Genomic DNA, 141,738 nt, shown 5'->3' on the forward strand with positions numbered 1-141,738 from the left:
CTTCCAGGGCAGGGCCTCCAATCACCGTGGTTCAAACTCCGATCCTCCTCCACACCCCAGCATCCCAGCCATCTGCAGGAAGGTGGGCTTGCATCAGCTCACTCTCTGTGCCCCATCTGCAGGAAGGTGGAGGCCCACCCCACTCTGGGGAGGTATGTCCCAGGCTTGGGTGTTGGTTTTGTGTGCTGAGCTGGGTGTTTTGGTTTCTCTCTGAATTCAGTGGACTCTGGGGTCTGGCTCTCGAGCCTGGAGGGCCAGAGATTTAGGGCCTGAAACAACGATCTTGGTTCTCACAGCATTTATGCCCCAGTTTCAGAAGTTTGGGCTGCAGCATGCCTGGCTCTTCGCGAAAGCTTCTGCTTACCATCCTAGAGGCACCACGCTCACGCTCAGCCAGCCGGCTCCTGCTTCCACCCATCAGACTGAGTGCCAGGAAGAGAGGCAGGAGAGGAGCTAGGGCCAGGGTTGGGGGAAGGGCTTTTAGGAACTTTCTGGAAGTCCTGTCTGTCATTTCTGCTTATATCTTATGCATTTTGGGGTTCATGTATAGAGCCAGGAACCTGACAGAGGCCACCCTTAGAGCTTGGAACTGACTCCTGAAACCTAAGGCTGGGGATCAGAGCAGAGAGTGGCCAGTAGGGGCAGCATCTGGCCTCAGTCAGTCAACAGTCCATCTTCTGTCCTCCCCTCAGCCCCAAGATAGGGTTTTCCTGTGTAGTGCTGGCTATCCTGACTGTGTAGACCAGGCCTCGAACTCACAGAGATCCACTTGTCTCTGCCTCCTGAGTGCTGGAATTTAAAGGCATGTGCCACTATGTCCAACCTGTCTTCCCTGTCTGATCTCTTAGCTTTGCATCAGAGACTTGAGCAAAGGCCTGGGGACAGCCTAGGCTAGAAAGAGTATCTGGCAGATGGCATACAAGGAGGTGACTCGGGTGGGAACAGGAGGGACAATTAGGAACCAGGACAAGGAGCCATGGGACACTTGGAGACAGAAGAGAGGGAACCGGGCCTCCTGCAACACAAGCAGAGGCAGATACTGAGCTGCACACAGTGGGTCAGCTTTAGTGACCTGTTGGGTCCTCATATATCAAGGTGCCTAGGCAGGCAGATATAATGCCCACCTCAGGGCGCACTGGCCAGGCAGACATCAGCTGGGAGCTCGATGCAACCTCACACGGGATCTGAAGCTCCTGAGCCAACACATTTGTCCCAGACAGCCACAGAGGCAGGTTACAAATCAGCATGGGGTGCAGTAGAATTCCAAGAATTCTCCCTCAGTTATTTTCCTGGGGCTTCCACAGCAGAGACTCTGGATTTGGGGGAGTTGTAGGAAAGGGGTGGGGCACCCCTGTTTGGAGATCCACCTACCAGATGGTGGCCAGCAGCCTGGCTGACGGTAAAATTGGGGGAGCATACAAGGAAAGAACAGACTGGGAAGAGTGGCCCCAATACCGAGTCTTTAAACCTTTTTTGTGGTCTCCTTTCTTTATCCAAACCTTTGGAGTGTCTGTCAACACAGGAAGCAAGCAGGCAGAGGCAGCTGTGAAGTCGCTTTACTGTGGGCTTGTACACCATCAGCCACCCTCAGTGACCACCTCCCACCCGAGTCTGTCCTCACAAGGGACAGTGGATACAAACAAAATAGTTCTCTAGAAAACAAGGTTTCCACCCCTCCCCGCCCTTTGTCCTACCCCTCCCGCAGACAGTGAGTTCTTCTCTCTCCAGGCCTCCTTGGGGACCTGGGGTCTGGTGAGTGCAAAAAAAAAAAAAAAAAAAAAAAAAAAAAAAAAAAAAAAAAAATACAAAAGAGAATCAAGTCAGCGACTAGAGTTGTAGGCAACTGTTTGTTGTTCCGGGTCCGCTGGCTGGTGCTGGCAGCCAGGAACAGGCGCTGGGGTGTGCGCAAGAGTTCTGTGTGTGTATGTGTGTGGCAGGACCTGCGGGTGTTGGGATGAACAGCGTTTCTCCCCAGTCCCTGTCTCGCCGCCAGCAAAAGAAAAGAGGAGGGGAAGGAGGAGGACAGAGAAGAGGAGGAGGCGGAGAAGGAGGAGGAGGAAGAGGAAGAGGAGAAGAACAAGAAGAAGAAGAAGAACAAGAACAAGGACAACAAAAAGAAGAACATGAAGAAGAGAGCAAAGAAAGAAACATGGGAAAATGGAAAAATGATAGAGACATTAAGTCATAAAAAACTGAAATTCGAAGTCCGCCGGGTCAGGGCTCCACAGCGCCCCCTGTGGCCGGCGAGGGCAGTGCCGGGCGGGGCTGGTGAGCGCGGGCAGAGCAGGGAGGGCGGGAGGACTCTGCGAGTAGCACCTGGGAGCAGCTCGGCCGCACCCGTGTCGCCGCCGGGCCAGGGACCCCTGGACCCTTAGAACGGGCTCAGCAGGCCAGACGGGCGGCCAGCCCGAGCAGCAGCAGGCATCCGAGCAGGGTGTCGGGGCGCGGGACGATGCCTGGCGCGCGGTCACAGTCCGGGCCAGCGTCGTCGGCGAGGTCACAGCGGGGCTGCTCACAGCGAATGCCGGTGTAGCCGGGCGGGCAGGCGCAGCGTTGGTTCTGCTGGCAGGTGCCGCCATTCTGGCAGAGCAGCTGGTCATCGTCGCACACATTGGCTGCGGGCCGGAGGGGACAGTTGAGGCAGCTGTGGGGATGGACTGAGCTTCTGCAATAGGGAGCTGGGACAGCCCCCCCCCCCAGGGGGCCGGTACTTAGAACGAACACAGTGAGAAACATCCCTGCAAGGGATGGGACCTGGCTCCTGGCTGTCCCCCGCCATTGACCCCCATTCTCTCCCGTTCCTCCCCGGCAGTGGCGCGGTTCTCTGGAATCAACTGCTATCTGCTGCGTGTACCTGGAGCGGTCTGACAGCCTATGCTCCTCGGGTCTCGCCAAGCCTTCATTTCTTGAGTGCAAACTCCTGCGCTCTCAGCCAACTTTAGTCAGCTCCCCTTCAATCCCTACATCCCCCCCCCCTTTCCTGGCTCCCACTTTCCACGGACTCAGTCCACTGAAGACCGGGCAATGCCCACTCGACCCCCGCCCCCGCCACTTTGAACCCCTACCCTGGTTGCATCAGACCTTTCTCACTGCAGCCACGTGTTCAAAGCCCACCCCCAGCTAACAGCAGGCCCACGTAGGCCCCTCCCACCATGCTGGACCACGCACCCAGCCTAAAGGGTCTGTCTTCAGGGGCCGGTCTACTCACGATAGCATCCTTGGCGCCAGTAGTGTGTAGGAAGGCAGTCGTCGCACTTGGGCCCCACTGCGCCCTCCCTGCACTCGCAGAAGCCTGTCTCATTGCATCGATCGTGCACAGAGCCGATCTGGTTACAGTTACATTCTAGGGGAAACAAGAGCATAGGCCACGTGCAGCCAGAGTGGCCTGTGAACCTACAAATGGGTCCTACCTCAGGCCCAACCTCTATAACCCGCCTTTGTATCCTTCTCAGCTGGGTCTCTTGCTCTCCCTGGCGATGCTCCCCACAAGGCTGGGGGGGGTCCTGGGGAATACTGGCGCATTTACATGGCAAGAGAAGGCTCAGCATAGTTTTTCCTCTCCTGGCATCCAACACTCTAGCTCCACTGTGAGGGCTGAGCCAGCCTCATTGCTCTTTCTGGACAGCTGAAGTGGGGGCTACCAATACCAAGCTATGAGTAAGACAGGTGACAGGTGTCTGATCAGGAGATTCTGGTGCGTGTGTGTGTGTGTGTGTGTGTGTGTGTGTGTGTGTCCATCTGTCCTTGGACCCCAGTCCTTGAAGCCCAGTGCTTGGCCTGAGACCGAGGAACAGACAGAAAAGAAGGGGCCACCTCTAATCAGATCCATTGACCCTGCCCTCTCCCTGCAGCTGGCCCTGTTGACACTGGCAACACAATTCTGCTAGATCACTTTAGAGTTGATGGAATATCCGAAGGCCTCAGCCATGATCCAGAGTAGCAGCTCTAGCTTTGCAACTGATCAGGTGGGGGTGGGGTGGCGGGGGATGGGCAGTGGCTCTGCTGATCGATGGCTAAGATCTAGCAGCCCACAGACCTGAGACCTGGCACCTGCTGCAAACAGGTGGGAAGATGGGCAGTTCTGACTGCCCGTCTATGCTACTGGGTATCAGTTGGGGGCTATAGGTTTGGTTTTTAGGGTCTGTCCTCTGCCCAGGTCCAAGGAATGTCATGGGTCTTCTCTACAGAAAAGTCAGTGCTGGACCATAACACTGAAGAAAGAGGGTGCCTACAACTGCTGGCTCTGAAGTTTTGAAGGACAGTTTCAACAACAGAGGAGAGATAGAAACTGCTTACCTAGTCTACTGCCCAGTTTTCTATGCACTCAGAGAGGACAAGGGATGGGCCAGCTTCGCACAGCAAGCCTTTGGCTGTAACTAGCACCTCTGCTTCCAGTGCCTACAGTTGGGGGTCACTAGTAGTGGATCAGAGGGCTTCTGTCCCCTTAGAGATGCCCAGATGAAGAGGGCCTCCCCGTGGGGTGTCTGCACCTCCGCAGCTGATTCTGCAGGGTTGGAAGCCCACTCCTGCACCTGGTGCTTACCAATGCAGACGTTCTCATCATCCAGCTCTGCGGAGCCATTGCGATAGTAGCCCAGGCGGCAGTGCTGACAGTGTTGGCCTCGAGTGTTGTGTTTACAGCTGACGCAGGTCACCACGTTCAGGAAGTCAATGTAGCTGCAACGGTTGGAGTGGCCGTAGCACTCGCAGTCTGGACCAGCCAAGTGGGAGAAATGCCAGTGGTCAGTGAGCATTTGGGGGAAAACAGGGATACAGAGAAAGGCATACCCAGGAATATACAGGGAAGGTGGCAGGAAGCATCTTTGGGAGGGGGATCTGGACGGGGTCTCAGGTCCAGGACACTTCTGTAGCATGTGGCTAAGGCTTGCCCTGTCAGCTTTGAGTCCCCAGGAGGCCTGTGGGCAGACAGTCAGTGAGGCAAGGGCATGCTAACATCTGACTAGGTCTCAGGGCAAGGAGCTGTCTGAAGGATGCCTGCATGCTGAGGCTGACTAGGAGGGCAGGGTCATGCTGCAGGCTGCATTTACAGAGGGAATGCAAAGGTTCCAGGCTGGCTAGAGTTCCCTTGAGGGCCTATGGATGAATGGAGTCATACAGGGATCTGGATATGATGGCATGGGACAGAACCTTCTTCCCATGCTGCTTTGGAAGAGGGAAACTGGCTACTGTCTCTGCAAATTCCTACAGGACCCAATCTTCTTACTAGCTTGGACCTCCCACAAGTTTGATTGGCACTGAATTGCTAGTTTCAGCAAGACACTGGGCACCTATCTCCTGGTTTCCTCTGGTCTCAGCCCAGCTTTTGAATCTCACTGTTCAGTTTAAACCAAGGAAAGCCACCTCTGAGCCATTGTGGGACTTTTTACTCTCCCTCCCACAAATGTTTTTGGTTTTGTTTTAAGACAGGGTCTCGGGATTGGTGGAGGAGTAACGGGGAAGTGGGATATCATTTGAGATGTAAATGAATGGAATGATTAATAGTAGTAATAAAAAGACCAGGTCTTGGGTAGTTCAGGCTGATCTTGGACTCAATAATTAGCTAAGAATGACCTTGAACTTCTGGTCTTCTGACCTGGAATTACAGTCATGCAGGTCCACACCCAGTTGATGCTGTGCTGAGACTCCAGAGCAGTTTCTTCCTGTGCGAGCGCACTTTACCAACCAAGCTACATATTCAACACAGGTTCTCAGGCTGACCTTCCAAATGACTCTATCAACTCCCATGACTGCCTAGGTCAAGGACCTGGAATAGCAGAGGTCAATCTGAAGGGCCACTTTTCCTTCAGCGGGATAGACCATCATTGTGTCCCTTCTAAGGGACTCAATACCCCCATGCCATTACACATGAATGCTGGCCACCTTCTGAGCAGCTATCCCTAGAGGACCTCAGCTCCCTCTCTTGTGATGATCAGGGTGGTGCTGACCTGGTCTCCGTATGGTCAAAGGCACACGAGAGTCTGGAGAAACACCCATGGGTCTACCTGACCCGACTTTACCTTGGTCCTCCTGAGACACCGGGAAACATCCTCCAAACGCCCCCAAAGAGTGACCCAGGTGTCCCAGATTCCATTCCAACCAAGACAAGCCCCTGGGCCACACCTCCCAGGGGAGCCAGGACAGGCTATTTGTGGCAGCTGCTTCTCCTGCCATGTGCCTGCCCACTGTGCCTGAGTTGGCTTCTGACTCATCCCAGCTTTTAGCTCCCTTGGGGCTGGAGAGACTCAGCTTAACCTTGACCCAGCTATTCTGGGAGGGTTTTCTGAGTTGATACCAACAAGCTAGTTCTGTCCTGCACCGTCTTTCTCCGGCAAACTGGAGAGGAGGTGGGAAGCCTGACTCAGGCCACCTTCTTACCTTGAAATTCTTCAATGGGTATCACCTGAGGAGATCTGGGCTTGAGCTCGAAAAGCGTAGAGTCCTTGGCTTGGGAAGGGACAGCGACAGAGATAGCTACAGCTTAGAGAGATGAGAAACGAGTTCTTACACCTGCTACGGTCCAGCCACGGAGGAAGCCATCCATACCAAGGGAGAAGCTAGACCAAAGCTCCCGAGTGCCTTGGGCTGGCCCCAGGCAACCATGTTACCTGTTCACTTTCGAGGTAGGGAGAGACTACATGGCCCTCAGGTTTAAGATGTGGTTCTTCTAAGAGTCCCAGGCTAAAGCACCCTGTAGCCATGACAGTGGGTACCTACTGCCGCTGGTCCCTCGAGAACACCTACATATCCTCTGGAGCAGTACCCAAGTACCTTCTTCATCTCCTAACACCCTCTACCTGCTGCTAAGACATTTGCTGACACGGAGAGATATTTGGCCCTTCTGCTCTTTCCCCCGTCCCCTAATCTCTCCTGGTCATCAAGTCCCCAGGCTAAACCTGGCATTAAAGACTGCATCTTGGGGTTGGAGAGATGGATTGTTCAGTGGTTAAGAATGCTTGTTGTTCTTAGAGAGGACATGGGTTCAGTTCCCAGTATCTGTGTGTTAGTTCATAACTATCTGTAACTCTAGTTCTAGCATTCTTCTGACCTCCATGGGCACCAGGCACACACGTGATACACATACATACGTGCAAGCAAAACATACACATAAAATAAATACATTAAATATTTTTTGTTTTTGTTTTTGTTTTTGTTTTTTGTTTTTGTTTTTGTTTTTGTTTTGTTTTGTTTTGTTTTTGAGACAGGGTTTCTCTGTGTAGCCCTGGCTGTCCTGGAACTCACTCTGTAGATCAGGCTGGCCTCGAACTCAGAAATCCGCCTGCCTCTGCCTCCCAAGTGCTGGGATTAAAGGCGCTGACCACCATGCCCAGCCATGTTAAATATTTTTAAGACTGCATCTTCTTTCCTTTGGAGCACATTCTTCTACTCTGGCTAGGATGGGTCCTTTGCTGTCCTCTAAAGTGTCATCAAGCCAAGAACGCAGCAGCACTACCCTTCCCTGCCTGGAATCCCACCAGAGCCCTGCTCCATTCTTGGAGGTAAGCATGCTGTTATTATAGAAAAAAAGGCTCTGTGCTTCCCTCTAGGACTCTGTGGCTCTTCAGTGGGGCCAGGGCAGGAGATGACGCATGTATTCATCTCTAAAGAGGATGTGTTGATTAAGGAACCTCTAGGATGCTCTAAGAACTTCTGACTCTTCAGTTGTGCAACCATTTGCCAGTAGAGGGCGCTCAAAGCCTGCCTCACTGCTCATTCATTCCGGAGGGGGGAGAGTTGGGGGGTTGGAGGGGGGAGAGTTGGGGGGTTGGAGGGGGGAGCTTGTGGTGTTGGATGGGGTGGGGCAAGGGCAATAGAACCTAGGACAAGTCAGCTGGGGGACAGCTTAGGACAACCTTCCTCTCTGAGGAGTCAAGCTAGCCCAACTTAACCCACATCCATCTATGGCTACCGATGAGTCCCTGTCCTGGGTGTTTCCCCACAGTAGGAGAATAATTAATTCTCTTGACCTGGTCCTGGGGGGCTTCTACATGGTTCATGCCTTCACTTAACTGGTTAGGCTGCTGGGTCTTTGCCTCAGACTTTCTCTGTCACCATCATAACTCATAGCTACGCCTATTCTGGTCCATCTGACCCTCTCTGGGTGCCATCAGCTGCCTAGGTATCCTACATGTGCCCCACATTGTGAGGAGGGAGAAGTGATGTTCCTGTTACGAAGGACGTCCTTCTCTACACTCTGAAGCCCTAGGAGAAGCGTTACAGATGTTACCTACTGGCTTCCAATAGGGGTAGAGTTGGGAGTAAGGGTAAAGGGGTAGCTACAGGCCTTTTACCTCATTGCTTTGACCCTAAGTTCTGCCACCCCACGACTTTCAGTTCTTGGGGCCCCCCACCATATAAGCCTGCTACCCCTACTACAAGGGAGGGTCTAAAATGGAGCTCCTGGGGTCTCAGGTCTGGCATAGGCCCTGCCCCCATACCTTCTGCACTGGAGGACACCTGGGGCCAGAAGGAGCTGTCCCCAAGGGGGGCCATAGTAGGTGGCTTGGTCTGACCTTGGGAGGAAGAAGAGAAGAAATGAAGTCATTTGAGGGATGATGCCCCTACCTTTCAGAGGCTCCTATAAGAAGCAGTGCTACAGGCTGTGTCTACACTGGCTGTAAACCAGGGTCCAAATTCACTCTATATACTCTATACTATAGCAGCTGCAGAGGCTATGCACACGCTGGAAGCCTGATGAGAGGAGGCCCCCATACCTGAGGCTCTATGGGTTTTGGATAGTTCTTCCTTCACTGGGCACTGCTTTTAAAAACCCTTCCCTGTTTGTGTGGTTTCTGTTCCAGTTTAAGAGCCAGCTAAAACAGGTCCTGTGTGTGACCTCAGGCTAATGCTGTACTGTGGGACAATGTCCTGGCCAGGATGATAGAGCCATTGAGAAAAGTTCTAGAAGGTTCCCCAGAGTGTCCTCTTTTCTGACCACTGCCCTTCCACCTCATCATGAGTCACCAAATGTCCCATCCCTAACATTCAGTTCCCAGAGCTGGACACAAAACACGGAACACAGGCAGCAACCTCTTTGCCAAGTTCAAACGGCAGAACCGCGAGAAGATTGTGGGGGTGGGGGTCAGGGGAAACTGATGTCTTCCCTTCTGGAAAGGGATTATTCATGGTGGTTGATGGAGAAAGAAAAAAGAGAATCTACCAGGTAAAAAATGGTGGGAGATTCCCAGCTGGGAGCCTGAAGCCTTTGGACATCAAATTGACATTAATATGGTATTCAGTGAAGAGATAAGGCCGCAGGACTGGAATTGGCAAGGGCTTAATTAGAGCCCTGGTAAAACCACCCCGAAGGCATCTTGCTTCTGAGTTTGGCTCCCCCCACTCCCTTGAGGAGGCTGGGAAGGATTAGACTCTCTAGCCCGGCTTCGGCTTCCGGGATGGCACTGCCTCCCTGATAGCATCTGGGGCTGGGGTTTCGAGGCCCAGCTGGGCTGTAGCTAAAGAGGTCTGAGAACCCGGTGGAAAGCCCTGGGTCCAGGAAGAGAAAGCTTCTGAGTGCATTTTGCTAGGACATGCTCAGGTGTCCTGTGTTATGTGCCAAGACTACACAGAGGACCTTTTGGAGTCAAGAACCCATACTAGCTAGGTCTTAAAGGTGGGACACCTCTAAGCACCTGAGACTTCAGGGCAGGATCCCAGGATGGCAGAGGGGGCAGGAGTGGATGGAGTGAGCCAGCCCTGTGTTCCTGCTTGGACTGTGGGAGCTGTTTTTCCCTCTCCCCCCTTCTGTCTCTCTCTTTCTTAAAAACTGGCTTTATCGAGGTATAAATTTGCATACCATAGATGCAGTAGCATCTTTCTAAGCCTCCAATCCCTCCCCCAGTGAGACTAGGAAGACAGCACTGTCCAGCCAGCCAGACACCGGCATGCAACTGGGATCCAGACCAAAGGTCTGCCGAGTGTCCTGGGGACCTGGGCACAGGCCACACAGGTGCTAAGGATGCCCTAGGTGCAAAGATGCAGGCTGCTGGCTGTTACCTTGAAGCCACCTTCTCCCCTTAATGCTCAGCCATCCAGTGCAGGGCTCAGAATCGCAGATCTGACAGTCATGGCACGTTTGCTATTGCTGCCTCCTGCTCACTAGCAAAGTCCTGGAGTCAGACCCGACTTCTGGAGACAGCTCACTGGGCCTCCCTGCCTTCTCCTATTTAACCTCCAACCTCACAGTCTGTCCCACACCACTTACACAAAAGCAGCACCCACGCGGGTTCAAAGTTCCTCAGTGCCTGACAGCCAGTGCCTGTCTCCCGCCCAGTGGACCACTGGTCAGTGGCAGGCGGAACACCCCACCCCTTCCTGCTTATTTCTGCTCCCTTCTGCCCATCACAGGTTCAGTAAAGTCCAAAGGTCTCTGAAGGGGGCTGGGGGTCCAGGCTGCTAAGCCTCAAAGCCTAGATTCCTCCACCTCAAAGGGGCCCCAGACAGAAGAGGTTTTCCTAAAAGTCATCATCTCCTGGTTTAGCTCCCTATGCAATTCCCCTGGGGCGTGGTCCTGGGAAGGTGACCTTCTCAAGGCTGTCTGTTGACCTGGAGGGGCTACCCTGTGAAGCAGATGGACAGAGTGCAGGGTTGAACTCTTCCCCCACTGCTGGAAGGGTCTCTATCCTCAGATGTCACCCACCATGGGGCAGGGACAATGGATGACAGAGAAGAAAGGTCAGGGCTACCCAAGGAATGAGGAGCCTCAGCCATATCTCCCTTGAAAAGGTTGGGGAGGGGTGGGCTTCCAGGAGGAAGTTACTCGGCCACCATCTTGCTGATACCCTTTGACAGGAAGAATCTTTTTAGATTCCCAGCATCTGTAATGGGCCAGGCCTGGGAAGACTTTCCCAGGTGAGTCCAGAGGGCCATGTCAGGATCCCACACCACTTGTATGCATAAATCCTCCTTCAGGAGGGCAAACAGCCAGCCAAGTCTGTATAGGTCTATGTGTATCTGCACGTGTAGTCCCTTCTGTAAGGCAGGAATTTGGCCCGGGCCTGTCTCTTCTCACGATCTCTTCTATTAATCCAGCCCTGTTTCCCCACTGGCCAGCACTGGACAGAGCCAGTTCCATGGATGGACAACAAACCGTGTCTGAGGGGCGAGGCACCATCTCTGGCTGAATCTCTGGGTGGACTTGCTGCCATGGGCACCCTCCTACAAAGTCCCCTGTACCCTTGGCCTCTGGGCCCTCCTTTACAATGCTTGGAGGGACAAGCAGAAGACAGTTCTGGGGCTGTAGGGGTTGCCTCAGTTAGGACTCCTGGTGGAATGACTACCTGGCATGGTCTGGGGACCCTCTCAATCAGAGCTTTTATGGGACTGGCTAGGTGCTAGCAGTTTCTACTCTAAGAGGCAAGCAAGTGACTGCTCTCCCTGGGTGAGGGAGGCAAGAAGGGAAGGGGCAGGCATCCCTGGGGTACTCTCATACCTACCTGTTGGCTGTGGGGTGCTTGGGGCTGTAGGGACTTGGATGGTAGACGTGGAGGGGATAGAAGTGATAGGGCCCCTCCATGTGGCCTCAGTGGCCATAGGGGCTTTGGGGGCAGGATTTTTTCTGGACCTGCTGGTACCTGGCAAGACATGGAGAAGGCAAGAAAGGGTGGGGTGGGGCATCCCAGAGAATCCTTCACTTACTCTGATGTTGGGGCCAGTGATGCTTACAGAGTCCAGTTTCCTTCTGCCCACTAGCATCCCAGACAGGGGTCAGCCTGGCTGAAATAAGACAGTCGGGCAGGGTATCCCCACAGAAACATGATGATGTCCTTGGAAGCATCCTTAAGGCTCGGGGTCTGCCATAGTTTGACACTGACAAGCCCTTTGCTGCTGACTCTTGGAGGAGTAGAAGATCCTTTGGGGCGTGGGGTGAGTGTGCCATGTTTAAATGAGATGCTACTGTGTCCTACATTGCATAGCCACCTGGCCCCACTACATGCTTGGGAGGACCAAGTCGATCGGAGTCAACAGGCACCCACGTCAGACCCCCTCACCATCCTTGGGATTTCTAAGACACCTTCACTCTTGAAGATGCCCTTCCCCAACCTGACACACCCGACACTCAGAGGGTTTGGCATCAGAGCTTGCCCCCTCCAGCCTTACGGTAGAGCATGCCAGCTTCAGAGGCTGCCTGGAGGAGGTACCAGGTCAAACTCAGGGGGACAGACATTGATCTAGCAGAGAAGGCCCCTGTATCTGGCTGTGCACAAAGCACAGAACGGTGAGGAGACAAGGGGGTTCCGTCCACTCAGGGGTCAGGGGACCCCAATCACACAAAAGCCCCGTCCTTCTTTCAAAGCAGCATAAGAAAGCTCCTAGGAGACCTGAGGGAGGGTGGGAGGCGGACAGATGCGATTAGGTGCAGTAGGGTACACGGAGGAGAGGGAGCAGAGATAGAGAGAGAGCAGCCCCTCATGCCCCATCTCCAGGCCTGGCTGCAGAGTATGTACAGAGCAAGGTACTTACTGCCAAAGGCGGAGCCCGCGGCCGCACCTGTAGGGGCACAGAGGGTTACAGTGTTAGACACAAGGCCTGGCCACCTCCACTTGGCACAGGAAGTCTACAAGGAATGGGGAGCCACAGAAGTGTCTTCCAGCCCCACTAAAGGGAAGGAGACTTAGAGGGCCTGAGACTGTCTGGTCACAGGGGCATCCTCAGTGGGATCATACCTATGTGGACTCTCGCTACTGACTGCCTGAAGGCTGCTTTTAGTCCATTTTGCAGATGGGACACTGTAAACTGTTTCTTCCCCAGGACACTGTGACAAGTCCTCCCTCCTGTTTAACCTCACCCTAGGCTCCCTAGGGCAGCACAATGCCATCATGCACAGAGTTAGCAGCATGGAATCAGGGGCGTGGCCTTGGCCTGCTGGGGGACTTGTGGGAGCTGTGATTTCATGAAGCATGTTCTGGGGTGGGGGTGGGGGGCATGGAAAAGCTGAATTCAAGTCTCTCTGTGCCTCTGTGGGAGAGGATGTCACCATCCCAGAGGAGAACTGTCACAGTCATGGAAGGAAGGAGTCAGTCATGGCTTCACTTTAGGTGGTTCTGAGAAAGGCTTTACCCTAGGAGGGGACAGTGGACTGGGTGGGCGACATGCCTTTCCTGGCATCTACTCTGGTCTTACACACTTCGGCAGGTCCCATATGTGTGTGCTATGGACAAGCCCCTGGGAGTGTAGGAGCTGAGAGCGAGGACTCATAGATGCTGGGAGTGGGGTGTAGAGTCAAGACTCCCTCAGAGTCTGCCCCTGAGGGAGAGGACGGTCCAGTCCCAAGAGACAGGGCATAGAGGATTTTGGCTTGGGGGATAGGGAGACATGGAGGAATGGGGTAGGGTGATCTCACAGGGGCCTTGTACTTGGTGGTGGTGGTGGGGATTGACAACTTAGGGTTTCGTTCCAAGGCTTTGAGGTAGTGGGCACCCAGGAGGGGGTGCCCCAGTGATTATGAAGAGAAGGTCCCTGAGAGGAGGTAAGTAGATGGAAGTGGGGGTGGGGGGCAGGCTCTCAGGGCAGGGAGGAGCCAAGACACACAAAAGCCACGGGGGTCTGTTTGTCCACTGCTTAAGCAGAGCATGGGGACAGTGGCCCTAGGTGCTGTGCAGGTCCGAGTCTTGGTCCTTGGTGGTGGAGGTGATAGTTAGGAGGCTGAGGAAGGAGCCAGAGCAAAAGTGCAGGGGGGTTGGGTCTGGCCTTAGGACAGATGGAAGGGCGACAAGCCACTAGTGAGAGACAGCAACAAGGACTAAAGGAAGGCTCAGGATACAAAGAGATGTGGAGAGCTGCCCGGGATGAGGGAGCCTGACGGGGGGCAGGCCAACAGCCGCCAAGCCCATTCTGTGTCTTTGAAGACCCTTGAGTGCCTCGGGGTGGCTGGCAAGTCACCTCTTCAAAGGCTTGTCACACTGCCTGCTGTAACCCACGCACACCACGCCTGTCACCGGCTGCCTCGCTGCAGCTTTTAGCTTTGATCAGTCTAAAGCCCCATGAATCTTTCAGGGGTGAGGAAGGGGGCAGGATGGGACAGGTGGTTTAGGATATGTAGGCCCTGGCTTTGTCACTGGGTCCTGTGCTGTCTGGGACTGGCCATGGAACCAGGAGGGGACTGGGCTGTCTGGGCCTCTGGGTGCTCATCTGGAGGGTGGGTTATTTACAGCACTCCTGTGGTATTGTAAGGACTCAGGGAAGCGACATGTGACATCTGGTGCAGCCTCAGACTGGGACAGGTCATTTGGTTTCATGTGCCAACCTAGGCTCTCTGCTGCTCACAGCCTAGAGACTTGTGGGAGCTGTGATTTCATGAAGCATATTCTGGGGAGGGGGGTCCCTCGAAGGGTGCTCATGATGCAGACGTGTGGACAAATCTCTCACTTGGCTTCCCCTGATGGTGAACAAGGGGGGGAAAGATTGGGCTGAGAGGCTGGGTGTGGTGGCACACGGCTTTAATCCCAGCACTTGGGAGGTAGAGGCAGGCAGATTTCTGAGTTCGAGGCCAGCCAGGGCTACACAGAGAAACCCTGTCTTGAAAACTAAAAAAACAAAAAAAACAAAAAAACCAACCAAACAAAAAAAGATTGGTCTGAGAGCAGGGGCTCAGACCAAGCATCTCAAAGGACATAGCTACTAAGTGTGAAAGTTCCACTGAGTGCTGGCAGCTGTGGTATACACCTCATAAGACCCGGTGTTAGGGTGCATTCACCGTACCCCTGTTCTGCATCTCCATGGGGTTCCTGCCCTGCTCAGAATGAAGAAGGATGGAAGACAAGATGCTGAGAAGGGTTGGCCTGCCTGCAACTAGGGCTGAGAGAATACAGCCTAGAAAACACAGGAGGGAAGCTGGGTTGGGTGATAACATGTGTGTATCCATGTCAGCTGCCCCCTCCCCTCCTCTGTGTGGGTGTGTGGGTGTGTGCACGCACGTGCACGTGTGAGCCACCGTGCTGGGGCACAGAATAAGGACTGCAGCTGGGCAGGCTACATACGTACAGGCATTGGGAGAGCCGTGGGGCAGCGGCAGGTAGGAGCCAGCTCGCCAGGCGCGTGTGCGGAAGTTCTTCTTGCACCTGCCACAGTCGGGGCCCGTGGTGTTGTGTTCACACTCACACTGCAGGCTGCCCTCTCGCACTGTGCACAGGTTGGCATGCAGGTTGCACTTACACCTGAGGAGACCAGAGAATGGGAGGAGTCAGCAAGCTCCAGGGCAGGCCCTCTGATGCAGGTCTGTGCTGGGATGCCCAAGGAGGGACTCTGGAGGAGAGATCCACTGCACACTCAGACTCTCCTTCAGCACAGAGTCCAGACTCCCTCTCCCATGGTTTGGAGACCTTTCCTAGCCAGGAGAGCTCTGGACCCCTTAGGTTGATTCTGGCTGCCATCTAATTCACTAATGTCTAATTCATTCTAATTCTGGCTGTCGTATGATGTGGGGTTACTAGACCTCTGCTCTTGGGTGGGGAGAGACTTCCTTATCCCAGATGTTTCAGTAACCTGACCACCTTAATTCCTTCTTATTTTTATTTTTTTACTTTAAGAGAGATCATCTCACAAAGTCCAGGCTGGCCTTGAATTAGCCACATATATGGCCGAGGAAGACCCTGGACTTCTGATCTCCCCACATCTACTTCCCAAGTGCTGGGACGTTATTTTAAAAGTTAAGTGTGTGTGTGTGTCCAGGTACACGTATACCACAATGTGCGACAGCTTTTGGGAGGTGGTTCTTTCTTTCAACATGTGGAGCCTGGGGACGAAACTTGGGCCATCAAGTTTTGGGGCAGGTATGTTTACTGGCTAAGTCATCTCTCTGGTTCTATAATCATTTGTGTGTATATGTGCATGTGCTTGTGTGTGTGTGTGTGTGTGTGTTGGAAATTGAATCCAAGGCTCTGTGCACACTGGGTAAACACTCCGCCCATTAAGTCACACCCCCACACTCACCTTATCTCTTAACTAAGTTGGGCAGACAGGTGACAGGTCGTGAACCGTGCCTGTACACGTAGAGTCCTGGCTGAAAGCTGCAGACTCAGACACATGAGGGTGACAGAGAAAACTACAGCTTCTCAGCCCTGTCAGTTCACCCACACATGTATTATTCACCATTTATTCAAATATTCATAGGCACCTCATCATTGTGCAAACGGGTAAATAAAGGGGAAGGAACAGACATGGAGTCCACCTGTCTTCCACAAGCTCTACCTCGGGGTAACCTAAACTTGATGAGGGCACATTCCTTTTTATTCAAGCATTTCATGATTGGGGATCCCTAGAAATGGAGGGCTCTGGGCACTGAGTCATGACGACCTAGAAGATCACAGATGACACAACCAGAATGGGAACTTTCTAGAAGACCACTCCCAGTGGCGTGGAACTTGAATTAGACCACATCTGGGCCAGCAACAAGAGGACAGAGCAAACAATGAATACCGCCACGGGGGATGCAGCCCATACGGTGCTGGTGCTCAACAGGTGGATGCCGGAGGGTATCGATTGCTACGACGGGAGGGGACCCCAACGACCTCAAAGGCGTATCTATCCAGGGCCAAGTGTGCACCTGGCTGGGCTTGGTGGAAACACACTCAGGAATGCCAGCTGTACCAAGCCTTGTATTGAGCCATGGCAATCAACACTAAGGGTATTTATGACATTAGTGCAATCAGCTGTCACGATACTGTTGCAAGCTGGCTCTTAGAGTCTTTGCCTTTTAGAGAAATCCAGAAATATTTATAAGTGCAGTTATGGAGAGTGGCTTTTTGGTGAGATAGTGCCACACACCAAAGACACTAAGAAAAAGAGGACACCAGTTGGAGGCTGGAGCAGGAGGCACTCTTTGTATGGATGTGGGGATGTGAAGTTCTTAGTAGCCCAAAGTTAGAGAGAGACCTGACACAATGGTCCACACCTGCAAGCCCTCGTGTTAAGGAGGCTGAGGCAAGAGGATCTCAAGTTTCAGGTGAGCCAGGGTTATAGAAAGTCCCTGTCCAGAAACCAAACCCACAAAATTAGTGGGAAGTGGGGAGGCGAGCCACTGTGTGTGAAAATGAGTGTGCCTTATTCGGAGATGGGCAGACTCCCAAGTTAGATTGTCAATATTTGCAATAAGCAAATTGCGACTGGTATGCTGAATAGAATCTTATTTTTATTAAAATATGCAAGGGAAATATTTATAGGACACCAGTAATATAGCAGGCTTTGAGCTGGGGGGCTTAATGAATTAGGTAAGTTAAATGGTTAGCAACGAGGATGGGGGAGGGGCCCTGCTCTGATGGAGCTCCAGGGAGAACTTCTCTGAACCCAAATCTGCAGACAGTCTAGCAGGGAACCTTCTAGAAAGAGCAAGAGCGTGAGGAGGTTCCTGGGATGGAGAGGAGGTTCAGATGGTGGCAGATGGTGGCGCCCTACTGGGACACAATGGGCTGGTTAACATCTTAAAGCAGTGTGGCTCCTCTGGGCACATGGATCTGTATGGGGACAAAGCCCAGGCAGGATACCAGCAGACATCTTGGGTCCCTGACATACCTGATGAACATCATTTCCAAAAGACTATTGCTGGGATCTGGGGAGTAGCCTGCCAGGCCACGGGCTCTGTCCCCAGCATGGGGTTGGGGAAGATGTCTACTGAACCTTTTTCCCTCCCCAGGCTCCCTCACCAACACGGGCTGGGTGATGTCCTGTGTTCCCACGGTCCACTCCTATCCTCCCAGAAGGCCCATCACCACTTGCCTCCTCACACCCACATCAAGCAGAGCTAACACCTCTTGTCATCCTTGTCTTCTTGTCTCTGCCTCTCGCTTCCTGTGCCTGTGTCCCCTCACTAGAAATAGTCTCAGCAGAGGACCCCGTTAGGGACAGGGATAGGAGGCAAACCCCACCAAATATCTACCATCTGCTGGACTGGCCAGGCTGTCTGCCTTCCATGGCTGCCTGTGTTCATGCTATCCTGATGTGCAGGGAAATTAAGCTACAAGAGGCCCCCACTTAATTTTTCCTCCCTCAATCCTTTGACTTGATGATGGAGTAGAAGGTAGCCATGCTGTTTATATTCTCATACAGAACAAAATAAATGACACCAGCTATTTGATGGTTTGTTATAAGCCAAGTAGTGTGGCAATTCCACCTAGCCACAGGATAACCAGTGGGAATGCTGGGAATGCTGGGAATGCGCCTAATGCAGGCTGTGAAGTTTGGTAGATGAGGCTCTGTTATAAACTAAAGTGCAGTCCATCCAAGTGATGGAATATTACACGGCCATGAACACACATGCAAGGAATACTTCCAGCTGCAAGGAACGTTTTGAATGTGTGGACAAAAGGCCACAGTTCCTGAATGCTCTCACTCCACTCTCCCCTGTCAGCTTCCTCAGAGATGAGGACATGGGCCCAGAATCCAGCTTCAGAGGTCACAAGGCTCACACAAAGTAGAGCATGGAGCATGACAAAGGAAGATACCGGAGTGGGCACAGTGAAGTCCTCAGTTCTATAGCCTAGTGTCGAGCTCATGCCTGTAATCAGCACTGAGTCAGGATTGCCACAGGTTTGAGGCCAACCTGGGCTATGAAGTGAGTTTCAGGTTAGCCTGAGCTACATTGTGAGACCCTGTCCCACCTTTCCCCAAATTACACACACACACACACACCCCAATACCCTCACCCCCAAAAGTGGTGGAGAGATGGGCAGGATTACAAATGATCCCTACTTTTTTCTATGTCAGGTTTTCCCCCTGACATAGTCTTATATATCTCAGGCCTCCAACTCTTGAAATATGACCCTGGATTTTTTATCCTCCTGCCTCTACTTCCCCTACCTCCAGAGTGCTGGGATCACAGAACAGAAGCAGCACCCAATTTGTGCAGTATAGGGAATAGAACTGTCCCTTCATGAGTAAGAGGTGAGCACTATACTCGCTGAATCACATCCTAGCTTTTAGGCTCCCTCGGTTCACACTGACACACTCCTTGGCAGAGCAGAGGATTTGGGGGTGGTATGGTAATGCTTTTCTTTTCTTTCTTTTTTTTTCCTTTCTATCTTTCTTTCTTTCTTTTTTTTTTTCGAGACAGGGTTTCTCTGTATCCCTGGCTGTCCTGGAACTCACTTTGTAGACCAGGCTGGCCTCGAACTCAGAAATCCACCTGCCTCTGCCTGCCGAGTGCTGGGATTAAAGGCATGTGCCACCATGTCCAGCGGTAATGCTTTTCTAAATGATCTTACAGCAAACATGAATTACATGTGACTCATTGGTCCAACCCATTCCAAGGTCCAGGCTTGTTTTGAATGTTAATGGGTGGATGTTGAGAAGGCTCCACCCTTCCATGGCCAGGTGGTCGTAAGCTGTGTTAGGGAGCCGGCTAAGCATGAGCCTGTGTGAGCCAGCAGGCAGCATCCTCCATGGTTTCTGCTGTACTCCTGTGGCTGTGCGTGAGTCCTGGCTGGAGGTGGTACTAGGTGAAATAACAAAGCCTTCGCTTCGAGCTTGGACTCTCTTACTGATGAACTATGGAACCTGGAAGTGCAAGCGGAATAAATCTTTTCCTCTCCAGGTGACTTTAGGTCTCCGGTGCTTTATCACAGCCTCAGAAAGGAAACCAGGACGAGATACTGTGACAGTAATGTTATCTGTCAGCCTGACAGGTTCTAGAATCACCTGGGGGCTCTGGGGATGCCTGTGGGGTTGATCTGGATTGCATTAATTGAAATGGAGGGAGCAGCCCACTCTGGGTGGCGTCATTCCCTGGCTGCGATCCTGGAGAAAGGGAGCTGAGCTGTAGCATGCTTTTGTCTTATTTCTCTCTGCTTCCTGACTGAATGTCACGTGACCAGCTGCCTCGACTTCCCTGCCATCGTGCACTGTCCTCTTGACCCGTGGATCAGAATCAAACGTCTCTTCCATAAGTTGTTCTTGTCAGTGTGCTGTCCCAGCAGCAGAAAAGACACAAGATAGATGTCATCATACACACTGTCCTGCAGCTGGCCCTCATTGCAGCTCTGAGCTACGGGAGGGGGGGTGTCACAAAGAAGCCAGCTCACCCCTCCAAAGGCACAGAAGTGGATGACAGGCACTAGCTGGCATTGTAGGTTCTTCTTGGGGACACTGGACCCTAGGAAATCCATATAAAGGAGGGTCTCATGTCTGAGCCTCTTTGGCCAAACATGTTCTAACACCCCAAACAACCCAACTCACAGTGCACACCAGCATACCAAAGTCTTGTACAAGTCCTCCAGGAAAGAAATCTGTTTGACTTTGACAGAAATTTGTTTGCAAAGTGTATCTGACCTCCAAAGCTTTCTTTTTTTTTTTTCTTTTTATTCTTGTGAATTTTTATTTAACACCCTGCTGAGCTAGCTGGAGAGGAACACCCAGTTGTAGAGAGCCAGGCGTATATTCCACACCTCTGGCCTGAGGAGGGGCTATTTTTAGACATCAGCTACGTAGAGAAAAGATTGCCATCAACTTTGGGTGATAATGTTGACCTTGGCTTATTAAAAATGCATAAAAGATCAGCTGGATCTGAGAAGCAGATTGTGTCCATGCTAACAGGAAGGCTGGCTGTTAGAACCCAGTGGCCTGGGTGGCACAGGAGGGCAAGTCCCTCCCTGACCTTGGCTCTGCTCAGGTCCCACCCTGGCAGCCCCAACCCTTCCCTATTTCTGCCAGAACACAGAAGGCATCTTGATCTTATCAGTGCCATGAAGACCTGGAGCGCCTTGGCTGATGTAAGGCGGCTATCCATCTACTAGTGGTCCATATCATCCAAGCTAATGGCAGAGGCTCCATATTCTCTTGATTTTGCAAGTACTTCTGGATGACATTGCATCTCTGTGTTGGGGTACAGTGGAGGAACTTCACTGGCTCATCTCCTCCTTCACTCTCTGTGGTGGTTTATGTATGTTTGGCCCAGGGAGTGGCACTATTAGGAGGTGTGGCCTTGTTGGAGAAAGTGTGTCATGGTGGGTGTGGGCTTTAAGACCCTTGTCCTAACTACATGGGAGCCAGTCTTCTAGTCTTCAGATGAAGATGTAGAACACTCAGCTCCTCCTGCACCATGCCTGTCCGGATGCTGCCATGCTTCTGCCTTGATGATAATGGACTAAACCTCTGAACCTGTAAGCCAGCCCCAATTAAATGTTGTCCTTATGAGAGTTGCCTTGATCATGGTGTCTGTTCACAGCAGTAAAACCCTAGCTAAGACATCTCTCTCTACCTGTGTCTAGCCTAAGTTCTGACCTTGCTATCCTCTGGGCCTTTGCCCTACTGTTTCCTCTGTCTGGCCCCTGCTTCAAGGCTCTTGACCCTTTCCCAAAGCTAACACTTTGAGGCAGAGGTGGCAAGTTGAACAACAATGTTACTTTTTCACTGAGGCACCTGGCAGCTATGACTCTCAACCACATTCCCCAAAACACTACATTCAGAGTTGTTTCCTATGGTTGGGTACATGAGGCAGTTCAGGGAGATAATGCATGAGTTTGAAGGTTAAACATAGCCCTCCTAGCTCTAGGATACACATGTAAGAGAAATTGAGCCTACTCTTGCATTATTGTACCCCAAAGCTGGGGACCACCCATACCTATTTACAGGTACTTAATGTAAATAGGCAGCATATACAGAGAATAGAGTATTATTCTGTCATAAAAGGAAGGGAATGCTGGCTCATATGCTCATGGATGAACCTTGAAAACAAGATGCTAAGCAAAGTAAGTCAGATACAATGTATAAGTTACTTGCCACTAACTGTCCTTAGAGGCCAGCCTGCTCAGACAGAAAGCAAACTAGCGGCAGTTGACTGGGCTGATGGGGAGAGAGGGGACTATGGGGCAGCAGTATTTCCTCCTAGGTGGTGAAGATGTCTGTCTTAGTAAGGGTTTCTATTCCTGCACAAACCAAGAAGCAAGTTGGGGAGGAAAGGGTTTATTCAGCTTACATTTCCAGATTGCTGCTCATCACCAAGAAAGTCAGGAATGGAACTCAAGCAGGTCAGAAAGCAGGAGCTGATGCAGAGGCCATGGAGGGATGTTACTTACTGGCTTGCTTCCCCTGGCTTGCTCAGCCTGCTGTCTTATAGAACCCAAGACTACCAGCCCAGAGATGGCACCACCCACAAGGGGCCTTTCCCCCTTGATCACTAGTTGAGAAAATGCCTTACAGTTGGATCTCATGGAGGTACTTCCCCAACTGAAGCTCCTTACTCTGTGATAACTCCAGCCTGTGTCAAGTTGACACACAAAACCAGCCAGTACAATGTCCTAAAATTTTCAGGTGTGCTGGCACACACTGTGTTCTAGGTCAGCCTGGGCTACATAGTTACATAGTGAGTTTCAGTCCAGCCGGTCTATGTAGAGAGACCTTATGGGGGGAGTTGTTTCTTTTTTCTTTTTTGTTTTTTTCCAGAGTTTCTCTGTCCTGTAATTGTTCCAACTCAGAGATCAGCCTGCCTCTGCCTCCTGAGTCCTGGGATCAAAGGCGTGTGCCACCACTGCCTGACTGAGTGTTCTTTTTGATGGTCTCATATAACCCAGGCTAGCCTCAAACTCCCTATGTAGCTGAGGTTGAAAACTTTAACATTACATTTATTTATTTTGTGTGTGCAAATGCTACGGCATATATGTGGAGGTCACGGAGCATGTGTGGAGGCCAGAGAACAGCTTTCAAAAGTCAGTTTTCTCCTTTAGCCATGTGCAACCCAGGGATGGAAGTCTCATTGTTAGGCATGGCAGGTGCCACCTCACCAGCCGGCTATGGATTTTCTACTTTTTTTCCCCTAGATTTATTTATTTTATATGAATACACTGTAACTGTCTTCAGACACACCAGAAGAGGGCATTGGATCCCATTACAGATGGTTGTGAGCCACCATGTGGTTGCTGGGAATTGAATTCAGGACCTCTGGAAGAGCAGTCAGTGCTCTTAACCACTGAGCCATCTCTCCAGCCCCCAAACCTGTTTTTCTCTAGACCTCTATGAGTTGTTAGGGGCACTGAAGCCCACTTTAAATGGGTGCATGCATTTCCGGTAGGTGAACTCCATCCAGCAGAGCTTAGGCCAGTGAATGGACAGAGTGCATGTGGGTGGGTCAGGGGAGTGACGGCGACCCCAGAATAGGCTCGCTGGCAACGTCTGCTCCATCAGAGCCTCCTTCTCTCCAGCCTTCAAAGACAGCTGGCCCTGAAGCTCCCACTTTGTGTGAGAACCACCCTATAAGCTCTTGCAACCTATTTCCACCCAAATATGCAGATGGGGAAACTGAGGCCTGGAAAGAAGTTCTGAGAGCCCTCCCACAGTGGTACATGGTACCAGGCTGGAGTCCAAACATCAGCTAGACCCGCAGCTGCTCTCCATGGCTGATCTCCCAATGCCTTAGAGTCAAGGTAGACATGGGGGGGACGCACAGCAGTGGGCAGGGCTTCTGCTCAGCCCAGGTGCATACGTTATCAGTCCGTCTGGGTTTCCGTTTGAGCATCTGTATGATGGGAACACAGATTCCCTTTATGTCTGGGTTATCAGGGAGACCAGACATCTGGGCTGTGGCCCGAGGTCTAATTGGCTCTCAGACAGACACAAGCTCCCAGAAGTGCATCTGCCCCACCCCATCCCAGTCACAGACACAGACACAGACACAGACACAGACACAGACACAGACACAGGCACAGACACAGACACAGACACAGACACAGACACAGACACAGACACAGGCACAGGCACAGGCACAGGCACAGACACAGACACAGTCACAGACACAGACACAGACACAGTCACAGTCAGACACAGACACAGACACAGACACAGACACAGACACAGACACAGACACAGACACAGACACAGACACAGACACAGACACAGACACATTCTTCCCCCAGCTCAGGCCTTTGTCCTGTGATTTTCCTTTTCTAATCTAGGAGACCCTTGGGAGATGACGTAAGGAAAATAAATAAGCAAGCACGTGAGTAACTCGAAGCCTTGCTACCCACCAGCACCTGCATTATTAACCAAATCCGGAGAATACCCACAAGGCCCCACTCCTGTGTGAGAAGGCAGGGACTCCATAGGTCAAGGCCAGCACTCAGGTCTCTGGGGGGCAGCAGAGGGCTGTGGAAGAGTTGTGAGGCCTGGCCTCTCTGAGCATGACCTCCAGGCAGGGCTCTTGTCCAGACCCTGCGGGTGGCCCAGGTCCCCAGCTACACTCTTGGCTCACATGGTTCTCCTTTATGGAGGAATCTTTTCTCCCAAGGGTCTCTTCACCGATTCTGACCTTGAAAACCAGTTCACCAGAAAACTTTGGTCCAGGCTGCCTTCCCTTCTACTAACTTCTTCTAGGCTCAGCCATCAGAATAAATTATTTAATCATGAGGAAAGGGACAGTGGGGGTGGGCCAGCCATACCTGTCCTCACCACTAGGATGACAGGGGTTAGGGGGAGGAGGGCCGCTCTCTCGATGCTGATGCAGCAACTATCTTCTGGTCCAGACCTTGGGGTTGATTTGCTGTGTGACCTTGAAGAGTTATTTCTCTGGGTCTCAGTTATGAAAGGAGTGGTTGGATCAGACCTTGGATTTTCAGTCTTGTCATTAAATTTTCCTAAGTGCCTAACATACTGCCTGGCTACTCAGGAGAGGGAGGAGGGTAGGAGCGGAGAGGGAGGAGAGGTCCCAATGCTGTGCGAACATGGTGGCCAGTGTCTGGGTAGCCAGTGGTCTGTGGACCTAGCAGCAGGATCTTACTATGGGAGAAAATAGGCAGGTCTATGGAGATAGCTGGGCTCAGGAAAGTAACATTTGCTATGGTTGACAGCCAACAAGCACAAAGGCCAGTGGGGTGAGAAAGCTGTACTTTCCAGCCTTTCCCGGTGGCCCCAAGGGACAGCCCCATATCTCAGTGGCCAGCCAGACATCAAAGCAGATGTGACTGGCTTGAGGCCTCTAGGGTCCCCTATAGGGTGGAGGACATAGCTTCTAATCTCTTGAAATCACTTCTATATGGAGCCCCGAGCCTCTGGGAAGAACACACAGGGAATGAAGACGCTGGTTGCTGGCTGCGAGCTATGAGGCATGCCTGGTCTCCTTGCTATCTAAGAGGATGGCTTCAGTCAAAGGTTTGAAGCCAGCCTCGGCAACACAGGAGGATTCTGTGTTAAAAACAACAAAAATGCAGAATTCCAGGTTGTATTTGAATTTTACATAAATAATGAATGCTTTCTGTCCACATATTTGCGCGCCAGAGACTAAGCACTATTTCTGTTCCTCTAAAGCTCGGACCTGAGATGTTCTGTTTTTCACCTGCCACCCTTGCTTACCATGTGGCCAAGACATGCCCTCTGCTCTGACCTGTGCCCCCCGCCCCCTCAGCTTCCTGTAGGGTGCACCCACTCACCTGCTAGACCTAGCCCTGATGACTCCCATAGACTGCAGGGTGTCTGTGCTCTTGCCTTCCTCGTCTTTTCTCTGGAGCTGACAGGTCCCGAGTCAGCCCCTGGAGAACATAACATTTCCAAGACAGGGCCAGGTTCACCTCCCAGGGAAGGCACACACCAGACAAGCCTAGCTCTCAGGACACGTGGCAGGCCCAGCTGGGTGTCTGACAGCCACATGGAGGACCACGGGGGCTCTGGCCTGTGCCAGGCCTGAGCGTGCCCTGCCCAGCAGGGAGGGGCAGGCGATGCCCAGGAGTTACCAGTAGGGGCACCATCTGGGCCCCAGCCTGGCACCAGTATGTCACAAAAATCGTGAGCCGGCCCTTCTCTCCTCTGGGCAAGAGAAGCGGGTGTTGGAGCGACTCCCAGACGGGAGGGCTGCAAAATGTAGGTCAGCTCCCAAGCCAGTGAGTGATGTCACCTGCTCCTTGGGGCAAAGAGGAGGCTGCAGGGAGTTTGGGTGAGCACGGAACAAGGGGTGCTGGAGATAGGCAGAATGGAGACCCAGGTCTGGCTCCCCACAAAGACTGAGCCCCAAGGGGATCATACATCTCCCAAATGGGGTGCCTGTGTGGGAAGCAGGGTGGGGTGTCTGTGTGGGAAGCAGGGGAGTGCTCATCCTGTCTTCTGAAGCAACTCACTGCAGAAAGGGTTCTGCATAAGTGGTCCCCAAAACTAGTTCTCTCCCCAAATGGCCACATGTTGTCACACAGGAGGTCAGGCAAGGCCACAGTTACGGGTTCTAACCCTGAGGATAACAAAGTTGGAAGCAAAGCTAGTGCTTTAAGGCAGCAGGCAGCGCCTTCCTCCCTCACCGAGAGGAACATTCCTCTTCTATTTGGGGAAAATCTTTTTTTTTCTTTTTTCTTTTTGTTTTGTTTTGTTTTTTTTTTTCAAGACAGGGTTTCTCTGAATAGCGAACTCAGAAATCCGCCTGCCTCTGCCTCCCAAGTGCTGGGATTTAAGGCTTGTGCCACCACTGCCCGGATGGAGAAATTTTTGATGGGCCTTTGGTTATCACAGGGCAGATTCCAACTCTACGCTGGCTGGCTAGGTGACCGCTCTGAGGGATGAAGGAAGAGTGGCCATCAGGACACTTCTTTTATGAGGTCTATAGGGGGGAGGGGTGTGGCTGGGTGGAGGGCTGGGTAGGCTTCAAGGTTGTGTTAATTCCCACCACTGTCCCAGTTTGGACCCAGGCTAATGAGACCCATGATCTGTGGCCTTGGGCCACTGGTGGGTGGGAAGTCTGCATCTTTGGTGGGATCTGTGATATTGGGGACAGGCCATCTGGACTTAAAGCAAGAGAAAAGTCAGGATTGAAGCTGAAGGACCCAAGCGGCCAGTAGGGCATTAATACATCTGTGGCCATGACCACAGCGAGCTGAAGCAAACCAGCGAGACACAAGTCTCAGGGCTGGGGGGACCTGAGACTGGGTCCAAAGAACACTGTCAATCAAGACTTGAGCGCCTGTGGAGGAGGGGGACGTTACACTGCAGGCTGAGGGGCCTGCAGTGAGCAGAAAGGCTGAGTGATGCCAAGGTAATGGGGACAGATGTGGGCTGCAGCTCCTCCTGGAGCGGATGGCCAGCAATTGAGTTAATTGGCTAAATCAAATTTGGGCTTCTGTGCAAGCCCTTTTCTATTAAGTGCCTGATATACATCACCTCTGCAGTCCCACTGATAAATCTTGTTACCCATTAGGAAGCCAGACAAAGCCTCCCGTGCTCAGATGACAGTCCCTGCAGCTGCAGCGACTGCTTCCCTTGAACCCAGCACAGTCTGCACCAACATGAGCTAACCTGCAGGTTCTCAGAGAGTGAAGTCACCTTGGGCCACTTCTCTCTGGGACCCGCAACTACCTCCTTTGTGTTTTGCCTTCCCCAGGAAGATCCTTCCCTAGATCGAAGGTTTCCTTCCCACACATGTGCACACACATGCACAGACGCACAGATATGTGCACACATATGTTTCTAAAATTCCCTTCAGGAACTTCTTCCTTCAGCTGTCCCTGTTTGACTAGTTAAAATCCTTATCCACACGGCCCCTCAAGTCAGAAACCCAGGAGTGAGAAGCCCTCCGCAGCTCACTCCCACTAACTCTTTCCATCCCACAGAAGCCGTCCTGAGGTGGTCCACTCCATGACTACCTTCCATCATCAGACTCAGTCATGGCTGCCATGGGGCTTGGTCTCACATGCTCTCTGAGTCTTTCTTTGCCTTTGTCACTAAGATTGGAGGCCAGGCCAGGCCAGGCCTTCTCACAGCCCCACCTCACCTTTCCTCAGACTAAAACCACTGCTCCCTTTAGCTACAGGGACCTCTGCCACCCAGCTCTGCCTGCTACACTCCCCTCTTGTGCCCCCTCACCACATCTCAACCACTGTCACCGAGTCCTTGAGCCCTTAGAGCCTCCTGCACCTGGACAATTCTCAAGGCTAGCAATAGCTTTGAGGATGCCCGGGAGGGATTATCGCTAATGGGAGAAGATCCGTCTAGATTGCAGGCAGGACCACTTTGGGCAGGGATTTTGGACTACTTAAGCAGCACACACTCATCTTTCTCTGATTCCTGACTATGGTGTCATGTGACCAAGTTTCTGTTGACTTCCCACTATGATGGACTGCAGCCTTGACCTGTGAGCTAAAATAAATCCCTTCTCTTTCACGATATTTTTTTTTATCAGGGTCTTTTATCACACCACATGCACACCAAATGCATGCACTAAATAAATAAAGGATGTCAAACAGAAACCAGATTGTCTGGCCAGAGACTGGCCAGGAGTTTGGGGGCCAGGGGCCTTTTAATATGAGTTTCATGTGGGCCCTTTCCTGAGCAGACCTCACATGCAAACTCTAAGAACACACTTTTTTGGAGTCTTCAGATGCTCTGCCCTCCTAAGAGCCCACGGATACAGGTAGAAAACCTTTTGGCTCCCTGCAACCCAGGACTCCTTCTAGTTGCCCATGATGGCTGGTTCTGACTCCTGCTCCCAAGAGGCCTGAGCACTTCTACACTCCCTTTAGGGACAGACTCATTTAAACCTCATAGCTCCTGTCTCCATTCTTCAGAGGTGGAAAGGAGGACAAACAGGTTAGTTCTCTTGTTCTAACGGCTCATACCAGACTTTTACCTGGGCAGTACAATATGGAGGCCAGCTATCCAGCCACTTACCCACCCACCTATCTGTCTACATACACAGCTATCTACCCACCCACCTACCTCTCTATCTATCCACTCACCTACCTCTCTACCTATCTACCCACCTACCTCTCTATCTATCCACCCACCTACATCTCTATCTATCCACTCACCTATTTATCTGTCTACTTATCATCCCATCCACCCATATGTTCATTTGCCCATCTATCATACATTCGGCATCCATCTGTCCTCCCATCCATCCATCCATCTGTCCTCCCATCCATCCATCCATCCACCCATCCATATACCCATCTGTCCACCATCCATCCATCTTTCCATTTTCATTTTTGTGTGGTTCTGAGGATAGAATCCAGGTGGTAGGCAAGTGCGCCATCACTTAGCTGTGATTTCAACACACACACACACACACACACACACACACACACACACACACACATTTAGAGAGAGGGTCCCACTACAGAGCCCAGGTTGACCTTAAACTCAGAATCCTTCCTTTATCTCCTAATGCAGGGACTGTACAGGTTCTCCACCACATACTGCTCTTTCCTTTTATAAGACTGAATAATATTCCACCACATGTCTATACTACCTTGCATTTATCTATTTTCCAAAACACCCTTGGGCTGTTTGCATCACTGGCTATGGTGAGCCTGCTGATGTAACATGGTATATAGGTACCTGTTAGGTCCTTGCTTTAAGTTCTTTTTGGTGGATCAGAAGGAGAACCACTGGGTCACATGTTATTCTGTTAATTCAACATTTTCAGGCATCATCATACTGTTCTCAGCAGAGCTGGGCATTCCCTTTCTCATCAGCCATGCAGGTTGTTCTAAGTCTTCACCAACACTTATGAGTTTCTATTTCCTCTATCTTAGCCCTGTGATGGGTATATGCAGTCTCTCTCTCTCTGTCTCTCTCTGTCTCTCTCTCTCACTGTCTCTCTCTCACTGTCTCTCTCTCTGTCTCTGTCTGTCTGTCTGTCTGTCTGTCTGTCTCTCAAGACAAAGTCTCTCTACATAGCCCTGACTGCTCTGGAACTCTCTATGTATCCCACAATAGCCTGGAATTCAGAGATCAACCTGCTTTGCCTCCTGAGTACTGGGACTAAAGGCATGTACTGTCAGACCCAGCCCCATCCATTTCTTAACCTCTAGGCCTCAGTTTCCCATTTATGTAATGGGACAAGGATCTTCCTGGGGCAGGGCTAAATGAGGAAACCCCAGAAAGTGTCGGGGGGGGGGCACTAGCCTTGGAGACTTGCTTTGTAGGTGATAGTCACTATTGCTGAGGGTCAGCTCCATCCTCCACAGCCTCCCAGGATTCTCTTCCCAGTTTGCAGTGGGGAGTCAAGGGGGACAGAGGCACTGGGTGAGTAGAAAGATGCCTTCCCTCCCCATCCCCCACACTGCCTGCCCCAGCAGAGCTTTGCTTCTCTCTGACATTGCTATTCTTGTCCTGTGACTGCATCTCCAGTTACTGGCGATCAATAGGGACAGGAGGTTTATGAAAAAAGCAGGGAGGCAAGAGAGGGGGCGGGGTCAAGGGAGGAGAAGACCGTGGTGGGCGTGGCCCAGAGACCACAGAGAGAGCTGCCCACAGGCTCAGTGAGAGCCCTGGGATCAAGTAGGTCTTCTCCTTCTCAAGGGTTTTGGCTTCCTCTAGGGCAAAAGAGGACAGAACCCAGCCAATACCCAACACTAGGATTGCTGAGTAGGGAGCCCACTCCTTTTCTGCCCCTGGTATATGAGGGCCCAGTGTGGCAATTTCTTTGGAGCCTCTAAGAGTTTTCTGGATAGAAAAATCTGTTTCCAGGGTAAGCCCTGGTAGTGGGAACTGGGTGGCCTGTCACTTCCCTTTGACTCCCAGACTTGGTGGCTAGCAACCCTCAATGTGTCAGCCCTGCCAAGGGCCTGTGTGGCTGCTGTCACAACAGCAAGGGGGCCCTGGGGCTGTCAGCGCTGGACTGCAGGGAATTCAAAGGCTTTGGGAAGCAATGCTGGTGTCTTTTTTTTTTTTTTTTTTTTTTTTTTTTGGTTTTTCGAGACAGGGTTTCTCTGTAGTCTTGGCTGTCCTGGAACTCACTTTGTAGACCAGGCTGGCCTCGAACTCAGAAATCCGCCTGTCTCTGCCTCCCAAGTGCTAGGATTAAAGGCGTGCGCCACCACCGCCCGGCAACGCTGGTGTCTTAAAGAGCCAGTGATTCACAGGGGTGCCTGCCATGTGCCTTTCTCTCTTTTGCTGCTGGGTTGCAAGGGCCTGGCTGCATTCTCCACAGGCTTCTCTCTTCCCCATTACATCTGAAGACAAAGACACCATCCCTCTCTCCCAGCACTTCTGAGCCCTGGGGGCCCTTTGGGCTTGCAAACCCTGCTTGCCCAAAGGCACCTTTTTGCCTTTTCTAGGTGCTAAGACCCTGGGTGTGTCCAAGACATCTTCCCCAGCAGCCCTTTCTTTGCCCCTGCCTCCTTTCTCCCCTGCCACCTCAGGGAAGGAAGGGGACATACTATAACACCATCCCTTCAGCAGCAGCTCACACACTGGGGAGATTATGCCTATGGCTCCATATTGCAGATGAGGAACCTGAGGTTCAGGCAAGTTTCCATTTGGCAGCTCCTTCCTGGGGACTCCCCTCTCCCCAGCTCACTGGAGGGGCTTTGCAAGGACCCCTCTGATACCTGCCAGGTGAAAGCCAACTTGTGGTGGGTCTTATCCTATAAAGCTCCCCTGGAAATGTAGGGTGAGGCTTGGGCTGCTGGGACAGGCTGTATGTCCCTGCTCCCATGCGTCTGTATGATCTCCCTCCTCCAGTGCAGTTTTTGGCCCACATTCCCTGCAGTTTCAAGCCAGCCTCTCCTGCCCAGACTCTGTACCTGAGCTCCCCCACACGCAGGAGAAAATAGCTTCCACCTCCTTCAGCCTTCCAGGAATGGCCCCTGGAGACAGGGCGGCAGGGAGGCAGAACCCCAGGGTGCTGGCGGATGGATTTCACTGTTAGCTGCCTGAGCAATCCTGTTGCAGCCCAGCACACCTCTTTGTGTCCATCTGAATTAGCTCCTTATTCCTGGAGACCACGCCAGGTGCCTCTGCCTGCTGGCCCCACCCTCCAGCCATCTGGGCCCTCCTTGGAGATGGAATTGCTGATTCGTGCAGAGCATAAGACCACCAGCAAAACAAAGCCCTCTAGACTTGGGAGAGGAGGTGGGGACATTGTCTCGTGGTCCATATTGCTTCAGCACTGAGGGATGCAGTCAGAGCTAGGATGGGAACCCAGGAGACCATGAGGCCAGGGCCTCACTAGAGAAAGCTGTGTGAGGCTTGCTTGACCTTGGACTGGTCTGGACTGGGATCCTGGCTGGCTGACATTTAGCTCAGCTGAGAAAACAGGAGGCCGGCAAAGAGCGCAGGGTGAGCGCCATAGACCAGGGTCAAGTGCTGCTTGCTGGATGCTCTCACCTGGGCTTGGAGGCTCTCCCACCCTCAATACCAACTTGCAGGTTATTTGTTGTTATTTTGTTGGCAGGTTGGGGAACGATGGCAGGTGCCATGGGGTAAGAAAGCCCTAAAGCCTGAGACCATTGGACACTTCAAGGGCTCCCTCTGTTGGCTCACACACTTGCTTTAATGCCACCTAACTAGACCTAATTAATCAATAACCAAACTGCAGCCACCTGAAGAGTACCTATTGTTCTGTGAATTGATTGACACACTTTTGCCACCATGACAGAGAATCCCTGTGCCCACAAAGGCTGCATGCCAAAAGAGTGCTGGAACTGCCCTGCCACCTCTCCTCCCTGACACCCTTCCACAGAGATGGTGGTTCCCAGTGGCCCCAGTCTTGTCACAGAGGAGAGGACTAGAGAGGAGTGTGGAAAGGTTGGGCTTGAACCTCAGCTTACAAGAGTCATGGCTGCTACCCTGCTGGGGCTCTAGGTATTCTGGTCCTGACTGGCACCATCACGGGAGGGAGCCCACAGACCTCTAAGGCAGAGTCTTGTATATACTGGAGAGGAGGGTCCCTTGTAGCAATGGACAAAGAAAGCAGGCTAGGGTCCTGAGGCTTGGGGACATGGCTGCTACATCAATGCTAAAATGTGTGGACCCGTGCTTCCTACTACGATGTCTTTGATGTGTTAGGTCAACAGCTTGACAATGTCTAGAATCACCTGTGTGAATTATCTTTTTGTTTTTTTTTTTTGTTTTTTTGTTTTTTTAAAAACAAGGTCTCTCTTTGTATAGAACTCCCTACATAGACGAGGCTGGACTCAAACTCACAGAGACCCACCTGCCTCTGCCTTCTGAGTTCTGGGATTAAAGGTGTGTACTACCGTGAGCACCTGTGGGGATTATATTGTTCGTGTCACCCGAGATGTCACTATGAGTGACAGCCACTCCTTGCCTGGGATCCTGGACAGAGAGGCAGCCTGCATGCATTGCTCTCGGTAATGAGCCCCTAACTGGGACATGATATACAGACAGCATTGGTTCTCAACCTGTGGGGTGTGATCCCCTTGGTGGTCGAATAACCCTTTCACAGGAGTCACCTAAGACTATTGGAAGTCACAGGTATTTATATAAAAAGTCACAATAGTAGAAAAATACAGCTATGAGGTAGCAAAGAAAATAACTTTATGGTTGGGGGTCACCTCCAACATGAGGAACTGTATTGAAGGGTCACAGCATTAGGAGGGTTGAGGAGCACTGCTCTGCCTTTAATCTTTCCACCATGATGAGCTACTTTGAACCAAAGCAAACCCTTTCTTCCTTAAGCTGCTCTTGTCAGGGTTTTTTTGTTTGTTTGTTTTGTTTTGTTTTTGTTTTTGTTTTTTTGAGACAGGGTTTCTCTGCGGAGCCCTGGCTGTCCTGGAACTCACTCTGTAGACCAGGCTGGCCTCGAACTCAGAAATCCGCCTACCTCTGCCTCCCAAGTACTGAGATTAAAGGCGTGCGCCACCACTGCCTGGCTCTTGTCAGGGTTTTTAAAAATCTTTTTTTAGGTTTATTTATTTTTATGCATATAAATGCTTTGCCTGTCTGTCTGTCTGTCTGTGTTCGTGCAGGTAGGAAGAGGGCATCAGATCTCCTAGAACTGGAGTTATGGGTGATGTGAGTCACTGTGTGTATACTGAGAACCAAATCTGAGTCTTATCACAGTAATGGGGGGTGGGGGGAGTGGTGGGAGGGAGCCATCTTTCAGTGGCTTCCAGAACATTCCAGATTTGAAATGCCCTGTCCCAAGTAGGTAAGAGCCATAAATCAGAGACTGATACAGAACAGGCTGCAAATGTGCACCTGCCTCTGTCTTTCTGCCAGTATTGGACCTGCCTCTATTTCCTGACTGGCTCACCTCTGTCTCCATCCCTGGAATCCATATACAGTATCAACAAGAAGGAAATGCAGGCACAGCCGCAATAGAGTGCCCCCCATCTCACCCCACCCCCTCACCTCACCCCACCCCACCTTACCCCAGCACACCCCAACATTCTCCACTCCACCGCTCTGGGCCATCACACTCCAGGCAGAGGGCGGGAACTGACTCCAGGCTTTCTTTGCTCCCCTCCTACACACCCTTCTTCCCAATCCTGGTCAAAATATGAAAATACATGTTTTGCATGTTGTGTGTCTTCTAAAAGTGGGATGTGGGGGTAAGTAAACAGGATGGAGATGTTGCAAATACAGTCTGTGTGTATAAATTTCTCAAAAACAATAGCAAAACGAAAAATCACCCTAATCAGACACATGGGGCAGCTAATGGCTTTTCTCTGTGTCAGGAGCTACACCCTAGGCAGCACAGAGCCCGTGATGGAGAGACATACAAAGCCGCCCCCCCAACACCCCCAGGCCTCACACTGCCCTCTGCCAGCCTGCTCCAGGCCTCTGCTGTCATTCCTTTGGCTAGCATTCATTTTATTCAATATTTTTTAAAGCATTTATTGCATGCTGGGCACTTCTGTGAGCTCTTTGCCAAATCTGACTCATCTAAGCACCCTGAGGCTGAGGGAAGCAGATTCGGCTTCCCCATCCCACAGGTGGCTGGGGAGTAAGGACCTCTTGTTCATGGTATCTATTAATGAACAAGCTCCTGGATGGTGCAGAACCAACCCTCTTCCCTTTCAGACATTTAACACCCAGACAAGCTCCCCCAATTATGGCAAAGCTTGGGTATCTTGACTGCACAGGCAGTCCTTTGATGTAGCACCAAGTGACACCTGAGGCAGGTGACTTCTTGAAGCCAGGTGGCATCCGAGAACAAGGTGAAACCTAGGTACCAGGTTGACATAAACATTCCAGGAATCAAGAGACAATGCAAGTATCAGGAGACATTTAGGTACCAGGTGACATCCCAGGAAAGAGGTGATCTCTAGGTACCCAGGTGATATCCCAGATATTAGATAACACCCCAGGAACCAGGTGACATCCCTAGAACTAGGTGACATCCAGGTAACAGGTGACATGTCTAGAACCAGGTGGCATCTCAAATAGCATATAATATCTCTCAAACCCAGACATTCCTAGAGACAGCAAGGTACCAGGTGACAACATTACAGGAAACAGCTGACATCCCGAGTGACATCCCAGTGCCCCGGGCCTTACCTGCCAATGACTTCGATATTGGAGATGGCATAGAAGTACTTGTAGAGGTTCTCTCGCTGCACGTAGGTGCCACCCAGCGCAGGACGCAGCAGGCGCATGCGCAGGTCAGTGAAGGTGAAGAACTCCTTGAGGCCCTTGGCGCTCTCCATCCTCGTGTACAGGTTGTCCATGTTACGCAGGTCAGGGCCGGCAAAGATGGCAAAGCGGTCCCTTACCTCAAAGCGCACATGCTTCTCTTTCTTGGACCCTGCCCAGCGTGAGTACTCCTCGGTGCAGAGCACCCGGTGGGCGCTGGAGGGTGACATGTCTCGGGCACGTCGGGCAGACATGCCGAAGGCCTCCATGCAGTCCTCTGCATAGAACTGGTAGGGCTGCCAGGTGCGGCCATTGTCCAGGGACTTCTCGAGGACCATGACCGTGGGCCGGCCATACTCAAAAGTCACCACCACGTCGTCTGTCAACTCCACGCTCTTGTTCCATGAGAGGGTGATGTTGGCCTCTAGTGGACTGGGGTAGCGACTCCACGTGACGCTTTGCCAGTAGGTAGCCAGTCCCTCATCTTCCCTGTCAAACATAAGCCGGGGCGGGTGGGCCAGGTCGGGATTGGAGGCATCACACTCATTACTGCACAGGTAGGGGTTCTCCTGCAGAGGAAGGGAGTCTGTCAGGAAGTAGATGCTGGTCAGTGGAAGGGGCCTACGATGTGCTTGCCCTGTGCTAGGCTGGACATTTGCTAGCCATCAGCAAGCCCTGGATGCAGGAGTGAAGTGCCTGCCCCTCACAGATAGTAGATGCATAGTAAGATAATGAGGTGGGGGTCTTAGGTACTCTGCACTTTCTACTGCGTGTTCTATAAGCCCATAACTGTCCTAGATGCTAGGCCTACTAATTAACAAACAACAGACCTTGTTACTGACAGCCTCACAGTGCCCTAGTCCACACGGCCACTTTGATGAATATTTCAGGTGCCTGTGCAGAGACAAAGTAGCTTGGCTCTGAGTTAAAAACCTCTCACTCTCTAATGAGCCATGAGGCCCCTGAGGGGGGTGGACACATTGCCACCATCCCCTGGCCACCCCAGCCAGCAACACTGCAGTCAGCCACTGGCCATGGGCTTTGATCCTCCACAGGTCATAGCTGGTGCACAGGCAGTCTAAGGGCTGCTCTGTGGGCACCTGGGCACAGCTAGCCTAGGGCTTCTGAGACAGGACCCACAAAGCCCTGACCCACCAAAATAGCTCTGTCCTTGGCTCCTTGCAGTGCCAATGTCCACCCATCTGCCTGTCCCTGAGGATGGGTGAGGCCCGAAACCTTGGGGTACAAGAATTTCTCACCAGTATAGCACCTCATTGCTGAATGGGAAACTGAGGCCCAGAGTAGGCAAGACAAACCAGGTCTTCTCACAGGATTTGGAGGTACTTCTGAGAAGAAAGCCCTCTCCTCAGCCCTCTCTTTTCTCATCCTCCCTCTTTCTGTTCTCTTCCTCATCTGTTTTTCTCCCTATCGTCTGGCTTCTTTTCTTTCCCCAGCCCTACACTGCCTCAGTGTCTTACAAATCACAATGAGAATGGAGGAGCTTTTCGTGACTATCACTGGTAACTCTGGGCCACCAGTGACTGGTCTCACACCTAGTCCTGAGTGGGAAGAGTCTGACTGACTGCCACAGGCTCCGTGACAAGCCCAGTGACCAGGAGAAAGCAACAGATTGCGGCTGGCTGACCAGGAGGTCACCCCTCCATGCTCTGCTCCAGGTAGCATGGGGGACACACGGAGCCCAGGGCGGCATGCCTGCTTGTGGTTGGCAGACACACTCATAGAGCTTGCACGTGGATGGGAGAGCTGGGGTTCAGCCTGACTCAGGCTGGGCACTCTCCCACTCACTTGTTCTTCTGTAGTGAGCCTGCATTGAGGCTCAGCCATGTCCCTTCAAATCCATATGTCAATGCCTAGCCCTCAACAACCTCTAAAGGCAGTAGGCTGTGTTCTGAGACAGTCTTTACAGAGTTGAAGGATGCCCTTTGGTGGTCCTTCTCCTTCTAGGAAAAGCCCCTGAATTAGGACACACACCAAAACACCAGGGGTACGTACACACACAAACACACACACACACACACACACACACACACACACACACACACACACACACACACAAAGGGCCATGAGACACAGGCGGAGGTGTCCACATCACCACACGGAGAGAGGTTGTATCGCACCTCCAGCACCTTGGTCTTGAACCTGTGGGACAGTCGATGCCTTTACTGGAGATGTTAGCTCTTGGCAGGTTCATCCCAGTGAGCTAAGTGGGAGGGGCAGCAGCTCAGAGAGGTGTTAACGACCCTGGCTTTTCCAGGGTGTCCTCAAAGACACCTCTTCCACAAACTTGTATTTTTTTTTTTTTTTACCCACTTCACTTACCTCTGAAAACCATGTCCTTTTCTAGGCCACAGGGTCCCCTGGTGATTGTATTAATGTCTGTCCATCATATATTGACTGTCAATATTCCTGTCACACACATATCCCCCACCTCAGCACCTTTTGCTGGATCCTTTTCCAGCCCCCTGCCTTACCTACCCCCAGCCTGCTACTGGTCCTTGGGCTAGGGGGTGGGGGAACACACGGTTCCTCAAAGCCATCAGTTGTTCCAGGGGTCCTATCACTGAATATGGATACATGGGGCACTGCCAGGGGCTGGGGACTCCAGCCTGATTAAGGACCCATGCTGCCCAACCTGCAGGGCCCTGCCAGCCCCCACCCCAGCCCCTGGGAAGCAGATGGTGAGCCACTAATGAATGAGCCTGTGTATTTACCAGCCTCATGCCGGCTGCAGAGAAGGCTTTGCCAGCACAGTCCTCCCAGCTTCTTCACCCGCACAGCCACCCCAAAACCTCAGAGTTCTGCACCACCAAGGAGGCATGGGCTGTGTCCTCACCAAGCCTTTCTGAACACGAGTGTGCTCGGGCCCCGGCTTGCTTTTCATGTCACACTGAGGAGACCTCCCTGGGAGTTCCAGCCAGCCCTGTCCCCACCCAAGTGGGACAGCTGAGGACAGTAGGAGGCAATGGTGGCTTTGCCAGCCTTCTGGGTCTCTGGTATCCAAGACTACAGAGCAGATTACATGTTAATGAAAACAGCCAGATGAAGTGGTCTGACAAGGGCAGCCAACGCTGGACGAGTTTTGGGCACCTTGCAGAAGGGAACTCAAGCTAAGCACTGACGATTTCAAAGCTAGCACTTGTTTCTCTGACTATTTAATGATTATCACCCCAAAACAAAACAAGTGCACACACCTCTTATTTTCAAAGCCTTAGGTTCTTGGGGCATGGTTCAGTCAGCAAAGTGCTTGCTGCAGAGACTTAAGTTGGAGACTCAAAAGCCTGGTGACCTTGCGGGCTGTGGCCCTGGGTGAGCTAGCTGGAGCAATGCTGGCGAGCTGGTCCTGGTGGTGGAAAGCTGTAGGTGGTGGAGAAGTGCAGGAGAGCTGACAAAGTCAGCTACCTCCCAGGCCCTGATCCAGGGCTCTGAGCTGTCCCACCCAACATCTACCTCATCTACAACCTGTCGGAGTGTGTAAAGGAGCCAGTCCTGCAGATCCAAAGCTGCAGGATCTCCATGACACAGGGCAATGACAAGACATCCAAGAGGAGTTCCTGTGAGGATCCAGTGTCGACAGCGTAGCAGAAGCCGGAGGCCCTGAACCAGACCAATGATTCCCTGCAATGAACATTTGCACGTAAAAATGTGTGCACAAAAGGGTGTACTGTGTGACACACTGTGGCACATCGCAGCTTCCATGGTGAGATAGTTTTGGTTTTGTTCTTTTTTTTTTTTTTTAATTTTTTTTTTTGGGAAGGACAGGGAGATGAGTGGGATTGGGGTACATGATGTAAAATTCACAACGAATTAATAAAAAGTTTTAAAAGAAAAAAAAAAAGCCAGACAAGATGGCCACACTTATAACTCTAATACTCTGGTGGCCAAGGCTGAGGCAGAAATGTCCCCAGGGCTCACCAGCAGCTGAGCATGACTGGCTGGTTCAAGGCCAATGAGACAACTTCTTTCTTCTTTCTTTCTTCCTTTCTTCCTTTCTTCCTTTCTTCCTTCCTTCCTTCCTTCCTTCCTTCCTTCCTTCCTTCCTTCCTTCCTTCCTTTCTTCCTTTCTCTCTCTCTCTCCCTCTCTCTCTCTCTCTTTCTTCCTTCCTTTCCTCCTCCTCCTCCTCCTCCTCCTCCTCCTCTTCCTCCTCCTTCTTCTTCTTCTTTTGTTTGTTTGTTTTTTTTTTTTGAGACAGGGTTTCTCTGTGTAGCCCTGGCTGTCCTGGAACTCACTCTGTAGACCAGACTGGCCTCAAACTCAGAAATCCACCAAATGAGACACTATCTCAAAACCAAGGTGTGTGATGCCTAAGGAATGACATCTAAGGTTGACCTCTGGCCTCCATTCATATATTCACACAAAAACATGCACACATACACAAAAAAACCTTAGTACCCCCCCCCATTGCAGTCACCCACCACGTACAATGCCCAAATAATTTCTAGGGGCCTCCTCTGGACTAAGGGTTAGAGCTCCCTGTTTAGGTCTGGAGTCATTAAGGAAACTGGTTCTATGGTCCAACAGCCCTACTTAGCTCAGCTCCTCAGAGAGGCCCTGTGACCTTGAGAAAGTCATGTGACTTTCCTGAGCCTCTATTTCCTTGTCCTGTGTTCTGTGAGATCCTGTATGAGAAATCGGGGGGATGGTACCATACAGTAGTGACAGATGTACACAGCCGATTTGTGCATGTCAGCTGGAGTGGGAAGGAGATGAAGGTAGAGGCTGGGAGATGCTGAGGACCCAGGGACTCCATGACACAGACCACCTTGAACACAGACTGCTTTAGTGACAGCTAGCCCAGAGGATCACAGTGATGGCGGGGCCGGGGGCAGATGCCGTTGCTATAGTCATTGAGTATATACCAGCCCAATGTCATTTCCCCTGGATATGATGGGACTGACCTTGGAGAATCCTGGGGAGGCTGAGCTCAGCATCGCTGCAGTTTTCCTGTTTCCACACACCCCAAGCAAGTCACCTGGAAGGTAGGCAGTGCAGCAGCCCTGAACCAGCAGCACAGGCACAAGGGTGGGGTAGAGTGGCATGACAGGGCTCTCTAAATGGGGCAGTCTGCAGAGAGACTGTTTTATGGCACATTTGGATGCTTTCATCTCTAGTGATTTTGCTCCTCTGTTATTTCCAGGGCAGGAGTTGGAGCCCTGGTGGTAAACGTGGCGGGCAAACTCCGGGTCAAAAGCATAAGGGAACAGAAAGTGACCCGTCATCCAGCAGAGCACCCCTCATCTGGGGACGGTCAGCCACGTGAAGCTCTTCATAGGCCTCTGGGGTCATAAGCAGCCTGTGTTCAAGGTGTGCCGTGGCATCATCCTCTCACTCACACAAGGAACACCAGCATAAGAAGGCATTTGCCATGCAAGACTGCTGAGCGGATTTTAAGCTCCACAACCCACAGGAGGGCGTAAGGAGAGAGCCTCCAGGACATTCTCCTCCAAGCTCACCACAGAACACATGCCCACCCCCATCACACACACACACACACACACACACACACACACACACACACACACTAATAGTAAATAAATAAAACTTTAAATTATTTTAAGAACACACAGATTCATCCTCTCCTAGTCTTTATGAGGGCACATATGTCACATAAGACCTAAACTAAACACATCTTCTCTCTTTTTAGTCTGTTTTTCTTCCTTCCTTCCTTCCTTCCTTCCTTCCTTCCTTCCTTCCTTCCTTCCTTCCCTCCCTCCCTCCCTCCCTCCCTCCCTCCCTCCCTCCCCTCCCTCCCTCCCTCCCTCCCTCCCTCCCTCCCTCCTTCTTTCCTTCCTTCCTTCCTTCCTTCCTTCCTTCCCTCCTTCCTTCCTTCCTTCCTTCCTTCCTTCCTTCCTTCCTTCCTTCCTTCTCTCCTTCTTCCTGGTGCTGGGGATGAACTCAGGGACTTGTGTACACCATGCAGGGTTCTAACCCTTACCCACACCTCCTGAGCTTTCCTTTGCAATCCTTAGTTTGTTTATATGTATGGATGTTTTGACTACATATATGTCTGTGGACCATGCACATGCATTGATGTCCATGGAAGTCATGTAACTGGAGTTACAGATGCTTGTGAGCCACTATGTGGTGCTGAGAATCAAACCTGAATCTTCAGGAAAATCAGTTGGTGCTTGTAAACCCGGAGTTATGTCTTCAGCCTCTTTGCTTTTGTATGGGTCTCAGGAACACAGAGTGGGTGAGGAAAAGGCTTTGAGGCCTACCTCGTCTACACATGGGATCCCAGGCCAGCCAGGATTACACAGTAAGACCCTGTCTGTATACCACAAGATGAGAATCTGTGTAATGTACGTTCAGGGATGCTGGATGTAGGCAAGATGTCCACTCCTGGCCCACCATGTATGCACAAGTCCCAACCTGTTTGCTTTCCGGGGGTCAGATTTTTTTCAGTGCCCAATACCCAGCTCAGACAAGTCAGGAATCTGCCATTTACCCAAGAGGGAAAAGACACAGCCATCCCCAGCCCGTGCCACACACCCCACCCCCAAGAGGCAGACAACCCGTGTTTTTGCCACTGGGTGTGTGGGCAGGCCCTGAACCGTTCAGCAGCTGACAGACTCTTTTTGAACTTGGCTGCCAAGCTGTCAGCCTCAGGTGGGGGTTGGAGACACTTTCTGAGGAGATGAGGGGATACAACACCATATACTATTCTTACAACACTTGGGATTTAGAGGTGGAGTAAGGGGGATGGCAGAGAACCCAAAGACAGTCAAGCCAGCCTTTCCCTTCTCCTTGGACTTGGGGAGAAACTGTCCTGACCTGGCCAGGCTGGAAGGCAATAAGCATGCTGACTTCCTGGGTGTCTTTCCCCAGCGGCAGTGCGGCAGTACCATGTAATCTTGGGTTGAGCCTGGCTCTATACTCAACCTCCCTACTCAGGAACTGACAGCGGGAGCAGCCAGGCAACTGTGCATCGCTATCCCAAAGTTTCACATTCCTCACTCCCTCCACCCGCCCCGCACCCCCTACATGGAAGGAAGGGAACAGAGCCATGGCCTCCTCCCCAGAGGCAGGGAGAAAGCCAAGTGCTGGGGGAATTCGCCCTAACAAATTATTTCCTATTTCTTGGTAAGAAAAGTTGCAGTGGCGATGAATTATTAACAAGACGGAAACGGAGATTGTGTTCGCTGCTGGTCCTAATTCGGATTGCCCTGCCTCCCTGACTCCCCCCTCCCTCTCTGAGCTCCTCTCTCTGGCTAGCTCTCTGTATCCTTCTGCGGGTTCATTGATTTATCCCATCTTCTTCCTCTGCCCCAGTCAACAGCAAGGTCACCTGCTTCACTCTCACGAATCAGCAGAAACCCAGAGTGACAGTCGTCCAGGGAGACTTATTCTGTAGGGACAATTCTCCCATGTTCCCTCAATTCTGCAGGCAGGGAGGACAAGCCGTCCATTCTGGGCCTGATACTCAACTCTTTATTCCAGCAGAGTGCCATCCAGAGTCTTAGTAATTGTCCTCTTGCCCCAGGCCCAGCCTTAGCAACCATGTCCAAGGCAGAGGTCTATTTTGGACCCAGAGTCTCAGGCCACCTTCCAAGCCTGTTCTGGCTTGAGCCCAAGTCAGCAAAAACATTTCTTGATCCTTCACCGTACAGGGAAGCTTTGGAAGAAGGCAACTGGAGGCCTTTCATTTCAAACCTGCCCACCTTTGTCCTCCTAGAACCTTCTATGTGCAAGAGTAAAAGCCCAGGAAAGCAGGAGCCAGCAAGCCTCACCTTAAGACACCACCCAGCAACGGCTTTATGTAGAGCCACTCAACAACCAAGCAGGGACTTTTATGACGATGTGTGCACGAGAGTCGTGTCCAGGTCGGGCTGTGGGCACAAGCAGCAGCTGAGGAGATGCCAACCCTAAGACTGTCTGTCTGCTTGGGGTTGTTGGCTTTAGCAATGTTTTCATCTTTCTCACCCCCAACAGCCCTTCAGAGTGCCTCATGACACAGGGCTGTGCATGTGGCTGAGACACCCAGGAGATGGTCTGCTGGCTCAGGGTGGAGAGCTAGACCCTGTTCAGACTTGCCCTGCCTGCAGGGACACAGAGCCTGGCATGGCTGGCTTCCTCCATCAACAGAGCAGCCACAGGGAGTGCGGGTGAGTTTTGTCAAGGCAGTGACTACATGAGGTTTAATCTCTCCAAGAACTTAAAATTGTCTTTAAAAGAAAAAAAAAAAAGACTCCATTCTGCTTTGCCCTGGGCATATGTGAATTCTTCCCACAGCCAGACTTCCAGGAATGTTTGGGGTGGGAAACTCTTTCCCAGTTCTGAAGCGTGCCTGGCACCCAGCCGTACGGCCCCCACATGCAATGAATGCGTTCCAGGCCCTCCGTGTACCACCTACTAAGCAGACACATGTGAGCCCCTGACTCGGAAGAGGATGGTCCTCTACATTTGCATACATCTAGACACTGGGTGCTCACTACTACAAAAGGGCAGGCCTGATTGGATTGCTCTGTTCAGAGAGCCTGTCTGTCTATCTTGCACATGCTCCATGGTGCCTGTTCCGGGACCTTTTGTGGTCCTATTTTCTCTCATTGATGCTATCAGAATTTTCCAGTTCATTAGAAGAAGGTGAGAGAGGGGCCTCATGAGACCAAGCTTGACCCCTCCTGACGTTTTCTTTGAGAGAGTCTTGCATATCCCAGCTGGCCTCAAACTCCCTACATAGTTCTGGTTGACCTTTGACTCCTGCTCCTCTGGCCTCTGCTTTTGAGAGCCAGGATGACAGGTGTGTATCAGCACGGCCAGTCCATGCGGTGTTGGAGATTGAACCCCGGGGCCGTGTGCATCTCAGGCAACCTGTTTACCAACGGATACAAACCCAGATCCGAGCCTGCCTCCTTCTTCGCCAGGATCTCCCCAGGCTCCAGGGGTCCCCCCTCGCTCTTTTCCCACCTATGGCATCTGCACACCTCACCCCTGAGCTCACACTCCGGGTGGTTTGCCCACCTACCCACTGAATTCCCCGTTAGGGGCTACACTCAGCACCTGAGCAGCTTGAGATATTTACTTAATTTTTTTTTAACAAGTAAATGAAGAAAAGGAAAAGGGATGGGAGGAGGAAGAGGGAGGAAGGTAGGCTTGGAGAAGAGGAAGCCTCTGGTAAAGTGGATTATTGATTGGAGACTTAGAAAATGCTTAGAGGGTAGGAAAAGCTCCCGTTCTTTAAAAGCTTGTGCAAGGCGTAAGCTAGACTCAGGCAGCCTTCCCAGAGAGGACCTACTCTGCTGACATGAATATTTCATCACCAGGGGGAAAGGCAGGCTGTGAGGATTCCAGCACAGGGTGGGTGGAGTGAGGGCAGGGTAGAATGGTCCCTCCAGACAGCTCTGGGGCCATTAGAGCCCTGGCCATTCTGCTGGCTGGTGGCAGCTGTCCTGAGCTTGCTTGCCGAAGACTAGGGCAATAGGGCTGGGGCCTGGAACAGACACAGACAGCCAAAGGCACCCACAGGGGCAACGTACCTAATCACCACTAACTAACTGGTAACTCTGTCCCAGCCCCTGTCCTGTCCCCACAGGAGACACCACCAGTCCCTTGACTTCCTCTCTCCAGCTCATCCTCTAGCTGGCACCAGGCGCCCTGTGTAAAGTGATGAAGTATATGTCTTCCCCTCTTTAGCCTCAGCACTTGGGAGTCTCAGGAGCGCAAGCCTTGGACTCTAGTTCTGCCCATTGCCCCCAACACAGTCCATCTCTCTCTGATCTCCAGCCTCTCTCCAGCTAGCCTCTGCTTCCTTTGCAGGGGTGGGGTGGGCGGGGAGGTCCATAAGTGTGTGTGTGTGTGTGTGTGTGTGTGTGTGTGTAGGTTGTAGAGGTTAGAAGACAACCTCAGGTATCATTTTCAGACATTGAGAGAAAGTCTCTCATTGGCCTTGAATTTTCCAAATCATATAGGACAGCTGCCAGTGAGCTCAAGGCTGGCCATTTGAGCCTCAGGGATCCCACAGCCAGGATCACCGGCACCTTACAAGTGCTCGCCTTTGTGAGGGAGTTCCAGGATCCATTTAAGTCCTTAGTTTCCTTGTCAAGTCTTTGCTGACAGAGCCATTTCACCATCTTCCCCAGCCATCTCACCAGCTTTCCCATGTCTTCTCTCAGACCGTGGCACTTCTATCTGAGGGCGCCACCCAGTGGCAGGTATCTGAACAAGCATCCCTTGCTAAGCACTTCCCTGACCCCTCCCTGAGGACACCTCCCTGGCTCTGTCCCAGCTGCCTATTTGTACACTTGACCACAGTGTCACAGAATGACATCTTTGGTTAACAGCATGTTTTGTGACCTCCTCAGGGTGCTCTGAGAAGACAGGACAGAGGATGGCACATGCAATGGACTTATGGCTGCAGAGCGAGAGCCTCTTCGGTGGGTCCCCTCTCTGGGGACCTCAGCAGCCAGAAAAAAGTCTTAGGCTAGGTGTGACAGAGCATCCAAACAGATTGGGATGGTCCCTGCAGAGGGCCATGGGTGGTTTCCTACTTTTCTTTGGGGAGTTAAGAGATGTGTCAGAGCCACAAGGTGGGACACACCGGGCAGCTGCAGACTCTGTAGGTGCAGCCTCAGGTCAGGGTGAGTCTCGGCCAGAGGTGAAGCATTCATCAGCTATTGTCAGTCATTCGAATGTCACTCTGCGGAAGCAGCTTCAGACAAAAGGAAGGGATACAATGTTCATGGGTCTTAGGTTCAGAGATCTTCTCTGGTAGTGGGGCAGGAAGCTAACCAATGAACTAAATAACCAGATAGCCAACCAATCAGCAAACCAGCTAATCAACCAGCCAACCAGCTAACCAATAAACCAATTTGTCAACTAATCAACCAGCCAACCAGCTAACCAATAAACCAATTAATCACCCAACCAACTAAACAGCTGTAAGAGTTCATCTTTATCATGGATTTAAGAGGATTTGAAGTCCTCCAGGAGATACATTTTTGAGCATGTCTCTTTTCAGGGAGGTTTAACGGAAGAAGGAAGCCCTTTGTTCTCATCAACTAGGCTGTGCGCATTGGTCCCAGCTGCAGAGTGGACCAGTGACCTGAGCATCAGTGTTCCTCTCTCTGTGCTCCTGACTATGGGGTGGCGTGAGCAGCCATTTCTCACTCCTGCCACTATGATTCCCTAACCATGAAGACTGTACCCCCAAACTGTGATCCCAAATAGTTTTTTTCTTCAGTTATTTTGTCACCACAAAAAGAAAAGCAGCTAATACCCCAGTCAAAGGTAGACCTATGCATGCAACTGGGTTTGGGGTGACGAGATGGTTGGTGGAAGACCCTCTGGCCCACCCCACAGTGGAGGGCCTGGGGACACCCACAGCCACAGCACAGCACAGCACAGCACAGATCTCGGGATTTTCCTAGGCAATGGACAGCTAACGACTACTCAGGAAGTTCCAGAATGTCGAGGGCAGAACTATTGCCTGCAGACCTCAGATGGCAGGATGGCTTCCCATCTTGAGGCGGGCAGAGGCATCAGTAGGACCTTCTGTCTCCTCACCATCCCTATTCCATACTTTCTCCAGGTGAGAGCATCCCAAGCACTTGGGAGCTCAGGTGAGCAGGCAGGCAGGATTGCCCAGTGCTAGACAGACAGACCCGGAACCATTCCCCGCCCCCTGCCTCTCCCTGCTCCCTCTATTTTTAGGTCCATTACTGTCCATTGGTGGGTATAGTTTCACCACTCCATCCCCAGAAAGGCAGATCAGGTTCCTCTAAGCAAAGCCACCTCGCTTTCGCTTGAGCTGGTGCGTGGGAGATTGCATGCTTCCAAATAGACGCGGAGCAAGCGAGTTATCAAATAAGTGGATTAGCAAGCTCCATCTCAGCTCAAAGAGCAGTGGGCGGGAAAACACAGCATCACTCCTCCTCAACCTCCTTCCTCCAGGGCTGATGGGGACTCTGCTCAAAACACACGCGCGCGCGCGCGCGCACACACACACACACACACACACACACACAGAGTGATGACAGCTACCTCCAGCTTCCTTTCCTTCTGAGATAATCAGAGAGACTCCCGTCAGCCGCAGAACCTGGGCAGACACTGAGATCTACAGCCAGTATGCTAGAAGCTGTGTGAGCTTGGGCAAGTGACTTAACCTCTCTGACTCCAAGATTGCTCATATTTAAAATTGCTCATATTTAAAATATCCTACCTGTATAGATTTAGTTGAATTAGTTTATGTTAACTGCTTAGTAAACACTAGGCACTAAGTGTGGCTCTAATGAGTTGCAGGGTGTGGAATCACAATGGCTAGATAGCGAGAAGACACACCCTGACTTCCCTGAGGTTAAAGCCTTGGAAAGCAGGATCCTCTTGAGTTGCATTGCTGGCTACTGGGGTTCACAGGTGACTCTGGCTGTCCCACATGGGAAGTGCCCACACAGTGTGCAGTCTTGTGTTTGTATGTGCATACATGAATGTTTGCATACATGCTTGGGTCCTGTTCCAGACAGCTCTACAGGCTTTCAGACAGTTTTGTGATTCTGTAAGTCAGGATCCCCCACTGAGGCTTTCCTGCTGCTGAGACAGGAATGGGTTTTGCCTCTAGTCCTCCTAGGTCATCTTTGGTGTCTGGGAGTAGGATGCTTCTCTCGGTCCACCAGTAAGTAGGATGGAGGGAGTCAGGAGTGCAGGGGGGCTCAGGGGTATATACCCAGATCCCCTCGTTTATTCTTCCTCTTTTGGGGAAGGCAGAAATGTTGCCCAGCTATTGCAGAGGGAAGATCTGTCCCAAGGAGCTGGCCCAACACAGTATCAGCCACATAACTGTTAGTAAAGGTTCTGAATTGGGGGGCACTTTGCCTTCCCAGCACCACTGACTCTCCCTCTCCCCTCTTGCTGCCTACTGCCTCGTGATCCCCCAGAGGGGAGGGCCCTCTGCAGGAACCTGCAGCATCCCCCGGCAGATGCCTCTCCCAGCCTCCTCTTCACCTTTGCCCAGCAGCCGTCAGTGTGCCTGGTGGCGGGGATGTACAGGGTCTTGGTTAATTTCCACTTATTTCCCTGGGCAGTGCTTCCAGTCAAGTGGACAAATGATCTGGTGGCAGGAGGGAGATGGAATGGGGGCTGAGGAGGTCTGAAGCGTCCCCAGAGATATAAGACAAACTACACTGGATCTTCCTCATAGAGGCGTGGGGAGGGGCGGTTCTAGACACACACCTGCCCCTGCCAGGGTTGAGGTCTGGTTATCCAAGTGGGAGTTCAATTTCAGCCCCTTCCTACAGCCAGGTCTCCCCACAACTACCCACGGTCACCACAGCTATTCAGACCTGTGAATAAATGAGGGGAAGAAGGCTTGGGGGAGGCAAGAGGACAGAGCTCTGAGGGGATCCTGGCTTTGGTTGTGCAACTGTGGGTGTCTCTACCTCCCTAAGTGTCCCTCCCTCATCTGTGTGACAATTTTATGGAGAGGACGAACAGGTTACATACATCAAGTGAAGAAATAGGCACAATATGTATGGTGCCAGGGGAGATGGGCCAGCACGGAGGGGCACGTTCCCAGAATCCTACTTCAAGGACTGTCAAAGGTGCTGACTCTAATGATCATATATGTTCCCACCACCACCATGTCCTGCCTCAGCCTGGCCTTATACCATCATGGTACTGCTGCAGGAAAGCCATTGCTGACAGGGCTAAGAGTGAGATCCCTGACTCCTGGTGTCTTCAAGATACAGTTCAGAGAGGTAGCTCTGGGGACAGAGGTGACAGTTTTCAAGGGCTCACCTAGGTGAGCCGGAAAGTGAGCCCATAAACCTGCCTACCAGAAGAGCAGCTCCAGCTCTCGGCTGCTGCAGGTGGCCTCCGGCTTAGGTCCCGTGAGTCCTGCCCTGTGTCCCTGTATGAGAGCAAGCTCAGGGTGGGAACAGTGGGAATGGGCAGATGGAGGCCCAGGGTGGAGAGCCTTGTGCCTCAGGGCTAGGACTCCATCAGGAACCTAGTACTTGCTAGGAATGAAGTGCATCTCAGGCACTTGTGAGCAGGGCCAGCAGCAGCAGCCAGCGGCCAGCCACTGGTTTTGCCCTGGGTTGTCTCCACTATCGCATGCTTACAGAGTGGGGTTCCTCTGGCCTTGGACAATCTCCGACTCTTCTTAAGTTTGGACATATTGACTTCATATTTACTATATAGCAGTCCCAGTGTGGGAACTGTCCTGGATGACTGGAGAAGGAGAGGAACAGAGGGGTACCTGGAGAGCTGATGGGGTAGGGGTGGAACACAACCACCCCACCCACCCACTGATCCTCCACAGAGAGTCAGCCAACATCTGTCCTAAAAGACACACTAGGAGAAACTGGCCGGAGAGTGCAGTGGTAAGTGGTGTGGCTCCCTGTTCCCAGGCCTCACTCAGGCACGGCAGCAGGAGCCTGCCCCTCCCCACCATCCACTTTCTCCTGCTTTGGAATCTTCCAGGATTTCCATCTCTGACCACTGCCCCTGTAACTCTGCCGTGCACTTTGACTGAGGTGCCATCTTTGCCTGTTGTCTCTTTGTGTTTGTCCCATTTGTTATTCTAGCTAATTCTAGCATGGAACCATCTTTTCTCTCTGGGCATTCCTTTGGTTCTGGCTTCACCTCATTCTGAGAAACATGAAGGCCTGAAAGTGTCAAACCCACTTCCAGATGAGAAAGGAAGAGCTTGGAGTCACAAGGCCTCATCCAAAGTTCCACAGTCCAGAAGGGGTCAGTGTCAAAGCCAGCCTGTGCCAAGTGCCTGCCTCAGCTAAAGGCACAGTACTCAAAAAACTAGGGTAGGAGCCGTGGACACGGCTGAGTTCATGCATAAAGCTATAAATTCAACCCCCAGCATGGCAGAAACTAGATGTGGTGGCTCATGTCTACACTTGTGAGGTGGAGGCAGGGGGAATCACACGTTTAAGTTCAGCCTCAGCTATACAGCAACTGCAATGCCAAGTTTGGTTCTATGGAACCCTGTCTCAAAAAATAAGCAAAATAAAATAAAAACTGAGATGTGAACAGAAAGGAAGCTGAGCTCAGAAAGGCGGTAGGCCCAGGATCTCCGAGTCTTTGGTACTCTGAGTAGGTATCTCTTCTGGGTCCTTTTGTGTCCTCACTACTTTGAAATTCTGTTGATCATCTCAGGATGTCTCAACCCAATGCTTGCCACCAGAAATGTCAGAAACACCAGTGACCTCCACCAGCCTGGCATTCAGTGGCAGCACAGCCCATCCTTTCCTGTCTGTCTACAGCAGGAGACTTCTCTGTGCAATGAGATGCCCTCCCAGGATCTCTTCTTGTCCTGGAAGGCTAAAGGCCAGTGCGGGCAACTCCAAGACATTGCAACTGCGATAAGCAGAGAGCTGGGCAGTCCCACAGCAGTGAGGGGAAAGTGAGTGCTTCCAGTTGCCCTGGATCCTGATCGGAGCCCTGGGTCTTCCTCAAGGTGCAGCACTTATCCCTCCTCTTCCTGGAAACCTTCCTGGCCCATGGCATCCCTCTGCCCATCCACTCACTCGTCCAGCAAACCGTTCTCAGGCATGAAAATGACAAGAAGGCACTCTGTTGTTGTTGTTGTGTTGTGTGTGGTTTTTTTTTTTTTTTTTGAGACAGGGTCTCTGTGTAGCCCTGACTGTCCTGGAACTCACTCTGGAGACCAGGCTGGCCTCGAACTCATAGAGATCCATCTGCCTCTGCCTCACAAGTGCTGAGATTAAATGCATATGCCACTACTGCCTGGTGGGAGTCACTCTTGTTAGAGCCCTATGAAGCAAGTATCTGTGTCAGACACTGAGCTGGTGACAGTGTCCTGGGTGTGGTCTTCTACTAGCCCCACCCTATGTTGAACTTAGATGGCGTGGGACTGCAAACTGTCATATCTCTGGAGGCTTCTTAGACAAATTGGATGTTGACACATTTCAACATGGGAAACTCAAGATGATGGAGATGAGCTACAGGCTAATGATCAGCTCTGACTAAGCACCTGAAGGCTCTGAGATTTGCTTCCTTAGTCAGGGAGATGATGACATGGGCAAGGCAGGCTCTTAAATGGAGAAGCTAACGTGTTGGCAGTGGTCCTTTGTTATTTTTGTTTGTTTTTTGTTTTTTGTTTTGAGCTTACTGAAATCTACCTATTTCTGCCTTCTTGGTGCTGGGATTAAAAGTATCTGCTACCAAGTCCAGTGCTTTTTTTTTTTAAGTTAAAAATTATGCTGGGCAGTGGTGGTGTATGACTTTAATCCCAGCACTTGGGAGGCAGAGTTGGTGGTGCTCTGGGTTTGGACAAGTTCTAGGACAGCCATGGGAACACAGAGAAACCCTGTCCTGAAAAACCAACAAATATATAATGTGTTTTGTATTTTTGTCTGCATGTATGTGTGCAGTACCCATGGAGGCCATAAGAGAGCATCAGATCCCCTGGAACTGGAGTTACAAATGGTTGTCCACCAGGATGCAGGTGCTAAGAATCACCCCTGAGTCCTCTGCAAGCACAGCCAGAACTCTTAATTGCTGAGACATCTCTCCAGCTTTACCTCTGTCTATTGAGACTGGATCTCATTTGGCTCAGGCTGGCCTTGAACTTCTGACCCTCCTGCTACAATACCTGTCAGCGACTGAACCTTGAGCTTTGTGGATGCTGTGCATTCCAGCAGCTGAGCCTCATCCACTGCCCAGTGTGGAGAATTTGAATGGCTTATTCCAGATCATGGAGCCCAAAGTAGTGATGCTAAGATGTATTTGCAGGTCTCTAACTATCACCAAAATAGGTCTCTGCCTTAGAAGCAGCCAGTGTCTCACTTGCACAGACCATAGTCTTGGTGCACTCCACCCTGTTGCTCAAGGTTTCAGCCTAGAAGACCTCTGCCTGACCCAATACCTTTCTCTTGGGACCCCCAGGTCCCACCCCCGCCCCCATTCCCTGAGAAGTGATCAATACTCCCTTTAAGCTGCAGAGATCCCAGGGAAACTGCAGACCCCTTGAGCCCTCAAAATAAGCTTTCTGATCATAGGCCAGACCCTGTCTGTGTCTGCATGCCCTAACAGTCTAGCTTAGCCAGTCTGGGGCAGGGCCTAGGAGTCTGTTTTTCAGGCAGATGAGGCTGGGGTCCAGGGACCACACTCTGGCAATGAGGCTTCAAGATATCTGGGCACATTCAGTCCCTCCTGCTTCACTGATGTTGTCCTAAGTCTCAGGTTCCGTCCCTTGGCATAGAGAAAAGAATGGAGGTTGCAGGCAGGATGTACTAAGACACTGCCCATCCAGGCTCCAGTTCATTTGCCTCATGCCAGAGGGGTCCTAGGAACCATAGCTGTCACCCTGTGAAAAGTTAAAGGAGCCTTTTCTGCCGGCTCCCCACCCCCCCTCTTCCTCCTCCTCCCTCCCTCCCCTTCCGGGGCTCCCTCTGTGACCCGCAGCTCTCATTGAAATTTTACCCTTGCCCAAGAACCCACTGCCGAAAGCTCATCCCTATTCATTTTCCTTGTGCGTTTAGAGCCAATAGGTTTTTATTTATTCATTTATCTTGTCTTTTACCCCCCTCCCCTTCCTTACCAGGCTGGAATTTACAATTCAATTCTCTAGTGGCCTTGCTGAAGGACAGGAACCTGGGACAGTAGGGGTCACACCCTGGGACTGAAAAGGGCAACTGCCCTTTTGTCCTGTCTTGTACTTTAGGCTGTTCCAGGGTTCATGCTCTGTTTGCCTGCATGCTGGGACAGGCAGGCCCATACTCCTTAGCAGGAGGATTGCCAGAGAGCAGGGATGAACTGGCCCTAGCTTAGAAGACTAAGAGGGCACGGGGTGGTCTGGCTGCCACCAGGGTGCCCTCTGCTGGCTAGCTAGGCACACTTGCTCTGGCTTAGGGTGTTCATCTACCACCTGCTGCTGCCTGTAGCTGAGAAGTGCAGACTGGGATGTGGTCAAGGCTGGAGTGAAGCAATATACTCCAGGGAAGCAGAGAAACCCAGGCAGCCACGGAGGGAGTGATAACAATGGTGACGTAAGATAATTACGGCCACTGCACATTAAAGCACTCCCCCGTGCCCGTGCTTGCTAGTGCCTGGCCCAGCTGTCTCCCTGCCAGCGCAGTGACGTTACACCTACATTAGCGTGTTTTATTGAAACAGGAAGAAAACGGAGGCTCAGAGAGGGAAGCCACGAACCCTGGTGGATAAGCACGCGCTCTGGCCACAGACGAGTTTCTGGTTTGCCTGCTAAGCTCCTTGACCTTGGCATGACTTAGGCAATCTTTCTAATCTTTAAAAAGGGATTAGACTGGGGTGTACCTTGCAGCACCTTCTGAGGGCTGCCCTCCACCTGCCCCTGTGGCACTTCATTCTCCCTAGTCTCACACTTGTAATCAAAGGCAACGCTGTACCTGCCTGTCATGGAACGTTTGCAGCCATCAAGCAAGTGATAAAATGCTCAGAGGTTCCTCCTGGACTTCCCACCTATCCAGACCCCAGAGCTCAGCATCATCAAGGTCACAAACCAGGAGAGGGCCCCATATTTGCTTCTGGTGGTCATCTGTAGCTCCTACACACTCGAATAGAAGCCATTCCCATGAACTGTCCCAAACCCTGGCAATGATTAATATTTAAAAGACAAAATCATGTTGAGACTCTGCCTGGGAAATGTGTGGTTGAAGCAGTTCCCACAGGAGCTGAGACAAGGATGCAGAATGGGAGGCTCTATAGCCTCAGCTCTAACTTTCAGGGCCCTTTGCCTGTCTTGAGCCAGCGTGGTCTTTCGAAGCTCGACAATGTCCATACATAATCCAATCTTGGCTCCTAGCCCTGGGCTGTCTTCTCTCTTTCTCCTTCCCTCACTCCCTCCCCTTCTCTAAGCTGGCCCAGGCCCAGCCACCACCTACAGTGACAGCCTCATCACCACTGACAAGCCCAAGTAGGGATCTGCCTTCCTGAGCTAGCTGCTCTCTCTGCATGGTGACTGAAGCCACCCCAAGGGACTGAGACATTTTCAGGAGTCTGGGCTGGGGACACCAGGTTGACTGTGCAATAAACCCAGCTTTCCCCAAGGACACGCAGAGGCACCAGCCACCTGCAGGGTGACATCGGACCCCTCTTGCCTGCTCCTCTGGCTGCTCTGCCCAGCCTCTGCCAGGGACAGGCAGCTGCGTCAGGCAGGCTGAGCCTAACTCAGCAGCATCACCACTTTCTGCTGTGTGACCTTGGCCAAGGGCCTTCCCTGAAGACCCCACCCCCACCTCAGTTTCCCTATCCATATGACCAGAACAAGCTAACGTCTGGGACACCTTCTCTGTGCCCACTCTGATTTTGAACAACTTGTATCCACAGAGCCATTGACCCCTTAATGTACTGTGTTGCTGCACCCATCCTACAGCTGATAGAGCAGAACCCGGAGATGGTGACACTGGCCTGAGACCTGTCTCAACGTTTCCCTCCATTTCAACATTCTGACGTTGTTTAAGGTAGAATCAGCCTGGGGGAGCCCAGGGGAAAACCCAGTAGAGTAACACTGCTTGGGCTTTCCACCCCACATCCTGAGCTCTTGTCAAACGCTGCTGCTATTCCCACTGCCCTCGTTAACATTGCCTAAGCACTGAAGTTCCTGATAGCTCCAAGACCCCTTCTTCTTGGAGCTCACATGACAAGGCCTCAGCGCTGACCTCTTGACTAGGGGATAGCACCAGCTGAGATGCTGTCCTGTCTATCTAGCCTGATCTCCCCACCCCTGCTTCCTCCTTCAAAATGCTTGGTCAGTGCCTGGCATGAGCTAGGATCATGAATGCTACTTATGTACTAGGCTGGACTGGGCAGGTTGGGAGGGTGCTCCACTAGAGCAAGGGGAGGGGGTGAGAACCCATGCAGGTTGGAGGGTAACCTTGCAGATAGTATTCAGATCTCTGGTCTGAATGCTGACTTCCTGCAAAGGAGGAGGGGCTGGCTTTGAGTCAAGGAACTAGGACTGCTGTGCAATCCCTGGCAGGAAACCATGCCAGGGTCAGCTGGCCAAGACTTCTTTCACCCACAAAATGTCACTCAGCCCCCCGGTCCTCAGGGCAGCTTGGCTTTGGCATCTTCCCTGGTGGGACTTGGAGTCGGTCTTGTATCAGGCAGGGCCCTCTGGTTCTGCTCAGCCACCCCCAGGTCTGTCTTTGCTCACAGTCCCCCACCCCTCAATGCAGTGATAGAGAAGCCATGGGGTGACTTACATGGGAACAGAACCTTTCAGGGGGGTCTCCGCACGTGATGCCTGAGGGCTCCACTTTGACCTTGACATAATCCTTCAGGCGCATCACCTTGGGCTGGCAGGCATAGAATTCCCAGGTGGGGCCCTCATCTGTGGTCACCCAGGATTTGCAGATGTCATAGTCCCCAGAGACCAGCGGGAGGCAGTGCAGGAAGAGAGCCAGCAGGCGCAGCATGGCTGCGCAGTCCGAATGGGTGGGGCCCAGAGCGGCACTGGAGAAGTGGTGGTGGGGTCAGGGGGCACTTGGGACCTCAGCATGGAAATGTCACATCTGCCAGGCGGTGGTGTCTGGGGTGTACCGTTGACTTAAGCACTGCAGGTCTGCCAATAGTGGGAGCTTGTGTTTTCCAAATGGCTGATACAGAAAATCCAGAGCCAGCGTTTCTCAGGCTGCTGATGGGCAGATCAAAAAGTTGCCTGTAACTTGGTGTCCTCCTAACCTTGGTGTTACACCTCCCCTGGAGGTGAAGCTGATCAAATCGGGCAGACTCTCAAATTGTGACAGTGGATGGAAATGGGATAAGGAGGAAATCTGCAGGGATCCGGCATGGGGCTGGATCAGATTGCTTTTAATTTTTGTCCTTCCAATCAATCCAGGTCTTTAAAGGGCCCTTAATGTGCGACGTGCTGCACACAACCGCATACCAGCCTGCACGGTGAAGATAACACGGAATCAGGAGGTGGGCGTGTTAGATGGACACAGTCCCCTCTTTGGGACTGGACTTGGTCTCTCAGACCAATAAAAAGATTTCTTTTCATATGGGCTGAAAGTGACAACAACCCTGTGAATGGACTATACAAAAAGCCACTGAGGTGCTAACTGGAGAGGCCATTTGCCTCTGCTCTGGTATGGGGCCAAGGCACGGGGGCCAGCTGACCTTGGCTCATAGCCATTGGCCACTTATTGTGAAATTCCGGAGACTTCAACTCTCACTTCATCCAGGTACCTGGGCTCAGGCTTGGCTTTCATTGTGAAGAGAAAAGAGAGAGAATGTGTTCATTAGCAGCAGCACCTGCAACAAATTAAGGGGGTGGGCAGTTAGAGACATAGAAGAACAAAGCTGTCTGGCAAAATGTGTACAAAAAATAGGTTGCATTAGCACAATCTCCAGAGAAAGCTGGGCTATTTTGTTTTTTATTAATATCTGAGTTACATGTTTAGAGATGGGCGCGCTATTAAAAAGGTGGTGTATCTCTTCATCGTCTGGAGGGTGTTTGTTCAATGGGAGTGACCTGTCTTGAGGATCAGGAACTTCCTAAAGCGTCCCCCCCCCCCCAAGAGCCAAGGTTTAACAGTTGCCTTAACACACTAGGCCAGAACAGACAAAATGTTCAAGTTGTCAAAAGAGGCCCTGAGCATCCGACAGAGCATACTGTGCTCCTCCCGCTACAGCCCAATAGGAAGGTCTCTGTGTGGGCCACCCGCAGTCCACTCCCTGTCACCCACACCACGAGAAACCATGAATTAAACGAGTTAACAGCGAGAGGCTGGGATGCCGCAAGCTTCCACAGGAATAAAGTGTTTTGTTGTGTTAGACTCTCTGACCAAGGCCAACAGTTTGCAATCATTTTAGGAGAGTAGCATCTATTTTAAGCCAGCAGTAATCATTTAAAAGCGAAAATAGATATAGCTAATAGGAGTACTGCGTCTAGAAACACATGACTCTCAGACTCTAGTGTATTCCCAGGCTTGAGCTACATGGGAGAATCAAGAGTCCTGGGCAGCATGGGACCCCCACCAAAACCCCTGGCCAACGGGAGCAAAGGTTTTGTGATGGATGTAGAAAATAAGAAAGTAAATAAGTAAGTAAGTAAATAAATAAATAAAGTCTCTGTTATTAATTATTCTGGTTATAATGCTCACAGTTGCTGCCTTTAAATTCCCTAACCTCACATATGGCGGCCTGACTCTCACCTGAAGGAAGCCCCTGTTAGCCATTATATACCAAAAGTCCCAGAGGAGTTAATTGTGTTTATATGAAACACTGCCACACAGACACAGCACATTCCTGCCCTCAGATGACAGGCAGGAGGATGGGACATTTTGGTCCAACCTGGCTGAGAGAGCTCCTTGCTCAGGGGTAAGCCCCCAGCCAGTGTTCTGTTGCAGGCTGCAGTGGGCCTCATCCATCTAGGTTAAGACCGCCCTGCCCCCTCTTGGGATGAAAGACTCCTAATACAGATGGATGAGAACCCAGCCAGACCACACTTCACACCTCTCCTCTGACGGCTTAAACAGAAACCTGCTCTAGACCCGGGCCCGGGCTCACTTCTTGCTAGAAAACTCCCTGGAAGAACGTGACCAAGCGTCTATTTTTTTTTTTTTCCAACCAGAGAAAATGTAGTACAAATAAAGTAACTCGGGCGCGGCAATGGTTTGGACGTTTCCAACCAAGCTCTGAGCTGCCCAGAAAGCAGCATGCCCCTAATTAATTCTTCCAGCAGCCGGCTCCCGACTGTTCACTAACAGGTAGGGCGCTCCTGACGGCTGGGGACGACCTGAGCGCCAGGCTGCGGCTCTCAAGGCGGGCCCAGCAGCCGGCTTCATCTGCAGGGCCGGCGGCTGCTCCTGGCTGGGACAGCGCTGGATTCCGGCTCGGGTGGGGAGGCAACGAGGCCCCGAGGCCCTGAGGCCGGAGCCCCAGCGAGCAGCAAGCGGCGCAACTTGCAAATCTATTAATTGCTTTGCAATTTTGTTGGTTTAAGCACCACACAATCCCTAGAAAATGGGGGGTGGGGGAAACAACAAAATCTGCCAGGGGAAAATGTGTTTACAACCCGTCAATCAGTTGGGCGTTGCTGGCATCGAGGGGGCACTGTGAGCTCGGCACTCGAAAATTACAGTAGATTTTTTGCCAAAAAGAAAATAAAGGGCGGGGGACTCGGGCAAGAGTCCGCGGAAAAAACGAGGTGGATAGCAGGGAGCGAGGAACCGGCAGGGGAGAGATTCCGAGTAAGAGGTTGCATCCTCGCGGATCGTTTTCTCCTTGGAAAATAAATCTTCACCTGATATTATTAAGAAACTGCAGCTCTCTGAAACAAATGGAATCAATGCGCTTTATTTTCTTTTAAGAGTCCTCAGGAACCGAGGCGGGGGGGTCTGATAGCCTGGGTATTAAAACCCGAAAATTAGATTTTATCAGGATTTCTGAACTCAGATTTCTCTGTCTTATTGAATTAGCGCCTTTCCAAGCTGGCCGGACTGCCAACAGGCTCTGCCGGAGTCTCGGGCTGTGCGCTCTCCTTGTGGGAAACTTGCCTCTGCGGGGCGCAGGGTCCCTGGGGATGATGGGGAGGCGGGGGGGGGGGCAGTCCACCGGAGGTTAATTCTTCTACCCAGGCTGGACAAAAGGTAGAAGAATTACCCAAGCTGAAACTTGCTTTGGAGGCCGTAGGAAGGATCGGGAAGGGAAGGGGAACCCCACGGCCGGCGGTTACCTCCCCTCCACCCCCACCCCGCCCTGGGTTGTCCCACGCTCACCGCTGCCTTGGTGGACGTTCGGGTTCGGGTGTCCCGGTGTCCCCAGTTCTGGGAAGGGAGCTTTCTCCAGACTCTGGTTTCTCCCTGTCACCCTCACAGCGGCTGGGAGGGCCCCAAAAAGTTGGGCTCTTGGGGGCGGGGCAGAACACCCAGCTCTGAGGACGTATAGCTGAGGCCGCCTCGTGTAGGTCCCTGAGGACGGGCGGGGCTAGCCTGAGGCCCGCAGACACCCAGGAGTCTGGCTGAGTCCGCGCTGAGCTCGGGCGCGTAGACAGTGGCGTGCACCGCACATAGAGCACAAACCGCCGCTGCGTTTTGCCTTTCCGAAGTTCGGTGCAAACCACCGGCGCAATTAATAATCACGCCTTTAATAAAGGCCAGGCTAGCATCCAGGCTGCCCCCTCATTTGACATCGCCTCCCTTAATTAAAAGACACCGAGCAAAGCTCCAGGGAATTATTCGCATTCTTTTTCCCGGCGCTGCTCCGCGGAGACCCTGTCGCCGCCATCCCCCAGCAAAGACCCGCAACTTACTCCGAAACGGGCGGACCCGAGATCTGGAGGTCCACTTCCCGTCTTTGCTCTCCCTGGAGTGCGACTCTCCACGGTGGTGGAGCCCCCTTCTCCGCCTGCCGACCCCCTCCACAGCACCGAAAGAAGTTTCTAACCTGACTGGCCAAGAGTTCTCCTTGCGCCTTTAGAGCCCAGAGGAGACTAAATTAGGGAGGGGAGCGCCGGCGGAGAAGGGTTAATTTACTTTTCATAGACACGAGTAAGCAGCGTTATTGCAACAGCCCATCCCCTCCCCACACAGGCGCTCGGATAGAAAAAGACGAGCTGGGTGGCGGGGAGCCCAGAGAGAAGACTAGCTACTCTACTTCTTAAAGATGCTGCACCCGGCGCGCACACACACCCCTCTTCCGCGGCTCCAGCCCTCCTTTAGTAGCAGCCGCCACCAGATAACTTTGCGTCCGAACCTCGGCTAGGAGGCTCCGAGTGACTCCCTGGTCCGGGGAGAACTGGCACCGTCGCCGAAGCCTTTTCAAAATGAAAGCACCCTGGCGAAACTGCGGCGCTTCCGTCCCCGCCCGCCGCCCCGGCGCTCCCCGCTCGCCTTACCCGGGCTCGGAGCAGCTTCCCGGAGCGAGCCCCGAGAGGCCGGAGACCGCCACCCTCTGGCTGGTGCTGGGTGGGCGCACGGGCCGCAGGGTTGAGAGCTGGAGACTCCTGCCCCGCGCCGCCGCTGCGGTGGCCACCCTCAGATCTGGGCTGGGGAACCCTCGGGCCGCCGGGGGGCCCGCCCGCAGCCGTCCCGGAGACGCGGGCCAGGGAAGGGGGCCAACCGCGCGGCTTGCATGGCCCTCCCGGGCCGATCGGGAGGTCGCTGTTAACAAGTGCAAACTTTTGGGGCCCCCTGGGCAGCCAGGGGAGAACCTGCACGCGCGCCCCACTCAGCCCCTGGCCTGGGTGGGCTTCGCCGCTGCTGGTCCAGGCGCCTGAACATCCCCCTGGCGCGGCGCCGGCCAGATGGCGGGGCGCCTCACCGCCCCCCTGCACTCCGCTCCAAGTTAATGCCGAGGCTAAATCCTCTTGCCATCACTCACGGTCACCATCGGGGCTTTTATCTCCCGGTCTGATCCGGGCTGCGTAACTTCCTCTGTGTGGCTTTAACACACCATCCCACCACGGAGCAACGGTCTTCTTAAAGGTGCAGGAAGGAAATACTGCGAGGCTCCGGGGACGAGCTCGGCCCGGGGAGGGGCGCGGCGAACAGGGGTGTCCCGGCGGGCCCGCGGCCAGGGTGGCCCCAGCAGGCGGCCGCCGGAGTGAGCCTGCTGTGGGGGGTCGCTGCCTACACATCGCCTGTCGGCCCGAGGACCAACCGGTCCCTGAGCTCGGGGTGCATCCTCAGCGGACTCGGGTCAGGCACAGCGGAGCTGCATCTCCCTTCTTCCCAACTGTGGGGCCTGACTCGGTGCCAGCGCCCAGGGGTGTGGGGGCTGCCCCATCGGCACCAGGGAGGGGGCCAAGTGAGTCAGCCCCCACCCCCCACAGCCAGGGCTCTAGGCTGCTGCTCCTCGGTTTCTGTCTCTTTCTCTCTGTGTGAAGCGCTGCCACCCAGAAGGCCCTGAGCAGTGGGTAAAGGGGTGGGTGGGTGGATTTGGGGAGCTGGGGAGGGGGAGCGCTCTGAGCGCACAACCAAAGCATGAATACCAGCTGACACATCGCCGCCTCCAGCCTGATGGGCCCTGCTTTTGACGGAGAAGCCAAGCCAGCTCTGCAGGGAGCGCAGAGTAGGGGGGCAGGAGGGCCTTTGCTAAGGAGCTCTCTGCCTTCCTGGGGCAGGCCTGGGAGGACCACGTGGGAGGACTCCAGCAGATGCCGGGCAGAGGCCACTGAGTTGACTGCCCTAGGACAGCCCTGTGCTCTCTTCAGCCCCCTGGAGGCTTCCTGCCAGGCTGTGTGCAGGCTGTAAGAGTGCTTCCTGGTATTCCCAGGGGCGCTTTGTGGGTCTTTTGGGGGTGCTCCTGGTCCCCTTTGGGTGGGTTCTTGCTGCAGTATTTACGGAGATGTCATTTGGATGCATCAAGAACAAAGGACCTAGAGGGGGTGGGGTGGGGGGAGAGAGAGAGAGAGAGAGAGAGAGAGAGAGGGAGAGAGAGAGAGAGAGAGGGAGAGGGAGAGAGAGAGAGAGACTGGTCCAAGGTCACAGAGGGTGTCACTAGGTTGGCTTGTACCTCAGCCCCCACCCCACTGCCTCCACTCACACCCACTTTAACCCTTCCCTACTCCCAACATCTCCCCCTAAATCTTAACAGAGGGTTGTTCTGTTGGTTATAACATTTGGAATTTTGTGACAAAGCAAGCAGGAAATGAAGAATTAAAGATTGTCATTGGTAATAATGATGATGATAATAATAACAAACAATTTATAGAGTGCCTTTCATGTCAGACTGCATGCAAAGTGGCCTGTGTGCACTGGTCCCTAGTTCTTCCCCAAGCTGTGTGACTTAACCTCAACTTGGAGTTTAGAGACCTTAAGTGGCTTGGCCAAGGTCATGCAACTAAGTAAGATTTTGGTTTGGGAGATGGATCTTCATGTTCTTAATTGGATGCTCCCCCACTGACTGGCTTGCTGGATTATTTGTGGCATGACACAAGTTCTTTCAGAGCCTCAGTTTCCCTGTCTGTCGAGTGTGACTGGCAAGACCTTTCTTTTCTGAGTGCCAACTTGAACACATCCTCAGATTTCAAAGAAGGGCCACCCCACCAAGCTGTCCAGGAAAGCAGATGCAGGCCAATGTCCTCTCCCCTAATACACACATATTCCTATCCTGGCCTCAGTGTCTCCAACCAGAGGGAACTCCTTGGAGGAAGCAGGCAGACCACAGCCTCTCAGATTGTAAGCATTTGTGCCTCAGGCAACAGTGAAGGGCACACTGTGGGGCTTCTGCCCAGGGTGAGTGATGACCCTGTAGGCCTTTGGCCTGCTGTCTCCCCCAGGCAGGGCCATCAATCCCCAGCAGTGCCCTGCTGTTACATCATACAGTGTCTGGATGCCTTCAACAAGGCATGGAGAAGGATGCTTTTAACTTCCAGTTCAGATGACCCGGGACCCTGGGCTGGCTCTACTGAGTTTCAGGATGGCTCTTGTGACCCACGCATGCAAAGATGCTGCCGCGACAATCACAGCACGGGAGAGAGACTGGGCTTTCTTGGCCCCTCACCTAACTAGCCGTGTGCATTTGAGGAGAACTTTTCTTGCTCTTAGCCTCAGTTTCCCCGTCAGTGTGAAAAGGGGATTTATCTGGGAGTGCAGCCCCTGCTTTTCCATCCTGAACTGACTGAATTCCACAGCAGCCTCCAGGAAAAGACATTCCTTTCAAAGAACAATAAAGTGCCCAGGAATGAATAGGATTCCAGCCATGTAGAGGGACCAGGTGGCCCGGCCCCGTTCATTTCTAAACTGCATTAAGGTGCCTTCTGACAAATGACCTTTCACTGGCAGAGAAAGGCAGCTGAGCACCAGAGGCAGAAAAGTGTTAATGAACACCCCCACCAGAATCACCGATAGCTCCCTCTCTAACGCGGCCTAATCATCTTCATTGGTGGGACTCTGGCCCTCACTGTTCTGTTGTAATTCAAAGTGTGTGTGTGTGTGTGTGTGTGTGTGTGTGTGTGTGTGTGTGTGTGTGTGAAAATCTGTTACTGAAAAGCATTCTTGAGCAATGCAGCAATGTGGTACAGGCCTTTATTTTTTAAAAGAGATGTGTGTCTGAGCATGTATGTGTGTGCATATGCTTGTGTCACATACGTATAGAGAAAGACTATACAAAGGCTTTGGAGACATATATCAAGCCATAAGCCGGGGAGATGGGAGATGGGACAGGCTTTGTCGTAGATATCTTCCCAATGCCTTCCAAATCCTTTGCTATCAGGAAATAAACAACAGGATCAAGGAGTAACAGGAAATTATAAAGTCACATGCAAATGAAAATGAGCTCTGCAGTGAGAGGTGACAGATGAGGTCCAGCCCTCCTGGGATCCCAACACAGACAGACAGAAGGAGGGACAGATCAAGTGAACGCATACTACCAAAGGAAGTGAGCCTTGAGCTCTGAGCTGCCCACACATTCTGGCCACACCCACAGTAGCTGCACTCTCTGTGCCAGACCAAAATTCAGATTCTTAAGAAACCCTTGTCCCTTTGACCTTGATCAGTCGAGATATAGAAGAATTGGTGGCAGCTGCCTGGGACACATCTGGGACCATTTAGGGGTTTGGAGACATCCCAGGGTCTCCGATCTCTGCAGCCCATGTTGGTGTGTGAGATGAAGAGCGGGACTCACTCCCAAGGCATTCCCTAAGGTGAAGACTCCAGGCAGCAGCAGCAACTGCAAGCTGCATTCAGCTCCTCCCTGCCCGTTCTCAGCTGTAATCTCTAGATCATACTCCCATTAATTATTATTACCGTATTAATCATACATGTGATTAATTCAGTAATGGTGATTCATAATTGATTGCATTTTATATGGCGCCTTTCATCCACACATCTCCCAAGATGTGCACAGCCTACAACAAGACTCACATAGAGCAGGACGTGTTCTTAGCTCGTCTGCATTTTGTTGAATAAACTTCTCTTCACAGAGGCAGGGGGCTAACAGTCTCTGGGCAGACTGGGCTTGCCAGCCCTAGCTCCTGGCCCATCTCTCTGAGCAAAGGCATCCTGCCTTACCTGGTGTTGGCTGTGTTCTGGGAGTCCTGTAGACTCTAGTCCTTTGGCAGGCAAGTCCATATGAGACCCCAGACGCTGAGCCAGACCAGCTTTCCTCTCCAGAAAGCAACGCTACAAAGAGGCTCTGGGTCGGGGCTCTAGAGCTAGGCTCTCTGCTAGTGAGCGGTGTAACCTTGAGCAAGCTGCTTCCTTCCTGCCTCAATTTGCCTAAATCGCAGTGGCTGGCATTAATAATAGCCTCTCTCTCTGGACAGCTCTACTGTGAAACAATATGGAACTAAACCAATTAAATACCTCGAGCCTACCGTGTAGGAACCTTAAGCTGTGGCAGATCTGTAACTAGACTTTTCTTCCTTTTTCTGGGCCTCAATTTTCTCAGCATTAAAATGGGATGATGAGGGTCAGAGAGATGGTCCAGCAGTTATGAGAAGAGTACAACTCTTACAGAGGACCCGAGTTTGGTCCTGAGAGGTAGCTCACAATCACCTATAACTCCAGGTCCAGGGAAATGCAGTGCCCTAGTGCCCTCTTCTAGCCTCTGTAGGAACCTGCACCACACACACACACACACACACACACACACACACACACACACACACACACACACACACACACACGGATGGTAGGTTGGCTTCAGCGATTTCTTCAATGAGCAGCAACAACAGTGGCAGCCAGGATTTTGAGGACTCAGAATCTGGTATGCTGGGCTCTTGATCCTCTTTACTATTTTCTGGTTCTGTGACCTTGAGCCAAGGACACATCTTGTCCAGTCTTAGGCATCCAAAGACTTAAGCTTGGTGTAAGGATTTAATGAGCAAATACTTGAAACCTTTGGCTTCTAGAAAGCGATTAGCACCCGGCAGATGTGTGATACTTTACTGATGGTAGTCTCCCCCACCCCCATTATTTAAAGGAGAGCACCGAGCTTAAAGACTCAATCTTGGGTTGTTCAGTCAGGGCAGGGTCTCATTGGAACCCTGGGTTCTCTGATATTTGGTCTTGGCTGAATGTTTATTATTCTAGTACTCTCTTTCAGTAGCTTGTGAGGAAGCTCAAATGGCAGTCTCTAATTGCAAGCAAAGCATACAGAGGCCTGGCGAGGCACGGTGCCTCCTGTGGAGCTCATACCAAAGGAGCCCTTGGTCAGCTCAGAACAGGCTGTGAGTGGATTCGAACAGGCCCAGTTGCTTGCCTTTGGCACTGGTCTCTTTCCCCAGAGTGTCTGGTCAGGATCCCTGTAATGGGGAAGGGGTCAGAATGTAACCTTCCCAAACTCCAGGCAGCATGACAGCGTGGTAGAGAGAGGAGACCAGTGAAGCCCAGACCAGGAGGAAGAGCCTAAGGCCCCTGTGGAGAAGTTGCTGGATTCCTTCCAGAATGATGAAGCTCAGACATGCCCTGTCCCCCTCCATCCCCACACCATCCCAGGGACGAGCAGAAAGCCAGGGTTCCTTGGCAGCAGCAAATCTTGCCTGTGAAGCCTCACTGGTGGGAACAGTGAGGCTCACTTTCGTGAGCCTGGAGTTGGGGATCCACTGGGGTCCTGGGACAGGATGCACAGAGCCCCTCTATCAGAGAGCAGGTGACTGTCTGACCTTTCCAGGTTGTACCTGAGAAGGCATCTCTGAAGGCAATGCTGGGATTCCAGCTGAGTCCTTACTATGTGCAGCATCTCACTGGGCTCCAGGGATGACAGAACCATAGGTGAGATTAATGAGACTATCCCTGTTACCACACATCATACAAAGGATGACTAAGCACCTACTATGTGCCAGACAAATGTCAAGCTAGTGAGGTGGTATGTCTGCACACATGCCCATGTGCTTGCAAGTGTGTGTCCTCAAGCATACACACACACACACACACACACACACACACACACACACACAGACACACAGACACACAGACACACACACACACACACACACACACTGGAGTTATAGCAAGCAATCTCAGCCCATAATGCTCAGTCATCTCTCCTTCATTTGAGGACTGTTTCTGCTGACCATTAGCCTGGGGCACAGAAGCAGGCCTGGCCTCCATCTCTGCCATCTTCCTGCCTCTTGGAAGGTGTGCAGGACTCCCCTGGGGCTGCCCAGTTGGTGGCTGTTGGCAGATGACACATTGGGAGACATCACACAGCAAGGTGGGGAAGAGCCGGAGGGAAAGCACAGGAGGGAAGCTCAATCTCACCGGGTCGTGCTGCTTCCCACCCACCCACCCACCGCCAGCTCCATACCTACATGAAAGTGGGTTTCCCCGCACGGAGCAGGTGATCTGGGGCAGGATGGCACAGCAGATGTGCCCTTCCTCTCAGACATGTGCTGATCACAAAATAATTGACCCAGTTATAGAAATACCAGCTCTGCACCTTGGCCCTCTCCTGCCTGCTCCGCTGGCAAGAGCCCACAGCCCCACTGTACCCAGTCACTGGCACTGTCGGGAGAGGCCCAAGCAGGGACGGAGCACAAAGCACCTGTGTGGTGTGCAAGCCTGGGACGTCCTCCGCAGAAGAATTGCTTGAGCTGGGCAAGCTGAGCAACTGCTGAACAAAGGAAGCGACAGTGGCTCACGGTGCACCCAGAAAGACGTCCTCAGACAGCCTTCTCAGTCTCTCAGTCACTCACTCACACTCTTGGTCCAAAGCAACAATTTCCTCATTAAATTGTCCACTATGACGCCACCCCTAGTGCCTGCCTCCTTTTGCTCTGGGCCCATCTGTGGAAGAGGTCGAGATGGGACTACTCAAGGGTGGCAGGTACCATCCCTCTGGAAGCTCTACTGATTCATATGGAATTTCTCACTTAATGGTCCTTGGCTTAATGGATGGAGACATCCCCTGAAGCCAGTGGTCTCTCACTCTGCTGGCTTTGGTGGCCGTTACTCGTGGTCTCCTGTTGGTCCAGATTTAACTCACACTACCTCTGTCTCCATGGGTGGGGGAGGGTGTCCTCCCATCCTTGGAGTCCTTATTGCCTCTCCCCATGGCTCGGACTCCTCACTGACCCTGTTTCCCTTTGGTTCCCACACACACCCTTGGGTCCCCTTCACTAAGGAAATCCAGGTGAAGCTGACAAAGAGCCAATTGCCACCTGACTAAACACGTTGCTTTTGAAGTTGTCTGAAGGACTCGGTTCCAGATATCTCCCTTCCCACCCCTATGGGAACTTCTGAAGTTTTGTTACTGTGGGAACAGGAAGCTCCGCTTATACCACTTCACCCCATTCTTGCCCAGTCGAGGTCATGAAGATCTCTGACCACACTTATGGTAAGCCTGCCATTGATGGCGGGATCCTGGGGCCAGAACCTGATTGGAATCCCTGCACTTACCCCTGGGTTTTCAGGCTGCCTGCTGCTCCCCAGTTTCCTATGGCTGCTATGGGAACCACAACACCCCCCACTTGCTGGGAGGATCAAACCATGAGCTCACTGCTGTACTCTGAGGGTTCTCCTCCAGCGCAATCAGGCTGCATGCAGGCTGCAGGTTGACTCTTCTCTCTCAAGGGCAACCCCGGCCCATCCAGTTGACTCCGTGGGTTCTCTCTCACCACAGAGGGGGCAAAGACACTTCCTCTGGATTTGGAGCCTGACTATGCTTGCCTACCTACATGAACTCAGTGTCCTAGGCTAGCTTGAGTCACTGTGATGCCAGAAGCCACATTCTCCCTTTCCTTCTGTCCCCATTCCAAAGAACACACTGAGGACTAGAGCTTGAAGCAGGTGCTCATAGTTGCTTTCACTTTATAGACTGAGAAACTGAGGCAAACATGTGCCCCAAGTCCTATACTGAGATTTACCCTCAGGGCAGTGACCTCAGAGTTGTTACCCCGATCCCCCCTCAGTTCCTACAAACACTACACAGGCTTCAGAGTTTCCGGCTCTGATCTACACCCTGGAGTTCTTAAGCCCCTGGCTGAGCCCCTGGCCTTGAATCTTTGTGGTCAAGGGAGAGGGTCGGGTAGGGAGGCCTGGGACCCTCTGGGTTTAATGTTTGTGGATGTTCTGACACTTCCTGGGGCTGACATGAGGAGATGTCCCCAAGGAGTGGAGAGATGGCATCTGGAGCAGATTGGTTAGAAGCTTGATATTAACGCACAAGCAGCTCAGCATAGGAGAGGCTGCGGTGGAGACGGAGGCCACCAGGGACACCGAGGCGCCAGGTAGGCAGGTCTGAAGGCCTGGTTGTGGCTTTGATTTCTTAGTTTTTAGCTGTCAGAAAGGGCTCCAGAAATGTCTTTCAGGGCTCAATGGCCAAGCATACACCGTGAGACCACTACATGCCTATGAGGGCTCAGGAACCCGAGGGCGAGACTAGAACTCCTCAGCCAGGTGCCACGGGACATTTTGCAGAAAGAATCCATTGTCACCAGCCATCCACACACAAGGCTGCAGCTCCTTTGGCATCCTGTACCAATAAATAGATATACAGAGAAGTCTAACATTGCAGCACAGTGAGGACTGTATGTATGCCAGGCTCTGTGTTAGGGCTCGAGAATCAAACCTGTATCAGTTCAAAGAGCACAGAGCTTCAGAGGCACGCCCCTGAGTGGAGACACAGACAAGGTTAGTGCAGTGGGTGCAAAGGCTGCTGGGTAGCCACCAGGAGTCTGACGGAGCCCCACTTCATAGCCCTGGCAGAGCCAGCCTCCCAGACCGGCCAGGGCTATTAATACCCGGCTGAATCAGGGGGCTCTTGAGTTGCAGCCTAAGATGCACAGAGAGCACGGTAGATATTCTTGACTCCTGACCTGCCCCGCCCCCTTTCCACCTGCCCTTTCCTGTCAGCATCTATGGAAAGTAGCAGGTGCTGATGCAAAGTGTGTGTGTGTGTGTGTCTTGAAAGACAGGAGGGATGGGGGAGGGTGAGAACTGAGAGATTACCAGTCCCGCACTGATTTACTAGGTGGCCTGAGTGAGGAAGTCACCACTTTGAATTTCCTCATCCTAAGAAGGAGACAGAACAATGTGAAACAGACTGTGACTGTCAAGGGCACTGCTGGTGTGCAACAAATACCTGCTTGTCCTGTGCCATGGGTCTTACCCTGGAGAGCGGCTATGAAGGACACTGACCAAACCTGCCCTAGGACTGACTCTTGGATGGGTGGTGAGGCAGCAGCTAGTCAGATGTGACCTCTGCACAGCTTGGTTCTATGTGTCTCCAACCGGCACCCTGTCCCACTGTGCTGTGGTGTTCTGGCTGTAGCTGCTCCTTCTCCATGTGTTGCTGGACAGCCAGCTTCCTATGGGAAGGCTCGGCCAGGCTAGCTGAGTGTAGACCTGGGCCCAACAACTATGCTGACAACTGGAATGCTTAAGATCAAATGTCCATCCAGGTCTCCCTATTGTCAGACAACTCATTTCTCCTGGATAGTTGTCCAGACTATCAACTATCTTCAAGCTAACATGGCACCCACAACCCCAGCTCTGAAATCTATACGTTGTTCTTCCAGGACACAGAAAGGCCATGTGCGTGCCACTTGCACTCATACTCATGAGCAATGCCATACCCAGACCACTGACAACAGGCCTGGTTTATGAAGATCTGAGGACTGGACTTTGGGATTTGTGCTAGCTAGACAAGTGCTCAACAATCTAAACCACAGCCCCTGGCCCCAAGTCATCTAGCCAGTTAGAAACGGAGCCCAGCCTGTAGACTCAGAATCCTGCATATGTGGCCTGCCTCACAAGTGACTTCAGGGATGTTCACCATACCATATCCTCTTGGGGTTCAAGTCCCACTTTTCTTCAAAATTTTCTAAGCCAAGCCTCCGCAGGAACCCAGGAGAGAACTTTGCGGACCCTTCCCTGTTGAGAACAAGGGTCTGGTGATCTATACACTGGGCCCTTCCCATCTACTCTATACTGGGATGCTATTTTCACCCACAGTGGGAAGACCTCCATTTCCTTCCCTCCCTGCCCAGGAGGGGCAGTGTGTGCACACATGGAAGGGGAAAGGGAGACCGTGTGAGATTGCCTTGCCTCTCACTAATGAAGGCGTGCCAATTTTCCATGCAGACTGAAATGAAGCCGCTCTCAGAGGGAAACTGAATTCGGATAAAGGGAAAAGCATCATCGCAGTGGCTTCCCTTCCTGGTGATTCCTGCTCCCTGGACACCAGGCTGTGTCTCATGGCAACAGCATTCACACTTTGCTAAAATAAAAGCTCCCACCAGCTGGACCCCTCATTAAAGTGGAGCCCCAGGGTTAGTGCTTCCTCGGTGAGTGGCAGAAGGGTGCTGGCTGCCCTCCAAGAGGACCCCACCTCCTGGGCACAGGAGCCCCCAGGTAGAGTGGCCAAGAGCCTATCTGGCCATCCCATCTGGCTTTCTCCACTCTGATGTGTCAGACGGTACCAGGGCTGTGAGAATCTCAGCCTGGAGAGTGAATTGGATCTTGTGGTTGATGACTGATAGTGGGACAGAGAGAGCTGAGTTCAAATCCTCACTGCTGTTTAGTCGAGGTTCTTTCTGAGCTATGTCAGTTCTCCAGGACTCCCACGAAGATATAGATGAAGGCTGTGGCTGGCATATTACCCCATGGCTTCTCCCAAATTAATTTCCTCCATTCTCCCCCTTCTCTTTTTTCTCTTTTGAGGCAGGGTCTCATGCATCCTAGGCGAGCATACAACTCATGATGTAGCCCAGGTTAGCCTTGAGCTCATGGTAATTCTCTTGCCTCAGACTCCCAAGTTCTGGGATTACAGGTATATACACCATACTTGATTTATTATACTATCCTTTTAAAAATTATATAATGTCTGCTAATAACTTCTTCTTCTTCTTCTTCTTCTTCTTCTTCTTCTTCTTCTTCTTCTTCTTCTTCTTCTTCTTCTTCTTCTTCTTCTCCTTCTCCTTCTCCTTCTCCTTCTCCTTCTCCTTCTCCTTCTCCTTCTCCTTCTCCTTCTCCTTCTCCTTCTTCTTCTTCTTCTTCTTCATCTTTTTTCTTTTCTCTTTTTGGAGCCTACAGGGTATTACTAGGTAGCTCAGGCTGGCTTTGAACTCACTGTATAGACCAGGCAGGCACCGAATCCACATCCTTTACCTCCTGAATGCTGGGATTAAAGGTGTGCATGGCCACACCTAGCTTTCTTTTCATCTTTTTATTTATTAATTAATCTTGGCTTCCCTTCTTGACCTGCCCTCTACAACTTATAACATTGTATGATTCTTGTTATCTTAGAGAGTACTTCTATTCATGAAATATAGTCACTACAAAACATCTTGAGGCTTACACCAACAGCTTCAGGCCTAAGCATCAAGAGCCCACCTGGAGTCACGGAGTGGCAGCAGCCATCTGTGTGTGAGGATGCCCTCGGATGCTCCTACGAGATCTCCTCAGTACACATTTCCCGGGCCATGTCTCTCGGTGTGAAGAGCTAGTCTGCACCAAAGAGGCTTAAAGAGGCTCAACTGGACAAAATGCAGGCCTTAGATTGGGTCCTCAGAGGTCAAGAGAAAAACAAAATTGTTGAAAAGATTAGTGTTGAGGGCCAGGAAGATGGTTCAGTGGACTAAGGCGCTTGCTGATGGAGTTTGATTTCCACCCAGCTTCACATGAGGGGAGAACTAATTCCCACAAGTTGTCCTCTGACCCCACCACACAAAACAAATAATGTAAATTGTTTTGAAAAAAATCGATATTGAGAAAATTAGCCAATGTGAAATACACCATAAATTTTCTGAATGTGACTATGGTGCTTTGAAATAGTGTTCCACCTGAGAAATGTCCCTCATAGGCGCGTGTATTGGACATGTGACTGATGGCTGTGTTAGGGAAGGTGTTTTGTCACTGTAGCAGACACACAACAGCACAGAGACCTGTAATGTAGCTATTGAAACATTCCCTTCTGGAGGGAGGACAGAAGCTTATAAGACCCCAGAACTAGAGGAAACTTAAAGGGCTCAGGAAATTCCTGAAAATTATAGGATTCACACGGACCACCCGCAGTCATAAAAGCAGTAACAACTGGTGGGAGAACTCCAAGCAGAACTTGGAGGGAGCACCAGGGATGTGGCTTTATGAGTCCTCTCAGGCTGTGGTGGGCTTTTTATGGATGCAGCTGTCTTTAACAGCTCCTGAAGGAAAACTCACTGGTTTGCTAATCTAGACTTGGGCTGAAACTTTGTTCTCTTCAGTGCTCTATCTGTGGTGAAGAGATGCTTGCTCACATCTATCCAGGAAAATTCTCATAGCAACTCATTATCACTGTTCAAAGACAGCATCCTGTTCTCAGGCAAGTAGTTCATGCTGAAGGGCTGTGAGGCAAGTGGCTTCCTCTCCAAGGTCAAGGCAAAACACAAGCCATGACAACAGAGAGCTTACCTGCAGAACATGAGCAATGGGCAAATTGGTGGCAGTTGGTGAATCTAGGGGATGGGTATAGAGGAGTTAACTTTACTCTTCCCAAGTAGGTTTGAATATTTTTCAAATTAAGAAGAAAAAACAATTAGATTTCATTTCCAAGAAATGGGCACTGGTACACAGAAATCCATACAATAAGGAGTCATTACTGTGCACATGGAATGAGAATTTTATCTTAATAGCTATTTTTATTTTCACCCAGATGTTTCAACACTGCTCTGCAAGGGGTCCAGAGCTTGGCCCTGTGTTGGGTAGGATAAAGACTGCCCCTGACCAGTTACCAGGGGACCTTGAGTACTCATCTTCTGAGTCCAGCTCCTGGCAGGGTGCTGGCACACTGAGATACTTACTACAGGCCTGCATGATGAGCACATGAAGCAGACAGACACAAAGTGCGGCCAAGTTCTGTGGGGGCCACCTAGAGGTCCAGGCCCTGGCAGTGGGATGGGGATTCTGGGAGGGATGGAGTCCCCGCAACATCAACTTCTGAGCTCTAGGCTGTTTGTTATTTAGAGATAGCAAGAGATCTGGCACAGGGCACTGGGTATGTGGGCTTGGGCAAGGAGCAGACACTGAGCCCCATTAACACCTGCTGGTCTGAGCCACCAAGACACCTGTGTTAAGAACAGTAATCAGGTTAGGAGAACATGATTGGATAATTCAATTGCTGTCCTTGGGGGATTGCTGTTTAATTAACGGACACTGAAGGCAGAAGTAGGTAGTGGAGGGAAGCAGGTCTGATCAGCTAGCAGCTAGCAGGACTGGGATACCCTTGCAAAGTAGGAGCCCTGAGCTCTGCCCTACTTCCACCTGAGGGGCAGGAGCGGAGCATGTGACACCAGCTGGACGAAACACCATATCTGAAGGAAACCCTGTTCGCTTGATCCACTTGAACACACTTCTGACCTTCAAATCAAAAGGCTTCAAACAATTCGTGTCCCACAGTGAGCCTGTGACACCAGGAAGTTCCTTGGCTTGTCTCTGTTTCCTCTCCAAGATCACAGATGAGAGGCGAACTCATTCCATAGGGTGAGAGACTCATTCTAGGAGCGTGCTCTCGCACACGCCTCGAGTACAGCTGAGCATGAGGGGTCGAGGAGAGCTGCCTTTTATTTGGCTCTAACCTGAATACATTGTTTTTACAGTGTCCCAGAAAATGCCTGTTGAATTTAAAGTTTTATTTTTAAAAAGTACCAATTCACATGTCTTGGACCCAACAAAAAATCTTTTTGGCAAATGCTAATATCCATACATTTTTTTCTTCTTTTTTTCTTAATCTCTTCCTTTCTTTTTTCTCTCTCTCTCTCTCTCTCTCTCTCTCTCTCTCTCTCTCTCTCTCTTTCTTTTTCCTGTCTCTCTCTCTCTCTTTCTTTCTTTCTCTCTTTCTTCCTTTCTCTCTCTCTCCTTCTCCCTCTTTCTCTCTCTCTCTCCCCCTCTCTTACTTTTTTGTTTTTTCAAGACAGGGTTTCTCTGTGTAGTCCTGGCTGGAACTCACTCTATAGACCAGGCTGGTCTTGAACTCAGAAATCTGCCTGCCTCTGCCTTCCAAGTGCTAGGATTAAAGGCATGCCCCACCACTGCCTGGAATATCCATATATCTTTTGTGAATATAAACTAAACAAACAACTCCCCTCACCCCCACTCCCACCCCCAAACAAATTAGCTGTCCTGGGCATTTGCAGAGATGGTTGGAGGGCCACTTATGTTTAGGGGCAACTAGGCCAGTTAATCGTGAACTAGCCCTTATGGTGCATCTACTGTATGAGAGGACTCATGCTCAGCATCAGTGAGAAAGCTGGCTTCTCTCTTCATGGGTGTTTCAGGTGGGCCAGGATGGCCATTGTCCTTCCAAGGATCTGGGAGCAGGTGTCACTTCCCAAGATTCAGATGTCACCAGGACAAGAAACAGGGAGTGTGCAAAGGGGGGTAATGTTTGGTCCCCCAAACAGTAAAACAGAGTCATTCTGGGGCCCACCCCTTCTCCCTGGCGGTGCTGAGGAAGGAACCTGAGAGTAAATGTCACAGCTCCTAGCAGCCCCAGCTCAGGCCTGGCAGTGTAATTGGCGATTTCCCAGATTGCAGCAGTGTTCTCAGCTGGTGCTGCCACCAGGCGCCTGGCCCTGCAGGCTCTGCGCTCTGCCTCCCCTCTGAATGGTGTCCTTTCAGCCCCCTCATGGAAGCAGCTCCTTTGTGGCATCTGTATTCTCTCTCAGCTGCCATCATACTAGGAAAGCTGAGCCCTCTCCCCCAGGGTTCCACATTGTCCTGATCTTCCCAGAAACTGCTGAGGTGCTGGGCTACAAAACAACCGGTCAAAATCTGCCTGCTTCAAGGCTGGCATGGGAGGGAACGATGCTTTCTGAGCTGCCTGACACTTGTGTGCCAGGAAACAATGATCACGGTTCATGAACAAGCTAGCTGCAGGAACTGGGGCCTGCTGCCCCTGAAGGTACAGTTTTGGGGAGGAGCCAGGCTTTAGGAGAGAGTTTAAAAGAACAGGATGAAACTATGGTGTAGCAAAGTACAGAACTAAACAGCCAGTGTGTGCGCATGGAGTGTTCTTAAGGGTCATTAACATTGACAGTGTGACTCTCGACTGGACGAAGGGTGACACTCTCATTCATCATTTTTAATGGCAGCTCTGGTTCCATTTTCACGTGGCATTTCGTATCAACAAGTCTCCCAGGGGTACTTTGCTTCTGGGAATAGTAAGTAGAGGTGGCTGTTCCCATCTGCCCGAGGAAGGCCACTCTGGCCTGCCACTGCTCCCAAGTCTGCAAACCCAAGACTGGCACTACAATCAGAAATGGCTGAGACTACATTCACACAGTCACTCAAGGAACATTTAAAAGTGCCTACTGTGGGCCAGGGAGATGGCTCAGTTGGTCATGTGCTTATCCTGTGAGTATGAGGACCCAAGTTTGATCCTCAGAATCCCCCAAACAAACAAACAAACAAACACAAATAACAACAAGCACAACCCAACCTCTGGGTTACTGGGCTGTAAAAGAGTACTGGCTGATTTTCAGAGTCTAATCCCAGTCCCCATGCTGACAACCATCAGAAACTCTAGTTCCCTGAGGAATTCTGGACTTCATGTATATGATGCACAAACATACAAACTAACTACCCATACACATAAGCTAAATAAATCTTTTCCACACTTGTAATTATACTTGTAAACTCTGCATGGGGGCAGAGAGGAAGCAGGAGGAACCCTGGGGCTCACTGACCAGGGTGTGTAACTTAATCCACAAGCTCCAGGCTCTGTGAGCCTGTCTCAAAAAACAAGGTAGGATGTGCCTAAAGAAGATATCCAAAGTTGACATCTATCAGACTCCCTGTCTCCGTCTCCGTCCCTCCCCCTTCCTCCCCACCCCCCCATCCCCGACTACTATGCCATCAGTACTGATCAGGCCTGGAGGCATAGATGTTCAGAGCAGCCCAGTCCATCTCATCAAGGACGACTGCTAACAGATCCTGCCATAGCCCCTTAGAGCAGCGAAAACAGCCTAAGCAAGGTTTCCCGGAAGAGCAGGCATGGCACTGGACCCTGAGGTGTGAGTAAGTGTCCATCTAAGTTAATAAGGGGGATCAAATTAAGGATAGATTAGTATGTGCCCAGAGACATGAAGAGAGAAAGAGGGCAGCTTTGAAAGCAACACACCTGGTTATAGTGCCCATCAAAGACAGTCATGGTGCACATTGATCCTACAGCAGTCCAAAACGTGAGACAATACCCAAGTGTCTGTTAGCAGGAAACGGATAAAGGAGGTGTGGGGTGGCCATACAATGGACTTCAGCTACAGAAAGGAATGGAGTCTGTGGTGACTGGACTTAATTGCCAACTTGATTGGATTTAGACTCTTCTAGCAGAGTGATGAGGCCCTCTCTGGGTGTGTCAGTGAGGGATCTCAGAGAGGGTAATCAGAGGATAAGATTTATCGTGAATATGTATGTGGCACCAGCTCATGGGTCATGCGTCTGGATGAAATAGGGAGAAAAGAGGAGAATATCACCAGTTTATTCTTCGTCACACATGGGTCCAAGTAACTATGGCCCAGCCAGAAACCTTGAGCGAGGTCCCGAGGACCCAGCTATACCACTCCTGGGTGAGCATATACCCAGAAGATACTCTAACATATAACAAGGACACATGCTCAACTATGTTCATCACATCCATATTTATAGTAGCCAGAATCTGGAAAGAACCCAGATGTCCTTCAACAGAGGAATGGATATAGAAAATGTGGTACATTTATACAATGGAGTACTACTTGCTATAAAAAACAAAGACTTCATGAAATTCACAGACAAATGGATGGAACTTGAAAATATCATCCTGAGTAAGATAACCCAATCACAAAAGAACACACATGATATGCACTCACTGATAAGTGGATATTAGCCCCAAAGCTTAGAATATCCAAGATACAATTCAGACCATATGAAGCTCAAGAAGAAGGAAGACCCAAACATGGATGCTTCAGTGCTTTTTAGAAGGGGGAAAATACTCATAGGAGGAAATATGGAGACAATGTATGGAGCAGAGACTGAAGGAAAGGCCATCCAGAGACTGCCCTACCTGGGGATCCATCCCATATACAGTCGTCAAATCCGAATGCTATTGAGGATGCCAGCAAGTGCTTGCTGACAGGAGCCTGATATGTCTGTCTCCTGAGAGGCTCTGCCAGAGCCTGACAAATACAGAGGCGAATGCTCAAAGTCAACCATTGGACTGAGCTCAGGGTCCCAGATGGAGGAGTTGGAGAAAAGACTGAAGGAGCTGAGAGGGTTTGCAGCCCTGTGGGGGGAGTAACAGTGTCAACAGGCCAGACCCTCCAGAGCTCCCAAGGACTGGACAACCAACCAAAGAATACACAAGGAGAGACCATGATGCTGGCCACATATGTCACAGAGGATGGCCATCAGTGGGAGGAGCGGCCCTTGATCCTGTGGGGGTTCAATGCTCCAGTGTAGGGGAATGCCAGGGTGGGAAGGTGGGTGGGGGCGCACCCTCAGAGAGACAGAGAGAGGGGAGATGGGATAGGGGGTTTCCAGAGGGGAGACCTGGAAAGAAGGTAACATTTGAAATGTAAGTAAAGAAAATATCCAATAAAAGAAAAAAAAAAAGAACTCTTCCCTTTAAGGTGTTCTCAGGCATTTTAGCTACAGAGACATAAAAGCACCTCATGCAAGAACACTGATGTGGTAACTACACAGAGGGACACGAGGTCTTGGTGCTAAGTGTGAGAAGCCAGACCAAAGGACACTGACCAAAGGACACTGTGTTGTCCTCCTCATGTGCAACACCCAGGACAGGCAACTCTACAGACAGAAGTGAAAAGACAGCGAGTGAGCAAATGGGGAGGGGCTGAACACCAAGGGTCATGGGAGTCCTACCTTGGGGTGGTGATGAAGATTTGGAACTAAATTCCCAGTTGGTACATCAGGATGTGCCAATGCTGTGGCCACTTTCCGATGGTTAGTTATATGTGAATTTCACCTAAAACCTGAAACGAGCAAAAGGGTGGGGAGAGAAAGCAAAAGAGGACAGGCAAGAATCCCCTGGTCACATGACCCGCAGGTTGTGTCCTTTGGGTGTCCCTTGCACATTCCCAGCTTTTGTCACCTGCCCCAGTCTTCCCGGTCATGACTTTGACACTGACACCAGCCATGTTCTCAGATCTCCTTGGAGTCTGAGTGTTCTGCACAGTGGCTATGAGGCAAATTCTGTGGAATGGAGGTCCCAGCGGGTTTGTCCCTGTGCCCTCCCATTAACTTTATGGCCACCTCACACAGAAGGGGAACTTTGAAGTGTTAAGTCATCGTACGGTGCACAGACCCAGGGCCTGTAGTTCAGTCCCAATGCCACAGAGCCCTTACTTGCCACCTTGATGTTCTAAGGTTCCATAAATTATAAAATAGGAAAAATGTTTTGTTTAAAAACAAAACAAAACAAAACAAATCTCTTTTTCCAGGCTGGTGATACAGCTTAGCTGGTGAAGGTACTTGGTGCCAAACTGGAGCACTGAACTCTCAGGTGCCTATACGGTGGAAGGACAGAACTGAGTCCTGGAAGTTATTCTCTGACCCCACACGTCCTGTGGCATGTGCATCATGTGCCCTTCCCCCAACATTAGAATGTAAAACCTAAATTAAAATTCCTTTCCCTCTTCTGGCTCTGGCCCATGAGCTGTGTCTCTATGACACGTCCCTTCTGCCTCTGAAGCCCGGACAGCTCCCCTCCGGGCCCATCACAAAATCATCCACAGTGAGCGAGCCAGGGAGCCAGGAGAAACTGGCCACGGGCAGCTGGGGGACTGAGGGGCTTGCATTGTTTATGGCCTGTCACCATGTTCTTCTTGTAGACGCTCAGTCCATCCCTTGGTTGATCGTGTTCCTTTCTAGGCTGCCTTCCAAGGCAGTCCTGGGGCCAGTATGACATTGGAAGTGACTGGCTTGACTGCTTTATTGATGGCCTGAGGAGAGGGCTGTTAGAATGTGTGGACTTAGGCCAGCTGTCATCTAACTGGATGTGGCTCAGCCACCAAAGATGTCACACAACCCAGCACAAGCATGTTCTCCTCCCGGCTTCCCCATGGGGCCTGTGAGTACCTCTTGAAGTCATCTTCTTTGGGAGAAGGGCCACAGAAAATGTCACGTACCAGTTTACCATGGACTGTTTGTGAGAGTGAAGGCACTTGTCAGGACACAGGGTGTAGATATGCTGCACCCAACACCATGGAATGGCACTAAGGGACTCCAACCAAAGTAGACATCAGATCATGTAGGTTTTTGAAAAATACTGACTCATTTGCCAGCTCCCTCCTGGACCTATCTCAGACAAGACTGTTTAGTCCTGTGCCTGTATAACTCATCGGAGGATAATCGAAGGGCTTCAGGCCTCACACTGATCTGAAACATAGATACTAAAAACGGGAGGGTGAAATGACATTTTTATTGACTTGATTGTAAAGGAAGCCAGAGGACCCAGGGCAGACAGCCAACCCTGTGCTACCACATTGACGCAGGCTAGAGTCCATAGCAACAGCAGATCAGAAAACTGCTGCCCAGGGATGAGGAAACCCAGAAAGAAGGAGGGGGGCTCAGCCCTGAGGGGAGGCTTTGTGGGGTTTCTTTGGTAACAAAAGGAGGAAGCCTCTGGGGCTACAGCAAGTCACCCACACAAGGACACAGGCAGGTCACCCACACAAGGACACAGGCAGGTCACCCAGAGAGGTGGTGGTCATGCTTTATAACAAGGGCTGAGACTCAGCCAGACTCCGGACAGGGTAGTTACTAAACAGCTCACTGGGAGCCTCTCTGCAGCTTGCTCTCTGACACTTGCTGTGAGAGGCAGAGGCTCAGAGAGCCCCCCCCCACCCCACACACACACAAAGAGCAGTGGCTTTGTTTCCCAGTTCCCTCTCCCTCAGAGGAAAGTGGTGACTCTTGGCCTGCTCTGAGTTGAGAGGCACAGCCGAAGCAGAGATGGCCCAGAACAATGGAAGCTGGAGGAACCTAGGCTGACAATCTTAGAAGCAGCCCATTAAGGCCCCAAGATGATCGATACTCAGACGACTCGGGGAGGTTTAAAAGCCTCTGGATAAAGCCCTCTCCCATCAACAGGGCCAAGTGGCAGCAAGGCTGCTTGCTTGGACCCTGCTCTGAGAACCAGAGCCTCTTTGGCAGGGAAGGGAACAGTGATGGGTGGGGAAGCAGGGAGGGAAGGTACCAGGCTACAGAGTTGGCTGAGGTGCCAGGTCAGACAACCTGGGGACCCAGGGACCCCCTGACAGGCCATGGGAGCCCATGTGACCATCTTCAGTCCTGCAGTCTTTGTCAGGATCCTGTTCTCCACTTCACAGATCCATTACTAAGGCTGGTGAGGGGAAAGGGTTTGTCTGAGGTCAGGTGACTACAGGGCTCTGCTTCAGCCTCTGTTACGGACAGCTTTCTCTCTTGAGGCTTAGGAACATGATGCCGATCTCTTTTCTTTGTCATCTTGAAGATACCAGACGGCAAAACATCTATAATTAACTTGTTAAAACCTGATTCAGCCTGGCATGGTGAGACACACCTGGGATCCTAGCATTCAGGAAGCTGAGGCAGGAGGATGGCAGTTCCAGCCCAAGTAGCTGGAGATGTAGCTCAGTGGGTAGAGTGTGTGTCTAGGAGGCAGGAAGGCATGGGTTCAATCCCCAGCACGGCAGAAACCAGACGTGGTGGTGCACTCTTATAATCTTAGCACTTGGGAGATAGAGACAGTGGGATGAGGAGTTCAAGGTCAGTCTCAGCCATATGGAGTGGGTTTGAACCCAGCTCAGACTATAAGAGATCCCTGACTCAAAACAAACAAACCAACTCTAGTGAGCCTGAGCTGCATAGTGAAACAGATAGGCACAGGCTGCTAGCACAGGCTTACCCACCCACATACCTGTAGTCTGAAGGAATGTGACGAGATGTAGTAAAGGCAATGAGATTGATCCCTCAAAACAGCACTGAGCTGCCACATCTGCCATTGGCTTTTGAGGCAAGGAACTGAAGATTTAGGAATTCTGTGAGCTGCCTGAGTTCGTCCCATTTAAGGTTAAATCCCACCCCTCTGACTCTGAAACTCCAGAAGCCCCTAGATGCTGTCTGGAGGCCATTCTTGGAGGTCAGGAGCACAAGGATTAGGCATAGAGGAGGGCCAGGGAGGGCCGCCACTTTCGGATTCCCCCTCAAGGACCCTGGGCTTGCCATGTCACTCTGTCATATCTCATCACTCTCACTGTTCCGATGATGTGGGCACAGCTCAGCCTGGATAGGCTCCTGAGTTAGTAGAAGTGGGGAGGTGCCCCTCACAACACCACAGAGCTACATGCAGAAGCCCAGTCAGGGCCAAGTCCTAGGGCCATAATGTGGATGGCCAAAAGTGTGGCTGGCTATCAAAGCCTCCAGTTCTTAGGATATATGAGCACAAAGATCAGTGGGACCAATGATGTCAACCTGGTTACATCACTGGCTTGACAAAATACTTTCCAAGAACAACTGGTGTTGTGTGTGGGGGTAGGGGGGAGGGATGGGGCTTGTTCTGTCTCAGAGTTTCAAGTACAGACTACTATGATGGTGAAGTCCTGGAAGCACGCATGTGGACAACTAGTTACATTTTGCTACATTATGTTACACTGTGTCTGTCCACTGTCAGGAAGCAGAGTGAAATGAAAGCTTTGTGTGTTTGCAGCCTGGGCCTCCAGCCCATGGGATGAGGCCACTTGCCTTTACAGTGGCTATATAGGGAGCTCACTAGTAGACATGCACAGATGTTTATCTTCTAGCTAATTCTAGGATCTGTCAAGCTGACCATCAAGACTAGCAGTGACAACATTTGACCTAAGGTGGAGATAGGGCATGTGGACAGAGGCCTCAACCTGCAGCCTGTACACTGCTCATACATGTGCAGAGGAACAAGCTGTTCATCTGTGGGCAAAATCAGAAGGGGTACATACATGGATGCCACAGGCTTGCTGAGAACAGGTGTCACTGCACAGGATACCAGGCTGCGCTGTGTGCTGTTGCTGCGATCAGCCAACAGCTGGCTGTGGAGGTGCATTCCCCGTAATCTTGCACTGGGTGGAACAATGAGGCAGGAGGATTACTACAAGTTAGAAACCAGTCTGGTTCTAACACACACAATGAGAGCGAGAGAAAGAGAGAGAACGTTTTACAATTGCTCTCTGGGAAGATAACACAAAAACAAGAAATCCCTGATTTGTACATAGGACATTTCCTGGTGTAAATATCCCTGCCAAGGCTGACTCTACTCGCCAGCATGATGTCACAAGATGTGGGGCTGTCCTCATTCCTGTCATGCTGACTCCAGGGGTGCAAATATCCTCACAAGCTCAGGGAGAGCCAGAGTGCAGTAAAATAATTAGGGAGGCGTGTGTCTTGAGTAGTAATCACCTTTGATTTTAGTATAATTTGTTTAATTATAGGTTCACGTAGTTTAATTTTTAATAAGAGCTAATCTTTAATAGCTCTATTAAGGATCTCTGGAGAGACAGAAGTGCGTGCATATGTGTGTGTTCCTTTTCTCGTTGCTGTGATCAAACACCCAACAAAAAGCAACTTAAAAGAGGAAGGGTTTAGAGGGTATGGTCCACCATGGCCAGAAGGCATGGCAGCAGGAGCAGAATGTGGTTGGTCTCATTGCTTCAGACTCAGGTGTGGCTGCCTATCAAAACTCAAGCCCTGCCCACTTACATGCCTCATCAGCTACCAGGGCATTCATCCAAACTCCAGTTAAGGGGTTATCTCAGATTAATCACCCAAATAATTACCTCTCTACATATGGTTTTTCATTAGGATAGGGTCTCATGCAGCCTCGAACTCACTGTAGCCAAGGACGGCCCTGAGCTTCTAACCCTCCAGCCTCTGCCTCTGGAGTGCAGGGATGTATCACTGTGCCAAGTTTATGCGATGCTGGCAATGGAACCCAGGGCTTTCGTGTTTATTAGGCAAATACTCTACCAACTGAGCTCCAGCTTCAGGCCATATCTGGATATTCTTTAATAAAAAATAATATTTAATTCTCCGGCTTTACATCTGAGCAACACATTTCTTTTCAGAAGAGCAGCTCAAGTTAAAGGCTCAGGTTTCTCTGGAGCAAACATGTTCAATGCACCAGTCCAGGACAAGCACAGACTGCTTTGGGAAGCAGGCACTGCCACGCAGCAAGCAGATAGCAGGCATTGGTTGAGGATGGCTGAGTCTCAGGGCAGAATCTTCCTATACTCCCATCTCCATGAGCAACTTGGAATGAAACATCTACCGACACAACTCCCTCACCACACCTCCACTCTAAACTACCCAGGCCACCTTGGTTCACGGCATCTTCTGCTCCTTAGCCTATGTTTAAGTGGGTACCCCAAGATGACTGTTCTGAGTAACTGTGTGGGGCTGGCAGGGCTCAGCTGGGTGGTTTTTAGTGTCTGGACAATACCGAACACTGATGGCAGAGCAGAGTCCTACCTCTGCGGCAAGGCTTCCCAAGGTGCCTTGCAGGTGAGCTTTGTATGACATTTGACCACTGCTCATAAAATCCTACTTCCGGGATGCATGAGGGAGCACTTGTCTTTAACCCCAGAGTTTGGGAGACAGAGGCAGGCAGATCTCTGTGAGTTCAAGGCCAACCTGGTCTACATAGTTCCAGGGCAGCAGGGCTACATAGTGAGATGCTGTCTTGAAAGTAAAAAAAAAAAAAAGAAAAAAGAAGAGAAGGAAAGAAACAAAGAAAGAAAGGAAAAGAAAAGACAAGAAGAGAAAGGAAAGGAAAGGAAAAGAAAGAAAGAAAAGATCAGATAAGACAAGAAAGGAAATGAAGGAATGGAAAAGAGAGAAACCTGTTTCTTTTTGGCCTGTGACTGCAAGGCAGCCATGCTGCCATTCTTTTTGTGACACCTGGAGACCCTTCTCTAGTGTTTTCCTAGCCATGATCCCTCTCCTCATTCAACCCCTGATTCTTTTCCTTTCCTCCTCTCCTCTTCATTTGCAACTTTCTTGGCCTGGCTCCCAAACTGAGCTACATCCTTCCAGTCTATCTGAGCCTCCCCATCTGGCTCCAAACAGAGCCACAGGCCTTCTTTGTCTCACCTTTGCTCATGTTTGGAATCCCCAGGGTGCATCTCAGTGCAGGACATAACATAGCTAATAGTTGTAGAGCTGTATTGAAAGGAGGAAGAAAGAGCTGTAGGAGGCAGCATCCACAGTCCTGGCTGGCCACTGCCCTCCCTGGTTACTCATCTTCCAGGAGGAACAGACAGGAGACTGGAGAAAAGGCATTGCCAGCGCCGAGCCCTATACATACTTTATAACGCAGGATGCACACTAGTCAGCGGAATTCTGATCCAAGGGGGAGTGGAATCCATTGTCAAAGGAAAGGATATCTGCTAAGTGCAGGACAGAAGATTCTAGAAGGGCCTAGGGAGCTCCAGACACATGAGCAAACAGAAAAAAAGGGAGAGTCAGCTGTTCAGCCATATGGCTTGGCTGCCTGCTTCCCTCCCCACCCCACTTTGCTTAGAAGTTCTGAAGGTGGGCTGGAGCCCCAACCAGGTGCTGTGGGTATGGCCTCCAGTGGGCCAGAACTTACACGTGACTGGACAGTCAGAATGTCAGTCATTTCAGATCACCATGAGAATATCATGTGTGTATGCCAAGAGGCTGAGAACCTCCAAAGAGAGATGCATAGTAACCCAGGTCACGTCTTGGCCAGACAGTGGTTAAAGGGAACTGGGGTGGAAAAATTTCCCAAGCTAAAACCAGTTTCACAAGTCTGCCTTGGTGGTTGGTTTTGGGGAGCACTCCTTGGGAAAAGAGGCCAGAAAACATTTGTGTTCTCTCAAATCTCAGGCTGAGCATTTCCTGGGTCTGTTTTATGGATGTATATTTGGTCTGGGACCCTGGCAGGAGGCCCCTCTGAGTCACGACAGGACAGTCCAGCCCAGTTAGCTTTCAATCCCTAGACCTAGACCATTACCATCTTTAAAGCCTTATGCCTTAACCACCACTATAGTAGGTTTCAGGTAAAGACATGGCTTCTGCTTTTCTGGGCCAGCTTGAGGACGAGCCAGGCTGAGAGTAGAGTTGGACCAGAGGTTGATTCTGGACAAACCCTGAAGTCTTGCATTTTGTAGCTAGAAGTAGGCTAGATAGTCTCCAGCCCACAACTGCAACCTCCAATGCCCTAGTCAGTCACTGTTACTATAACCACTGTTGCTACAGGCATTAGTACAGTCACTGTTATTTCAGTTGCTCCTACCATAGCCACTGTTACTGTGCTGGCTTGCATTACAACCATCATTGCCCTAGCCACTAGATGAGTAGCATTGCTATGGTAACTGTTACTACAGCCACCGGTCGCTGTAATACAAGAGTCATTATCATTACCACAAGTGTTTTTGAGATAACTGCTCCTGTCACAGCCGTCACTGCAACCGCGTACTAAAGCCACTATGATCCCTGTTACTACAGTCATTATCTCTGGAGCTGCTAACACCTCCACAATTACTGAAAACACTCTGCTGCTATCTCTCACATCTGCTGTTACTGTAACTATGACTGCAATCACTGGACCTATCCCTATGGCTACTGTTACTATGAACAGTAGCAATAACAACAGCTTAGAAGGAAGGCTGGGATCTCCCTTCACTGGTCTCAGCCTCCCATCTGTGGGAAGAAGGAAGGAAGGGCCCCTTTCATCTCCATTGCTTCCTGGGTATCTTGGGGTGGCCAGTCAGGGCCTGGCCTGTGACAGTGACTCCCACACGGCTGTATAGGTGGTGATTTTCCCACTCCCTCCACTCTCTGCTTTCTGCTCTTTCCCTCCCTTACGTGCCTTTTGCCACACTTCATGTCTGACAGAACATAGAGTCCATGGTGCTGGATATCTGTCTCATATGGCATTCTGGTGCCCAGACCTGTGTTTGGCACCTTGCAAGTTCAATACATATCTGTGGGTACGTGGAAGCAGGAATGGCTGCTGACTGACACGCGTGCTGGCGTCCGTGCTGTCTAACCTCCACCATTTGCTCCTCTCAAAGATCATCTGTATGTTCCCCCTTTCCAGCTAAGTCAGGGATGCCCCAAAACTCATTCAAGGCCAGCTGCAGCAATGGTAACAGAAGTGACCTATCCCATTTATAAGAACTTTCCCAGAATAAACGTCCCTAAATATCTCAGTGATTGACAGGCAATCAGACGCATTTGAGAGACAAACTAAGTGATCTCCAGCTCTCCTTCCTTGTCCCAGGCTGGAAGCCAGGCCTTCACTTACATTAACTATCTCACAAAGCTGCGGTTACCATGTACACTGGTGTATAGACAAACTGGCCAGACACGAGGGGCCTGGGCATAGAACAGAGATGCATGTGTTTGCTTGTGCACATCACGCAAATGATGGTCAATTTTTTATGTGCAGGGTCTCAGGTCGCCCAGGCTGGCTACAAACTCAGTACACAGTCAAGGATGACCTTGCATGCTTGATCTTCCAGCCTGGCTTTTCAGAGTGCTGGGGTTACACATGTGCATCACCACACCCAGCTTTAAGGAGTACTGGAGATCGAACCCAGGACTTCATGCATTCGAGGCAAGCTCTGGACCCAAGATGGATAATCGTTGGGGGTGGAATTAAAACCAGTTTTCTCCTTCATATCACACAGAAGACAACACCAGAGCCACCTTTCATTAGGACGCCCCAGGATGGTGCACACAAAGCACCTGGAGCCACGCCTGGCCCTGGCGCAGGGTGGCTGACATTGCTCCATCTTCCTTGTCACCTACCTATAGGAAATAACACCTACAATGTATATGTCCAATGTGTTGGTTTGAACGTGACGTGTCCCACTCAGGCTCATGTGTCCAAATACTTGGCTCCCAGCTGGGTGTGCCGTCTGGGAAGGTTGCAGAACCTCTGGGCTGGGAGGCATCACTGGTGGGGGTGGGTCACTGTGGGTAGACCATTTTCCCAGATCTGCTGAGATGTACCACACTTCAATGCAAGCTCCTGCCACCACTGCTGGAGCCCCAGCTACCGACCCTTCTAAGCTGCAACAGACAATTTCTCAAGCTCAGAGTTGGAAGAGACTTTTCCTCACCTCAAGTTGCTTCTGTCCAGTAATTTGCCATAGTGAGAAGAAAAGTAAAAAATTTAAACTGTGACGTTTAGTTTTAATTGTCTGTTTGACACAACCTAGAATCATGTGGGAAGAGGGGCTTGAGGAAGGCCTGTCTAGATCAGGCCTTGTGCGTTCCTGTGAGGAATTGTCTTTATTCCCTTGGTTGATGTGGGATGACTCAGCCCACTGTGAGTGTTGTCATTCTCTGGGTTTGGGTCCTGAACTGCAGAAGGTGGGGAAAGTGAACTGAGCACATTGCATGTGTTCCTTCTTTGCTCTGCTCTGGACTTTGGCAGTGATGTTGTTAGCTGCTTCAAGATCCTGCCTTGACTGCTCCACAGTGATGGACAATAACTGGGAATTATGGGATAAAAGAAACCTTTTTCCATGTCGCTTTTTTTTTTTTTTTTTTTTTTTTTTTTTTTTGCTAGAGTGCTTCATGGAATGGCAGAAGTGAGAGTAGAAGAGCCAACCACAAGGGACTTACTGGGCATCCATTCATGGCTGACTGGGCTCTTTAACTTCTGTGCCAAAGTTTCCTCATCTATAGAATGGGGACAATACTTACTTCGTCGGTAACTCTGAAGCTTTGTTGAAATTAGGCCTCTGTTGTCCGAGTCACAGAGGCTGGCCCACTGTAACGGGTCAGTGAGGAGCAGCTATTTATTATTTTGACTATGGGCACTAATGAGACAGCCAGACGACTGCTTGTGTTGATTTCCTCTTCTCTGTGAGAATACATCTGACAGAGGCAACTTAAGGGAGGGCTATTTTGCCTCATGATTTAATTTGCCTCAAGGTTTAATTTGCCTCATGAGGGATACATTCCAGCTTGGCAGCAAGGCCGAGAGGCGAGAGCTCAAAGTCCCTCCCTGGTCACATTGGATCTGCAGTTAGGAAGCAGAGGGAGAGATGGATGCTGAGGCTCCGTTTGCTTTCTCCTTTTCACTCAGCCCCAGCCAGACTCCAGCCCACTGACCAGAGCTACTCACATCCAGATTGGGCCTCCCCATTTCAATTAACCCAATCCAGGAAGCCCCCAGGCATATACCCAGAGGTTTGCTTCTATGGCTATTCCAAATCTCATTAAGCTGACAATCAAGTCAGTTTTACAGTAGTTTTCCCACAACCTCTCCCCTTTTCTCCTTCCAGATTGACTATACTGGCCCATGTATCAGAGTTGTATGACCTAGTCTGTGGGAAGATGGATGACTTCTGTGACGGTTAATATTGTCAACTTGATTACCTAGAAGATCAACCTCCAGGCATGCCTGGGAGGGGCTGTCTAGATCAGGTAGCTGAGGTAGGAGCCCCACCTTATCTATGGGCAGCGCCATCCTGTGGACTAGGATAAACAGACAAAAGTGAGCTGAGGACCAGCATCCATTATCCCTGCTTCCTGGCTGCAGATGCCCTCACTCTCCTGCTGCCATACCTTTCTAGGAAGGGAGGAAGGACCCCTCAGGCTGTCACCCAAGCGACCCATTCCTTCCTCCTTTTAGTCCCTTTTGTTAGGTGCTTTGTCAGAGCAACAGGACAAGTGAATAGTGCAGATCCCATTTTCTTATGTGGACACAAAGGAGATATGATGCAACCCCCATTCTTGGAGACTTTAGTTGTTTTTCAATTTTGTGTGTATTGGTGATTTGCTTGCATGTGTATCTGTGTGAGGCTGTCAGATCCCCTAGAACTAGATTCATAGACAGCTGTGAGCTGCTGGGTGGGTGCTGGGATTTGAACCTGGGTCCTCTGGAAGAGCAGCTGATGCTCTTAACCACTGAGACATCTCTCCTATGGGAGACTTTACATTTAGTGTCCTGGAGTGATAACTAGCCAGTGAGTTCCTCCTAGGAACTACTATGAGGTGAGCCCCTAGTTCTTGGGCTCTCCTCCTTCCTCCATCGTCCACCATATCACCCCAGACTCAGGCCCTTGCTGTTCCTGGTCCATGAGCAGCCATACCTCAGCTCATCCCCCTGCGGCTCTGCCTACGTGTGCTGTTCCCTTCCACTCCTTTCTCCCTAACTGACATGCTTCTATTCTATTCTGTTCCAAACAAAAGGCTCAGGCCCAAAGGGGCCACATGGTCATGGCTTTGGGGTCCTAGCCAAGAATCAACAGTTGGATAGAGCCCTGAGGCTGACCTGCACCCAGAACAGGGCCCAATCAGAAAATATCTTCCTCCAGATTTAATAAGCTCCAAAATGACAACATCTCCCAAACCTTTCTAAATCATACAAATAACCAGTAAATTAGTCAGAGCTCTCCCCGGTCTTATTGAGCCATAATTCACATGCTCTCCAATCTATCCACTTCAATCGTGCTATTCAATGGCTTTTATCATATTCCCATGGTTGCTCAGCCATCAGCACAATCAATTTAGAACAATTTCATTATCCTAAAATGAAACCCCACTCCCCTCAGCTTGTCACCCTTCCCAATCACCCCCCAAGCGCCCCACCCCCTCATTACCCAGCCCTTGGCAACCATCAATCTACTTTCTGCCTCTATGGCTTTGCTTGCTCTTCACTGTTCATGGAGTCAGACTCAGGCCCTTGGGGACTGGCTGGTTTCCTTTAGCACAGAGTTTCAAGTTTATCTGTGCGGTACCGTGGTTGGCGCTCTACTCCCCTTTCAATATCCTCTCGTCCAGGTAGACACTGTGTTCTGTTTGTCCTCTCTGCTGTTGATGGACACTCGGGATGTGAACACACCTAGTGCAAGGTTTTCAAGCCTTCGTTTCTCATGGGCGGGGAATTGCAGGCACAAATGATAACTGTGCTTTCTCTTTGTGGGGAACTGCTGAACTGTCCGGCAAAGCAGCCATGCCATCCATTTTGTATCCTCACCAACAGAGCATGCAGGTACTTGTTTGTCCCAGTTGGCTTCCCATTGATGTAATAAACACCATGACCAAAAACAAGCTGGTGGGGGGGGGGGTAAAGGACTTATTTCATCTTACAAGTTACAGCCTAGCTGTAAGATTTTTTTTAAGGGAAATCAGAGCAGGAACTCAAGGTAGGAGCCGGAGGCAGAATCAGAGAGGAACACTGCTCCCTCCTGGCTTGCTCCAGGCTCACACTCAGCTATCCCATACTACCCAGACCTGGTCTGTCTGCCTAAACACAGTGTGTTCCTCAGTGGACTGGGCTCTCCTATATCAATTAACAATCAAGAAAATACCATTACTTACACACCCACAGGCTGATCTGACAGAGGCGATGCCTCAGCTGAGGAATTCCCTGATGAGACAAGTTGACAAAGATTCCATATTTCCCTGCCCCCTGGCCAATGCTTGGTTCACCATTTTGGATTTCCACCCTCCTAGGGAGCTGTGGGTGTGAGCTGGCATATTAGCATTCTCCAGCACTGACAGAATGAATACATATGAGAAGGGGGTTTACTAGACTGGTTTACAGGCTATGGTCTAGGGAGTCCAGCAATAACTGTCTCACATAGGGGAGGCTGGGGACCCAGTAGCCACTCAGTAAACAGAGCTGTAGGCCTCAGGATCCCAATTAGGTGAGGATTCCTAGAGAGCTGCTAGCATTCAGTCATCATCGGAGGCCTGAAGCTGGGTCCTGCTGTCAGGAGAGGCAGCAGGTACAGGGTAGATGAGCAAGAAAAGTCAAGCAGGCAAAGGCAATACCCCTTCTCCTGTCTCTCATCTGTGCCGGCACCGGAAAGTGCCCTGCTCACTCAGGGTGAGTCTTCCTGCTTCACATAACCTGATGAAGAAACAGGACTGCCCACAGCTAGGCTTTTAGTTGACTGCAGATCCAGTCAAGCTGACCACCAAGACTGACCATCACAATGGTACCTCAGAGTTTTCGCTTTGGATTGTTTGGTTTTGTTTTTTTGTTTTTTGTTCATTTGCTTTTTTTTTTTTTTTTTTTTGGTGGGGGGGTGTCTTGTTTGTCTCATGTAGCCCAGGCTGACTGTCTGCTGTGTATCTGAGGATGACTTTTGAACTCTGACCCTCCTGTCTCTACCCCCAGGTACTGAATGGGGTTATGAGGTTGGTTATCTCAGGGTGTAGGATGTGCCTTTCTCTGATGACTAACAATGCTCAGTATCCCACTGGTCTTACTTATTTGGGTCTCTTTCCCTCTCCCTCTCCCTCTCCCTCTCCCTCTCCCTCTCCCTCTCCCTCTCCCTCTCCCTCTCCCCCTCCCCCTCCCCCTCCCCCTCCCCCTCTCCCTCTCTCCTTTTCTTTTCTTTTTTCTGTTTTTTCTTTGTTTTGTTATGGTTTTGGTTTTGGTTTTGGTTTTGGTTTTGGTTTTCGAGACAGGGTTTCTCTGTGTAGCCCTGGCTGTCCTGGAACTCACTCTGTAGATCAGGCTGGCCTCAAACTCAGAAATCCATCTGCCTCTGCCTCCTAAATGCTGGGATTAAAGGTGTGCGCCATTACTGCCCGACTATTTGGGCCTTTCTTAAGTGAAACACACACAGCCCTCTCAGTCCAGTTACCCTGAGCACCAAACAGTGACAGTTTTCAGGCTTCTCAGGCAGTGCAAACACATGCAGAGTTCCTGAACTCCCGTCATTCCGTGTCCCCTCTGCATCATCTTGGACTGTATCTGTTCATCACAGCCTCAGACTTCTTTGATATTTTTAGTGCAAATCAAGAGGTGTTTAACTTGGATATAAATTCTTTCAAAGGAGAGCATGTATCAACATGGTAAACTGAAGATCAGCACAACTGGTTACAAATGTAAGGAGACTATAAAAGCAAACATAACAAAATCCCCCCAAATACTCAGTGCTCAGTTCTCACTGGCGCCTGCAGGTGTGGGACTCCTCCTCAGGAAGACGAGCAGGTGTGAGGAAGGCAGCAAACTCCCAACACAGTTTTCCTTGGAAGGAGGGAGGAGCTGTTCTTGGCTTGTGGCAGAGTGTCATTCATGAGTGTAGAGCTTCGTGGGGAGTTCACTTATACCCCAGAATAGCCCACGTGTCGGCAGACAGACATGGAACCCATAGACTCACAGGGGGTTGAGTGACAGATTTAAAATCTAAACCACCTAGTTTGAGTGTGACCCCCACCTTGTCCTCTGTCCAAGGAGGTGTTTCAAAGTCTGAGCCAAAGTCTTCCCTCAAGGGTCCAGGGCCAGCATCTGGGACTGGGTGACTGGCACACCTGGATTTCCTCATGCGCCGATTCCGGTCAATCAACATTTTCCTCCTACGGTGGCTCTGTGTCTCTTGCAACTTCCAGAAACTTCTGACACTCCATCAGCAAGGGCTGATAAATGGGTAGCATTAGTATTTCAATAACCTGAGGCCCCAAAGCCATTCGCCAGCAGAGACAACCTCGATCTGGACTAAATTATTAATAAGCCAACAGTGTAATTGGAGAAACGGGGATCAGCTCTCGGGGGGCTTTGGCCAGAGGAGGAGCAGGGGTCGCTTTGGAGCTTCTCAGGGACAATGGATGGGTCACCATGGCTGCTCTTATTCATGGCAGAGACAAGTCTCTGGACTAGGAAGACAGCTTAATGGGTAAAATGCCTACCTAGGTTTGGGACCCCAGAACTCAGGTAAAAAGTCAGGTGCAGAGGCTGGCACCTGTAACCCCAGCACCAGAGAGAGGGGTAGCTTGGGATTCACTGGTCAGCCAGATTAGCTAAAATGGTGAACTTAGGGTTCAGTGAGAGACCCTGTCTCATTAAATTAAATTTAAAATGAAGTGAATGGAGTAGTGAGCTGGCTCTGCTGGTAAGGAAAGGCCCTTGCTACTAAGCCCTAGGGTCTAGGTTCTGTCTCCAGGACACACCCTGTGGAGCAAAGTACCAACTCTCACAGGTTGCCAGCACACACATAGAAAACCAGTAAATAAAATGTAATTAAACAAATACATATACACTCATGCACACACATATATACACACACAGGTACACACACATGCACACACACACACACATGCACACATATGCACACATATGCACAAACACATACAAATAACTGCACATATAATATATAAAAAGAGCCAGGCGTGGTGGCACACGCCTTTAATCCCAGCACTCGGGAGGCAGAGGCAGGTGGATTTCTGAGTTCAAGACCAGCCTGGTCTACAAAGTGAGTTCCAGGACAGCCAGGGCTATACAGAGAAACCATGTCTAGAAAAAAAAATTATATATATATATATAGGCTGAGTGCAGTGCACAACCCTTTAATTCCAGCACTTAGGAGGCAGAAGCAGGCAGATCTTTGTGAGTTCAAGGCCAGCCTGGTCATATAGGGAGTTCCAGGACAGCCAGAACTGCATAGTGAAACCCTGTCTCAAAACAAAACAAAGAAACAAACAAACAAAAACAAACAAACAACTAAAAAAGAAGGCATGGCTACTACCTTTCAATACTAGGGGTCAGGAGCAGCAGCAGTAAGGGTGTTCCTAGTTGGAAATAGAGTCAAGCTGGCTTTGAGAAGACACAGCAGTAACGGGGGATGGGCTCGTACTGCTAGTAGGGTGTATTTCGGGGGCTCTTGGAAAGACGGTGAAATATGAGGCTTGCTGATTGAAAAGAAGGTATCGATTGCTAGCGATCGATAGTGAAGAGCTCTGAGGGAGGCGCTGGCTCCCAAGGCTTCCCCCTCTCTTTCTCTCCTCCCTACCAGGATGGAGAGCTCTGTCCAAACAGGTAACTGGGAATGAAACAAGAAGCCACTTTCTTGCACGGGCCTCAGCTGTGTGTTGTCACTTGATGGATGCAGGGGGCTCTTCTCCCTCAGGAAACCTAACACTCAGCTTCCTGAAGGGAGATCTTCGTGGTGGGAGACGAGGGGCCTGCCTGGGAGGAAGTAAGGGTGACCGCTCTAAATAATGGGTTTTTAATGGAGTTGGGGAAGTATCAGTGTGTCTCTGGAAACCACATGGCAGAGAACACTGAGGGGGTGGTGTTAGAGTGAGATATGGACAGAGTTGGGGGGGTGGACAGACAAGAGGACAGTGAACCCCTACTGGATGCAGACAGCTGTCTTGTGATCTTATTTCAATAGGAACTGGAAATGAATGGATGCCCAAGAGAGCTGTGAGGATAGAAAGCCTCAATAAAAACACAGAACTGAGGTCCAAGGATGTAGCTCAGCAGATGCTGGTCTACCATGCATGAAGCCTTGGGTGGTAAGCAAATTACAGCATGCTATAGCAGTGCAGGCCCTAATCCCTGCACTTGGGAGATGGAGACAAAATGAGCATCCTTGGACCCATAGCAAGTTCCAGACTAGCATAGACTACATGAGACCTCATCTTAAGCCAAAACAGAGAGACACAACTACACCTTCAGGGATCATATGCCAGGTACGCAGAACATCACCCGTGCTATCCATGTACAGAAGAGACCCGCATGTAGATCCTGCAGCGTCCCCACCCAAAGTTTTCCCCTGGAGTCTCAAAAGCTCAAGGGCTGGGACGCAGGTATAAACACATAAACACATGCAGGCTTGGAGATGATGGCCAAATGCTTCTTCCTCCATATCTGAAAAAAAAATGTCCAAATGTTACTTCTGATGTGTGCCCACACTATTGTGCACAGCCCAAAATTCATACACCAGAGATTGGATTTTAATGTGACTGTGTCCTCTCCATTTCCCATTAAGCTCACTGACCCTGGCATGATGCTGATAGCCCCTGGCATCCCTCCTGACTGTCCCTAGTGACTGGACCAATACTTTCTTTGACTGGCCACTTTCCCGTCCAGGAACCTCGGGGAGGGCAGAGGGTCTGGGGTCCTCCTCTCTTGCCCTGCCTCTCTTTGTATTTTGCAAGAGGAGCCCTGAGGCAAAGGCAGGTGAGGAGGGGTGGGGAGCTGCTCCCCTCACCTGGATCCCCGTAGGTAAACAAACAGCACACTCAGCATGTCAGGCCCTGTGATTCCAAGGGCCCTGGAGGGCTTACCTAACCTACTTGGTATTTTGGGAAAGTTACAAAGGCTAAAGCTGAGGCTGGAAATGCAAAATGATCAGAGTATGTCACACACATCTCAGGAAGGGAGCAAGAGCTGGTCTCAAATTCGCTCTGCCAAAGCTGGGAAGCCAGCAGCAAGGAAACCTCTGAGGACTCAGCCTGTTCCCTTTTTCTGCTTAGTTGAAGGTTTTGCTATCCCCCAATCAACCTGTTACAAGACCCGATTGATTCCATAGATTTCTCCCCAATGCAAAGATCTGCTGTCAGAGAAGCAGGATAAACAGTCTGTCTGTGGTTTACAAATGGAGCTCAGCCTTGACCCTCGGCAGACTCCACTCTGTGCCAGATCCCTGGTGGAAAACCTAAGTCACTGGGCTGCATGTGTGCACAGAGCCGTCCGCCCCGGGACAGAGAACTCAGGGCAGAAAGCTAAGACTCTGGCCTCCAGTGTGTCAGGGTCCTGCAGGACCCCACCCATTCAGACTCAGTCTAAGTCACCCTTTACTAGCCTTGCCTCCCTCTCTACTGTAGGGATCCAGTGAATTTAGATGCTAAAAAGTCTTCCGCTGGGCAGGGAGAACACTGCTTCAGTTGGCACAATACTTACCTTTCAAGCCTTACCACCAGTGTACAAAAAGCATGGACTGTAGTGTGTGCTTGTGATCACACCGCTGGGGCTGGGGCTGGGGCTGGGGCTGGGGCTGGGGCTGGGGCTGGGGCTGGGGCTGGGGCTGGGGCTGGGGCTGGGGCTGGGGCTGGGGCTGGGGCTGGGGCTGGGGCTGGGGCTGGGGCTGGGGAGTGGATCTGTGCGGCCCACTAGCCAATTAGTCTAGCCTAACTGGGTGAACTCACAGAGGCCTCAGAGAGACCCTGTCCCAAATAGAGTGGACAGCATTCTCAGGAGGACACACACACACACACTTCTCAGCTACTCAAGAGGCAGGAGAATAACTTTGGCCGAGAAATTCAAGGTTAGCCATGGCAACACAACGAAATTGTATCTCAAAAACAAACAAAGAGCTTAGACAGGTTGCAGTTTCACAGACATAGACCACCTTTCCTTTAGCCTCTGATTCACCCCTCGGGGCCCTAACCACAGAGTGGGGCTCTCCTTCTCTTTTTTCAGGTCTATCCTTGTCTATCCAGTTTATCTTACTTCTTCTCTCCTTGCTCTTCCCTGCCCTCCCTTCTCTCTTTCCAGCCTCCCCAGCATAGCACACGACAGGCAACAGCTATTCTGCACCTGTGTGTGCGAGCTTGTACTAAGCGCTTACTAAGCAGGGCGGTGCTGTGTATCTATGCAAGAACAACGTGTTATTTACAGGAATCTCAAAATGGGTTTCTCTGCAGGCGGAAGGGAAACACATCTGTCAAATATGTCAGGCTCTTCTTGATGAGGCCTCTGTGTTGGGGCGAGGATCTGCCTGATACATGCTCCTCTCCAACCCCAAGGCTACACGCTTCAGGTGAGGGTATCTCTATATTCATATTTTATATGACAAAGATCTTCTGGAACAGTTTTCATTCATAATTCTATAGTCGAGGTGATTTAACAGCTCTCAACACCCAAATGACATTTACAAGACTGTATTGCAGGTAGAGACTTCCGAAGCATGTTTACCAGATATAATGTCCCTAATTAGGACCTGATTCAGGTACGCCAACTGTAAAAAGACTTCTTTTTATTTTGGCTGGGGGCTAGGGAGGGGCACTGTCTTAGTCAGCGTTTCTATTCCTGCACAAACATCATGACCAAGAAGCAAGTTGGGGAGGAAAGGGTTTAGTCAGCTTACACTTCCACATTGCTGTTCATCACTGAAAGAAGTCAGGACTGGAACTCAAGCAGGTCAGGGAGCAGGAGCTGATGCAGAAGCCATGGAGGGATGTTCTTTACTGGCTTGCTCAGCTTGCTCTCTTATAGAACCAAGATTACCAGCCCAGAGAGGGTCCCACCCACAAGGGGCTTTTTCCCCTTGATCACTAATTGAGAAAATGCCTTACAGTTGGATCTCATGGAGGCATTTCCTCAACTGAAGCTCCTTTCTCTGTGATAACTCCAGCTGTGTCAAGTTGACACAAAACTAGTCAGTACAGGCACAGTCCGGCAAATTGTTAAACAAAGGCCAGAAGCTACACATCATTGGGAATGAGGGAAAGGGTGTGGAGTTGAGTGGATAGGAAGCAGGGGTTGGGTGGGGGGTAGGGGGTTGGGGAGGGTAAGATATGAGAGGGGAAGGGGTTGAATATGGTTAAAACACATTGTATGAGATTCTAAAAGAATTTATATAAACATTACTTTAAAAGATGAAAGACTTGAATTGGTCAGAGGTGCATTTTGAAGCAGGCGAGGTAACCCAGTGCTTTATAAAGGTGCCAAGCCTGGCACTCTGAGTTTGATTCCTGGGATCTACATGGTAGGAGAAGAGAACTGACTCCTGCAGGCTGTCCTCTGACCTCTATATGTGTGCTCACACATGCACATACAGACACTAAATAAGTAAAAAAATGTAACAAAAAGTTTAAAAGAATGTTATCAAAAGGGAGGGAAGAAAGAAGGATGTATTGGATAAGAGCAGCAAATGTTGTAAATGAGCCTGCTGAGTAAGCAGTGCCTGCAGACACCATGACACAGAGCGAGTTTTAAAGCATGCTTATGGGAGCTGGAAAGATGGCTCATGGTCAGACCATGTGGTACTATTTCAGAAGACATGAGTTCAGTTCTCAGTATCTCAATATCTGCCTGAGGAGGCTTACAACCTCCAGTAACTCCTACTTCAGAAGACATGATGCCCTCTTCTGGCCTCTGAGGGCATCTGCACACACACACACACACACACACACACACACACACACACACACACAGCAGAGAGAGAGAGAGAGAGAAAGAGAGAGAGAGAGAGAGAGAGAGAGAGAGAGACCCACACAGGATGTGTGCATGTTGAACACATAGTTCAAAGTAAAACAAAACAAAACAAAATAAAACAAAACTATGCTTGAATATTTTAGTGTGGCCTGCCTCTGATTTTGTTCTGCTTTACATAGAATCTGAGTTTTCTCCTGTTCTTTGTGCCTCCAATTCTGTGGGCAAGAACACCCCTTTGGCTAAGTGGGACTGTGAAGTTCTTGAGAACATGGGCCTTAGCTGTGCTTTGCATGCAATCTCTAAGAGTTCGTGTGGGGTAGGGCTGAGGTGGTGGGATCCCCAAGAGGAGGGGTGTAGTGGGAGGTCATTAAGTCACTGGGGACATTATTCTGAGAATGGATGAAGGGAGGTCTCTGAGGACCCCAGCTCACCACAGGAAGCTGCTACAAAGGAGTGAGTCTGATTCTTTTTTTTCTTTTCTTTTCTTTTTTTATTTTTTTGAGACAGGGTTTCTCTGTGTATCCCTGGCTGTCCTGGAACTCACTCTGTAGACCAGGCTGGCCTCGAACTCAGAAAGCTGCCTGCCTCTGCCTCCCAAGTGCTGGGATTAAAGGTGTGCGCCACCACCGCCGGGTGAGTCTGACTCTTGATTTGCTTGTTCACTTGCCGACTTCCTGTCTCACTGAGTGATCTCCTTATACATATTGCCACCATGACGTCTTTGCCATGGATTGTCCACCACAGGCCACATCAATGCAGCTGCCACCAGATGATCTTACAGTCCTTAAGGCTGCTGGCTAACTATAACAACCCCCATCTCTTTCTTGCTCTCAGTACCTTGAGTGTTTAGTTACAACAGAAAATGAGCTAACACAACCGTGTTTTCCACTTTGACACGTCCTCCCAGAAAAAGAGGAAGACTGCATGCATAGATATTTAACGCATGCCCTTGATTGATCAACCAAGGAATACAGAGATATTCAAGGAAACTCAGCTGGTGTCCTGGAGACCATGAACTGCCCGTTTCTACAGAAAGTAAACAAGTCACCTAAGCTTGTTCCCTCTTCTGCTGAGTCCACAGATACGGGAGGAAGGGTGGAGAGTGATAAGATTAGGTTTTATTAAAACATTTGCCATAATGTATTACACAACTTTCCTTGCAAAATGAATTCACCCCAGGATGAAAAAGAATTTCCTTGGTAAATGCAGTAAACACAAATGTGTGAGCACATGTGCATGCACGCGCATGTACACACACACACACACACACACACACACACACACACACGACAGGTGACAGAGCAAAGCCCCGCTGAAGTGGTGTGCAGCCAGTGTTTGCTCATCTCCCATTTAACATCTTTAATAATGATCAGTAAGATGGAGTCTACAGCACACTAATGACATTTGCATATGATTCTTAATTGGAAGGTGTTGCTGTCACCAAGAAGGCAGAAGAGCAAAGCAGACGCCTCAAAGGGGGCTAAAGACATTGATGGAAAAATAACAAAATAAGATTTGGCTCACAGGGAGAAAGACAAATTCAATTGGGAAGAAAGTCTAAAACAGGATATTCCCCAGAGAGAGAGAGAGAGAGAGAGAGAGAGAGAGAGAGAGAGAGAGAGAGAGCAATGAAGAAATAATGCTGTAAGCGGCTTGGGCACAGTGAGCTTAGCTAGAGGTTCCATGGAAAATGGCCAAGCTCCTGGAGAGGTAAGCATTCCCATGGTGGGAGCCCACCTCAACCTCTGCCATTCTAGAATACCTCAGAGGCACCATACTGGGCAGCCTAGGTCTCTGGAGCCTTGGACTTCTTGCCTGGAAAAATGAGGAAAAATACCTGGGAATTCCTTTTCAAAGTCATCCTGACCTCTTGGAAGATGGATGCCTAGTTCCCAGAATCTTTATCCCCAGGGAGGGCAGCAGAGCCAGGACAGGATGGCCCTTGGCAAACTCTGGGATGCAGGCCAGTCAGGCTGACTGAAAGGCACTCTGTTTTCTGGATCCAGCAAAAGAAACAGCAGGTTTTGAAAATGGGCTCCAGAAAGCAGGAAAGCAGTGGGTCAGGCTGCAGCAGTGGGTCAGGCTGCACTCCGCCGTGAAGGGTGCATTGCTCGGCCTTGGTTGGACATGCCAGTTATGTTTGCTCTGAAGAAAACCTGGAGCATATTTTTTTGAGGCTCTTCTCTGTTGCAGGCATCTGACTGGACAGGTCCCTTGTCCCAGTATTTACACTCTTGAGGATACTTTGGTGGGTCTCCAGGGTGGCTACCTTCCTCCACAGGAATAGAGAAGATAGTGTCGCAATTAGACACTCTACTTGGAAGATACTCCTTGGATGCTTGTCTGTCCAAAAACATAGACATGGGTTAAAACAGCAACATCAGGGCTTGGATGTGGCTCAGGTGGAAGAGAACTTGCCTAGATATGTATGTGAAGCCCTAGGCGTAGGCCCTGGCACCGCATCAACTGGGCACATGTCTGTCATCCTGAGCACTCAACGGATGGAGACAAGCAATTCAAGGTCATCCTTGGCTGCATAGGGAGATCAAGGCTAGCCTGGGCTACGTGAAACCCTATCTCAAAACAAACAACAAAAATCTCTCTCCAGCAACAACAAAGAGAAGTCAGCAGGCAGGAGGCAGGCAGCCAAGATAATGGGACCAAGAACAATGATGACTGGAGCTGGGGCTGAAGGACCTGCTGGTCTGCCCTGCGACCTGAGCCCATCCCTGGGACCTGCATGAGGCTCCTGAAAGTTGTCCTCCAACCTCCATGTGTGCACCAATGCAAGTGCATACACACAATAAAGAAATAGAACGATAATTTTAAAAGAACAAGGAAGGAAGAATTTTGCCATGCACACTTGATGCCAGGTTAGTGCTTCCTTTGTGGCAAGTCCCAGAGTGATGGGCATCCAGGGTCTCAAGCCTAATTCAGTGAGAGGTCTGGCCGGCTGCTCAGTAACTTTGGGTCAGATGGTTAACTCTGAACATGTGATATGCCAATCACTGGAGCTACCAGTTTTACAAGAGAACAGTGTGTGTTCATGGAATGGCTGTTCCTGAGAGGACAGGAAACTCAGGCCTCCCCCTAACCTCCCTGAGGAAGGACCTGGGGACAGTCCTGGCTGAGGTGTAGGGAGGGGTGGCTGAAAACTAAATGCAGAAAAGGGGTTGTCCCCAGCATTTACTCTGCTTCCCTGTGACTCTGCCAGATGATCTTGGACAGACTTCTGACCTATCTGGGGTGATGGCATTGATGTCTCCTCTCATTCCCCACTTGCTAGCAGAAGACATGCGAGAATATGAAGGGTTTTTTTTTTGTTTGTTTGTTTTTTGTTTTTTGTTTTTTTTGACATGGTTTCTCTGTTTAGCCCTGACTTTCCTGAAACTCACTCTATAAACCAGATTGGCCTTGAACTCACAGAGATCCTCCTGCCTCTGCCTCCCAAGTGCTGCCATTAAAGCCAAGTGCCAGAACTGGCCAGCTCAGTTTTCCCTCTGAGGAAGTCATTTTTCAGTGTCTGTCATTCAAAACCATCTACTGTGTATCTTCTCCACTCGACGTGTGGGTACCAAGAGTCCCTGATATCTTTGTCCTGAGATGCTCAGGGACTGCTGTGCCCTTCATTCCTGGCATCAGGGCCCAGTGACTGCGTTCCTAACGAGCACTTTACTTTGTTTTCAACTTAGGAATTTGATGTTTGGTGATTTGTTGTCACTTCTGGTCACAAATATCAAGACACAAGTGGTGGACATTAAGTTTAGAAGGCACAGATTGGAAACCCAACTCTCCTGAGGACTGATGTGTGCCTGTAGACTGATGTGTGCCTGTAGACTGATGTGTGCCTGTAGATTGGTGTGTATCTATGGAGGAGGCTCTTAGTGCCTCTGAGCCTCAGTCAACTCAGTGAGTGACAGCACCCACCTCTGCACATTGTGTGTGTGTGTGTGTGTGTGTGTGTGTGTGTGTGTGTGCACATGTGGGTGGAGGTCAGAATAAATCTTTGCGCATTGTTCGTCAGGAGCTGTCAGTCTGGCAGTTTGTTGTTGTTGATACAGGGTCTCTCACTGGCCTGGAGCAGGCCTTATAGGTTAGGCTGGCTGGCTAATGGATCTTCATGTCTCTACCTCCCTGGCACTAAGATTACCAGTGTGCACCTTGTGCCTGGCTTTTTTTTTTTTTTTTTTGTATTTATTCCTCATGTGCATTCTGGATATCAATCTTGTGCCTGCCAATATTTTACTGACTAAACTGGCTTCTCAGCCCGATAGGCATTATCTTACCACTAAAACATGAAGACACATTACAGTTTGTTTAATTTTATATTCATTTCTCAAAGGCCAAACTCTTCTAAAACTTGGAGACCTTGTTGAAATCATGCCCTCTCTAGGTGTCATCTTCTCCATTTGTTGAAGAAGAATTTCCCATGAGCTCTAAGGCTTTGCTTCTCTTCAAAATCCCCCATGTCTGTGGCTGAAGCGGGACAGGTTGTGAGAATGTCTCCTGGTTGTCTTTGAGGTGTTGACACTGCATCCTGTGGAAAGGGTAGGGCAGCATTGGAAAGGGTAGGGCCTTGATCAGAGGAAGGGATGACTTCGCAGGCCTGAAGAGTGATGATGGATGGAATTTAGGAATAGTGGATGTAGACTAAATACTGAGGAAAGCTGTCTGACAGTGAGAGATGGCCCTCTTATGAATTCTCAGCATCTACAACCCAGATGTCAGAAACCCAGATGTCGGAGCTGGGGCTCTGTCTTCAGCAGGAAGCCCAGCACTTTTGATGGCTTTTGTTAGGAGCAGAGCCCTTACGAGTCTTCTGTTCACCAGTAGATAGCTAGACGTGGCTGGGTGGAGAGCTGGAACCTTAAATTTGTATCAAAATTCACGTTAGCCACTTGGCAAGGAGCTGTGTTTCCAATGTGCACCCAGCGGGGCGAGCCTTGCAAAAAACTCTCTTTCCCTCTCTTGTTTCTTTCTGTGTCTCTCTGTCCCTGTCTGTCTGTCTAGTCTGTCTGCCCTCCTCTCTGCGTGGGTGTGTGGGTGTGAATGTATGTGCATGTACTATGGCCCACATACAGAAGTCAAATAATAACTCTGTAGACACAGATTCTCTCTCTCCACCTTCACACAGGCTCTGGCAATTGAACACAGATCTCTAGACCTGTGCAGCTCCATCCACCAAGATGTCTTGCCAGGCCCCACTAACTGTCTTATTTTACCCAGGAGCTTAGGGTCTAGAGAGAAACCCTGCTAACAGGGAAACCCTTTTGTCTGGAATTGGCTTTGAAGGAAAGTGACCCAGGATAAGCTTGCCACTGGAAAGCAGATGATAGGACAGGATTAGGCAGGAAGGGTGGGGTGGTCTGGGGCAGGCCCTGACCTTTCCTTTCCGTTCAGTCTCATCTATGAAATGCAGAATAATGACTACCATGCCCCACCCCGACTGCCTACAGTCCCTTCTCTTCCTCTGTTTCCTCTTTCCCTTCCCAGTAGTTTTTTTTTTTTTTGCTTGCTTGTTTGTTTGTTTTTAAGATGTTTCTTTTGTTTTTTTAAGAAGAGGAAACTCAGAGAATGTCCGGAACACAGCTGGCAGATATCCCTGTGATTATAAGCGAGAGCAGAGGGTGTGGTCCTCCAGTCAGCAGCCTCTTACCAAGGCCTAGGAGCTGCTGATCCACACACTTTTCCAAAAGAGAGGTGAACTTCAAAGAAGCCTGAAACTCCAGCTTGGCGGGTTTAATAAGCCCCAGGATGCAAGAACTCTGAGCCCTTTTTGGTCTCAGGCCTCAGGGGTTTTTCACCATGACTAGACAACAGGTCATGCTATCAAATGGTGGGGTATTTAATGGGCAGCCCTCTCTGACCCACCTGGTCCTGGTATTAGTTACCCAGACTCTCTGGTAGAGTAGCGATCTAGAGGTGGGGTTCCCCCAACCCCGTCGCATCCCTGCCTCTTTGATGCTCCGGAAAGAGGGAGCCAAGGATCTGGGATCAGCTGTGCATGCATGCCCACAATCAATATCACAAAGACAAATCTGCTGTGGTTGACTCCAGGCTCTTCTGTCACTAAGTGACGGTGAAAAATGACCAGCGCTAGAACACATTGCGTTTTCGTCTTTAAATCTTCCTACAGAAGTGGTGTCAATATCAGAGCACTAAATAATCTCTGGATAGCAGGAAGACAAGAGAACTTTCTTTCTTCCTAGAAGATGGATGTAGCTTTTTGGGAGGTCTTAAATACTGAAGCAAGGAATTAGCTCTCTAAATGCCCCACGATGACTGGCTGACTTGCTGGTCCTCTGAGGGCGATTTGAATATCTAACTCCTCTCTTCCATCAGTGTTCTTTAAATAACAGCCCTTGGCTCTGAGGACCAGAGGCCCCTTTCCAAGCCCTAATGAGTCTATCAATCAAAGCTTTCTGTATCTTCTTTCTATGGCCAAATTCTGTGAGTCAGAAGGGGTAAGTTGAGGCAGGGGGCATTTCAAATCTTATCTAGCCAGTAATACAGGCTACTTTCATCTTTAACAAGGAGACCCAGCCAGTTTCACTTGGGCCCTTAAAGGAAAGTTACATAAGAAAGTTGCTTGTCATGGTCATCAGATGCTTTCTGGACCCCAAGAAGTATGTGACACAGGTAGACAATAGCCCTGCAGAGAAATCAGCCTTACTCTTCCAAGCCAGTTAATGATAGTCACTGCTACACACTGAGCAACAACAGTGCCAGGGTAGTGCACTGAGAGATTTGCATGCATACTCATGGGAGTCCCAGAAGCTGATCACATGACCAGCACTAGAACACGCTGTGTTTTCGTCTTTAAATCTTCCTACAGAAGTGGTGTCAATATCAGAGCACTAAATAATCTCTGGATAGCAGGAAGACAAGAGACCTTATTTTACAAAGGAGGAGACATTGCCATGGACAGAGCCAGGCAAGGACAGCACATTAGGACTGGGCTCTACCCCAGGTCTTCATGGACTTGAGAAAGCCAAACTCACTTTACCACTTCTTCTTACCTAAGCTGATCAAGGAGACTAAGAGTTCATGATCTCTGAGGATGCCCAGCCTTTATAGTCAGCTTTTCTGTGTCTACTCAATTAGGTGTATAGACTATGTCCACCCCTGTAGCTTTCTCTAGATATCTTCTGCAAGCAGGGCTCTGGGAAGGTATGGAGGGCAGGCATGGAACAAACACACTTGCCACCTACCCTCAGCCCCATGCACACACTGACTTGCAGGATGGCCATTGAACATTGAGCATCATTTCCTATCTGAAGCCAAAAATTTCAAGTTCAAGATGTATCCAGACAATCCAGACATAAGAATATCAGGAAAAATTATGTATTTGCAGACACTAAACAATGTGTTGTGTTTCCTTTTTGCTTGATGAGTGAAGAGAGGGGTTATAAATTCCTGTCCTTTCCCATTGAATTATTTAAAAAATAATTAATCAGTACTAGTGTACATGGCACTGTGGGGGGTTGATATAAAACATGCAAAGAAGAAGAAAACAAAGCCTTTGCCTTGAAAGAGTTGGTAGTTATTCCAGAGAGAGGAGATTGCTGCCCAATGAAACCGCCTAGCCAAGCAAACCAGAAGGTGGCGGCTTGAAGGCTGCAGGGTAGGAGACACAGCAATGGCGATGGAGTTTAAAGCCCTCTGGTTTAAATCAACTGTTGAAGAGTATGGTAAATATCCAACTTTGGATTAGAGGCTCCCTTAAAATGCAGTTCTATCAAGAATTAGCATCTGGTCTAGGGGGACTTCTCAGTGCTTACAATGCTTGCATTGCAAGTGTAAGGACTGAAGTTCAGATCTCAGCAATGATTTAAATGCAGAGGGATCCGCAGAGCAAGCTGGATGGTAAGATTAGATAGATCAATGAGCCCTGGGTTTGACTGAGAATCCCTGCCTCAGTGAATATGGTGGGAGAGTGGTTGAGGATGGTGTCTTTTTTTTTTTTTTTCCATTTTTTATTAGGTATTTAGCTCATTTACATTTCCAATGCTATACCAAAAGTCCCCCTTACCCACCCACCCCCACTCCCCTACCCACCCACTCCCCCCCTTTGGCCCTGGCGTTCCCCTGTACCGGGGCACACAAAGTCTGCGTGTCCAATGGGCCTCTCTTTCCAGTGATGGCCGACTAGGCCATCTTTTGATACATATGCAGCTAGAGTCAAGAGCTCAGGGGTACTGGTTAGTTCATAATGTTGTTCCACCTATAGGGTTGAAGATCCCTTTAGCTCCTTGGGTACTTTCTCTAGCTCCTCCATTGGGAGCCCTGTGATCCATCCATTAGCTGACTGTGAGCATCCACTTCTGTGTTTGCTAGGCCCCGGCATAGTCTCACAAGAGACAGCTACATCTGGGTCCTTTCGATAAAATCTTGCTAGTATATGCAATGGTGTCAGCGTTTGGATGCTGATTATGGGGTGGATCCCTGGATATGGCAGTCTCTACATGGTCCATCCTTTCATCTCAGCTCCAAACTTTGTTTCTGTAACTCCTTCCATGGGTGTTTTGTTCCCACTTCTAAGGAGGGGCATAGTGTCCACACTTCAGTCTTCATTTTTCTTGAGTTTCATGTGTTTAGGAAATTGTATCTTATATCGTGGGTATCCTAGGTTTTGGGCTAATATCCACTTATCAGTGAGTACATATTGTGTGAGTTCCTTTGTGATTGTGTTACCTCACTCAGGATGATGCTCTCCAGGTCCATCCATTTGGCTAGGAATTTCATAAATTCATTCTTTTTAATAGCTGAGTAGTACTCCATTGTGTAGATGTACCACATTTTCTGTATCCATTCCTCTGTTGAGGGGCATCTGGGTTCTTTCCAGTTTCTGGCTATTATAAATAAGGCTGCTATGAACATAGTGGAGCATGTGTCCTTCTTACCAGTTGGGGCTTCTTCTGGATATATGCCCAGGAGAGGTATTGCTGGATCCTCCGGTAGTACTATGTCCAGTTTTCTGAGGAACCGCCAGACTGATTTCCAGAGTGGTTGTACAAGCCTGCACTCCCACCAACAATGGAGGAGTGTTCCTCTTTCTCCACATCCTCGCCAGCATCTGCTGTCACCTGAATTTTTGATCTTAGCCATTCTGACTGGTGTGAGGTGGAATCTCAGGGTTGTTTTGATTTGCATTTCCCTGATGATTAAGGATGTTGAACATTTTTTCAGGTGCTTCTCTGCCATTCGGTATTCCTCAGGTGAGAATTCTTTGTTCAGTTCTGAGCCCCATTTTTTAAGGGGGTTATTTGATTTTCTGAGGTCCACCTTCTTGAGTTCTTTATATATGTTGGATATTAGTCCCCTATCTGATTTAGGATAGGTAAAGATCCTTTCCCAGTCTGTTGGTGGTCTTTTTGTCTTATAGACAGTGTCTTTTGCCTTGCAGAAACTTTGGAGTTTCATTAGGTCCCATTTGTCAATTCTCGATCTTACAGCACAAGCCATTGCTGTTCTGTTCAGGAATTTTTCCCCTGTGCCCATATCTTCAAGGCTTTTCCCCACTTTCTCCTCTATAAGTTTCAGTGTCTCTGGTTTTATGTGAAGTTCCTTGATCCACTTAGATTTGACCTTAGTACAAGGAGATAAGTATGGATCGATTCGCATTCTTCTACATGATAACAACCAGTTGTGCCAGCACCAATTGTTGAAAATGCTGTCTTTCTTCCACTGGATGGTTTTGGCTCCCTTGTCGAAGATCAAGTGACCATAGGTGTGTGGGTTCATTTCTGGGTCTTCAATTCTATTCCATTGGTCCACTTGTCTGTCTCTATACCAGTACCATGCAGTTTTTATCACAATTGCTCTGTAGTAAAGCTTTAGGTCAGGCATGGTGATTCCACCAGAGGTTCTTTTATCCTTGAGAAGAGTTTTTGCTATCCTAGGTTTTTTGTTATTCCAGATGAATTTGCAAATTGCTCCTTCTAATTCGTTGAAGAATTGAGTTGGAATTTTAATGGGGATTGCATTGAATCTGTAGATTGCTTTTGGCAAGATAGCCATTTTTACAATGTTGGTCCTGCCAATCCATGAGCATGGGATATCTTTCCATCTTCTGAGATCTTCTTTAATTTCTTTCTTCAGGGACTTGAAGTTTTTATCATACAGATCTTTCACTTCCTTCGTTAGAGTCACGCCGAGATATTTTATATTATTTGTGGCTATTGAGAAGGGTGTTGTTTCCCTAATTTCTTTCTCAGCCTGTTTATTCTTTGTGTAGAGAAAGGCCATTGACTTGTTTGAGTTAATTTTATATCCAGCTACTTCACCGAAGCTGTTTATCAGGTTTAGGAGTTCTCTGTTGGAATTTTTAGGGTCACTTATATATACTATCATATCATCTGCAAAAAGTGATATTTTGACTTCCTCTTTTCCAATTTGTATCCCCTTGATCTCCTTTTGTTGTCGAATTGCTCTGGCTAATACTTCAAGTACTATGTTGAAAAGGTAGGGAGAAAGTGGGCAGCCTTGTCTAGTCCCTGATTTTAGTGGGATTGCTTCCAGCTTCTCTCCATTTACTTTGATGTTGGCTACTGGTTTGCTGTAGATTGCTTTTATCATGTTTAGGTATTGGCCTTGAATTCCTGATCTTTCCAGAACTTTTATCATGAATGGGTGTTGGATCTTGTCAAATGCTTTTTCTGCATCTAACGAGATGATCATGTGGTTTTTGTCTTTGAGTTTGTTTATATAATGGATTACATTGATGGATTTTCGTATATTAAACCATCCCTGCATCCCTGGAATAAAACCTACTTGGTCAGGATGGATGATTGCTTTAATGTGTTCTTGGATTCGGTTAGCGAGAATTTTATTAAGGATTTTTGCATCGATGTTCATAAGAGAAATTGGTCTGAAGTTCTCTATCTTTGTTGGATCTTTCTGTGGTTTAGGTATCAGAGTAATAGTGGCTTCATAAAATGAGTTGGGTAGAATACCTTCTACTTCTATCTTGTGAAAAAGTTTGTGCAGAACTGGAGTTAGATCTTCTTTGAAGGTCTGATAGAACTCTGCACTAAACCCGTCTGGTCCTGGGCTTTTTTTGGCTGGGAGACTATTAATAACTGCTTCTATTTCTTTAGGGGATATGGGACTGTTTAGAAGGTCAACTTGATCCTGATTCAACTTTGGTACCTGGTATCTGTCCAGAAATTTGTCCATTTCGTCCAGGTTTTCCAGTTTTGTTGAGTATAGCCTTTTGTAGAAGGATCTGATGGTGTTTTGGATTTCTTCAGGATCTGTTGTTATGTCTCCCTTTTCATTTCTGATTTTGTTAATTAGGATTTTGTCCCTGTGCCCTTTAGTGAGTGTAGCTAAGGGTTTATCTATCTTGTTGATTTTCTCAAAGAACCAACTCCTCGTTTGGTTAATTCTTTGAATAGTTCTTCTTGTTTCCACTTGGTTGATTTCACCCCTGAGTTTGATTATTTCCTGCCGTCTACTCCTCTTGGGTGAATTTGCTTCCTTTTTTTCTAGAGCTTTTAGATGTGTTGTCAAGCTGCTAGTATGTGCTCTCTCCCGTTTCTTCATGGAGGCACTCAGAGCTATGAGTTTCCCTCTTAGAAATGCTTTCATTGTGTCCCAAAGGTTTGGGTACGTTGTGGCTTCATTTTCATTAAACTCTAAAAAGTCTTTAATTTCTTTCTTTATTCCTTCCTTGACCAAGGTATCATTGAGAAGAGTGTTGTTCAGTTTCCATGTGAATGTTGGCTTTCTGTTATTTATTTTGTTATTGAAGATCAGCCTTAGTGCATGGTGATCTGATAGGATACATGGGACAATTTCAATATTTTTGAATCTGTTGAGGCCTGATTTGTGACCTATTATGTGGTCAATTTTGGAGAAGGTACCATGAGGTGCTGAGAAGAAGGTATATCCTTTTGTTTTAGGATAAAATGTTCTGTAGATATCTGTCAGATCCATTTGTTTCATCACTTCTGTTAGTTTCAGTGTGTCCCTGTTTAGTTTCTGTTTCCATGATCTGTCCATTGGTGAAAGTGGTGTGTTGAAGTCTCCCACTATTATTGTGTGAGGCGCAATGTGTGCTTTGAGCTTTACTAAAGTTTCTTTAGTGAATGTGGCTGCTCTTGTATTTGGAGCATAGATATTCAGAATTGAGAGTTCCTCTTGGAGGATTTTACCTTTGATGAGAATGAAGTGTCCCTCCTTGTCTTTTTTGATGACTTTGGGTTGGAAGTCAATCTTATCAGATATTAGGATGGCTACTCCTGCTTGTTTCTTCATACCATTTGCTTGGAAAATTGTTTTCCAGCCTTTCATTCTGAGGTAGTGTCTATCTTTTTCTCTGAGATGAGTTTCCTGTAAGCAGCAAAATGTTGGGTCTTTTTTGTGTAGCCAGTTTGTTAGTCTATGTCTTTTTATTGGCGAGTTGAGACCATTGATGTTAAGAGATATTAAGGAAAAGTAATTGTTGCTTCCTGTTATTTTAGTTGTTAAAGGTGGCATTCTGTTCTTGTGGCTGTCTTCTTTTAGGTTTGTTGAGGGATTACCTTCTTGTTTTTTCTAGGGCGTTGTTCCCGTTCTTGTATTGGTTTTTTTCTGTTATTATCCTTTGAAGGGCTGGATTCGTGGAGAGATAATGCGTGAATTTGGTTTTGTCGTGGAATACTTTGGTTTCTCCCTCTATGATAATTGAGAGTTTGGCTGGGTATAGTAGCCTGGGCTGCAGTTTGTGTTCTCTTAGTGTCTGTATAACATCTGTCCAGGCTCTTCTGGCTTTCATAGTCTCTGGTGAAAAATCTGGTGTAATTCTGATAGGCTTGCCTTTATATGTTACTTGACCTTTTTCCCTTACTGCTTTTAGTATTCTATCTTTATTTAGTGCATTTGATGTTCTGATTATTATGTGTCGGGAGGAATTTCTTTTCTGGTCCAGTCTATTTGGAGTTCTGTAGGCTTCTTGTATGTTCATATGCATCTCATTCTTTAGATTTGGGAAGTTTTCTTCAATAATTTTGTTGAAGATGTTTGCTGGACCTTTGAGTTGAAAATCTTCATTCTCATCCACTCCTATTATCCGTACGTTTGGTCTTCTTATTGTGTCCTGGATTTCCTGGATATTTTGAGTTAGGATCTTTTTGCATTTTCCATTTTCTTTGATTGTTGTGCCGATGTTCTCTATGGAATCTTCTGCACCTGAGATTCTCTCTTCCATCTCTTGTATTCTGTTGCTGATGCTCAAATCTATGGTTCCAGATTTCTTTCCTAGGGTTTCTATCTCTAGTGTTGCCTCGCTTTGAGTTTTCTTTATTGTGTCTACTTCCCTTTTTAGGTCTAGTATGGTTTTGTTCATTTCCATCACCTGTTTGTATGTTTTTTCCTCTTTTTCTGTAAGGACTTCTACCTGTTTGATTGTGTTTTCCTGTTTTTCTTTAAGGACTTGTAACTCTTTAGCAGTGTTCTCCTGTATTTCTTTAAGTGATTTATTAAAGTCCTTCTTGATGTCCTCTACCATCATCATGAGATATGCTTTTAAATCTAGGTCTAGGTTCTCAGGTGTGTTGGGGTTCCCTGGACTGGGCGAAGTGGGTGTGCTGGGTTCTGGTGATGGTGAGTGGTCTTGGTTCCTGTTAGTAAGATTCCTCCGTTTACCTTTCGCCATCTGGTAATCTCTGGAGTTAGTAGTTATAGTTGACTCTGTTTAGAGATTGTTCTTCTGGTGATTCTGTTACCGTCTATCAGCAGACCTGGGAGACAGATTCTCTCCTCTGAGTTTCAGTGCTCAGAGCACTCTCTGCTGGCAAGCTCTCTTACAGGGAAGGTGCGCAGATATCTTGTATTTGGACCTCCTCCTGGCCGAAGAAGAAGGCCTAAAACAGGACCTTTCTCAGACACTGTGTTGCTTTGGCAGTTCCCAGGTGGTACAGACTCTCACCTAAGCAGACTAAATTCCTAAGTTCCTTGGAGTCCCGGGACCAAGATGGCGACCGCTGCTGCTGTGGCTTAGGCCGCCTCCCCAGCCGGGTGGGCACCTGTCCTCCGGTCCGGAAGGTGGCCGGCTGTCCCCGGCCCACACAGGGTGCTGCCTCAACGCCTCTGTGCTTCTGCCTGTTCCAGAAGCTGTCAGGTTCTCTGGCGCACCCTCTCACCTGTTCAGACTAATTTCCTAAGTTCGGCGGGTCTCGGACCAAGATGGCGACCGCTGCTGCTGTGGCTTAGGCCGCCTCCCCAGCCGGGCGGGCACCTGTCCTCCGGTCCGGACGGTGGCTGGCTGTCCCCGGCCCACAAAGGGTGCTGCCTCAGCGCCTCTGTGCTTCCGCCTGTTCCAGAAGCTGTCAGGTTCTCTGGCGCACCCTCTCACCTGTTCAGACTAATTTCCTAAGTTCGGCGGGTCCCGGACCAAGATGGCGACCGCTGCTGCTGTGGCTTAGGTCGCCTCCCCAGCCGGGTGGGCACCTGTCCTCCGGTCCGGAAGGTGGCCGGCTGTCCCCGGCCCACACAGGGTGCTGCCTCAGCGCCTCTGTGCTTCTGCCTGTTCCAGAAGCTGTCAGGTTCTCTGGCGCACCCTCTCACCTGTTCAGACTAATTTCCTAAGTTCGGCGGGTCCTGGACCAAGATGGCGACCGCTGCTGCTGTGGCTTAGGCCGCCTCCCCAGCCGGGTGGGCACCTGTCCTCTGGTCCGGAAGGTGGCCGGCTGTCCCCGGCCCACACAGGGTGCTGCCTCAGCGCCTCTGTGCTTCCGCCTGTTCCAGAAGCTGTCAGGTTCTCTGGCGCACCCTCTCACCTGTTCAGACTAATTTCCTAAGTTCGGCGGGTCCCGGACCAAGATGGCGACCGCTGCTGCTGTGGCTTAGGTCGCCTCCCCAGCCGGGCGGGCACCTGTCCTCTGGTCCGGAAGGTGGCCGGCTGTCCCCGGCCCACACAGGGTGCTGCCTCAGCGCCTCTGTGCTTCTGCCTGTTCCAGAAGCTGTCAGGTTCTCTCTGTTTTGGTTTTCAAGACAGGGTTTCTGTGTGTAGCCCTGGCTGTCCTGGAACTCACTCTGTAGATCAGGCTGGCCTCAAACTCAGAAATCCACCTGCCTCTGCCTCCCAAGTGCTGGGATTAAAGGCGTGCGCCACCACGCCGGCCCTGAGGATGATTTCTATCATCAATCTTATGCACACATGCACCCACTCCCCACATGTGTCTCCTCACATTCAAACATGTAAACCCATACATGTACATTATACACCCATGAAAATTGAAAATGAAAAAGTGAGTATAGGTTGCACAAACACAGACAATTGCTCACTCAGAGAAACAGCTTGTGCATGCCTGACTGACCTGGAGAAGACTCGGATTTAACCAAAGTGATCAGGACCAGGCCTCTGGACTGACAAGGAAGGTGGCCATCTAACAGGTTGTGCTCTAGCTTGTCTGAATAACTGTTAACAGAAAAATATTGGTCATCAGCAAGCACAGAGAGAGACAGCGTCGCAAAGTGGGAGCTGACCAGGGTTCCACACTAAGGAGAAAGGCTGGCCCAAGCAGCACCTGCCCCAGCAGCTCTTCTGTAGCAAATCACTTCCAAGAGCCTGGGTGTCTAAAAGCCAGCACAGGCAGAAAGAGCCCCGCTTACTCTACTGAGGAATGTGAGACTCCCAAGTTCATCAGGCCAAGGGAGGTCTACAGGAAGATGGCCACTGACCTTCATTTACCTGACACTTCTGAATTAACTGAGGATGAGATGTGGTAATCCCAATGTGTCTGTTATCAATGGGCCTAAAAAACAGTGAAGGGCTAGTTTTGAGCATGGTTGTTAAGGCACCTCCACAACCTTGTCGTGTGAATTGCTAAGCAAAGTGGGAAATTCACTTTGCTGATGCTGGGTATCAGCCAATGAGCTGGAGACTTCAGCAGGTCAAAGGACTTTTTCTTCTCTCACCAGTGTAGCTGGGGCCCTTCATTTTTTGTCATGAGAATCAGAACTCAAAGCTTTAAGTGTCAGAGCCTCAGGTCATCAGCCTCAGATTACATATTATATACAGTCTTTCATTCTGGCCTTCCTTTTGACAGGCCATACTACTGGGGTTGAGGGCTAGGGGTCACCAGCTTGTAATGTGGATCTTCTCAGCCTTCATAATCATGCCTGCCAATTGCCACTGTCAATTCCTTCTCATCTCTCTATTGTCTATCTGTTGGCCTGTCTTCTATCCATCATTAATCCATCCATTTATCCATCCATTCATTCTTTCTTCCTTCCATCTTCTATCCAGCTATCTTACTGGTTCTATCTTTCTGGAGAATATTGATACATGCAAAGAAAGACCTGTGAACATCCTAGAGACTGAGACCAAAAGCAAGACCACAGCTTATAAGAAAAGATCATGAAACCCAAGTCAATGCTCAGTCAATAAAGTGCTTTTGGAGTTTGATTCTCAGAACCCACATTAAGTATAGATGCTGGAGTGTGGCTCAGCAGTTCAGAGCATTTACTGTTCTTGCAGAGGACTAGAGTGTGCTTCCCTGCAGCCATATCAAGTGGTTTACAGGCACCTGTAACTCCAGTTCCAAGGGAACCAATACCATCTCTGGACTCCACTGGCACCTGTACTCATGTTCACATACCCATACAAAGACACATACAATTTAAAAAGAAATCTTCTTACAAAGCCAAGTGTCGCAGCATGGAATTGTAATCCTAGTGATAGATGGAGAAGCGTAGAAAAGGAATCCCCAGGAGTTCCTGGTCAGCTGCCTAGTCTACTTGGTGAGCCCCGGGCTCTAGTGAGAGACCTTCTCTCAAAGCAAAAGAGGTAGACCAATCCTGACACATGTCGTTGTCTTCTGGCTTCCACATACACATGCACACACAATGCAACTACATACTTATGACTCTCAGCACATACATGAACACACATACATATACATGAAAAACATACAAAACAAAAGATCATAAAAATAATCATAGAGGAATTTTAATTCAGCAATGTGGCTGCTCTGATCATGCCCAAGATCTTCTAGGTCTGTATGATCCCGCTGGAATGCAGACATGCAACACACCTTAGTCCTTCTGGCTGGAATACAGACATGCCCTTAGTATACACTTTTAATGCCAAACAGTGACAACCAATTGAGGGACAGACAAAATGATGAGTCAGAGAAAGATTTGAGAGAATGAATCAAAGACAGGATATACCCAACTCTCAGGAGAAAAGCTATTTAAGAGCAGTGCAGGAAGAGAGGGTCTGTTCTGTCAGTGGGGAGTCAGTGCAGTCCAGTGTAGTCCAGTGTAGTCCAGTGTAGTCCAGTGCAGTCCAGTGTAGTCCAGCACAGTGAAGCATAGTGGAGTCCATTTGTGAGTTAGTTCTTGCAATTCAGTGCAGGTCAGCAGAGACAGTTGAAGCCAGAAAATAAGGATTCAGAAGGGCTGGAGAGATGGCTCAGAGGTTAAAAGCACTGACTGCTCTTCTGGAGGTCCTGAGTTCAATTCCCAGCAACCACATGGAAGCTCGCAACCATCTGTAATGGGATCTGATGCCTTCTTCTGGTGAGTCTGAACACAGCTACAGTGTACTCACATACTTTAAATAAATATCTTTTTTAAAGAAGAAGAAGAAGGAGGAGGAGGAAGAGGGGGAGGAGGAGGAGAAGGAGAAGAAGAAGAAGAAGGAGAAGGATTCAGAAGATTAGAACAAATTGCCAGAATGAGGCCAAGCAGAGAAATTTGGTGAGAAGTCAAGAGAAGCCAGATTGAATCAGTTAGCTTAAAGAGGAGTTTGAGCCAGAACAGCTGAGTTGAACCAGCCAGCCAGCGCTCAGAAAGAACTAGAAAGGGTGAGCATATTCAACAATAAGCCTCTGAGATGACAATCACATCTGGTGAAAAAGGTTATTTTTACAAATAATAGCAGGGCCTGTTGGACAGAGTAAATTTCTCCACTGTTAATCCAAGCTGTATAACCATTACAGATGGTTGTGGATGCTGCTCAGTGTTAGACCATTTGGCTAGCATGCGCAAGACAATGGGTCCTCAAGGCACAATCATTATGGAAGAACCTCCAGATATATTGATATCAATGAAAAAACTAGGTGCTTGTTAGGGTTTCATTGCTGTGAAGGGACAACATAACCAAGGTAACTCTTATGAAATAAAACATTTAATTGGGACTAGCTTGTAATTCCCATTATCATCATGGTGGGAAGCATGGCAGTATCTATCTAGGCAGACATGGTGTTGAAAGAGCCAAGGGTTCTACATCTTGATCCAAAGGCAACCAGGACAAGACTGTCTTCTGCAGGCAGCCAGGAGGACGCTCTCTTCCTCACTGGGCTTAACTTGAGCATAGGACCTCAAGGCCCACCCCCATAGTGATGTACTTCCCCCCAACAAGGTCACATATACTCTATAAAGGCCATGTGTCCTAACAGTGCTACTCCCCGTGCCAAGTGTATTCAAACCATCACAGTGCTGAAACATGGGTGAAGCATGCATATATATGCATGTATTGCTCTCTAGGCAGATTTAACTCTGTATATATGCATATGAAGTGAATAACACTGGTTGCTCACTTCAGGGAAAAATAGAGGGAAAATCACCTTTTCATTGATTACTTTCAATTTTGTATCATGTAAGATATTACCTGCTGGAAAGTAAAGGGAAAATATCCTGGAGGCTGGAGAGATGGCTCAACAGGTAAAGGTACTTGTTGCTTTTGTAGAGGAGTTGAGTTCATCTCCCAGCACTCATACCAAGCAGTTTACAACCTTCTCTACCTCCAGCTCCAAAGGATCCAACACCCTCTTCTGCCTCACATGGGTCCCCAACTCACATGCAAATACCCATTCACAGACATACACATACATTTAATTAAAATTAAAGTAAAATCCTGAGAGAAAAATAACCCATAGTACATTGGTATCAATGCAGGAGAAGACACCGAAGAAATTATTGCTAAGTCACTGTTCATCGCATAACACCCCAGTGGCTTTTCATACCTCTTGAGATAAAGTCTAGACTTCTATGGGCTCTGACCATCTGCATCGTTCTTCTCAAGCCATATCTTTCTTTTTATTGTATTATTATTAATGTGTGTAGGTGTGTGTGATGAGTGTGGGCACACATGCCATGGTGCACAGGTGGAGGTCAGAGGACAACTTTGTGGAGCTGGTTCTCTCTGTCCATGCTCATGTGTACCTCAGGGATCAGGCTTAGGTGGTCAGGCTTGTACAGGCAGCAAGCACGTTTTATCCACTGAACTATCTTCCTGGACCATACTTGATATTTCCACTGTAGTTACGCAGTGGCTTTTTAATGTCGCTAACTGCACTAACAGGCGAGAACACACACACACACACACACACACACACACACACACACACACACACACACACACACGTATGTCATGGCACAAGTGTGTAGATGAGGGGATAACTTGGGTGTTCTCACCTTGTTTTGAAGCAGTTTGCTTCTGTGCATCCCAGGCTAGCTGGTCCATGAGCCTCTGTGGATTCTCCTGTCTTTATCTCCTGTCTTCTCACGGGAGTACTGAGATGAGACGTGCACACTACCGAGTGCGGCTTTCACATGCATTCTGGAGATCCAGATTCAGACCTTCCTGGGAAACCATCTTCCAAGCCTCCACACTGGATTTTTTTTAAAAAAGATCTTTGAGTAAGCTACCATCTTGCCCTATTTTCAGTTTGTATTGGGGGTGTTCATGAGATTTTTTTCAGAGAGCCCGAACTCTTTCTTCAGTCTGACCCACTCTGTTGGCTGCACCCCTTGTGCTCAGCACAGAACCATTTTGTGGCAAGTGCTTTGGTAGCTGTCCGTGGTTCTGAAGGCCCGTGGCAGCCTGGAGTTAGAGCTAAGGTAACGCTAACTGCACTCACAGGAGGAAACAAATACAAGATGCTTATTGATACACACTTTCGTTCTTCCGGTACCATTTGTATTGTATGGTCAAATTTACTTGATCACTGTAGTAAAAAACTAAGCACTTAAAAAAATGCACGGTCCACTGTGTGGACTAGACACAAAATAGATACAAAAAAGTGTTGTTTAAAACAAGCTGACCTGGGCTGGGTGTGGTAGTGTAGCCTTAATCCCTGTACTCAGGAGGCTGAGGCAGGTGGTGAGTTCTAGGACAGCCAGGGTTCTCTCTAGAGAAACCAAAGCAAAACAAAACAACAACAACAACAACAACAAAAACCTGTTGACTCCTCTGCCCTTGGGCATCTGCATTCATATGTGCATATCCCCTCACATGCACACAATTAAAGATGATAAAGCAATGATTCTTTCACTAAAGACCTCTGGGGCTTCTGTAAAAAGAATACAGCAGAGATTAAAAGCAGGAAGTAAGAAGGCAGAGGCAACAGAAGTGATGGTATCCTTCTAGACAGGGGCTCATGACACAGAAGGACAAGGAGGTTTCTGAGCAGGCGGTGAGAGCTGATCAGATTTGTTGTTAGAATACTCAGGACTTGTTGACCAGTCACATGGCACACCATGCGTGTTGAGGTTCCTCCAACACAGAAAGCAAATTCTACTCTGAGCCTTAAAGGTCAGGGGTGGTCTGGGGTGGGTGATGTTCAGAATGTGGAAGCTGCATTCAGGTTTCTTCTCTAGAGGTGGCTTCAGGGAGCTTACCCTGGGTGCAAAGTGCCAGGGATGTTCTCATGGCGTCTGGGCCACTCGGGCCATGCTGGCAACCTTGTCCCTGAGTCTACATGAATGAGCTAGACACAAATAGCACATCCACACAAGAGTAGAAATGGGAACGTTTTTCATTCTTTTCACATACTTCTGTGTTTTATTTTCTATTTTTAGTAGATAAATATAGTTCTTATAATCAAGGAAAAAATATCCCTTTAAGACAAAAAAAGAAACGGAATGTGTGGTGGGTCATGGATTTGGGGAGATGCTGTGTTTACTGTTACTGCTATTTCTGTTAGCTTTCCAATTCCTAGTTCTTATTAAATGCAATTTCCACTTCACTCACTCACTCATTTATTTATTCATTCATTCGGGAGGCTGAGTGGGGTGGGTGTGTTTGTGCCAGAATACACACACAAAGGTCAGAGGCCATCTGGTAGAAGTCATGTTCCACCATGTGGGCTTAGGTGATCAGATTGGGTAGCAAGTCACATGTCTGGCTGTGGCTGCCCACCCTATCCTTCCTCAAAAACTCCTTATGGATGTGGCTTCCCTCAATGCATCTGGCGGGCAACGCCTTTGTGGCCTCGGGCACAGAGCTGGGCACCTCAGGCTTAGGCACTCCCTGGGCTTTCGTGGACACAGGAGTCATTAATCTGATGGTAGCACATTGCTGTGGTTCCAACCTTTCTCTATTTACCCCAAAGTAAAGTTTTTCTTCTGACAACCGCACTCATTGCAAGCCTGATAAAAATCAACCAACACAGGGACAACCCACAGAAATAGAGGAGGCAAAAGCCAAGGCCCAGGCAGCCCGGTTTGCTGGAGAGGGTGTGGTGGATGAGATACAAGTTTTGTGCCATGAATTTCATGCTGGGCAGGGGCATGGTAACCCTGAGACAGGCAGCAAGTTGCAAGGTTGACACTGCCTGAATCCTGACCCAGGGTACATGAGTGCCAAGCCCGGGAATCGGTTCAGGCAGTGTGGGGCCTCCAAGGTAGGAGTCCCAGGACAGTCCTGACCCAAGCTCCCTGGTTGTACTTGTACCTCTTTACATATGTAAGGATCGATGTGAGATACAGAGAGCATCTTCGTCCTAGAGGAGAGGGAATGAAGTCTTTTGGAATTCCCTGTGGAAAATGGATTTCTAAATGGGAAGAAGGGTTGCCTCCTTGGGGGAGCATCAGAGACTCTGGGAGCTTTTCTTATCTCCTTTCTATCCCCACCTCCCACATATTCTAATTTTAATGCCTTAGGGAAAGTGGGGCCCACTGCCTGAGACAGCTACTATTATTGGTGTAAGAGATTAGTCATTCATTGAGCGGCTACTTACTGAGCTATAACCGTGTGTGGGGCACAGTCTCAGCCTCAGGTGCACTGAGACTAGACAATAACATCATGAGCTCCCATGGTTCAGATTGTGGGAAGGTAGACGAGGCACCCTTGCCACTATGTTTTTTTTTTTTTTTTGACCACAGTACTGTGGTTTGACCAGAGCCCTTCCAATGCTCAGGTGTTGCCACTGTGGTGATATTAAGAGGTGGGCCCTTTAAGAGCTGATTGGGCCAGAAAGGCACCTCCTCTATAGGTGTGAGCAAGGCCCTTGTGAAACAGGCTGCACTGCTCAGCCTTCTACCTTCCTGCTGTAAGGACAAATTTTCCTCCCTTCTAGAACATGGTGCCATCTTGGAAGGTACAAAGTAGCCCTTCCTCTCAGACAATAAAAACTGTAGGCAGCTCACTGAGCTCCCCAGGATCCAGGTTCCTGACAAAACCAAAACTAAAGAACCAGTTTGTTTTGTTTATAAATGACTCATCTGGTATTTTGTTACATAGCGGGACAGGTGAACTGAGACACTTGGCGGATGGAGCAGTGGGTAGGTCTCAGCTCCCACTCCCCTTGTTGGCCAGCAACCCTGATGCAGAGATTGCCCTGCAGGACCACACACAGTGGCCTGGCAGGAAAGTAGTCATTTAAGAAGGTGGATTGTTCGTCCCAGGGGGGCAGAGAGTCTGTCTTCATCACTACATCTGAGTATCTAGCCCAGTTCCTGACTCTGAGCCGCTGCTTAATTAAATCCATGCTGGACAGATGGATGAATGAGGAAGGGAGCTGGGTTACTGACTCACCTGGCTGGGGTTTGCAGAGCCAGGGGGATGCTCCTGAGATCACCTCCATCATCCGATGCCCCTGAAGCACATAGGCAGCACGAGAAGCTATCTCCTCCCCCTTCTCCATCGGATCTGCTGAGATGACGTTTAGACTCAACAAGTGGATGGAGAACGAAGTTGGGGAACGTTGTGGTTCTCAGGGTAGTGTGGCACAAAAACGTGCAAGGCTTTTTTTTTTTTAACTTAAAAAAAAAAAAACCCAAGAAATCACAAAAGAACCAGAAAATTTAGGACACCTAAGCCCCATTTCCCAAGACTCTTCCTCATGTGAGAAAATCAGCTTTAAAAAAATAAAAAACAAAGATGTGGGGGCTGAGCCTAAGAGATGGCTCAGCAGCTAAGAGCGTGTTCTGCTCTTGCAAAGACCAGAGTTAGGTTCCCAGCACCCACATCCAGCAGCTGCTCACCATTGCCTGTAACTCAAGCTCCAGGTGGTCCAATGCCCTTGGTCTCTGAAGGCAATGCACTAATGTCCACCAACCCAGAGACATAAAATTAAAAATAAAGATACATGTTAAAAATCCAAAAAACATAAAGATGCTTTGAGTGAATACCAGAAATCACTGGTTGGTACAGGACCAAAGGACGAGTCCATCCTGCTGGCATCTTGGGTTGAAGACTGGGTGAGGAGCTGTGGGATGAAGAATAGCAAAGATTCAGGTTCTCACGAAACACATCGTAAACTGGTTTTGTAATGCGCAAGCCCTCGGGAGCTCCTGATGCTTGGCTGGTATTCTCCAAAATGTATTCTGTGGAACCCAGCAACATGGAATCTTTCTAGAAAGCAGGTGCAGTTGTCAAAAGGTGTAACTTCTGGGGTGTTTACCATGAACAGTGAAGTTTTTCATATACCTGCCCATTTTCTTTGTTTAATTAGCATTTTCCCAAGAGTAGCCTTGGACACACACACACACACACACACACACACACACACACACCTTCTGTCACATTACCAGCAGGACTGCTTAGGTTCATTCTGTGGAGAATTCAGGGAATAACCTGCTCTTTGCTGGGCTTGAGTCTGTCACTCAAAGGCCTTCCTTTAAGAAGTGGACTCCTTGGGCTGCCTCGGTGGCTCAGTGGGTAAGGAACTTACTACCAAGCTCTGACAACTTGAGTTCAGTCCCAGGAACCCAGTAGTAGAGAGAACCGACTCTTGAGAGTTGTCCTCTGACTTCTACACATATGCTGTGGCACACATATGCACACATGCACACATGCACACATGCACACACAGAGACATAAAGATGAATATGCACGCATAAATAAATGAAGGAAGATAGTGCACAAGAGATTTCAGAGATCTCTTGCCATCCAGTTTCTAGTGTTTCAGCAGCATCTCAAGTGAGCTCTTTGACTTGTCAGGACCCAACATGACTTGATAGTCAATACCCTGTGAAAGAGGGTATTGAGAACCATGGAAAGTCACCTGCCACATTGTTCCTAAGGGAGCACACTCTCCGGTGCAGCCCAGACTAGTCTCTTACTCTCTGTGTAACTGAGGAGATCTCGCACTTCTGGTCTTTTTGCTTCTACCTCCTGAGTGCTGGGATTATAGACATGCACCACCACACCCAGTTTGTGCTGTGATGGAACCCAGGGCTTCTTACTTGCAAGGCAAGCAGTCCGTCTACTGAGCTAGATCTTAGGTCCAGTAAGTGACTGCTAATTTAACCCTTCACTTTTCTTTGTAAAAGAACCGAGCTCTGAGGTTATCTGGACCATGAACCCCAAGTTTCCTGGGGGCCTTACTCAATCCCTTCTTGGTTCTAGGGATCCTGAAGCCCCATGGGGTGAGATGACTCCACAAAGATGGAGTCGCAGGAGGTAATGCCTCTGGAGTTTGTGCCTTGTTGATGATGTCCTCTGTGATCTCCAGATCACCTCTCTAGGGGCCGCACTCTACTCTTGAGATCTTTTCTGAGTCAGAGACTGGAGAGGTGAGCTGAAGTCCTTAGAAGGCAGAGTCTCTGGCTAATGCAGCAAGTCAACCTGGATCCATATCCCTGGAGTGGGCATCATGAGGGTGGAGTACACTCAAGTCCACACGCAGAGCGATGTCCCCACTGCTTCCCCCACTTAGGTCTTTGTTTCCTCTAATGACCCCTCCACCAAGGCCACCAGGCCTGCTGGGAGGACTCTGAGCAGTGACAGGTGCCTGCTGTTCTCTAGGCCCTGGCTGCCACCCTGCTCGCTCTTATGGCGGAAGCCACTGGGGCAGGTGGAGGGCTGCATGGCCTTAAAGGACCTCCCACAGGTTCCATGTCCTTCATAGAGATCATCGCCTTCTTGTGACTTAATGAGGCCGAAGTCAGAGAGGACCTGCAGAGGCCGGAGGGGGCATCTCACCCAGGCACCACCACAGCCTCCTTTCTCGGGAGAGCATTAACGTCCTTCCCTTATTCTGCACTGGGAATTTTAAAGATTTCTAACAGAACTCAGACATGCACAGTCCTCAAAAGAGTAAGAGACCTAGAAAGTGCCTGTGCCACACACCCTGCTCACGGCGTCTACCCTTTTCTTCAGAGGCTGCCACGTGCAACTCACAGAGTTTCTCTCCATTTGTCAGTTTTATACATCATCAAAATTCATGCCCTGCTGTAGGAGTGCTCTCTCTCTCTCTCTCTCTCTCTCTCTGTCTTTTTCTCAGAATATTAACTTGGCCCTTCCTTATCTTCCCAATATCATAGATTCTACCCGAGTCACTAGCCAGTGTTTCCTGTCTTATCACTTATATGTTGTTAGTGCATGAGTTCATATGTATTTGTATGTGCACACACAGGCACACATGCGCATGAGTCATGTGGAGTTTAAAGGATAATCTTGAGTTTTGTCCCTCAGAAGCCATCCATTTTTAAAACAAGATTTTATTTGTTTATTTATTTATTTATTTATTTATTTACGTATTTACTTATCTACTTATTTGTGTGTGTGTGTGTGTGTGTGTGTGTGTGTGTGTGTGTGTGTGTGTGTGTGTATGTGTGTGTGTGTTCAGGTGCTTGTAGAGACCAAAAGATATCAGATGCCCCAGAGCTGGAGTTATGGGATGTTGTAAGCTGTCTGATGTAGGTGCTGGGAACCAGACTTGGGGCATACTCTTAACTACTGAGCCACCTCTCTAGCCCCTCCCTCTTGGCTCGCTGACTAATAAGCTCTAGGAATCTGTGTCTCCATTTTCCCAGCTCTGGGATTCCAGGAGTGAGCTGTCATGCTTGACATTTTATGTGGGTTCTGGGGGTTGAATGTGGGACCTTGTGTAGCATTTTACCAACTGAGCTACACGTGACCGCCCTGCTCATGGAAGCTGGCAATTGCATTTTCTGGTAAAACTGTATTTGTGTGAGAGTTCTTTGGATTCTATGTGTTATGCCATAGCTTAGATTCCTACTGATATATAAAACACCCAGAAAACCTGATGCTTCTGTTTGTTCTCTGTGTGCTCTGACCTTGGCCCGGTCAGGCCTGGCTGTCATGGCTTGTCTGATACACACCCTGCCATGGGTCAGACAGTGTTCGTCTCTCTGATGGTACAGGAAATGCCCTGGATTTTCAGCTTCCCACTTCTTAGTTTCCTATCTTACTCTGATGTAGCACCTCCTCTGAGGGTTTTTTTGTTTGTTTGTTTGTTTGTTTTGTTTTGTTTTTTTTGAGAAAGGATGCACGGTAGGCATGTTTGGTGAGGCAATATCAGCAGTGATTGGAGATACTTTTCCTGGGAATCATGAAGATGCTCACCATGGTGACATGGTGATGACTTCTGGTGGTCAGTAACAGGGCTGGAAACTCCAGTCCTGATCCAGGATCATTTATGGGTGACATTCTTTTTTTTTGGAGTACGTGTGTGCGCGCGCGCACGCGTGTGTGCATGTGTGTGCGTGTGTGTGTGTGTGTGTGTGTGTGTGTGTGTGTGTGTGTTTTGTGGAGGAGTCCAGAAGTCTCTGCCTGACTCTCCACCTTACTTTTGCTTATTTTGCTTTTGACATGGGGCCTCACAATGTTGCCTGGCTGGCCTGGAACTCTCAGGGATCCACTTGCCTCTGCCTCTTGAGCACTGTGATTACAGATATGTGCCTTCATAACCTTCTGTCTCCTTTTTTGAAACAGCATTTCTCCCTGACCCTGGAGTGTATCAATTTAATCTGGCAAGGTTGAAGTCCAGTGAAACCCAGGGGCCCTCTTTTCCCCACCTCCCCTATTCTGAGATTGCAGTGTTGTTGTTTTTTTAATGTTGGTATTGGGAATCAAACTGAGGCTCTTGTGGTTTTGTGGCATAGATGATCAACCTCTCTTTGGATGCCTTTGATGCACTTTAGCCCTGGGCACACCAAAGATTCTCTAAGTCCCAAGATATGTGCCTTTCAGCTGGGTGTCCACTGATGACTTCGTGAATCATTTTTTCACTCTTTTTGTCTAGCTTTGAATATTGAACTTCTGGGTTGTGTGGACAGAATAACAGCCTTCAGTACCTGTGCCTCAACCCATGATGCCTGTTGGATGAGTTGCTTGTCTGGTTATGGCTTTGGTAGGGAGATCATGTGGAAGGATCTGAAGATGAGAAATTACCGTGGTTATTTCTTTTGGCCCAGGGGAATCATGAAGATCCTTATAAGCACAAGGCAGAGATGCTACAGTTAGGAAACCATGACAATAGCAGCAGGGGCTGAGAGATGTACCTTGGAGGAAGGGCCAGGAGCCAAGGAATGAAGGAGGCTTTTAGAAGCTGGAAAAGGAGGCTGGAGAGAGGGCTGAGTTGCTCAAGTGTGACGACCTGAGTTTGGATTGCCAGCACCTATATAGAAAGCTAGGCATGGCAGTGCATACCTATAATCCTAGCGTGAAGGAGGTGGAGACAGAAAGATTTCCCAGACTTGGTGATCAGCCACTCTAGCCAAATTGGGCAAGATCCAAGTTCAGTGAGAAAATAAGGTGGAGAGCAGGTATGAAGACATTTGATGTCCACCTCTAGCTTACACACACATGCACGCACACATGCACACACACCCCAAAACCACACACCCATACCCATATATACACCCACACCCACGCCCACACATGCATACATACACACACAAAATAGAAACTGGAAGAGGCAGGGAAATAGATTCTCTCCTCAAGCCTCCAAAAGGAACACAGCCCTGCCAACATCTTGCTGAATTTCAGCCCAGTGAGACTCATTTCAGACTCAGGACTCCCAAAAGTTGAAGATAACAAATGTGTGTTATTTAAAGTTACTAAGTTTGCAGCCATTTGTGACAGCAGCCACTGAAAACACAGGCAGGAACCAACAAGCATCCACTAAGTGGCTGATGCTCCTAGTGTCTTGTGTCTTGGCTGAGGCTGTCCTGAGTCTTCATATGCTGGGGCTCTACTTTACAGATAGTCTCTCTGCATGCTCATTCTCACCAAGGGACTGTACGTGTATCATTTCTTCATGTCCCCATCCACTAGCTGGCATTCCCCTAGGGTGGGTGTCATAGATATCTGGGTCTATAGTCTTGGGTCTTCTGTCCTGAAGGTATTAATAAGAGTATGCTGGGCAAATGACAAGATGAGTAGATGAGCTGTCCCAGACAGCCCTGGCAGCAGGAACAGTAGGTCATGGGAGTCATCAGTCATTTCCCAGAAGTGAGATGCAAGTGAGGCCCGGTCAGTTCCCGAGAATTCAGGGGCAAAGCCAAGATTTGAAGTCAGCACTGTCTGACTTGATGGCCTTAAAGCCCATGTGTTCAGCTCCTCCATGGCCAGAACATGTCCCTCAAAGTCTGTGTGCTGCAACCTCAATCCCCAGTACAACAGTGTTGAGAGGAAGGGACTGAGAAGAGGTGTGCGCCTGCTCCGGGGCTTGGCTCTTGTGAGGGGGTTAATGTCGTTACTGAAGGAGTGGGTTGTTACAAAAGTTTGGTCTGGGGAGATGGCTCAGTCAGGAAAGGCTTGCTGTACAAGCATAAAGAACTGAATTCAAATCCCAGCACTTACATAAAAAAATAGGCATGGCAGTAAACCCTTGTAATTCCAGCACTAGGAAGGCAGAGTGAGGGACAGGCCGAGGCAGGCTGGTCTCTGAGTTTGAGGCCAACTTTGTCTACACAGTGAGTTCCAGGATTGCCAGGGCTACACAGAGAGACTCGGGGGCAGAGAGAGAGAGAGAGAGAGAGAGAGAGAGAGAGAGAGAGAGAGGTGGAGGGTGACTGAAGAAGACACCTGATAATGACCTCTGGTCTCTCTACACAGTCATGAACATATGAACACTTTCATAAGCATGTGGGTGCATGTGCACATGCATACAAAGTGAGTTCAGCTCCATTCTGCCTGGGTGGGCTCTCTCTCTCTCAGATACACACATACACATACACATAGGTACACACATACACATTCATACACACGCTCATACATCTGTATACACAAAGGAACAAACGTATTCACACATATATACACATACACACATGTACACACATAGGTACACACATGCGCATTCATTCACACACTCATGTGCCTGTACACACAGAGAAACACAAATATACACACATGTACACACATATACATGTACACACAAAGGAACACACACATACATGTACACACAAAGGAACACAGATGTATACACAAAAACATGTATACACAAAGGAACACACACAGGTGCACACATGAATATTCATTTGCACACTAGTATTCAGGAACACACATGTACACACACAGGTGCACACACGTACATTCACTCATACACTCATACACACACACACACACACACACACACACACACACACACACACACACCGGGCATACACACAGACACTTCTGATTTCCACCATGGGGTTTCATAGGAAGAAGCCCTTCAGCAGATGCTGGACCTTTATCTTGGATTCCCCCATTCCAGAACTCTGACCAGTGAATCTCCGTCCTTCATAAAGATCTCATCCGTGGGTACTCTGATACAGAAGCATAAAACATTACGACAACCACTAAACCAAAATTGTCCCTCCAGACTGTCTTCCTCTGGCCTCTTCCCACCTGACTGTTCCCACCCTTTGCTGACTTCTGCCCAGAGACCTGCCACTCCGGAGGCAGGAGCATCTTAATTAGGCCACCCTGCAGCTGTTAAGGGAGCTGCCTAGTCCCGGGTGGAGGTGGAGGCTTCAGTGACGAAACCCGCACTTAGCTATGCAGGGGGCTAGGAGCCATGGGAGCTGCCAAGTCACTCCGGGATTCTCAGGATTGGGCTGCGGTCCAGAACTGAGCGTCATCCTTATTATTGTTTTATCTAATCTGTTCTGAAGAACAACCATTTTGAAATTGGGCAAAAATACTGCCTAATATATTTAAACATATATATTTTTATTTTTGTATCATTTTAAAAATAAACCCATGGATGTACATTTTCCAAGCGCCTGCCTGCTGGATTCCTAATGTAATACAACATGACTCAGAGCTAAATTTAAAGAGAGAAGCACATATGTTTAACGCAGGCACCAACTTTCAATCTGGGGAGAACGGAGTCAAAGGGATTTTTTTTTAGCGTACGAGTGGACCCAGTGCAAAGTGAATTATCTCCAAGCCATCTGGGAAGTCTGGTGTTTTTCAATGCCTTCACGACTCTAATTTTAAGCCGTTATTTGGCCTTTAAATAACAATATCTTTTCTTTCCATTGGCTTTTGCACCAGATTCCGTATTTATTGCGATATTGACTCCAGAAAGAGACCTATCTTTGGGAGCAAAAAAGAGCAAAGTTATTGAACACATTACTCTGCAGATTGGCTCTGGAGTTGGGGGGGGGGAACAGCAGTCTGATATTTTGCAAATGAAGTTTGACATATTCTGGGATGGCATATTGCACTCACCAAAAACAAGCTGGTTGTGCCCAGAGGGGAAAGCTTAATTAAAACCCCTCAGCAGCTCGAGACTCGAGGAAAGACTCGGGTGTACTGTAAGTGACCTTCAGCATGCTCTTCAGACTCTCGTCAAAATGGTCTGATTCTGACCTAGAAGCAAGACAGCAAGCAGCCACACAACATGGAAATCGTAGCTCTGCCTAAGAGTGTCCTGGGATGTCAGCCAGAGGATCTCAGATAAATGTTCCTGTGTCTTTCCTGAATAGTATCAGTCCTGGGGACACCAGTACCTTTCTGACTATAGAAAGTCCTTCATAATATCAGACTGGAGCCCTTCCTCCCTAAAACTTCTCTGTATGTGGACTCTTGTTGTTTCCCTAAATAATGCAGAGGTCACTTCTCTCTGATCGACACGACTCAGTTCACCAGCCTGACCTTCTTCCTGCCCATCATCTCTCTCCCAATCTATGTACACTCAGCTCCACCAAGGAAAGAATAGGGCACTTGGGCAGACATTCCAGGAACAGTCGCATTGAAAACCCAACCATGGCAACAGGAAACCTGCTTGAACCTCCATAAGCCAGACTCATCCACTAGTCTTTTGATTCTGCTTTATTCCCAACCCTTCCATTCTTTCCTCTCTGTGTCCTCTCAGAAGACATGGCCTGGCTGGAGCCCAGATTCTAAGTAGTAGAGAGGTTCTCAGAGGGAATGACCTGGAGACTTTACACACTATCCCACCTGACAAGCCTTGGGCCCTCCACTTACACTCCAGTTCCTCCTATTCAAGGAGAAAAACAAGCCCCAAACTAGCTTGCCCTGGGTCTGCTAGCTTGTTGTGGCTGTAGAGTCCCAAGGCGGTTCCACTCCCTAGTAATGTTGATCTGTAGTGTCCGTGTAGTCTCGCCCTGAACTCTGACCTCAGCTCTCTTTTTCCTCTTGCCCTCCCTCCCTCCTGTGCTCCCAGCATCTGCTTTCTGTGCTGTCCTTCAAGGCTTTTTTCTTGCTATTCCTTCTCATTGGAATGCCCTTCCTTCCTATTGATGACCTCATAGCTTGACACCAGGGACACCCGAAAGATCTTATTGGAACAACTTACCAAAATAGCCGCCAGGGGTTATTTGATGGTTCAGAGGGCAAGCCTGTTGCTGTGCAAGCCTGGTGACATGGGTTCAATCTCCAGAACCCACGTGAAGGTGGAAGGAGAGAACTGTCCTCTGACAGCCACATCGTATGCCCTGGCATATGTGTGTGCACACACGAATAACAGTAGTGAATAAATGCATACTTAAATAGCCACCTCCTTGTCATTCTATCCATAATTCTGTTTCATTCCCCCTTTAACCCACCTCACTACATGGCACATCACCCATTCCTTCAGATGATCTGTTTTGCCTCAGTAAAGAGATGTCTTTATCAAATGATGTATCCTCTGATATCCTCTGAGCCCAGATCATTGAGTATCTGATTAATTTGTGCACGTTGCATGGATGTTCACGAGCCCATTTACAGAGCTAAAGAGCATGCCACAGACAGACCTGAAGGTGAGTGGACTTGTCCTATTGTGTTCTCTCTCACGAGCTGGTTCTGACCTGCTCTTGTCAGCTGACTGTCCTCTCCTGCCTGGTTCACTACACAGTATCCCAATGGCCTTGCCCCTATGGCAGCGTCAGTATAAGTTGACGCATAGTTCTGCCTCTCTTGTTAGTAACAGTTCCCAGAGAATGATCACTCAACTAGATGCCAGCGAGTACTCAGGAAACATAAGATATGAAATGGAGTGATGTCCCCTCCTCTGTCTGCACCCAAAATGGAGAGGGTTGCAAAGGTGCAGCTTGAGGTATTTTATTTTATTTTATTTTATTTTATTTTATTTTATTTTTGACACATGGTTTCTCTGTGTAGTTTCCTGGCTATCCTGGAACTCATTCTATAGACCATACTGGCCTCAAACTCATAGAGATCTGCTTGCCTCTGCTTATTTATTTATTTATTTTTTAAAGATGGAAACCTGTCTTTCCTAGTGTTACGTGGAGTGCTGGTTAGCACTTGGGTACAGTTTGGGATGATGAAGAGTGTGTGATGCTGTCCTCCACGATGCTAAAGATAGTGTCAAGTGCCAGTCAGCACTCATGGAGGAGATGTCCAGGTGGGTGTGGTGGTGCTGACTGGTGCATGCCTGAGTCTGCAATCCGGGCACTCGGGAGGCAGATGAGAGAGGATCTCCTATCCAAGGCCAGCTTAAGTGAGACGTCATCACAGAGAAAACACATCCATTTGGAACTTAATAAAAAGACAGACCGGGGCCAGGGATTCACCTGCCTTTGCACTGGAACTGCCAGCACTATTCCTATGGATGTTTGTTTGTTTGTTTTTTGGTGGGGATGAAACTCAGGCCCTCACTCCCACAAGGTGAGCACTTTACTGGTGGAGCCACACACCCCATACAGCCCTTTGTCCATTTATAAGCTACTCTTCTATTTTTGTCTATTTAGGGGTGTGTGTGTGTGTGCACACGTGCGCACGCGTGTGCGTGCACATATGAATTCAGGTGTTCTTGGATCCCGAGAGCTGAAGTTATAAGCCATTGTGACCCACCTGACATGGTTACTGGGAACTGAACTCTGGTCCTCTGCAAGAGCAGCAAGGCATTCTTAAAACTCTGAGCCATCTTCCCAGCCTTCGCCTCCCATCTATTCTTTATTAGATTACTGTGAAGTTGCTCTTGCATCAGCAGCTGTGGGTGTGTATTAGTTACTTTGCTCTTGCTGTGGTGAAACACCATGACCAAGGCAACTTATTGTCTATAAGTTCCAAATTAATGTATTTTTTTCTTGTAACAAGGTCTCACCCAAGCTGGCCTTGAACTTAATATCCTCTTGCATCTGCCTTCCAAGAACTCAGATTACAGACTCAAACGTGCACCGGTTGATACCTCCACAGCTGCCTGGAGATCTTCTCTATGCCTGCTGAATGACACTGGACCCATTAGCACTGAAGATCATTGAATAACCTGAGTTCCTCATCTCCTTGAACCTTACTCGAGCGCTAGCCAGCATTCCACTACGCTAGAAAGCACAGGTTCCCATCAAAAGGGCTTATTTGCGCACATGGTTCCAAAAATTTAGAGTCGGTGATGCAGAACGGAAGCCTCAGGCTGCAGACATAAGTGTCTGGACTAGAAGCTGAGGACACACACCTCATACCTCAAGCAGGAAGCAGAAGGGGAGCTCAAAGTGGCACAAGGGATTGAAACCCCAATCCCAGCCCCAGTGATATACTTCCTCCAGCAAGGCCACACCTCCAGAGCCTCTTCAAACAGCACCATCAACTGGGGACCAAGTGTTCAAAAGCCAGATCCTGTGAGGAATATTCCCATTCTAACCACTATAGTCACTGAATTATCGCCTTGAGTTGGGGTAAGCCCGGGCCTCACCACCCTCTTTCCTCAACCTCCAAGTGCTGAGGTCACAGGCATGTGCCACCATGTCCAGCAACAGATGCTGAGAATCCCCTGTTTTTAGAGATGCGAACCAAAAACACAAGGAGATTTCAGTTCTCAGTCTCTAGGATGGCTAGAATCAGTGAGCATACAGTAAAGAGTGTTGGCAAGCAGGGAGAAGGCATGCTTATCATTGCCGATGGGAGTGTCAGTCACTATGGAAACCAGTTTGGCAATTTCTCAACCATCTCAAGAGTTACCATATGACTCAGCAATTCTACTTTTAAATAAATATCCAATAGAATGAAAAAAATCCACCCAAGCACTTGTACACAAACCATCATAGCAATGTTATTTGTGATAGTTACCCCCAAGTTGGAAACAACCTAAATATCCCTTAATTGTCATATGTAATGACAAATATGGAATGCATTTACTTCTTTTAGATATAAGAAGTGGCAAAGTATGGATGCACATCACTCTGTGTCTGACACAGCAGAATGGTGTGCTGAGTAATGCTGTAAGAAACTATCTGAGCTGTCACACACACACACACACACACACACACACACAAACAAACAAAAAGTGTACAGTGCTGTTCAGAAACACCCAGGGGGGGCTTCTGCAAGTTTAATAGAGGGCATCCTATGGAAGCAAGGCATGTATTAACAAGAAAATGTAATGCACAGAAAGCAAATTTCTGCCCAGCTAAGGGCAGGGAAAATGAACCCTTCTGCATGACAAATGAATTCCCCACATGTGTAGGATCACAGTGCTGGTTGGCAATCAATGGTTTAACTCTTCCACCCAATGAGCAGAAAGGAGCCATCTCTGTCTGGAGCTGTCAAAATGCATCTCAATAGCCCCACAGCCCAGGGTCCTTTCTACTTAGAGACTTCTTGGTGGCATCAGTGGGCAGTCTTTAAAACTTCTATTAGCCCAGGTTAGTAAAACCTTATACTTCTCTATTGCACTGATGTCCAAAGCAGCAGGAGTGCACAGTCAGGCTGGAGAGATGGCTCAGAGATTAAGAGCACTGACTGCTTTTCAGGAGGTCCTGAGTTCAATTCCCAGCAACCACATGGTGGCCCACAACCATCTGTAGTGGGATCCGATGCCCTCCTCTGGTGTGTTTGAAGACAGTGACAGTGTGCTCATATGAAATTAATAAATCTTAAAAAAAAAAAAAAGAGTGCACAGTCAAAAACAACAACAACAAAAAAATGTTTCCTAGATTTTGTGAGGAGAGGTAGTGTTAAGAATTACACCCAGAAGCCAGGCGTGGTGGCGCATGCCTTTAATTCCAGCACTCGGGAGGCAGAGGCAGGCGGATTTCTGAGTTCGAGGCCAGCCTGGTCTACAGAGTGAGTTCCAGGACAGCCAGAGCTACACAGAGAAACCCTGTCTCAAAAAAAAAAAAAAACAAAAAACAAAAAAACAAAACAAAACAAAACAAAAAATTACACCCGAGGTTTGAGCATGCACGTAAACCCTGTGTCTGAACATGCCCCGTCCTTAGCCACTTCAAGCCTGTGGTTCAGAACCGATGGACATGCTATGGCGTGTACCCATCGCCACCGTCCACTTCCAGAGCCTTTGATGTTGCAGACTTGAAACTCTGCCTGCACTCCGCAGCCCCCCATTCCTCCCAGACCCCACCGTGTACTTCCTGTCACCAGGAGCTGACTTCTAGGTACCTTGAGAACTTCCAGGAAGCCAGAATTGACCGGTATTAGTTTTAAATGTTAAGCTTTCTCCTGTCCCCCGTGGCAGCCTCCATTCAGCGGTGTGTCTCTATCGATAATGACCATATCGGGCCCCTCATATGCACGAAGAGCTTGGCCTTGGGCCTTTGTGACTGTCTCATTCCTTGCTAACAGTGTCCTTGAGATCTCCATTGTGTGCCTGCTCTAGGATGCCCTTCCTTCCTTCAAATTGTGACCATCTAATCCAGCTTCTCTTCACTCTGGATTTTCATAACCATGTGTATGTATGTGGGTGCATGGTTGCCACGGAATGTTTGGGATCAAAGAACACTTTAATAGCAGTCAATTTCTTCCTGTCACTAGGCTAGACAGCAAGTGCTTTTACCCAGTGAGCCATCTTGCCAGCCTGAATAGCATTTTTTTTTTTTTTTGAGGTAGGGGATTCCTCTGTGTAGCCCTGGCTGTCCTAGAGCTCCATTCTAGAGACCAGGCTGGCCTCAAACTCACAGAAATCTGCCTGCCCTCTGCCTCCCAAGTGCTGGGATTAAAGGTGTGTGCTATCACTACCTGCCCTTTTGTGTGTGTGTGTGTGTGTGTGTGTGTGTGTGTGTGTGAGAGAGAGAGAGAGAGAGAGAGAGAGAGAGAGAGAGAGAGAGAGAGAGAAGGCCTCACAGTCAGGGCTCTTGGCTGGCCTGCAGCTTGTTATGTAGACATGCCTAGCTTTATTAAAAATCCTCCTGTCTCTGCCTCTTGAGTCCTAGGATCAAAGACACACACCATCGTGTCTAGCTCCAAATAGCTTTTTAAATCTATTTATTAAGTCTGCGTTTGGGACTCAATCCCAGGCCCTTGGTGCTTGCGTGGCCAGCACTTACCCAGATGAGCCATCTTCCAGCCAGGTGACGATTATTTTTCTAGCGGCCACCTTAGTGGGTGTGAGGGGCAGCACTTGACGAACATGACAATTCAGACATGCCGGGGTTATATCTGCCGCCCAGGTTGTATTTATTGGTGGTACTTTTGGAAGCTGGAGAAAAGAGAGAGCTTTGTGGACAGAGGTGGCCATGGGACATTATTTTGGCTGATAAGACATGAGCAGAGGTTTGCTGCCTCTGCCTCTTCCTCTATCTTCTTTCGTTCTATTGTGTACTCAGGCTCAGTCATCCTGTGACCACGGAAAGTGACATGGAGATGAAGAATCAAAGAGGAAGCTCAGGGTGGGTAGCACAGTCTGATGAGGAAAAGGTGGGGTTCCCGGGGAGCCAGTGCATCAGTCACTCAAGAGGTAAGTACCCTGTGGTGCTTTGAATGAAAATGTGTCTCATGGGCTCTGGCATTTAAATACTTGGTCTGCCATTTTGGGAGGCTTGTGAGATGTGTCCTCGCTATAGGAAATATGTTTCTGGGATGGGATTGAGGTTTCAAACCCTCCAACCATTCTGAGCTCAACCTCCGTTTCCTGCCTGTAGTTTGAGATGTGAGCCCTCAGTCCCAAGTGCCTGCAGCCTGCTGCTTCCCTCTGCATCATGCTCTCTAGCCTCCTGGAACCATAAGCCCAAATAAACTCTCTTCTATGAGTTGTGTTGGTTGTGGGGCTTCATCACAGCAATGGCAAAGCAACTGATACCCACCCTCAGCCATGTATGAACAGCAGCAAGTTTGAGCTTTTCTGTTGACTGCAGCCAAACACCTATATGTTGGCAATCTCTGTGTAATTGACAAAGCCAGGGTCTGAGCAGGAAGTCTTCTCATGTGTTTTTACCCTCTCTCCCATGTATACACTACTTCCTGCTGCTGGAGGACAGTTTGGTGGAGTTGGGAGATGGTTTGGTTGGTAAAATGCTTGTCCTGCAAGTGTGAATGCCTGAGTTTGAGCCCTGGAATCCCAGTTTGCTCTCTGTTGCTGTGATGAACATCATGACCAAAAGCAAGCTGGCAAAGAAGGGTTATTTCATCTTACAGCTCCTGGTCCAGCACCGAGGGATGTCCTAGTAGATGCTGAGCAGGAACTGGAGCAGAAGCCATGGAGGAACACTACCTACTGCCTTGTTCTCCTGGCTTATGCTCAGTTTACATTCAAATCAGAACCCCGCCCAGGGGTGGCACTGCCCACAGTGGGCTGGGCCCTCCCCCAGCAGTTATGAATCAGGACAGTACCTTTCAGGTATAGCCACAGACCGATCTGATTTGGGTATTCCCTCAACTGAGACTCCCTCTTCTCGGGTGTCTCTTGGTTGGATAAAGTAAAAAATAAGAACTAATCAAGATATCGTATAAAAAAATTCAGGCCTGATGGTACATCCGGGAGGATCTCTGGGGCTCGATACATAGCCAATTTGTCCCAGTTGGTATGCTCCAGTGTAAGACCCTGTCTCCCAAACAAAGGAGAGAACTGGCAAGATGGCTCAGCAGATGAAGGTCTTTGCCAGCAAGTCTGCGTATCTGCGTTTGGTTCCTAGAAGTTACATGGTGAAAGGAGAGAAATGACTCCTGAGAATTGTCTCCTGGACTCCTGAAGCTGCCACACATTTCCTCTCCCATTATAATACATGTAATGACAACATTGAAAAGAAAAGGAAGATGAACGGCTCCTGAGGAACAATATCTGAGGTTGTCCTCTGTACTCCATATATGTGAGTGAGACTCAGACACACCCATGCACATGCACACAGGCAAACACATGCACACATATGTACATGCACACACATGAGCACACACACAGGCAAACACATGCACATGTATGTACATGCACACACACGCACACACAGACATGCTTGCACATACATACAGGCAAAAACTTGCACACACACACTCACACACATGTACAGACACACATGTATGCATACACACACAGTGGCACCAGGCTCCTGTGGTCTGCCGCACCTGTTGTCCCTACTTAGGGCATTTGCTTGGTCAAATGGTGACATGCCAATTCTGTGGGACCTCTCTATGCAGCACACAAGCGCCCTTGGTTGTATAGTTTAGGCGAAACCTTAGCTGCCAACAACAGGGATTCAAGCTATTTGGCAAAGCCATTCACTTGACTCTTTGGTGGTCATTAAAATGATGTCTTAGAAGAGTGTTTATGTTGGATGAAGGTATTTTAGCTATATGATGGAAAAAATAGAAGTTTGAAAATACTGTGATTTCCATTATGTGAAAGACTGTGTATGTGTGAATCTCAAAAACATTGAGTGGTATGACTATAACTTTATCTCCTTATGTAAGCATTTCCTAAAGTTTCCAGGATTCCGAGATAATGATTTGCTTTCTAGTTAGAAGAAAACAAAGCAGGGCAGGTGGGGGAGGGGTGTCCTGGCTTCAGGGGGAGCAACCCTTTCCTAGTTGGGATGCTCACCAGTCTCCTTCTGGTGCCTTACCAGGAGCCTGGTGGGAGTCAGGGATTCAACCTTCTGATATCCCAGGGCTGAGCCTAGAGAGATGGCCTAGAGGTTAGGAGAATTGGCTGCTCTTGCCAAGGACCTGGTTTGGTTTCCAGCACTCTCATGGCAGCTTACACCTGTCTGTAACTCCAGTTCCAAGGGATTTGATGCCCTTTTATGGCCTTCATGGGCACCATACACATGGATTGCACAGACATACGTGTAGGCCACACACTCCTACACAGAAAATAAAAGTACATAAATCTTTAAAAAGGAACGATGCCATGTCTGTCACCACCCCATGTACCATGGTCTCTCCTGGGAGCCTGAGACCCAGGGCATCTGCCCTCTGACCCCAGAGTCTGCTGAGGGTTCTAGGGTTAGAGGTGTCTGCTGTGGGCAGCCCATGATTAAAACATATCACCACAGAACCTACTAATAGAATTAGTGGGCAGTTCCACCCTCAAGTGGGCTGAACAAACAACTTGTATCTCATTCTGCTTTGGCCTTACTTAATGTGTTGGTAAAAGGGTCTATTCCTGAGATGCACTGTGCTTAATTACAGAGGAGTATGGGAGAGGATGGAGGCCCCTCACAACATGCCCAGAGATTGAGTAAGCGAATGTCCAAATGGTTGATCAATAATTTACTATGATGTTTAAAACACCTCTTGGCTTTCTTTGATAGGTAGCACCCAGCTCACCCACGGTCTTCTGTAGGCCACTCTGCATTGTGAGTGTGGGCCTCTTAGATTTGCTGGTCTCTCTGCTTCTAAACTTGAATCCCTTTGCTCAATTGCTCCATAGCAAGGAGACTTTCAGAAGGGCAAGTCTAATCACAGGATGTCTCCACTTAAAACCATCTACTGAATTGCCCCACCCCTGTATGGTGCCGACCCCGTAAGCAGTTATTACCTGGATTTGTAAAGTTGTGCTTTAGTCTCCATGTGGTAAGGGCTAGGCTCCCTGCCTATGGTGTTAGTGGGAGGTAGTAAACCCTTTAATAGGTGGGGCCTGGTGGGAGGAAGTTAGGTCACTGAAGATGTCCTCCTGAAGGAGGTAACAGGCCCAGACTCTCGCTTTCTCTTTTTGCCTCCTTTGTTCTTCCATGGTCTCTCCCCTTATTGTGGTTTGAATGAGAATGGTCCCATAGGCTCATATATTTGAATGCTTGGTCTCCAAGGGCTGGAACTGTTTGTGAAGAATTAAGAGTGTGGCCTTATTGGAAGAGGTGTGTCACTGGAGGGTGTGTCACACCATTTCCAGTAAGCTCTGTTGCTCTTTGTCTCTTGCCTGTGGGTCAGATGTAAACTCTCAGCTATGCTCTAGTATGATGCCTGCAGGTCTGCTGCCATGTCCCCTGCAATGGTGGTTATAGTGAGTTCCTAAATTAAATGCTTCCTATGTTGCCTTGGTCATAGTGTCTTAACAATTGAAAAGTAACTAAGACATTATACTACTTGCCACATGTCATAAAGCAACAGAGCCAGGTCAGCAAGGGTTGAAACTTCTAAGACTGTGAACCAAACAAACCTTTCTTCTATTTAAGTTGTTTTCCTCAGGTATTTTGTCATAGCCATAAAAACAGACTAACACAAACATGGGCCAAGGTCTTTACAACATTTTGCTACAGGCTCTGCACACCATGCTGCTTCTCATGGCCCAGATCTGACTCTGGTCTGCAAGTCCTCCTTCCCATTGCCTCACCTGGAAGTCCCTGTTCCTCTTATAGGATGGAGCTTAGCCTCCCCTGGCTGGGGTGTTCTGTCCATCCTCTATAACCACCCCAGAATTCCCTCTGCACATCTCTTACCTTGCACGTGCACCTTGTGATGGTTATGCTTGGTTGTCAACTTGACTACAGCTGGAATTAACAAAATTTTAACCCTGTGAGGGATTTTGTTTGTTTGTTTGGTTTTGCTTTGTTGTTGTTGTTTGAGGCAGGGTTTCTCTGTATAGCCTTGGCTGCCCTGAAACTTGTTTTCTAGATTGATGCCTTAGGGTTTCGTGGCTGTGAATGGGCAACATGTCCAAGGCAACTATTATAGAGGAAAATTCTTGCGCGCGCTCGACTGGCCAGGAAGAACGATGCTGCAACAGGATCCTTCTGCACACGTTTATTGGGAGAGCTTGATTGTAGAGGCGAAAAGACCTCGAGCCCAGAACTGGTGCTGCTTTTATAGGCCTAGGACAGGCGTTCTCTCTCATCTGATTGGTTAACTTGTCTCTCATCTGATTGGTTAACTTGTCTCTCATCTGATTGGTTAACTTTTGTCAATTCTCAAAACCTCACCTTGGCAAAAGAACCTTTACTGGCTATGTATGTGTGGTGGCCAGCTGTAGCCAACTGCCACTCTGCAACTGCCACTCTATAACTGCCACTCTGTAACTGCCATTCTGTAACTGCCACTCTAACTGCCACTCTGTAACGGCTTCCCACATCTCCTCCTTTTTGTTTTAATAAAATGAGGCTGGTCTAGGCCTGTGCAATTACGTCCATCCGCCGTGGCTCCTGTTTTAGGTCATTCCTCTAATGTCACAGCCTTTCCTGTCATAGGGTAACCCTATCGCCACTGGGCCCCGTGTCTTAGGTTGGTCTGTGCATGAGGAAAGTTGCCCGTCTCTGGATACCGCAGTGCTGTGTGACAGTAACTGCTAAATGACCTAGGGTGAACTCTGCAAAAGAGGCCAGCCAAAAAATGAATTAGTGGGGAAATCATGATCACCCTATTGATGAGCAAGGGCTGATCAATGATCGTTGAGTCTCTCTCATCCCAGTGCCATTGGGTTCAAGAGCAGAGAACTCAGATGCCAACTAATTCTTGAGCATAGATAACCAAATTTCAGGGGAGGTGCCGTTTTCAATAGCTAAAAGTGCCTGAGTTATAATCACCTTGTCATGTTTTTGTTGGGTTCTGAATTTGCATACCAACCAGAGCATGAACACCAGTCCACAGCATATGGCAGCACCAAACAAAATCACTCCCACCCATTCCTTAAAGTAAGAAAAAGCAGAGGTAAGCCAAGAGGTAAAGTCTCCGAGGGTCACTGGTTCCACTCTGGTCCCATTAAGGTTCAGGATCTGCATCTGCAGCCTCGTCTGCAACCTCTCCAGCTCCTGCGACCAGTTCCCCTTCAGGTAATTCGATAGGTCTGTACTTTTAATAAAAGAATCATTAATATACCTAATGGGAGTAGTGCACACATGCGGAGTGGATGCCACACAACTCATTTGTATGACATCCATCATCTGTTCCATGTTATGTTGTAAAATATCCATTCTCTGATTCACTAACATTAACCCTGAGGCGATATGAGAATCTGCCCTTTGCAGGGTAAGCAATGCCTCAGACTTTTTTTTGTTTTTTGTTTTTGTTTTGTTTTGTCTTGTTTTTGCTATCTGACTTATAGTGTCAGCAGTATTAATTTGATCTGCCCAATTAGAGATAATCTTTTTCTTTAAAAAAAATTACAGGGTGTAAAAGGTTTATCCACATTATGCACAAAGCATAATGTATAATTTAAATGAAAACTAGTATTCTTATACACCCATGGTTCTTGAGGAGTTTGTCGTGCATAAGGCACATCCAAAAAACATTCCTTTGCAAAAAACAAAGGCTAGGTAGAAGAATTGGAATGTACCGGTAAAGGTACTGGCCATGATCTTACTATGGCCCACAAAGGTATACTTATCCCAGTCTCAATCATCAGGAACAGGATCATCTTGGGATTCATCTTGATCTTTCACGGTCCTTGTCAGTCATTCTGGGACCCACAGCTGTTGTCAATGATCCTGGGGAAACAAACAGACCCTCTCGCCCACGTCAACACCGTCAACACCTGTGGGCAATGATTTCCACGCCCTTATGGCAATCTGATTCACCTGCTCAAACACCTGCACTGGATATCTTGTCTGTTGCTGTGCAAAGCGACCTTGACCAAGCAGCATATCCCTATCCCATGCTGGATTTCCTGCAGCAGAGTTAGCCACTGCCTGTTCATTTGCAAATTCAATAAGGAAGGCTTTCCAATCTAAATACTGCCCAGGTGAAAGGCATGCCTTCCTCCTCCTCTGCCTCGGCTCTTTTATTTTGTCTTTTCTGTCCACCTGATAACACTGTGTCTCCTTTCTTTTTCCTTTTTCTTTTTAAGCCCTTCTCCTCTTCCGACATACTTTCTTGTTGCTCTGTAAGGATTTTCTGACCTGTCTTGACTGCCTCTACACACAGTTTCAAACAGTAACAGAGTCCATATATCAGAACAAACAAGACCAAAACTATCAGACCTACCCACAAAGGGTCAATAGGAGAAAAAAGCATAACTCATGAACCTTAACTTGTCCCAAAACCGGGAACCTTAACTTGTCCCAAAGCCGGGAACCTTATTGTCTCAATCCTTTCTTTCCTTCCTTTCCCTTTTTTTTTCTCTTTCCCCTTTCCTTTTCTTCACTATTTCCTTTTCTTTATCACTGATTCCTTTTATTTTTCCTCCCTTTTCTTTTCCTTTTTATCCCCCTTTAACCCGGGGATCAATTTGGGAGACTTACCAGTACCACCGTTCCTCAGCTGAAGAGTTCTGAATTCACGCTGTTGAATCCTTCTCAGCAGCCTGTTTTACAGGAACCTTTATTACCACCGTTCCCCAGCTGAAGAGTTC

At 49.4% G+C, this 141,738-nt stretch overlaps 1 protein-coding gene and 1 long non-coding RNA gene across 4 annotated transcripts; both read right to left on the reverse strand.

Moving 5' to 3' along the window:
- Positions 1-2,287: 2,287 nt before the first annotated feature.
- Positions 2,288-55,661, reverse strand: Ntng2 (netrin G2). 3 transcript variants are annotated; one of them, NM_133501.2, is made up of 9 exons: positions 55,390-55,661; positions 35,140-35,783; positions 14,980-15,152; positions 12,460-12,486; positions 8,436-8,510; positions 6,376-6,477; positions 4,544-4,711; positions 3,209-3,343; positions 2,288-2,615 (listed from the first exon to the last, which is right to left on the reverse strand). In NM_133501.2, the coding sequence occupies exons 1-9, from the start codon at positions 55,600-55,602 to the stop codon at positions 2,383-2,385; spliced, it is 1,770 nt and encodes a 589-aa protein (NP_598008.1). In that variant the 5' UTR covers positions 55,603-55,661; the 3' UTR covers positions 2,288-2,382. The 3 variants fall into 3 exon arrangements, with proteins under 3 accessions (NP_598008.1, NP_001292734.1, NP_598007.1); NM_001305805.1 differs by lacking the exon at positions 8,436-8,510; NM_133500.2 differs by lacking the exons at positions 6,376-6,477; positions 8,436-8,510.
- Positions 52,678-60,555, reverse strand: 6530402F18Rik (RIKEN cDNA 6530402F18 gene). Its single transcript, NR_029460.1, has 2 exons — positions 60,027-60,555; positions 52,678-56,440 (listed from the first exon to the last, which is right to left on the reverse strand). It is a non-coding gene; the product is annotated as an RIKEN cDNA 6530402F18 gene (long non-coding RNA).
- Positions 60,556-141,738: the final 81,183 nt, after the last annotated feature.

Source organism: Mus musculus, chromosome 2 (genome assembly GCF_000001635.26).
Source record: "Mus musculus strain C57BL/6J chromosome 2, GRCm38.p6 C57BL/6J".
NCBI lineage: Eukaryota > Metazoa > Chordata > Mammalia > Rodentia > Muridae > Mus > Mus musculus.

Bases quoted from the DNA above. Each gene is read 5' to 3' on its own strand.
- Ntng2 (NM_133501.2), bottom strand. From the start codon at position 55,602: ATGCTGCGCCTGCTGGCTCTCTTCCTGCACTGCCTCCCGCTGGTCTCT. The intron at 6,478-8,435 runs GTATGGGGGCAG...CATCTCTCTAAG, and splicing joins GGTGTCCTCCAGTGCAGAAG to CTGTAGCTATCTCTGTCGCT. The intron at 4,712-6,375 runs GTAAGAAGGTGG...TGGCTGGTCCAG, and splicing joins ACCCATTGAAGAATTTCAAG to ACTGCGAGTGCTACGGCCAC.